At 48.3% G+C, this 117536-nt stretch overlaps 2 protein-coding genes across 6 annotated transcripts; both read left to right on the top strand.

Moving 5' to 3' along the window:
• Positions 1-11168: 11168 nt before the first annotated feature.
• Positions 11169-81647, top strand: IGSF9 (immunoglobulin superfamily member 9). Of its 5 annotated transcripts, none has more exons than XM_035098177.2 (21): positions 11169-11699; positions 18371-18748; positions 20667-20858; positions 47344-47496; positions 49734-49885; positions 54785-54902; positions 56155-56296; positions 57344-57489; positions 58242-58384; positions 58475-58615; positions 59249-59365; positions 60192-60342; positions 61179-61302; positions 62168-62343; positions 62485-62735; positions 63497-63581; positions 63877-64047; positions 69362-69407; positions 71304-72779; positions 75486-75631; positions 78378-81647. In XM_035098177.2, exons 2-21 carry the CDS (start codon positions 18691-18693, stop codon positions 78611-78613), a joined length of 4224 nt encoding a protein of 1407 aa, XP_034954068.2. In that variant the 5' UTR covers positions 11169-11699; positions 18371-18690; the 3' UTR covers positions 78614-81647. The 5 variants fall into 5 exon arrangements, with proteins under 5 accessions (XP_034954068.2, XP_034954065.2, XP_060125937.1 ...); XM_035098174.2 differs by having other exon boundaries at positions 20664-20858; XM_035098176.2 differs by lacking the exon at positions 11169-11699 and adding an exon at positions 11727-12169 and having other exon boundaries at positions 20664-20858.
• Positions 81648-85245: 3598 nt separating this feature from the next.
• Positions 85246-117034, top strand: TAGLN2 (transgelin 2). Its single transcript, XM_035098187.2, has 5 exons — positions 85246-85380; positions 109977-110217; positions 112621-112795; positions 114055-114157; positions 115574-117034. The coding sequence occupies exons 2-5, from the start codon at positions 110038-110040 to the stop codon at positions 115713-115715; spliced, it is 600 nt and encodes a 199-aa protein (XP_034954078.1). The 5' UTR covers positions 85246-85380; positions 109977-110037; the 3' UTR covers positions 115716-117034.
• The last annotated feature ends 502 nt before the right edge of the window (positions 117035-117536 follow it).

Below are 117536 nucleotides of genomic sequence, written 5' to 3'. Positions count from 1 at the left end.
ATAGCGTGTGCACACGCGTATGGGCGTGCACTCTCCGGCCCGCCGCGCGGTCGGCGCTGCAGGCACTGGCCCAAAGCGCGGTGGGTGACCCCTGGTTTAGGCAAATTCACAGAGAAGGCAGCTGTCAATGGCCACAATAATTTGGGGAGGCAGCCCATGGGGAGGAATAGCTCTGGGCCATTTCTCCTCTCCGTGCTGTTGCTGCTGCTTTCTTCCAGAACATTCTCTCTCAGGTTTTCTGTCCTTTTAAACCCCCAGAGACAGTGGATGAGGTGGGCGGGGGGGCGGGGCTGGGCTGGGCTGAAATTTCAGATCCCATTTCAGAAAGCTCACTCTGTGAAGCAAGGAGCTATTCTTTAAGCAGAAAACTTTGTAGAACTCCCTCTGAGATGGTTATGCAACCGCTCCCGTGTTTTATAAGAGGTGCTCTTGACTCAGAGCACCAGGCTGGCTTTTAACTTGGATTGCGGGGGGGTGTGGGGGCGGAGAGAGAACCCATGGGCACGGGAAAGTGAACCCGCAGGAATTTTTATGACATGCCGTCTGAGCGCTTCATGTTCGTTCTCAGCACGTTAGCGGGATGAGGGCATAGTATGCCCAAATAGGCTGTGAAGCTGGAGCCTCTTGCACTGATTGGCTGAGCTCCTCTTACGTCACAGAAGGACAGAGCAGGCCTAAGTGTGTCTGGCGGCTATTGGCCCCACAGCTCTACTCCCAGAGAGGGCTGGTGATAGGCAAAAGGGCCTGGAGCATTAATGCAGGGAGCATTCGCAAATTCAGGGCTTTTTTCAGCCGACACTCAGTTCTGGCAGCTCTCAGGTGGGCGCCGTTGCCATTATAAGGAAACAAGTTCATGGTGAGTTCCAGCACCTCTTTTTCTAGGAAAAAATACCGGTAGCCCCGAGCAAACTTGAGAATAACCATGGGAGGAGAAAGAAGAAATAGCAATAGGGAGGGATCTGAGAGCATAAAGAGAAGGAGACGGTGCAGAGGAACATATAATGGCCAAAATGATAGCTATGGGGGACTGAGTTTCTGAGGCTTGTGGAGTCCACTCCCCCTTCCCCCCAATATTCCAATTTGCCTCTTTCCTGAAATTTCAGTTTTTTGCTTTTAAAAGTGTCCAGTCCTTTTTTAAAAATGCAATAGAACAAAAAGGGTGCAGGCCTCAGTGCTGTATACCTGAAGGAGCATCTCCACCCCCATTGTTCAGCCCGGACATTGAGATCCAGCGCCAAGGGCCTTCTGGCGGTTCCCTCACTGCGAGAAGCAAAGCTACAGGGAACCAGGCAGAGGGCCTTTTCGGTAGTGGCACCCGCCCTGTGGAACGCCCTTCAAACAGATGTCAAGGAAATAAGCAGCTATCCTATTTTTAAAAGACATCTGAAGGCAGCCCTGTTTGGGGAAGTTTTTAATATTTAATGCTGTATTGTTTTAATATTCGATCGGGAGCCACCCAGAGTGGCTGGAGAGACTCAGCCAGATGGGTGGGGTACAAATAATATATTATTATTATTATTATTATTATTATTAGGTTGCTCACTAACTTCATTTTTTTTTACTTCATAAAATTTATATACCGCTTTATTGTTAAAAACCTCAGCGCAGTTTGATGTTTTACTGTGTTTGATGTTTTAATTGGTTGGAAGCTGCCCAGAGTGGCTGGGGCAGCCCAGTCAGATGGGCAGCATCATATTATTATTATTATTATTATTAATCAACTTGCCTCCATCTTCCGGTAGTCCAGCCTTTGAGGACAAATGCACAGAGCTAACTGACAAGACCTAAGCCAGGCATCCCCAAACTCCAGATGTTTTGGACTACAATTCCCATCATCCCTGACCACTGGTCCTGTTAGCTAGGGATCATGGGAGTTGTAGGCCAAAACATCTGGAGGGCCGCAGTTTGGGGATGCCTGACCTAAGCCTTTATCTGTATATGATCCCTGAACCTATTAAGCTACCTATTATATCTGTTGCTTGGTGATCCACTGCCTCCATAGGCCCACTCAGTGAACAATTTCCAGCTACAGGCGTCTCAGGGGAGGTTGGGGAAACCGGAGTTGACTGGCTTCAAATATCTAGTCAATTTGCAGGGCTTTCAAGAACACAGGAGGCTGCCTTATACTAAGGCAGACCAGTGGTCCATCTAGCTCAGTATTTCCTATACTGACTGGCAGCAGTGATGCTCCAGGGTACCAGGCAGGAGTCTCCTCCAGCCCCACCTGGAGATGCCGGGGATTCATTTGAGGACCTTCTTGACGCAAGGAAGATTCTCATGAGATGAAGGAGCAGGTTTATCTAAAGTCGACAAGCTTTATCTAAAGTTGGGCACCATTTTGAATCAACATGGCGGACGGGCCTTCCGTAACTGCCCTGATTTTACCCACTGCTTTCAGAACTGCCGTAGTTTTGTTTTGCTGGGTATGAGGCTGTTGTTGTTGTTGTTTAGTCGTTTAGTCGTGTCCGACTCTCCGTGACCCCATGGACCAGAGCACGCCAGGCACTCCTGTCTTCCACTGCCTCCCGCAGTTTGGTCAAACTCATGTTCGTAGCCTCGAGAACACTGTCCAACCGTCTCGTCCTCTGTCGTCCCCTTCTCCTAGCACCCTCAATCTTTCCCAACATCAGGGTCTTTTCCAAGGATTCTTCTCTTCTCATGAGGTGGCCAAAGTATTAGTATTATGAGGCTGCTAGTTTTTTAATTAAAAAAATACTTCTTAAACAAGTAAAGAAGATACGAAATGAATACAAAATAACTGGGGGACTTTCGGAAGGATTTCTCCAAATGATCCGGCTGACTTTACAAATGGTTTCAGCAGCAACTGAGAAGACCAGCAAGTCTGGAATCAGGTACCTCTAACCACAGATGGTATCCCAGCATGGCTTGGCCAAAGTGCTGCTCCAGCTGCGCTGCCCCAGGGCCCCGGGCGTTGGACTCGCTGGCCTGTCAAAGCAATCAACCGGCTGTCATCACGGTACACCTCTCGCCTTCAGTGAGCTAACGCAAACGGACAGGTAACTCTTGCCCACTAAAGAAACCTTCACAGAACTGGAAAGCTCTGCGCTGCCTCCCTTTCCCTTCTCTCCTGCCTTGCCTCGAGGCCCTGGGGGCCAGTTTTGCAAAAGTAGGCAAGTGACTTTGAGACCCGAGTTCCGATTCCAGAAGCCGTGGGAGCGGGAGCCAGCCTCGTGAATTCTGTGCCAACAAAAATAACTGTTGGGGGTCCAGACGGTCGGTCGCCCGCTCTACAGATAACGGCACAGTTGCAGATTTGGGAGCCAAGCTGAAGTTCTGTTCAGCTGATGCCCCACAAGCAAATCATTACCTCTCAGCCTAATCCCTTGCAGGGTTGCTGTGCACTTAAGCGGCTTGGAGGAAAGGCAATCTTTGCATGCATAGAGCTCGTTTTCAGTGCTGGGTGTGGTTGCCAAGTGTGATTTCTACGTTCCTGGTTCCTGGATCGTACTGGGGCCATAGAAGCCCGAATGCAATCTCACAGGACAGGGGCAGAGACAGAGTGGAAACTGAAGACTCTGGAGAGAAGCAGGGCAGGTATGGGATGAGGGTGGAGCTTGATGAGTGAGGGGTGGAGCCAGAAAAGTTTTGCAGAAGGAAAGTGCAGTTGGGGTGGAACTTGATGACTATGGGACAGAGCCAAAATGGAATAGGATGAAACAGGGTTTGTGCCAGGATTGGAGCCTGATGTGTTATGAGAGCCGCCTACGAGGATGAGGTAGGCCAGGCATATTGAAAAATAATATATATATATATGATAAGAATAATATTGGAGAAAACTGGGTATTGAAACTTGCTTAATCTAAATCGTATATCCCAGTTTTCAGTGGCCCTTTAAAGTATGCTTCACGCAGAGTATACGCAGTCAGAAGTCGACCTGGCTAAGAAAACACCACCAAGAGCGTAGGGAATTATCTCCCTTATATGAAACCCCTTACTAGCTGTACGCTTGTAAAAGCATACAGAAGAAAATACAAACTGTTGGGTTTCTTTAACTGAAAAACAAACTGACTCTAAAGAGACTTTAAACTAAAGATAAATGCTTTCTCTCTTAGCAATGTTATCTACCCACATTCAAAACCTCCCACAAACCTCCCATTAAACTACCCGAGAATTAACAGTATTCTAGCATTATAACTAAGCAATCATACTAAAATTCAACTAAGGAATCTCTTAAACTGAGAACAACTGAGAGAGTGATCTACTACGAGATGAATCAAACTGAAAGATCTAACTAAGAGATACAGAAGGCTTTCTGGCAGAGCCTTATATACAAGAAGCAGAGCCCACGCTTGTGGGCAATTAACAGAAACCACCTGCACCTGTTTCTCTTAAACAGACAGTATTTACATTAGACTGGCTCTAAAGTAACTTGACTATTCAAAAAATCCAACAAGGCATCCCCAAACTGTGGCCCTCCAGCTGTTTTGGCCTACAACTCCCATGATCCCTAGCTAACAGGACCAGTGGTCGGGGAAGATGGGAATTGTAGTCCAAAACATCTGGAGGGCTGAAGTTTGGGGATGCCTGATAAAGGTGGAATATAGTCATTTTTGGAAGTTTTCACACTCCCGAACTATTTATCTGACAAAACATGGTTTATTTAGGTATACTGTACAGTGTTTATATACAGTGGTACCTCGGTTTAAGTACACAATTGGTTCCAGAAGTCTGTACTTAACCTGAAGCGTACTTAACCTGAAGCGAACTTTCCCATTGAAAGTAATGGAAAGTGGATGAATCCGTTCCAGACGGGTCCGCAGAGTACTTAAACTGAAAGTACTCAAACGGAAGCGTACTTAAACCGAGGTATGACTGTACATGCAGAGATAAAGGTAAAAAAAATTGAGGTGCCAGTGTCATGATTAAAATTCATCTTGTACGTTTAAACTTTTTTTTAAAGTAAGTTGGCAACCCTAATCAGCAGAAGGACTGACACCAACTTGTCTATTTGGCAACCTAGTAAGTTAATGTTTATTGGAGACATTTATGCTAATGATATATTCATAGTAAAACTGCTGTAGGTGCCGGCACAAAATGGCTGCCATGGGGAGCAAGAGAGAGAGAGAGAGAGAGATGCCAGTATTCTGCACTAGTGAGTCCTGTCACAAACAAGCCATATATTTACATGCACACACATAAGCTCCATACTGTAATGCATTTTTGTTCTTTCTTACTAGCATATGCATTAGGATGGTGACTTTTTTACAACCTCATTTCCCTGTATCATAATTTGATGAGCTTTCATTAAAGATTAGATAAAATCTTACTTTCAAAGAGATTTGGTAAAAAAAACACCTCCCGCACAAAATGATTTTAAAATTTTTATTTATGAGATTTTTAACCATTTTTGAAGTCACTGTAAGCAGATATAAAATTGAACCCAAGCATTAGAGTCACATATATACAACATTATATAGGGTCATCAAACACACAAGGAAGCTTTTTTTAGCTGCAGTAACAGTATAGACGCCGCTAGAGGACGATGTTTTGCTACCTCTCCTGTAGGTTCTTTTCCCAGCATCCCCGGCAGGGTCTGCTGGCTGAGTTTTGAGGTCCCCAAAAGGGGCTTTTACCTTGCGCAGGTGTGACATTTGTATACCCAATGTTGCTAAGAACACTCCCCAATGTGGAATGTGGTGTTGTGTTCAAATTTGATACGAAATATATATAGGATTGTTAATACAATTTTATGAAATGGTAAAACGGCATACAAAAAAACTAAAAACGGTTTGTGTGTAACCTTTTTTAATATTTCAGTGGAATATACCTCATTTTAGTCATTAATAGGCAAAAGTTCATCCATTTGTGCTACAGGAAATAATTTTTGAGGGGGAAAAATGAAAAAGTCATCACCCTAATATGCATTCATGCACACCTTTCCCTAGTCCTGTGTATGCATTTCTGTATACATTACTTGCCTGGAGAACTGAGTCGCAAAATCTGGAGAATTGCAAATTTCGAAGGACAGCTGTTTTTCGGTTCACTTATTGTTTCGGGACGTGCCTTTAAATGCGAACTGGATCGGATTCCTTCGCCATCTCTATTTGGGGGGCAGAGTCAAGGCATGAAAAGCCGGCAGATTTATGGGCAGAGAGCCTGTCAGAAGAACCCGGCAGATGGTGGCCATCTGATTTGCTATGTTTTCAGTGGCTAATTACCGGCTACCTGCCATTTTGACAGCTAGGGCCTGTAAAAAAAACGCCAGCTCTGGGGAGCAACACACAGAAGGACCCAGAGAGAGAGAGAGATGAGACTTATTGCAAATGGGGCCGCTGTGGGGAGAGGAAGAGCGGCCGGCTCCACTCCGAACCACGAGACTCTTCTGCCAAACTGCAAGGGATTGATTGAGGCTGTTGTGGGAGATACATGAAAGCAGCTTAGCTGCAATATTATTTACTCTTAAACTCCTCTTACCTTTAGCCGTGTCCTCAGCAAGCTCACGGCTAAGAGGGTGCCTGGCAGAGGCTGCATGACGTAGGCTTTTCCGCCCACTGCCAAAAGTTGGAGGGGCGCTGACTGCCCAAAGCCTGGCCTTGAAACAGGGTCACTGCCTTTATGGACTGAGAAGCCCCCTAGATCTCAGTCCATTCATGAACCTGAGGGTATAAAAACACAGCGCTTACGCTAAGACCCACTGATTTGAATGGGAACCTACAGCAAAGAAATACTGCAGCCTTGGTCTGATTTTCTTGTTATTTAAATGTATTTATTTTTATTTATTTAACAAAACCCAGTGCGTTTTTCTGGGGGTACTCAAGGGTGTGCAGTAGTACTGGCATCTTTTCCCCCCAATCCCCCCAAAATGTTAAAAGTAGCACTAACTGTAACAACTTCATATTGAGTATTACCACCTTTTTTTTCTTGGGGGGAATAAAACGCTAACAAAATCTATATAGCGCTGGATCGTAAGAGGAGCTCTAAGCGTTTTACAAAAATGCAAAAAAAGTTAAAATTATGAATAAAAAGCAGTTAAAGACAGGTGTTTAAAAACAGTTAAAAGATTATTAAAATCATCAGAAGCTAAAAAGAGATGATGGTTTTGATCTTTCTATGCCGCCCATCGGAGTGGGTTGCCTCTCCGTCTCTGAACAGGCTTGCCTTAACAAAAATGTACTCCGATAAGATTACAGCGATTCCAAAGCGCAGAAGGGGTATTATGGGCCCCTGTAACAGCGCCAGTTCTGGCGATCGAAGCTGTCAAGTGGGTACATAGGGGGCAAAGCAATCCCGCAAGTATACTGATCCCAGGCTGTGATAGGCTTTATATGCTACTAGTAACTCCTTGAACTTGGCCTGGTAGCAAATCGCAAGCAGTGCAGATCAGGAAGAAGGAACGTTATATGCTTAATGAGCACAGCAGCTCATCCCCGCTCATAAATCAGTTGCCGAGCCCCCCCCCCACAGCCATCTAAGTCCCCTCCTCTCCAGGGCTCTTCCCAAGCAATCAGAGGCTGTGCCTGTGTGAAGCCTGTCACTGCTCTGCCCCTTTCAGCCCTCTTCTGGTTCTGGAAGACAGGAGGGAGGGGTGCTTGTCATAGCAGGAGGGGAAGGCACCCTCCTGATTCATCTCTGGCTCTTGGCTTCCCTCCTTCTGCTTCTGCCTCTGGTCTTCTTTCTACCAGAGACTTCCCCTGTTCACTAAGGTCTGTTACCACGTCAGCTTCCGACACCTCCTCCTCTTCCCAGTCCTCTTTCTCTTCTCTCTATAACCACTAATCATTGTCCCACCACCGCTCCCCAGGCTCTGAGCCTGTTCCCTTGCTGGCTCCCCAGTTGGTTCCTCCTACCATTCCTCTGTATCCAACTAGTCCCATTACATCCCATTAGTTATGTCTTACCACCTTTACCTGAGGCAGGGTGCCACTTGAATTCCAGTTGCTGGTGAACCACAGTGTCCCTGTGCCCTGCTTGTGGGCTCCCCAAGAAGCATCGGGTTGGACAGGGGAGGAAACAGGACACTGGATTAGGACTGTCTAGGTCAGGCATCCCCAAACTGCGGCCCTCCAGATGTTTCAGCCTACAACTCCCATGAACCCTAGCTAACAGGACCAGTGGTCAGGGATGATGGGAATTGTAGTCCAAAACAATTGTAGTCCATCTGGGGGGCCAAAGTTTGGGAATGCCTGGTCTAGGTAGTCCTCTGGTCTCACCCAGCAGAATGGCTTCCCTGTTCAGCCATGAAGCTCACTGGATTCCAATAAGTAATATTCTCTCTCTCTCTCTCTCTCTCTCTCTCTCTCTCTCTCTCGGCTCAGCTAGATGGGTAAAGGAAAAGCATCTTAGGTGCTTTGTATTATGCGATATAACACTGCGACACCAGATGGCACTGTGGAGTCCTGTCTTTCCCTACCAGATTTCCCGTTACTGTATGAGTTTATAACGCGTTTAACTGAATCGCTTATTTGACGTGCCTGGATCCAGCCTTCCTCTTTCTCTCTGCCAGCCCCTCCTCCCTTGCAGCATTGTTGTTGTCAAGAGGAAGTCGCGAATCCTTGGAGGAAAGGCAGAGTAAAGCTATAGTCCAAAAATGCGGCTAAATATACAGCAATATTCGTGGTTAAAAGAGAGGTAGAGCAGCTGCGTTGCATGTAGAATGTCACTGGTTTAATCCCCTACATCTCCCGATGGGACTGGAAAAGGCCCTGTCTGAAAGCCTGGAGAGCCACTGCCAGTCTGTGTAGACCGGGGGTTCTCAAACCGTAGCCTGCGGACAACCAGATGTTTGGGAGTTTTGTGGTGCTGGTCCACGGCATGTCTGTGGATTTGTGGCTGAAGGCAGGCGATGGCATGTGCCTCCTGTTGAATTTTATTTGTATGCTTATTGCTTATTTCATTTCCTATATTGCATTCTATTGTATCACAATTTGAATTCATAGAATCATAGAACTGCAGAGTTGGAAGGGATCCTAGGGGGTCATCTAGTCCAACCCCCTGCAACCCAGGAATCTTTTGCCCAACGTGGGGCTCAAACCCATGATCCTGAGATTAAGCACCCCATGCTTCTGCCGACTGAGCTATCCCTATGCAATTTGAATCCTACACAATAAAACACAGCATAATAACAAATAAAATAAGCCCCAGCACAGCACATTACAATTCTTACAACAGAAAGCAAAAATAATAATTGAGTGATCCACCAAAATCCTCAGCAGCTTTCAAGTGACCCCAGGGGTGTGTAAAAAAATAAAGGTTGAGAACCTCTGGTGTTACATGATATTGAGAGAGATGCACCCTGGTCTGATTTGGTAAAATGCAGGTTCCTAGAGCAGCTGCTACTTGTGAAGGCTTAGAGGGGCTGGGTGAATGGAATTTGAGCCTTGTTTCAACGCATTCCTTGGCTGGGAAATATATTTTAAAACTTTGACAAAATAAAGGGGCGGGGGGGGGGAGGCCTGGATGGATTTGAGCCCAGACAGGTATTTCCAGCTCAGCCGCCGCAGCGAGAGATCAGATGTCTCCTGCGCCCAGACCAGGATTAGATTAAAGGGAACTTCAAACAATATCTCTTGTTTCAGCCCCTCTGAGGTAGTGATTAGAGAGAGGAAAATAATCCCTCCGTCACACACCTGCTGCCTTGCCTGGCTCTGATGTGTGTGCAGTCACAGTAGAGGAGGCTTGCTTTGTGCCCAGGGGGAAGTGGAGAATGGAAGGGGAGTTTGGGTTTGAGTGGCAATTTAGAAGCCGCAGCGAGAGACTGGGCTCCCCACTGCGGCGCGTTGAGTCACATTTGATCACGCACCTGTGCATCTCATAGCCTGTCCAAAAAGCATCGGGAAAGTAGAATGTGTCTTGGATTTACTTGGTAAATCCTGCTCTTCTGAGCTCACGGGAACTCTCCATAATGCCCTTTTTGTTGTGCATTCATGATTATTTGTGCTCATGACATTATCAGGGCAGTTACACTATTTGTGCCTGCAAATGTTTCATGGGGGGGGGGGGACATGCTGCCTCATTTCCAGTCCCTGCATGCCTTGCAACTCCCTGCTGAAATCCTGTAATATTTCATACCACAACTGTTCAGGTTTAAGTTTTTTATTATGCTGTGCCCCTCCGGACGGCAATAATGCAGAAGCACAGCAGAGCAGTTAATAAGGTGGAATGTTGAGTGGACAGTCCAGACGAAATCCGCCACCAATCCACTATTATCGTGTCGATGACAGGTTGCGGAATACACATGAATGCAGAATGAAAAGGACACCTGGAGGGTTTGGGATTGGACTCTGCATAGCCAAACCAACTGTTCAGGGAGTTCGTTCATTTTAAAAACATTTATACACTGCTCAATAAAAACCTTTAAGTGGTGTACAAAAAATGAAACATTCAAACTTCTGTTGTCTATGTTCCAGTAGGTAGCTTCTGTGTTAGATTACTGCAATGTGTTATGTGTGGTACAGCCTTTGAAGGTGACTTGGTGCAGAATTCAGTGGCCAAGTTGCTGGCAGCCCATTGGTTTCCAGGCCCAATTCAAAGTGCTGGTTTTGACCTATAAAGCCTCAAATGGCTCAGGACCCTAACACCTCATGGTCTGCCTCTCCCATTTTGAAACGACCCGGACCCTGTAATCATCATCATCTGACGCCAGGCAAAAAATATTTCTTTTTCACCAGGTCTTTGGCTCTTAATTACCCATGGGTGGAATGTTTTAATCCTGCCTTTGAAAAATAGGATTTTATTCGTTTTTCCTTTCAATGTATGTGTTTGTTTGTGTGTCATGTTGGGTTACCTTGGTTAAAAAGCAACCACTAAATGCATGGTTCATGGGGTCACGAAGAGTCGGACACACGACTAAACAACAACAACAAATGTATTAAATATATAATAAAACAGAGTGGAGAGACAACATAAAAACCAGTAAAACAGCATTATCAAATAGATTCGGCTCTGAGGGTGGGGGCAATCATTTGTAAAATGGGGAGGGAAGAGAGATCACCATCCTTTGCAACATGCTCATCAGCCCATTCCGCTAGGAGGCACTGACTCCGCATCAATAGAGGAGCCCTCGGCCCACGGGGGGTGAACTACATCTCCCACAAGCCTTTGCAAACGAAACGGACATAGATGGCTATAAATCCACACATAGCCTCGCCCGCCCCCTCTTTTAAAAGCTCTCAAGTCCTGCCTTTCCGCTTTTCTGATTAGTGAGTTTGGAAGGCGCAAGAGGTGTTTCTGGGCGCGGGATTGGCTGTTCCTGTGGCAACAAAGCGGCTTGGGGAAGGGAGGGGGCCAGGGGACCCGCCCCTCCATTGTGCTGCGAGTTTTTCTTGCCAAAAGCTTGGCTGGGGGAGTTAAAGAGAAGCGAGTTGAGATCGTAGCGCTTATATCTCAGCGCAGGCGGATTGCGCGCCCGCGCGCGCCTTCTTATTTTGCGCTTGAGGGGAATCCGGTGTCTTGCAAGGCGGGTGGAGGGATGCGAGAACACTGAAAGGGAGAAATACTTAAAATTTTGATAGCAGTAAAAAAGAGGGTATTCCGAAAATTAAAGGGGCGCGCGCACATCCCCTCTCCAAGCGCCGATCCTGCGCGCAATGTTTGCGCCCAAGCGGCGAGAGCTGCCTGGGAGCGCCGCGGCTTGCTGGCTGGGGACTTGTTGATGGAGCCGGCGGCCGGAGCTCAGAGGCTGGCCGGGACGGAAGAGCCCTTCCTGGGAGGGGGCACAGCAAAGCGGCGCCTGTGCGCAGGTAAAAAAAACAAAAAACCCCTGTGCGTCGGAGACAGGAGGGCGATGGGGTCCCCCGTCTTGAGCCCGGATCTAATAATGCGTGCGCTTTTTCCCTAGTCGCGAGAGGCTGCGGAATTGGTAGGAGCTGAAGCTTTTGTCCCCCCAACTGTTCAGGAGAGAGTTGCGGGGTTTGGTGGGTCGGCGATCCTACTCTTGCTTCCCCCTCCCAACTCCAGCGGGGCCGGGCAGGGGGTTGGGGAGGCGGATCCGGGAGAGCCAGGACGCCTGGGTTGTCTCCCCAGAGGGAGGGGAGTCTGGAACAGCAGTTTGGACCTGCACCTCTGCCGTCGCGCGCATAGGGGGAGAGAATCGCGATTTTCCAGGTCCAGCTTTTAAGCGAGGGAAGAGAAGTCTAGTGGTTTGAGGTGGAGAGTCGGGAACAGCCTCGGGGGCTCTGCTCGGAGGAGACGCTTGTCGCTAGGAAGTACCGTAAGAGCCTCCGCTTCCATCCCCGCCAGACTCCAGAAGAGGGAGAAGAACTGGGTGGTCTTGGAGAGCCGAGAGTCTGTTCTAGATCGGGGGGGGGGGGGATCCGTTTCAGACCAAGGGCCACATTCCCTTCGAGACAATCTTCCCGGGGCCACATGCATGTGATCGGCCTCCAAGTGGGCAGGCACGGTGAATGCACGGTTTCCTTTTGTGCAGAGGGTTTGGAGTTCAGGGGCAAATTCCACCCAGGTGGAAACAGAGCAGGACCAGGATGAGATGTTGCGCTGGGAGAGTCTCAAGGGCCAGACAGGTCTGGAGGGACATATTTGGCCCCTGGGTTTGATGCTCACCATCTGTGGCCTAGAAGGATTCTCAGGGTGCCTGGGTTCCCCTTCGGGCTCGAAGAGGTGGGGGCTGAGCAGGCAGGACTCCTGGGTTTTTCACACAGGAACAAGGCAATGTGGAAGTCTGCTGTGTTGTTATAAAAAAATGCGTCTTTCAGCTGGAAACTATGGGGGCGGGGGATCAAAGTGTGTAGAGCCACATATGGAGGTTCTCTAACTTATGAGACTGTAACCGACTGCAGGTCCCAGACTTCAACAGAAAGACGGTTAATTTCCACAACACCCCCTCCCCTTTGTTTAAAATATCCAGCCTGGTGAACAGTTTTTGGAACCTTTGGAAGTGGATCTGAAAGATGGTGCCTGGCTGTGGGCTTTGGATTCAAATTCATACGAAATATCCCAGGGCGCTTTCTTGCGTTTACGCTGGATCATCGTGAGCATATATCCCAGATGCAGCACTGGCTGTTTGTTCTTCCCCCAGACATTTATTGGGGACGGGAATGGAAGCCGATCTCCCTTTGCGATTGGGGGCTCAGGCTGGAGGAAGGCTGTTCGAACAATTCAGCAGGGGGGGGGGTTGGCAAATGGGAGCTTGGCTCACATATCATGATCGATACCGATTAGCATCAGTAATAACTATTTTAGCGCTTTTCTTCACACAAAAGCACAGTATCCTCCATCTCCCTGTCTGTTTTCCTTACGGAGCTGAGAGAAGTTCTTATTTTACTTTGAAAAGTGGAAATGTATTCATTAGAAAGCCGGTGTGTTTGAGAGGACTGCTGTTGTGTGTTTGGTCGCTTGGCAGTGGTGCCCAGATAGAGGGATCATCCAAAGGGGAGATGTGATGGGTTGGATTTTCCCACCTGGAACTGGGGTGCAATCTGTAGGAGATTTTGCTACTCTTGGTTTGCTCTTCTCATAAGTAACTGGAGCCAGAAACTTTTCCCTAGAAGACAGCGTAACTGAGGAACTCTAATTTTGGCATAAGTGTAATAGCCATCTCCTCTCTTTCCAGAAAATTGCTTCTTCCTCTCTCTAATTCCCCTGCTTTTAAATGTAGGTTGGCCATTTGTCAGAACAGAATCCTGAACTTGATGGGCCTTTTGGCCTGATCCAGCCACCATGCATAAAAGCTTTCTGAGATTGCCTTTCCATGCATCCCTGTCCAGTCCTGATTATTTGCTGGAGGAGGGGGAAATTGCACTGTCTTCCCTTTTGTGTTCTTTTAAAACATTTGTACCCCAGCTTTCCTTAAAGTCAAAGTAGCTAACAAAAAATATATAAAATGCACTCCAAAAAAGTCAGCCAAAAGCTCTGGAGCAGGCGAGTGGCTTTCATTACATCAGGGTGCTGAACTGCAGCTCTTTGTAATAGCGAACTCTCTGGTGGGCGGCAGGATAGTAACCTAAGCAGTGTCACCAAGAAACAAGATGGAGGAACAGCAGGATGAGGGAGAAACTAGGGTTGCCATATTTCAAACAGAAAAGTTGTTGAGCTCTTCTTCCTTTTTTTTGCCAAAGCTGTTGGGCAAGGTTGCTGAAAATATGCCATTTTTTGAAAGAAAAACCTGCAAAATGGGCACTGCCAACATGGGCTGCCATATGCCTGGATTTTCCCTGACGTCTGCCCAATTTTCCGACCAGATATGCCCGGGAAAATCCGGACGTATGGCAGCCCTAGGAGAAACCAAAATTTTGTAGACCAACAAAAACAGGGTATGGAGAATTAGGGGTAGAACTACCACCCCCAACCAGTCCAGCCTTTGTGGGAGTGGTTGTTATGGCCGCATGATTAGGTTGATTAATTAATTGGCTTTAAAAAAATTGATCAGCTGTAATAATGCCCTCAGTTAGTTGGAGAACCAATTATTATTTTTGCATGCTGGTGTGGTTGGAGTGACAGTCAAGGATGAGAATAGCTTGTCGTCAGCTATCTGCCGGGGCAGAAATCGTACTTAGCTTTGGCCAAATGGCTGCAGAAACGTCACCACACACAGTGAAGCCTATCTTTAATATTATCCTGAATATCTGGAGAGGCATTGGCCTGTCAAGTAGTTAAGAGTCTCTAAGGGAGACCTAAGTACTGATCCTCCAATTGGCCATTAAGCTTATGTGGTGACCCTGGGCTATTCATTTGTCCCAGCTTGTCCTACCCTACAGGGGTATTGTGAAGATAAAGTGTGGTGCCTTGAACTCTGCTGCTTGAGGGTTTCCTACAGGCATCTAGGTGACCACTATGAGAACAAAATGCTGGACTAGATGAGCCATTGGCCTCATCCAGCAGGCTCTTCTCATGTTCATTGGAGGAAATGTTAAATATTTTAAAAAAGAAATATACTTACTAAAACTGCAGACAGCAAGAACCATCTTAGAAAACGGATTTGTGTACCAGTTTGAGAGCAAGAATACTGAATGCCTCTTTTAAGACCTGCTGCAACATAGGTGCACATTGTTTTTAGAAAATGTATGCCTCCCCCAACACAAGATGGATTTTTCTCGTATAAAAGTGTGTGCAAGTTCAGTAGATTGATAGACTCGAAATTGAAATTGTACACACAGTAGCCTCTCGTCTGCTGTGGTGCAGTCCTGTACAGGCTCTTGCCTCGAGGCGCTTACAACCTAAACTTCATCAGTGTGGTGAGAAGGGAATGTGCAGCTTTGGCGTGGAGAAAAGAGGAATTCTGCAACCTGTGTAAATCATGAAAATTGGCACGCATCCCGTTAGCTCGCATAAATTCATTTCTGCTTCAGTAATCATGGGGAACGGCAGTGAGCTACAGGCACTGAAGTGCCAAGCCCGGTCATTGATCGTCTGGTTAGAAAGCGAGAAACAAAACAAACTGATGCCTAGATAATTTTATGTGTGTATATTTCACACAGCCTCTTTTAAAGACCACAAAGGCAGTGCCCTTGTATCCTGGTGCCCTGCTTTAGGCAGAGTAGAAAGAGACCCCTCACCCCCACCTGAGAATTTACAATGTATTGCCCGCATACTTTGAAGCCAATTTTTTCAGCCCATGAGGACTAGAAACTTGCTTTCGTTTTGAAGAGAGTGGGGCGGGGTGCACTAAGATTTGCAGGGTGCTGAACTGGGTGGAATCATGTTGTAAACTCTTCCAAAGGTGAATGTAGACACACTCGATGAGGAACTGTAACCTTTCTGGGATGCTAGGATAAAGACCCTGGCCCCCTAATATCGAGCAAGGATTGGCAAGCTGAGTGTTAGGTGTGGGTTAAAGGGCAGAGGAGCTGAGCTTTGCTATACAGCACCTGTTCTGCCTGCGGAACTGTACTCCACAGTAGCAGCAAGGGACCATGCTGCCTGTGTACCAGCTGAATGCCGGGATCCCAAAGCATAATTTTGGTTTGTCTGTAATTAATAATATGTGTTTATATTCCATTTTTCCAGTTCAATTCCTCTATGGGGTGTGTTCAGCCAGTGTTTGAAATTTGCCAGGCGCATTTTGCACCGTTAACACAGCTTAAGGAAACATTCAGTTCACATGAAAAGGGCAGGGCATGGTGTATGGCCAGTGAGGGGTGTGGCCTGGGGGTCCCAAGGGCCGAGCAGAGAGGCCTGGAGGGCCACATTGGGCTCTTCAGGTTCCTCCACCCCAATACAGAGAAAGGCACCTCTGTTTTGCCCCGGTGATATGAGGGAAGCCATGGCTGTTAAAGTGGTATAATAGAGCTTTTAAACGTATTGGTGTGGATGCGGCCTAGTTTTCTGGAACTGGCCCAGCCATGGCATTCTGAAGCCCAACCACCAGCAAAAATAAACCGATCTCCAAGACACTTTGTGCAGCAAAATAAATATCCTTTGGGGGGGGGGGGAGAATTCCGCCTCCTTTGTGAACTGGCATTTGTAGGCCTACACTTCCAGGGCCCCATCCTCCCAATTTAACCTTAATTGGCCTGCATGCCTTCAGTTTCGAGCCAACGCTTTTTAAAATAAAAATCAAATCGCAGCCTTCCCCAGAGCCCATCCATCAGCGAGTTTTGCACAGATCGTATCAGAAAGCGCGAAGTGGGCCAAACAACTCTTGAGCCTGTGTGAGTCGGAGTCTGCCTGGAGTTACTTGCTGGCCAAGACGTGTGTGTTTTTAATTTAGCAGAGTTGTGAAGATTTTAAAAGAGGAGGAGAGAGAATATTAGGGAGAGCATGACCGTTCCCCCTCCCCTCCCCTCTTTCCCAGGGTGTTTAAAACGCAGAAATAGATATGGGTGGGCTTTGGGCAGAATCTATAACATTCTGTCTGCTGGGAAGGTGGAAAGCGGAGGTTCCTTATGAGCAAGGTTGGAATAGGCAAATTACCTCTAGACCTCACTCCCCCCCCCAAAAAGGCAGGAGAGGGAGATGAGGCTAAGGAGATGGAGAGAGAGGAAAGCTAATGAGGGCTGAGGAAGGGAAGGAGGTAGAATAGGAGATTTTTGCGGAGTTCAGAGTTGAATCTGTCAGCCCATCAGCTTTCTTGCTTCTGTAAAAGGGAACAGGGAACTCTTTCTATGCTCAAGGACCATGTTACTTCTGGGCAACCTTCAAAAGTCCCTGTGACTGTGGTGAGCAGGGAAATTACCTGTGAATTTTACCTTTGCACACAGTAGACTAGTTTCTATACACAGTGACACACCCTTCTGTGTCCCCCTTTACAATCTAAGCTATTTCAAGGGATCGGGGAATGAGAGTCATTTTTTAAAAAAATAATTATTACATTTTCTGTTTTACAATTTCAAATGCTCATTTTACATCTTTAAGATATCAATGCCTTCCCTTCTTCTCTTTCCATGGTTCATTTTATAGATCTCAAATCCCTGCATATTTTGCAAAAACTATACCAGTCAGTATTCCATTATTGCATCCATCCATTATTGCATCCAACTTATTTACACTGTTGAATTTATCTTAATGCTGCCAGCGTTTTCAGCTGTACACAGTTATTTTCCATATATTCAATAAACGTTTCCCAACCTTCTTTAAACATTTATTCTTCTTGTTCTCTTATTCCATACGTTAAGTCTGAAAGTTGTACATATTCTGTCAACTTAAGTTGCCGTTCTTCTTCAGTTGGGACCTTGCTCGTTTTCCATTTTGGGGCTAACGAAACACGGGCCGCAGTAGTAGCATACATAAATAACCTTTTCTGACACCTGGGAATTTCAGTCTGAATTATCCCCAACAGAAAGAACTCTGGTTTTTTCGGTTCGCTGGGGACAAGAGTCATTCTTATGAAGGCCACGTTGTTTAATTCAGTAGGGAAGACTGGGGCAGGGGGACATACACAGGGCAGCACTCTTTGAAATTGCTGGAGGGCCATCATATAGGAGAAATGCAAAGGCTTGTTCTTTGCTGCTGGTATAGAAGCCCATGAGCTAGAATTGCAGAAGAGTAGATTTCGGTTGGGCATAACCTCTGGTCCGTAAGAGCAGATTGACAAGAACGAGTAAAAACAAGATTGAGGAGCCTGTGGCCCTCCAGATGTGATTGGCAGAGACCCTCATTTTTTTGGTTTCCAGGCATCTCTTGAAGACATTTCATCATTTTCATGTTTATTCCACTCCTTATTTTAATCCCCACAACGACCCTGTGAGGTAGGTTAGGCTTAGAGGCCATGACTGGCCCAAGGTGAGCTTCAAGGCTGAATGGCGATTTGATGGAAGACTCCTTTTATTTTATTTTTATTGGCCAGTCACAATTATTTTTACCACTTTGTGGCATTTTATTTATTGTATGTATCAATGTGCACCGCAGTACTGCATTGCATGAATACTTTTACTAAATAACCTTTTATTATGTACGTATAAACAAAGATAAACAAATCTGAATTAATTTCCCCTTTCTGGATCTTTTGCTCCGACAGGGTTTGGTCTATGCTGAGGTGCAGAGTTCGACAGAAAGCTCTGAAGTCTTGAGACTTCCCTGCCAGCTCGCTAAAGCGGCAGAAACTGGTGCTACTCCGAAGGGCTTTGTGGGGATGAGAAACGGCGTACAGGCTGCAAGGCTCCATCACCAAGTTCCCCGGGAATCGTCCGATGGTGTCTCCTGAGCTGCAAGGGGCAGCCTGACCCTCTCTTCTACCACCTCCTCCCTCAAACGAGCAGCTGGTCAGCTTGCCGGCTCGGCGTTTCGGCAAGTGGGCGGTTTTGGCGGTGCGAGGTGTCTGGTGGGGGCAGCTGTGCTATGAATTGGCGTTTATGGATTGTCCGCCTTGCCCTGGTCTGCAGCAGCTTCGCTGAAGGTGGGCAAAGGTTTTTTGTTGGTCTCTCTTTTGGAAGACGATGCTGGCGGTGCGCTAAGTCTTGCCAATAGGCTATGAAGGGCCGCTGACCCTGGGGAAATGTCATTCGAGGGGGCCGCAGCTGGTGGTGGGCGGAGCCAGAGCCCAGAGTGGGCGGGGTTTGTGGCTCTGAAGATTCTGTAGCCCAAAGGTGGAGCACCTCTGGCCCACGGCCCTCTCTGCCTCTCTGTCTGGCCCTTGGAAATCTCTCTAGGCTGCATTTATTCTCTAGCCCTGAGGTTCCCCATTCCTTGTTTTGGTTTTTTGTTTGTTTGTTTATTCCCTTGGAGACCACCCAAAATATGTCATGAAAACCTATGTTCCCTTACTTGCACCACAACTTACATTACAGTGATGGCCAAATTTGGCCCTCCAGCTGTTTTTGGACTACAATTCCCATCATCTCTGACCACTGGTCCTGTTAGCTAGGGATGATGGGAGTTGTAGTCCCAAAATATCTGGAGGCCCGAGTTTGCCTATGCCTGGACTAGAAACTTGGTCTTCATTATTTGTTTTATTCTGCCATGGAGTTATAGCACACGGACATCCTTGAATCATCCATTGTTTGCTTATAATGGGAACTTTAGGAGCCGAAAGAATTGGCAACTAGGCTGCACTTGTCGGTAGAAGGAGTCTACGAATGTAACTTTCTTGCAAACTCAAGTCTACATAGCCAGCCAAGTGTGTGGCACTCCTGTTTTTCCCTGGGATTTCTGCAACTTAACTTTCCGCCCGTTGAATTCCCTCTGCTCAATTAACAAGCTGCCTTTTCGCTACAGGGTGCCTTTCCGTGCAGCAATAATTCACAAATTAGTGTGGCCAACTTGCTTCCCAGCCCCATGATAGGTTGGCTTTTAGCAGGTGAAGCTTTTCTGCATTTGTGTGCTGAGGGAAAAAAAATACACTGCTTGAATTTCCACCTGCTGTTTGGAAAGGCACAGGAACACTATGGGGGGGGGGAGTAGCACACTTAATCTGGGGTGTGGCTCAAGAGTGCCACTTTTTTGGCAATAGAGCACGTTGGGTGAATGAGGGAAAGCGCAAAGAGCATAGCGTTATGGGCTTGATTTCCATATTCTTGCCTCCTAAGCCATACTCTAACCACAACTGCCAGCTGTGATGCAGGAGTGAGGAATCCTTACTCACAAATAAGCCCCTTACTTGCAAGTAGACCAATGACTGTCAGCCTGTGTGTGCATAGTGTGCCATCACGCTTTGGCCTGGACTCAAACCTGTTGCTCTTGAGGATTGAGGACCGGGGGGGGGGCTGCCTCGGCCTTGGGGGTGTCTGGTACCAGGTCAGGGCTAGGTGGGACAATATTCCTTCCAAACTACACAACGCCTGAGAGGCTGTTTGTTGTTCTTGTTCAGTTCTTTTTCACGCTGTTTCAGCCTCGCCTACATTGAACATGCCCACATTTAATTGAATACTAGAATTGGACTCCCGGCCCCATCCAGACAGAGGAAAGGCGCAAAGAGCTTCTCTTTAACCAAGTGTGGTGTTGGCCGATATAGGTGATTTCTCCCCTATTGGGGAGGGATCCTGGGTGTCATTGTGTGTTCCTGCCTCTCTTTTTTCCTTTTTGATGTGGCAGACATTTTGTGTGTGCGAAACCCCTCATGGCAGCCATTTTGTGACAGCAGGTTACTCAAAAATCCAGGTGTGTCCACAGGCCCCCAAAGGGATGCTGGCCTCTGGACTAGAACTTTTAAAACTTTTGGAGGCCTTTTTTTTCAAGGCTGCACAGAAAGCCTTTGTTTGCCTTTTTCGTAAACCGCTTTGAGGGTCCCCCCCCCTTACAATCAAGTGGCATATAAATTCCGTGGAATAAATAGAAAAAAATAAAATAAAATGTGCTTCTGACTTTACCACCAGCAGGTACCCGTGAAGCAGAGCCCCGTGCTGTGATTGGCCGGACGGGAGAGAGCGCCATTTTGGGCTGCGACCTACTGAAGCCAGACGAAGCGACTCCTCCCCTCTATGTTATTGAGTGGGTGCGTTTTGGCTTCCTCCTCCCCATCTTTATCAAATTCGGCCTATATTCCCCACGTGTGGATCCGGAGTACGTAGGTGAGTCGGCTCCACTGCCTACCCTTCCTTTTATTATTATTGACTATTAACTTTATACGCCACTTACATGACAAAATGGCTTCTAAGGGGTTTGCAAGTGGGGGGAAAAATCAATTATACAATCCATACATTAATTGAAATATGAATTTATTTATTTATCACATTTTCTGCCAAGGTGCCCAAGATAGGCTTACGAGTTTAAAATACTGTGCTAAAAGAAATCCTATGGAATGTAACATTGTGTATTCTTTAATATACGATAAAATAATTTCCACAAAACATTGAAAACACATGCAATGAAAATATGCAATAGAAAAGCCAGATTAAAAGCGTAACAATTAAAACAGTTAAAAACGATTACATCGGGAGCTTCAAGTTCAGAGGAATGCTTGCCTAAACAGGTGGGTCTTCAAGGGTTGGCAGCAAGCCAGTACTACTGACGGGGCCTCTCGTCTTTCAGTAGGGTGGGCATTCCATAGCACTGGTACCACCAGTTTAAAAGCCTGCTTCCATATTATCACAATCTGATAATAACTAACTAGGTTCTGTTTCCTCCTCCTCCTCCTCTCCAAAAAAGGAATAAAGTAAGGATGCAGAACTTCAGGTTCTCCAGATGTTGCTGAACTACAGCGCCCATCATCCCTGATCTCTGGCCATGCTGGCTGTGGCTGATGGGAGTTGGGGTCCAACAACATCTGGAGGGCGAGAGGCTCCCTACTCACAATGTACTGGGCTTTTTAAAAAAGCATCATTATTATTTATTAATTTATGACTCTGTTTTCACCTACGTCAAGGTGATTTTACAGAGGAAGTTTGTCCTGAAGAGATTTGTTGTCGCTTAGTCGTGTCCGACTCTTCGTGATCCCATGGACCAGAGCATGCCAGGCACTCCTGTCTCCCACTGCCCCCTGCAGGAGGAAGCTTTAGTAGGGTTTTATATTTTGATTGATAGGGAGGAAAGAAGAAGCCCAAAAAGGGAACAGAAGGAGGCAGGACCAGTCGGGGGATGGGGACCAGGACCTCAAATCTAGACGCTTGTTGGTTTTTTGGCATTTGATGAGTTTCTCATTTTGTGTTTGTGCACATCAAACCAAATTGTGGCACACATTTTCAGCCAGAGCTGCAAACGTGAACAGATAAGAAATGTGATCTGGTTGAAACAAAACCAAACAACCCATACATTTTTGTTAACTCATAAAATATTTTGTCATATGCTTAATAAAAAGGTAAATGACCTCTGGACAGTTAAGTCCAGTCAAAGGTGGCTATGGGGTGCGGCGCTTATCTCGCTTCAGGCCGAGGAAGCTGGCGTTTGTCCGCAATGCTCACACTCCCATTGGTCCAGGTGGGAGTTACCTGTAAGAAAATGAGGATGTAAGGAGAGGCTGGCCAGTGGCCCATCTCATCCAGCATCTTGATCTCACAGTGGCCAGCTTAGAGGCCTTTGGGGAAACCAAAAGCAGGAGCTGCTGAATGTAGCAGCCACTCTCAACCTGTACAGTGGTATCTTGGTTGTCGAACTTAATCCGTTACAGAACGAATTCGAAAACCAAGGCGTTGCTTCTGATTGGCTTCAGGAGCTTCCTGCACTCAATTGGAAGCTGCGTCGAACGTTCAGCTTCCCAAAAACGTTCGCAAACTGGAACACTCACTTCCGGGTTTGCGGCGGCGTTCGGTAGCCAAAACGTCCGAGTACCAAGGTGTTCGACAACCAAGGTGTGACTGTAGTTTTCAGCAGCTGGAATTCAGAGCTATGTTGCCTCTGACCGTGGAGGGAGGGCAAGCCATTGTAGCCAGCAGTCATGTCTCCCACATGCCATTGTTTAATCCTGCTGCTTTAAAGCCATCCAGGTTGGTGGTTGTCACAGCCTCCAGTGGGAGCGAAATCCTGTAGTTTAACTATGTGCCGTGTGAAGAAGTTCTATCTTTTGTCCTGGAATTTTGCAACATCCCGCTTCCTCGGGTGTCCTTGAGTTCCAGGGTTAGGAAAGAAAGGGTGAAAAATGTCCTCTATCATTTTCTTCCACACCGTGCACAATTCTATGGTGTGGAGCTAGTATGCGCCTAACGCAAGGTGCTCCGGAGGGACGCTTGGCTGGCCACACAGAGTGACAGGTGGGGTTCCCTTGTCATGAGTTACACACCCTACACTGTCTGATTTGATCAGAGACAGTGTGCAGATCCAACCAGCCCCCATCACCGTGGGCTGCAGAGATGTCTGCGCAACTGAGCCTGCAGTGGGGCGGGCGGACAGGGATGCTGGCTCCCCATGGGAAAGGGGCCTTGCATGCATCAATGGGTGCCTGCTGAAGCAAGGCAGGACATGCCCCAAGCAAAGTCTGCCCACCACCCATCCCTTTATTGACGGGCTGGTGGTGGAGAGTTGGGGGGATGAGGAGATGAAGGGCTGGGCGAGCTTTTGCTTCGCACCCCCTGGGCTTGGGAACAGGCATCGCTTCAATCCCTGGGTGCGAGAGAGACGGAGAAACTAGGAAGAGCTATTCGTATTGAAAAATGCTTGCAATTTCTGTGATTTGTTTCAGTGCATTTGCTTGGGTCTTTTGGGGTAAGGCATTGGCCTGGACAAATGCTTTGGGGGGGGGCATTAGGTGTTTGTTCTGGAGTATATACTGGCTGAGGGGCAAATTTGGCATGATGAGGCAGATCAATGCATTTAAAGATGCAGAATTGCCTGTGTGTGAGAGAGAGAGAGGAAGGAAGAAGGAAGGAAGGAAGGAAGGAAGGAAGGAAGGAAGGAAGGAAGGAAGGAAGGAAGGAGAAGAAGAGGAGGAGGAGGAGGAGTTTGGATTTGATATCCCGCTTTATCACTACCCTAAGGAGTCTCAAAGCGGCTAACATTCTCCTTTCCCTTCCTCCCCCACAACAAACACTCTATGAGGTGAGTGAGGCTGAGAGACTTCAAAGAAGTGTGACTAGCCCAAGGTCACCCAGCAGCTGCATGTGGAGGAGCGGAGACCCGAACCCGGTTCCCCAGATTACGAGTCTACCGCTCTTAACTTCTACACCACAGTGTAGAAGCAAGAAAGAAAGTTAGTTAGTTAGTCGCTGGACTACAAGTCCCATCATCTCCTGACCACTGGCTAGGGCTTATGGGAGTTGGGAGGCCTTGCAAAAAAAACCCAACTCAACAACTTTGGGAATTTTCTTTTTTTCTTTTTTAAGTCAACAATTTGTTTGAAATATGGCAACCCTAGAGTGAGGGGCCTAGCAGGCCATGGAGTCTTGCAGAACAGATATACCGTAACTACAGGTAGCCTAATGTGTTTATAATCATTTAATTGTATTACAACTTACTGAGCTGTACTACTTAACTGTACAATAACGTTGGGCATATTTTCATTGCATCTGCAAGTAAGAGGACTAGAGGCTTACTTTTTAATAGAAAACAAAAGTATTCAGGGAAGGAGCCTGGACTATCCTGAAGGGGGCCAGATGGGAAGGAATTGTATTTCATCTATCACAGCTTTTCCCAACCTGGTGCCCTTTTGAACTACAACTCCCTTAAGACCTGACCTGTTGTAATCCAAAACTTCTGGAGGGCGCCAGGTTGGGAAAGGTTACCTGTCACTTTCTCTCACATGAAAGAGCAGCCCAAGAATTAAACCTGGTGATTAGTTCACTGTTTAAAGCACTCTTATATCTCTTTTAAGAGTCATGGCTACTCTCAAAGAATGCTGGGAACTGTAGTTTGTTGCAGAGATATAAATCCCAGCACTCTTAAAGAACATTAAGCATTTGGGCTGTCCCTCAGTAAAGACTGGGAAGAGTGAAGCTGCTGGGCCAGTGAGGGACCCTCTTCAGTTCCTGAGGTCCTCAGTCAAGGGCCTGGCCTCACTGACCACTGCCACCACTCCTGGCACAACAGCTCAGCGGCAGAACACCTGCTTTGCATTCAGAAGGTCCCAGGTTCAATCCTCAGCCTCTCCACTTAAAAAAGGAGATGGGAAGTCTTTCCTCTGCCAGAGAGCCATTAACACAGGGGTAGGGAACCTCTGGGCCTCCAGATCTTCTCATAGAATTGTAGAGTTGGAAGGGGCATCTAGACCAACCCTCTGCAATGCAGGAATCTCTTGCCCAATGTGGGACTCGAACCCACGACCCTGAGATCAAGAGTCTCATGCTCTGCCTTGCTGAACTGCAGCTCCCATCAGCCCCGGCAAGCATGGCCTATGGCCAGGGGTAATGGGAGTCGCAGTTCAGCAACTGTTAATTTTATTGAAGGTACTTGTACCCTGCCATTTGTGGCAAAGCCCTCCCAAGGCAACTTACAAAAGACTAGCCTGACCTCCTATCAAAGCAGCTTCCGAACTCCCCCTAACCCCACAGACGGCGATTATATGAGCAACCGGTGCCCTGCAATGCTCCCGCGAGGGGCTGCAGAGCAAGAGAGGATGCCAGCAAGGAGACGGAAGGAGCGGCTCTGTTGATGGGCTGGGAAAGAGAAGGGGCTGGGGCCTGGGCCTGCACAAAGGCCCTTTGCTTGGTGGGGGCAAAGAGGTCAGATGGATGCTGCTCGCAGGCCCCTTTGTTTCTTTCTAATCCCCTAATCCTGCCTTGAAGCCTTGGCTGCTTGGCAGCTCCTGCTGGGTGGGGAAGCTGGGATGGAGTGAGAGATGGAGCAGGGGGTTGGGGGTCTCTCTGGGAATGGAAAGCAAGCCCGAGGGGGAGGTGTGTGTGTGTGTGTGTGTGTGTGTTTGTACACATGCATGCATCCTGTCTACCCATAAGCATCTCTGCCCAACCACACCAATGTTGTTTTGGGAGCTTTAGGTAGAATCAGTCGTCCTGTCTCCCAATCCAGTTTAGCATTTTTGGTCTGGCAACAGCTCTTGCCTCTGTCTGGAGATGTCAGGGATTGAACCTGGTAGTTCCTGTCTGACGTGGCTCTCCTTTTAAAAATAACAACTCCTACGGATCTGAATCGAGGGCTGATTTTAGTCAACCCAACTATTGGTCCACCTCGCTCAGTTTTGTCTACACTGACTTGGCTGCAGCCCTCCAGGGTCTCCTTCAACCTTGAACCTGTAATCTTTTATGCACAATGCACGAGCTCTACCACTGATTGGTGGCCCTTCCCTGATGTGTGTCACCTGCACAATGTGAGCTGTGTGCTGTGATTTGCACACAGAAGGTGCCAAGTGCAATCTCTGGAGAGAATGTCTTCCCCACCACCCTGCTATGTGATCCTTTTAAGTGAAGGTTCCAGGGATAGAACCTGTGTTCTTCTGCATGGAAAGCAATGTGCTCTAAGACTGCACTGTGGCCCTTCGGATCTCAGCTGCTTTTGTGCAGCACCTGCTTCATTCCAAAGGCTCTGAAAAGCTCTGCTTTCAAAAGAGCAAGGTGCTAGTCCTCAAGATACTTTTTAAAATGAATTAAAAACCCACTGTATCTTGCAGGCTTCATTCATTATTTGTCCAGCCAAAAGAAGCCTTGATATTTGTGTGTGTGTGTGTGTGTGAGAGAGAGAAAGCAACTATGGATTTACTGAACTGTGTTTGTGTATTATCTGAACAATGCTATTTCATGGGACTCTTAAGTGTCACCCTGCTTCACTCCAAAACTGGGGGGGGGGGACACCTAATGCTTTAAGTTTAAAATTTACTTTTAAAAACTCATAATTTTTGGTATGCTATGGGCTAGCAACTCCCATAGCTGCCAAGTTATCCCCTTTTTTAAGGGATTTTCCCTTATGCTGAATAGGCTTCCTCGCGAGAAAAGGGAAAACTTGGCAGCTATGGCAACTCCCTCCCCCCTTAAGCATAGTTTTTCGGCATTGTTTTAGTTGATAGGTTCCAAAGGGTCATTGGAGCACAGGGCGTGGATCATTGTGTGTCTCTGTGTGTGTGTGTGTGTGTGTGTGTACGCAAAAGTGTGTTCTGCCTTTTGCATGCTGCAATGTTCAGCCTCCTTGCTGGTGGGTCATTCCAAGGTTGTTCTCAGGGAGGGGATTTTCAGCCTAGCTATTAATTGGCGGCACTGGGGATTTGGAGATGGGGCTGCATCAGCAGCAGCCGTGGCGTAGGAGGGGGATGTTCTCCTATTGGGTATTTAAAGTGGGCCACTGGCAGATTCCCCTGGGAAGCCCGTCATCCTTAATAAAAGTGGCTGCGTGGGCCACAGGATCTTCTGCTCTTTAATTAGAAGAAGGGAGCGATATCTTGTGCTGGCTGGGAGAGTGTTATAATTATTACATATCAATAAGGTTTCTTACCTCAACTTCACCGTAAGGTCTCAAAGTGGGTGGCAACAATAATCTACGAGAAAAACAAGTATAGGTAAGATGGAACAGAATGGTGTAAATTCAGCAGAAGAGGTGGGTCCCTAGAAACAAAATCCCTTTAACTGTCAAAGGCCAGGGTGAAGGTGCTGGAAGTTCTTCTATTAGGAGGGCGTTCCGCAATTTAGGGGCTGCCACAGAGGAAGCCCATATTATCATGGAATCATACAGTTGGAAGGAACCCTGAGGGTCATGTTGCGCAACCCCATGCAATTCAGGAATATACAGCTGTCCCTTATGGGGATCAAACCTTGGTGTTATCAGCTATCCAGCTGCTATCCTCTCCAGGTCCTCCATCCCCTGCACTTCTGAAGGTGGCAGATCTTCCAGCCTGGGCATTGAGGTCCAGCTCCAAAGGCCTTCTGGGGGTTCCCTCACTGCAAGATGTGAAGCTACAGGGAAGCAGGCAGAGGGTCTTCTCGGCAGTGGCGCCCGCCCTGTGGAATGTCCTCCCATCAGATGTTGAGGAGATAAAACGATTATTTGACTTTCTGTAGACACCTGAAAGCAGACCTGTTTAGAGAAGTTTTTAACGGTTGATGTTTTATTGTGCTTTTAACCCTTTGTTGGGGAGCTGCCCAGAGTGGCTGGGGCAACCCAGTCAGATGGGCGGCATATAAATAACATTATTATTATTATTATTAACACAAGTGGTGGCTGATGCCTATTGAGGCAGGCAGAGCAGGAGCCCCACGGTAGTTGGAGACAGGGCCAATGGCAAGCAGAGCCAACTGGTCCTAGTTTTCCCACTTACTGGGCCCTGTAGTTGCAACCCTGAGACTAAGGAGGAAGAAGCTGGCAGGCAGTGCCAAGCCCTGGACTTGGATGCAAAGGCAGGCAGGTGGAGACTGCCTAGGAGCAGAATGAGGCCAGTGGGGCAGATTACCATATGGGAACTAATGGACCCATCTCCACTGATTAACATGTGATTTAGCGCTTTTGAACACCAATAAGTGAGCACCTTGGATTGCATATGTAAAGACTCCTGGTGGGGAGTGAAGTGGGGAGAATTCTTTTGTGTTCCTGTCATCCTCGTCCCCCAAAATACCTTCATTAAAAACACTTCAGGCAAAAGTAAGCCAGGGTGCACAACTGATAATACGTATATAGTCCAAGGCTGGGCTGACCCCTGGGGCTCGAGGAAGAAAAGGCCTGGCCTCCTCCTGGTTTGCAAGCCAGTGGCCAAGTTTAAACATTTGCCTAACAGATACCTCCAGATCGCAACAATTGCTGTAGTTAGCTTTTCTATACAGTGCAGGTTCCTGGCGCTTATGCGATCTCAGCAGATAGTTAAGTCCTTTGCTTTTAAAGAAGAAGGAACGTAGAGAAGGACTGGAAATGAGGAAACTGCCTAAGAAGCCGACACCATCAACATCATAAAATTATTACTTATACCCAACCCATCTGATTGGAGACTGATAGATAATGCTGCCAGTGGCTGCTAGCCACAAGGGGTGTGTTTTACTCCAGTGTTGGAGACAGTGTGTCCCTGAATGCCAGTTGCTGGGAATCAGAAAAAATGAGTTTGTGCTTAGGTTCCGTTTGTGGGCTTCCCAGAGACATATTATTGGCCACTGTAAGAACAGGATGCGGCCACTGGCCTGAGGCATTTCAAGATGGCCACCATTTCAAGATGGCTTTGTGGGCCTGGCACAGCTATATCATCCGTTAGAATCTCCATTCCTTCCTTTCTGCAGTGCCAGGGGGGTCATAAACCCCTGCTCTATTGGTCAAAAGACACTTAAAACTGTTAACGTCCAGACCCACCCGCACCCAACTTGAGACAGCATCTCGGAGGGTTCACCCTGTGTGTGGAGTGTGGGGGCGATCCTTCAATCTCTCCCAAACGCCCTTTTCCCAAAAGCCACCAGGGCCTGTGGTGTGTGAAGCTCAGGGGGCGGGATGGTGTTCTGGACAGTTCCCATGGCAGCGGGTTGTCCGTCTTCAGCACTCCCTCGTGGTTTGGGGTTGGGCTTGGAGCTAAAGGAGAGGCCCACGGCTGGGGTTTGCAAGAGTGAAAGAGGCTGGTGGGTCGGCTGAGTGGAACAGCAGCCCCTTTATCTCTCTCTCTCTCCCCTCTCTCCCTTGTTTTCTCTTTTCTTTTTCCTTTTGAACTGTCAAGGTCAGCCAAAAGGATTTCAAACTGTGTTGCCATGGTTCCCAGGTGGTCCTTTGCAGAAGCCTGAGGAGTCTGTTGGCAAGAGAGGCCCTGGGAGGCCTTGAGCCAGCATTGAACATGTATAGCTGCCGCATTAAAAAAAAGTTTATTATTGTTTACCGTACACACACACACACTCACTCACTCACTCACAGAGTGCCCTCATAAAATATCAATGTGGTGTACAGCAATGTTGAAAGAAAACAATCATTAAAATGGTGGTGAAGTGAGATGAAGAATGGTGTGGATAATTTTTCCCCTGCTCTCTCTCATAACATTAGAACTTGCAGTGGTCACAGTAAAGTTGATTGGTAACAAATGCAGAACAGGGGGGGGGGGGAGACAGTTCCATAAGTTTAACTTACGGAACTCTCTGCCACAAGATGGGGTGATGGCTGCTGGCTTAGATGGCTTTATAAGTGGATTAGGCAAATGGCAGGAGGAGTTGGATATGGTGGTGGGCTCTCTTTCATTGGAGGTTTTTAAAAAAGAAGTTGGATGGCCATCTTTCAGGGTTTATTGAGCTGTGATTCCTGCATTGCAGGGGGTTGGACTAGAGGACCCTTGGGTACCTTCCAACTCTACAAAACTCCCAGTCTCCTAGGGCAGACGTGTCCAACCGGTCGACCGTGATCGACAGGTAAATCCTCAGGGTGATCCTGGTAGATCGTGCGTGATTGTGGTCGATCACGGGATGAAATAAAGTGGGCAAGGAATGTCACCACCCCCTGTCCCCCGGTGCTACGTCCATAGCAGCAGCAAGAGAAACTTGGCCAGGCAGCAATTGCAAGTAAGCGTAACGCGTGCGAGCAGCAGCAGAGGGCAGGCTGGTGATCGATGTTTGGCATTCCCCCCAAAAAAGCTTAAGAACCCTGCCCCCCAAAAGCTCAACAACTCTGGGCAACCCTCCCCACAAAAAGCTCAACAACTCTACTCAATCTCCCTCTGCTTCCACCCACCCCACGCACGCTCCTCCTCCCTCCAATGACAATGGGTAGATCACTGCAAGCTTTTTTTACACTGGGAGTAGATCACAGTCTCTTGGGAGTTGGATGTGCCTGTCCTAGGGGGATACCCTAGGCTGGATTCAAGTAAATAGCTGTGCTATTGGGAATAGTCACAATGAGTCGAGCTAAAGCAATGAGGGCTTCCCACCCTCTTGTGCCGTGCCCCAAATCAGCTCTGGAGATTGGTGGAAGAACCCCCAGAACGGGGCAGGGTAGGGGAGAGAAGATCATTCTGCCTGGCAAGCAGAAATCTTTGTTTCCTTAGCTCAGCGTTGAGTTCCACCCTCTGATTTCCATTTGAGTACAGTAATATGTTTGCTACTGCTGGGGCACTTGACTTGGGATTGGCCCTACCTCAGATTGTAAAACCCGTTTAATAAGTTCATTTGAAGGGCAGGAAATTAGTTTCGGTTGGGATGGGCTGCAATTCTGAACACGGCAAACTGCCCACAAGCTCACATCCTGGTTTGGAACAGCCACCCCCACCCCAGTGGCAGACGCTCGCTGTGGTAGAATGGCCTGTCGTCACTCTGAACCACAGGTGCGAGGAATCTCACTCCCCTGGTTAAAAGACGTCCCTGCAGGTAGAAAGCGAGCATAGCAAGGAGCAGGCAGGGCTAGAATCTTGGGAATATTTGCAAACATCAATCCCATCTTGTCTAGCATCTTTTCTTCAAAGCAGCCAAACTAGATGCCTATGGCACCTGAGTGCAGTTTCATGCTGCCTCCAACAGTGGAGGGAGAACATAGCCACTATGGCTAAAGGCCTTGTCCTCTATGAATTTGTCTAAAGCTTTCCGAGTTGGTGACTGTCAATGCATCTTGTGGGAACGAGTTTTGCTAAGCGCCGTGTGAAGAAGTACCTCCTGTTGTCTGTCCTGAATCTTCCAGCTTCATACAGGCCTTTCCCACAGCCCTAGGAGCACCGTTCAACATAGACGCATGCACACACATGCAAATAGCGCGGTCAAGGTTACTACTGGTCTGCATTTCTTTCACACTGTGTTTATCTTCAGAGAGCAAATGGAGAGCTTTTGAAATCCAGACTTTCTCTCTTGTTTACTTTCTTCCTGTTGGAGGTTGTAATTACGGGTGGGGTTGGGTCCATGGTCTTCTTTTTATGGGTGGCAATATTGACAGTCGTGGCTTTATGGCAGTGAGGCTGGCCGGCCTATTTGTTTATGCCATGTGAAGCAACCTAGAGATCTCCTGACTCCACCATCCCCCACCCTTTTCCCTGCAGGCTCCAGGTTTTGGGAGAGTCTTGGGTAAGGGGCCCCCAGTGGGCGCACCTGGCTGCTGCCATTGGAGATAACTAGGCATTGGCCAGGCAAAGATCTGAGCTTCTCTCTGCCTTTTCTCAGACTGCTTTATTGAGAACTTCAGTCTGTCCCTGCTGCTTGGTAGGGTCAATGGAAAAATTTGATTCAGTTCTCATCCAAAGGCAAGCTTAACCTAATTAGCACTTCCCGAAACATAGCCATCCTTTTGAAATCTGCCCTTCTCTGAATTTTGCAGTGCAATTCTTCAACCAAGTAACGTGTGGGGAAATGTGTATGCTAGGGTGAACTGTCCGTGAAAATGTGTATGTGAGTGAAAATGGCATGCAAAGATGCATTATATAAGAGGAAGCAGCTTTGCAAAAATGTGCACATTAATATACACAAAGTTGTGTATATGAGGAGACATCCACACTATAAATGCTGCTGGATCTTCATGAGCACTTAAAAAAAAATCACAAACTGGTGTGTAAATGTGAGAACTGAACTTAGGACGAAGAATAAAAGCTAGTGAGGGACTGCTATTGACAGGTTTGCCCATCCAAATATCATTAAATTTGTCCATGGCAAGTCTACGTTTTTGTACACGACTTGTTCATGTGATGCCAGATTCTACATATCTTCTATCCATTCATTAAAAGGAGCCCCATTTTTATTCTTCCAGTTCTTCAATACCAGTCTTTTTGCCATAGTTAAGAGCATGGAGATTCCATTCATATTGTCCCTTTGTTGGGTGTATAATTCAGAAGGATATTTTCCTATGCAAATGTAAGATTTCCCCCCCATATAGTTGTGTTGATCCCTCTGCTAAAAATTTGCCCATATAGGACATTGTAAGAACATATGTTTGAAAGACGCATTGTCCCTATTACGTCTCCAGCAGTTAGATGTCTTAGATAGCCCAGATAGAAGGAGTGTACCGTTCTTCGGTCAAGGGTATACGATAGCTGCACTCCTCTGCTAGAACCTCCAAACAAGCGCAATCTGTTGTAATACTAAGGTCAGATTATTTGTCCATCTAGCTCATTGCTGTCTGCTTTGACTGACAGCAGTTCTCCAGCGTCTCGGGCAGCAACAGGTCTTTCCCATCACAGCAATGTGGAGTCTCTGATCTGTGAATGCCAGTTGTGGAGCAGGTAAAGATGCTATTGAGCCAAAAAGTGGTTTGCAGGAAGCACTTATCAGCTTCTTTTCACATTCCTGTGTTTTGGAGATGATTCAGCGTGTTGAATGAGGCCTTGGGACATGGGTGCTTCTCCAGACAACCTGGTTTGCTTGCACAAAGCTTATGTTGTGGTTAGGCTACATCCTGCCTTTATTGAGCATTCACTCTGATCTGTTTGCAGGGAGGTTATATGCCAATGAGCATTTTCCTGCATTCACCCATATGTCTTCCTGGTACAGTGGTAACTCTACTTACGAATAACTCTACTTACGAATGTTTCTACTTACGAACGGAGCTCTATCCGCCATCTTGGATGCTGTTTAGATAGGATTTTTTCTACTTACGAATTTTTAGATAGTATTGCTTCGACTTACGAATTTTTGCTCCCAATGCATTCCTATGGGATTCGACTTACAATTTTTTTTCGACTTACGAATGTGCGTTCGGAACGCATTAAATTCGTAAGTAGAGTTACCACTGTAGTTGTTAGTCACCCTACACTTTTCAGTGCATTTCCCCATCACTTTCCAAACTGCAGAAAGTCAGCTCTGGTTGTCAATTTGCTGCTGGGTGAAATTCAGGGGTATTGTGTTAACAACTTGGCCCCAAAATGCCTGATTCCTTATGGACCATCTCGGTTGCCGAGGTCTTTGGATGGGGCACTTTTTGTGGTCCCACATACCCCTGAATTTCAGATGTCATTTACCAGAGGGCAAGTCTTTAGTGTGGCAGACCCTTACCCCCACCCCCTTGTGGAACACCTTGGCAATAGTGGTTCAGCAGGAATCATCCTTGCTTGCTTTTAGACATCTTAGGCAGAACCTGAGATCCTTTGCCAACCAGCGTTGTTCTTTTAATTGTTTTCACTGTGCTTTTCTGTTCTGTACCGCATTGTGATATTTGATATGACAGCGTGGTTTGTATCTACATAAAGGGAAGTAAATTAAAAAAAGTCTGTTTCTTTGTTGAAAGTCGATTTGTTGCATCAAGGCAACAGAAGGCTTCGATCCACTTTAATTGCACAAAGCTACATTTCTCAGTGTGCACTCAAATCCTTTCCACAAAATGCTGGCCGTCTAGAGGTACCTGAACTCTGGACTTGGCTTGATGGGGTCAGAGCTGTCCTGATCTGAGCTCAGCGATGCTGTGTGGTGTGAATGTGGAGCTGATGGGAGAAGCTTGCTTTGCAGTCTGAGGCCTGAGCTGAACCTCTTGTGGGGTGGTTACTGTGACAAATATCTGCCTGTCCCTTTCCCCTTTTCTTCCTCCTCCTCTTTCTTCTTCCTCTTTTCCGGGTCACTGGCTTTTAAGAGAGGCTTCTCAGCCCGACTGTCTGGCCACCCTTTTGATCCCCTCCTTGTTTAACAGCTACTTGTGGGAATCCGACTAGTTTGTTTGAGCCAAGGAGCTTGCTGGAATGTGCTGTACATTCTTCTACTGAGGCAGTTTAGCTGATTCTTTTCTTCGTTTGATTGGTATTATTTGTTTGTTTGTTCTCCTGTCCCAAGTTCGAAATGAAGGAGCGGGTGCATTTCTTGGAGAGGGGGGGGGGTGTCCCCCTTGAGCCAATGTCGACCCTAGAGACTCCTGTGTTCAAAGCACTTTTTGTTGGGATCAACTGATTCCTCCTCTGTCTTTTCCGGACAGGAAAAGCTTCTCTTTTGATGCTGTGTCACTGCAAAAATCAGCTGATCTGCGGGGCGCCCAGGCATTTAGTTGTAGCGACTGAAACCCAGGTTTAAGATGGCATTTGGCTCCTAGCTTTTCTAATCTCAGTTTCTAAAACTGTTTATTTTTTTTAAAAGCAATTTATTAAATTTTTCAAATAAACACATTAAACACTTTAAACAAAACAAAACATTCACCAACAAACACAAACATAACACACACAAATTTTCTCTTTTTAACACCTGTTCATCTATCTCGAATTCCCAATGCTCTGCCGAGCTTTGACTTCCCTCCCTCCCCTCATCTGGTTTTCTTATCAACTCTTATCTCGCAGTTCCTTTACTCCTTCTACTTAAAGTCATTTCGTAGGATTTATTTCAGTCCTGCAAGTGTCTTTAAACTTCTACAATTCCTCTCCATATAGTCCACAAATTTACTCCAGTCTTTTTGGAACTTTGCCTCTCCCTGGTTTCGGATCCTGCTAGTCAGTCTTGCTAATTCAGCATAGTCCATCATTTTTGTCTGCCACTCTTCAATCGTCGGTAACTCCTGAGTTTTCCATTTTTGGGCTAACAAAGTCCTTGCCGCGGTTGTCGCATACATAAATAATACTTGATCTTCTTTTACAATCTCTTGTCCTATATGACCCAATTAAAAAAAGCCTCTGGTTTTTGGGGAAAGGTGTATTTTAAAATCTTTTTCAGTTCGTTATATATCATTTCCCAAAATCTTTTAATTTTTTCGCATGTCCACCACATATGATAAAACAGTTTCTAAAACTGTTTAAAAGGTGCTCCTTCAACACCTCCCTACAAGGCGACAGTCAGAAGCATCCCTGTCAACATGGGTGGTTGGAGCATGCAAAACCTGGTACAGGTAACTTTCATCTTACACTTACTTAGCATACGTGTTCACAGCTTTACACGTGTTGCCAGAAATTAATCTAAAAATAAATAAATGAAATTGTGCACACAGTGCCGGGGGAGGGGAGGAAATAGCACGGAAACAGTGCGTGAGGAGGAATATCGGGCAGGATTGCTGGGGGAAACAGCTAGCAATCCCAGCAGCCTTTGTGAGCAGAAGTGGCGGTTGGAGAGAGTGGTCAGAGGAGGCCACAGAGGCTTGTGGAAAGGTCTGGGGAGACAAAGGAGGGCTTTGGAGTGAGGAGGAGGAGGTTTAGATTTCATAAAAAAGGTAAAGGTAAAGGGGCCCCTGACCATCAGGTCCAGTCGTGTCCGACTCTGGGGTTGCGGTGCTCATCTCGCTCTATAGGCTGAGGGAGCCGGCGTTTGTCCGCAGACAGCTTCTGGGTCATGTGGCCAGCATGACAAAGCTGCTTCTGGCGAACCAGAGCAGTGCACGGAAACGCCGTTTACCTTCCCGCTGGAGCAGTCCCTATTTATCTACTTGCACTTTGATGTGCTTTTGAACTGCTAGGTGGGCAGGAGCTGGGACCGAGCAACGGGCGCTCACCCCGTTGCAGGGATTCGAACCGCCGACCTTCTGATCAGCAAGCCCTAGGCTCTGTGGTTTAACCCACAGCGCCACCTGGGTCGCAGCCCCCAAACGCAAGGCATCGTCATCATCAGCTGCTGAGAAACTGAAGAGGAGGAGTTTGGTTCCCACGCTGGAAGGAGGTTGGCAGTTCTAGTCTGCTTGAGGGATGGCATGTCTGCATGTGCTGTGGCGCACAAATTCGTCCAGAACGAGTCCAGCATCCGTGCTATCAGGTTGCAAAGGAGATTTGTGGGGCTCTGGCAGCGAGTGTACCACTGACTGCAAAGATGACCAGTCAGGTGTGGCGCAAGGTTTTGGTGAAGATGGAGAAGGCACTAAACTTGCGGCTGGAAGACACGGACCAGAAACGTGTTCCTATGGATGGCAGAAGCTTGTGCCGAAAGGTTCTGAGCCTCTATGACCACGGCAGACCTTCCACCACAGATGGGGACCAGCCTGCCAAGGAATTTAAACCTAGCCCAGGTTGGCTTCACAGCTTTAAGATCCGCTTCCACCTGAAGAATGTCTGATGGAGAGGGGAGGCTGCATCTGCAGACAAAGAGGCTGTAAAAGTGCACGGCTGTTGAACGACAAAGTATAGCTTCCAGAGCAAGTCTTCAGTGCAGGCAAGGCTTTTCTGGAGAAAATGTCCAAGCGGACTTACATTGCCAGAGCTGAAAAGCCCAAGCCCTTGGCTTCAACGGTGCAAAGGTTCGAGTGACTGTGCTGCTCTGTAGCATTGGGGCTGGACACTTAATAAAGCCTGGCTTGCTGTACAGGTCCCAATACGCCCGTGCCCTAAAAGGCAAGAAAAAGAATCTGCTGGGTGACTTCTTCATAATATCTGGAATTGTTCCACAACTGCTTCATTCCAGAGGTGAGGCGGGACCTCGAGGAGAAACAGCTGCAGTTAAAGTGCTGCTGGTTGTGGATGGCGTTCCTGAGCCCCCCAAGGGACTCTGCTTTGCACATGGCAAGGTAGAGGTTGTTCCCCCTGCCCTGCAAAATGACCTCCTTCATCCAGCCTCTGGGTCAAGGTGTGATTTTTTTAAAATTATTATTATTATTTATTCAATTTATACACCGCCCTATACCCGGAGGCTGCTTACACATGGCTCACCTAGGCGATCAATGTGATGGATGCTGATCCAGATCTTGACCTCGCAGCATGCAGGAAGTCCTTCAGCGTTGCCCATTGCACCACCTGCTTCAAACAGGCAGTGGATGCAATCAAGCTTCAGACAGCAAATGCATGCTGGCGGAACTTGTGGAAGGAAGGCGTGCACGATTTCAAGGGATTTCCAAGCATTGCAAGTTGGAGAGCGTTGTATGGTTGGCCAGGCAAGTGGGTGATTATGGCCTTGTGGACCTTATCCAGCAAGAAGTGGGAGAGCTGGAGGAACTGGTCAGATCAAGTTCAGAATATGAGGATGGGCCCTTCTGATTTTTTCTCTCAACTCTTCAAAGTCATAAAGCAGGCATCCCCAAACTGCGGCCCTCCAGATGTTTTGGCCTACAACTCCCATGATCCCTAGCTAACTGGACCAGTGGTCGGGGAAGATGGGAATTGTAGTCCAAAACATCTGGAGGGCCAAAGTTTGGGGGTGCCTGTCATAAAGCATGCAAATGATCAGATTGCAGAGTTTGACCCTTCCATGGAACATAGCCTCAATGTCGTCCGTGGAATTACAGACGCTCTGAGACCGTACAAGGAAATGTTTGATGAGACACGGGACGACAACAGCAGCTGCTGCCAATCACCATAACGCTCACAAAGAAACCAGCAGCTGCAGATGTGGCCAGGCAACCCACCTCTGGATCTGAACCACAAGCAAGCACTTCTTCCGGCTACCAATCAGTACCTCCTGCCCCAGTCCTCATTATCATGTGAAGCATCATCCAGTGAGGGAGAGGAGGAGGAAGACATAAGAGCTGCGATCGACCCTCGCCGTTAGGTGCAGTGATTCTTAAAAATAGGGGGTTTTATATGGTTTTCTGGGGTCGTTCTGGCTTTTCGCAAGTTGGCTTCTGCGCACAATGGCCAACCTCCATGTAAGATGCAAGTTACCTGTACTGCGTATGGAAATGGGCATAGCTCCATGAGTCAGGAAAATAGGAAGCTGCCTTATACCAAGTCAGACCCTTTTCCCATCTGGCTCAGTGGTCTCTGCACTGACAGGCAGAAGCTTTCCATGGATACTGCCAGGGATTGAACCCTGGGACCTTCCGTACACAAAGCAGGAGCTATGCCACTGGGTGGAAATCTGAATTGGATTTGAATTGATTTTATGTTGTCATTTTAAACTGTTTTTGCATGCATATAATTGTTGTCATTTTAAACTGTTTTATGTTGTCGTTTTAAACTGTTTTGGCATGCATATAATTGTTTTGTTTTTATATATGCAATTGTTTTATATACGTTTTTTTACTACACCGTTATTGTAAATTGTTTCAGGGTGCCTCGTGGGAAATGATTCATAAATGAAATATGATAATATGAAATATGATAATAATAATCAATAAGCTGTCACGGAAGCCGCTGCTGAAATAGGAGAGCTTTTAGCTGGGCACTCTTCCAGCTCTACAATTCTAGGATTCTAACTCGCTACAGTGAAAAACATGGGCCTATAGACTGCTATTCAGTGCAAGTGGAAGCGTTTCCTGCCCCCTGCACCTGCAAGTTTGAGTGCAGCCTGCAAATGCCAAATATTTCCCCAGCCACTCAGTTAGGCATAGTGATTGGTTGATTTGAGAAATGCTCCCATGACCCCACCCTTGCTGAAGAGCATCTGTTACCTTGCAGGTGCAGTCTTTCCCAAAACTTCTCTCCCCCCCCCACTTTCCCCAATCACTTATTTCTCTGCCCCACCCCTAAGCACCACCCTTATTGCCAGCGCCTGCCACACCTCCTGTGCAACCCGGCAGTGGCTAAGCATAGTGAGGTAGGAGGGCAGGCCATTCTACCTTTGTATGCCTTTTGAATGGGCTGTTGCTAAGCAATGGGAGGTTGCCGGTTGCTAAGGCCACTTGATGGGTTTTCGTTAACTGCCAAAGACCCTCTGGTGATTGAAGGGAGGGGAGCTGGGCAAAGCAGGCAGCCTGGCTGGCTGGCTGGCTTCAGAGAGAGGGGCCGAGGGGGCTGGGACTTCGCCCTCCTAATTAAACTCCATCAACTGGAATTAATCTATTGTTCCAAAGGCATCTTTGTTCAGAGGGGAGAAGGCCATTCCCTTGGGTGGAGCAGGATCTGGATCTGGGAATCCAAGCAGTGAGAACCTATGGGAAGTCTTGCTGGATCAGGCCAAGGGACCATCTAGTCCAACATCCCATTCTCACAGGGGAGAGCCAAAAACCTGTGGCAAGCCTGGAAGCAAGACACTTCCTCAGGCATTCCTCCACCTGGGTCCTCTCCATTCCCAGGCACTGGGAAGTTTGGAGCAGCTGCCTTTAACTCATGCCTTAACCTGTGCAAAGCCAACCATGTGGAAACTACAGGTGGAACTTGGAAAATTAGAATATTGTCAAAAAGTGCATTTATTTCAGTAATGCAACTTTTTATTTTTCATTTTTCATTTAATTTTTACAAATGCATTCTTTTGGAAATTCCACAGTAATAAAACAAATAATTACAAAAATACAAAAATAAACATCGCTATTACATTTCATTGATTACATTCCATTTATAATTGACCCGCCTAATAATTACAATTACATCAAATAAAGGCTTGACATATCTTGCTTTGCATGTCACGCATCTATCTCATATACTGGTTTCACCTTTTAAGTTGCATTACTGAAATAAAAAGTTGCATTACTGAAATAAATGCACTTTTTGACGATATTCTAATTTTCCGAGTTTCACCTGTAGTATTGCTTCCAGGAAGGAATTAAAAAATAAGGATTTCCATTCTGGATCAGAGCTGAGATCCATCAGCAGCTAGTCTCTGTCCCAACCACACACACACACACACACACACACACACACACACACACACCCTTTTGGTGTTTCCTACACTTTTGAACACTTGAGTGCCCAGTTTTTTTCCTGAATTGGAACTGAGACACACTTCACCCTAGGAGAGAGTCAGGCCCAGCATCTGCTCACAGTCCCCTTGGACAGATCCTGGTACCCCAGAAGTGCCCAACTAGCTCTGATGCCTGCCTCCAGTCTCCTGCAGAAGAGTTAGAGCCCCTACAGATTGTGTATTCATAACAATTTGTGCTCATTGTGGTATATGCAATCCCACTTTCAATGTTGTTTGTGCCTGCAAAACCTCTGAGGCAGACATGTTGTTGTTGTTTAGTCGTTTAGTCGTGTCCAGCTCTCCGTGACCCCATGGGCCAGAGCATGCCAGGCACTCCTGTCTTCCACTGCCTCCCGCAGTTTGGTCGGACTCATGTTGGTAGCTTCGAGAACACTGTCCAACCATCTCGTCCTCTGTCGTGCCCTTCATCTTTCCCAACATCAGGGTCTTTTCCAGGGAGTCTTCCCTTCTCATGAGGTGGCTAAAGTCTTGGAGCCTCAGCTTCAGGATCTGTCCTTCCAGTGAGCACTCAGGGCTGATTTCCTTCAGTATGGAGAGGTTTGATCTTCTTGCAGTCCTGGGACTCTCAAGAGTCTCCTCCAGCACCATACTGCTTTGTTTCCAATTTGCATGCCCTGTAACTTCCTGCTAAAATCCTGCAATGCATGTTCTGGGTTTGTTGGGGAAGCGCCACAGAACAACTTAGAAGGCAGAATGATGTCCAGTACAAAACCACCAGTAATGCATTGCTGTTGTGTCAATGACATGTTGTGGAACTCACCTATGGAAAAGATCTACCAGCCTGGAAGGGCCCGTTGGCTCTAGCCATTGCCATAATGGCTGCCATTTTGTTTTTACCTGTATGTCGTGGAGGTCTGGAGCGCTGTGGGAAAAGAAGGTGGCAGCTGCCAATTAGGACTGCTGTTTCTTCACGCATGTACATACACAATGCCCTGGATTGGAATGGTGTCCAAAATAAGGGGGGGGCTGTGATTGGCCTAGTAAACTTCAATATGAGGACATGGGACGATGCTCTTGGAATGATTTCTTTCCGCTGGGTGTTCATCCGTTGCAGACCCTTTACATGCAGGTTATCAAGTCTGTGGCAGGGGGTCAGGCTGGCCAACTCTTGGGGGCTCCTAGGGGCATAGTGCATGATGCCTGCAGTGTCATTGTGTGTGTTGGGTCTGCGCCAAATGCCTGCAGGGTTGCTGAGCCGATTACAGGTCTGATAATAGCCCTGGGGCAGGATTAGGCCGGTTGTGGTCACTGCTTCCTTAAGTTTCTTATCTTCCCCGCTCCATCGTCAAAACAAGCTATGCCCAGTTCTTAGCCAGGAAACCCCTCTGGCCCTTTTCCCTTGTGGCTCTACCACTTACTGGTGGAATAGGGAGGTCAAATTGCAATTCCTACCAAGTTCCCAAATGCCCAGCCATGTTCCATCATCTAATTTAGACTGTCTCCTAAGCCAACTTTCCCCAGAACCACTGCTGATATACAAGGGTGGCCCGGTGAGCTGCTACTGCCAAACTCATTTGGGGGAACAGCAGGGTTGATTTTGTCCTCATTACTCATATCTGCAAGTTTCTGATTAGTTTAGCTTTGAAAGCATCTCTGTCTCTTTTTCAGGCCAAGCGGCTTACAATGATCCAAACCACAACAACAGTCTGCAGCTGCTTCCCACCCCCACCCCCCAATCCTGAAAATAAGTCAATGTATATAAAATATTACGGGGGGGGGGGGAGGTTCTTTATAAAACCTCCTTGAGGCCTGCTTTTTTTTCTTTCTGGCCTTTGACTCCAGAGCCTTTAATCCTGTTCTTGACAGTAACCACCTAAACTATGTGTTTTTTCCTCCCTCAGCTCCAGCGATCATTTTTCAGAGTGTCTCAGGGTAGGCGCCTCTCTGAGTAGAATGAGAGCCCCCAATGATTAGAGGATCACTTGCCACAATTTGAAGCTAGTGAAATAACACACTTTACCTTCTAAAAGCTGCAATGTAAAACTGTTCAGTCCAGAGTCTAAAATTACTTAACTGCACCAGTGGATGCTATTGTTTCTAGAAATTACATCATTTTACTAAAAAGGGGGGGGGTATGTGGGTTTTATTATGGGTTCCCCAAACCTCTCTTCTCCCCCCCCCCCAAAATAATTTGAGCATCTCCCTAAGTTTTCTTCCCGCTTTGTATCTTGAATATAGTACAGTCCTTGGGGCAGGGACCTGTCTCTTTTATTAATGCCATTCTACAAGGTGCCTTGGATGTGATGAAATTATGATTATGGTAATCACATTATTTAAGCTAATTTATTGTAGCTGCTAATTAAGTGCATCAAAAGGCAGATTTTGCGTTTCATGTTTAGGAATAGGACTATATTTTCCTTCGTTTGTTTGTTTTTTGCCTTTTCCTCTCTTTTTTTTGGGGGGGTGTTTTAAAAGGAACAAGTTCCTAGCCGCTGAGGTACAGGGAGATGCTGAGATGTCAAAAGCGAGATATGTTACTGATAGGGGTTGCCACCTTTGGTCAGGCAAAATAAAGAACAGGTCGGGAAGGGGGAATTGGAGGGGGGGATGAAAATGACTTTACTCACCACCACCTTTGCAAGGAAGGAGTTTGGGGGGCAAATGCCATCAAATTTTAGCTCTTATGCTGCACTTCCTTCCAATCGGGGTTTGTATGTATGCAGAATTAAAAATTAGCATCATTGGTTCAGAACAAGCATTAAACTAAAAGCCCAGTGGCTCTTGACTCTCTGCTGATCAGCTTCCACCTCGCTGTTCCACAGGCCTCCCTGTGGCCAGCCCTGCAGTGGAAGGCGCTGGCTGTATCCATTGTTAGTCCTACACAGTGCAGACCCATTGAAAACAATGGGCATGCCTAATTTAGGTCCATTAATTTCTGTGGCTCTAATCTGAGTATAATTTAAACAGACTCTCTGGGTGAGTAGCTTTGATACTTTTTGCTTTGCATTGGCTTCTCTGCCCTCTCCCGATTTCAGTATGTTAATTGATTTTTTTCTTAATTGAAGGCCTGTTTCCTAGTGGCAAAATTAGCTCTTTAAAACTTACTCTGTCTCATCGTAAATCAGTATTGGTGGAACCATCCGGTTCCAGCTGGTCTTAGCTGCAATGGGCACTGAACTGGCCGCATAGATATTCCCACCATTCCTCCAAGGAGCTCAAGGTAGCTGGTTCTCCCTCCCCTAGTCCAACTCTCTAACCACTCCACCACACTGCCTCATAGGTGATCTGCTGCTCCAGCACCCCTGTGTGCCCCTCCAATTTCTCCTTGAAAACTTCTAATGATGGGGAGTTCACCACTTCCCAAGGCAGCCTGTTTCAATGCCTAGCATCTCATAGCATCAGGAAGTTTTCCTCTGAGCAGACAACTAAGTGCTACTCAGAGCTGACGCTTTGAAATTAATGAGCCTATGTCCATTATTTTGCAATGGATCTACTTGAACCAACGTTGAATGCAACACGTTGATATTAATAAGCCTAAATTAGTTATGTCCTTTAATTCCAGTGGATCTGTGCTTAGGAGGCTCGAAGGAGGGAAACGGTTTGGAGGACATGGGGCAACCGGGGGAGGGGAGAGAGACCCACTTGGTTTCCCCTTAACAAACAAGTGTTGGGGTGGGGGGAGAGTCCGTGGGGCACATATCCAGCCCCCTCCCCTCGGTGTGGCACTTTCACTGGCCTCCTTTTTCCAGCTCCCCACCCCTCCTGCCCATTGAGGGGGGGGGACACACACTGTGTAACACTTAATGTCTGTTGAATTGACCCCTGACCCGGCGTCGCTGCCAGGGCCTGGACTCTGGCTTTTGTTTTCCGTGGCGGTTCCCACAAAAGCAAACAGTTTCTTCCCAGCGTCATGGTCCCAGCTGGGCAGGGAGAGAGGGGGGGGAGAAGGGGAACATCAGCAGGGGTGGTCTTCTCGGGACTCCCTCAGAGAGCGGGAACCCGCACTGGCCCAAGACATTTTGCTGCCCGAGGCAAAGGATGTGAAGGGCCACATGCAGAAGCTGACTGGACCAGTTGCTGGATCGGCCTAGTCATAGTCCCAGCATCCTGTCTTCGGAGTGGCCAAGCAGATGCCTATAGGGAGCCCCACAAGCAGGACCTGGGTGCAAGAGCCCTCTCCCCCCTTGCGATTCCTACCAACTGGCCTATAGACTCCCAACAGTGGAGGGAGAACATAGCCACTGTGGCTTGTAGCCATTGTCATCCCAGCAGCTTTTTCCTTCATGAATTTGTCTAATCCTATAAGATAATAACCACAGTTAAACCACAGAGCCTAGAGGGCTTGCCGATCAGAAGGTTGGCGGTTCAAATCCCCGCGACGGGGTGAGCTCCCGTTGCTAGGTCCCAGCTCCTGCCCACCTAGCCGTTCAAAAGCACGTCAAAGTGCAAGTAGATAAGTAGGTACCGCTCCGGCAGGAAGGTAAACGGCATTTCCGTGCGCTGCTCTGGTTCGCCAGCAGTGGCTTAGTCATGTTGGCCACATGACCCGGAAGCTGTACGCCGGCTGCCTCAGCCAGTAAAGTGAGATGAGTGCCGCAACCCCAGAGTCGTCCGCGACTGGACCCTAACGGTCAGCAGTCCCTTTACCTTTATAAGAAAACTAGTGTCATTTCAGCCCGTTAAAAATGGGCGCTAGAACATATGTGGGCAGCCTCTTGGTGGCGGCGGCAATGGGGCAGGCCCAGGTGGAGGTGCTACTCTTGCCGCCGCCGCCGCCCGAAGAGCAGCCAGCACAGCAGGCTGAGGGAAGTGGCCCCGGCAGCAGCTACACTCTGTGGCTGCTGGGCAGGCCCGGCCTGGTGTCAGAGCCGGAGCACGGGGAGAAGCGGCCCCAGGAAGAGGGCGAGGAGGAGGTGGAAGTTATCTGGGGCAGCCTCGTCCTGGTGTGCGGCGGCCCCACGACGGGGCAGGCACTCGGTGTAGAGGGGCAGGCACTCGGCGGCAGCCGCCACCGCCGCCAGCAAACCAGACTCCTACACTGGCATACGTTAAGTCACCTGAGGAAACTGGCTCAGCTCCCGGTACAGAGCGCGTCTCGACAGCAGCAGCGGCAAGGCCAGATCGCAACCCCGGCGCTCGGCTATAGGAGAAGCCGGGGCCGCGGCGCCGCTTCCCCGTCACGGAGCGAAGGAACTAAAGAGAGGCGCCTGGCGGGGCTCCGCCCCCACAAAGAGGTGCGGCGGCGGCGGCCGCCCGAGCCCTCAGCCCCAGGGGAAAGGCGGTAGAGATAAAGGGGCGTGAGCGCCTCCCTCCACGTGCCCTCTCCCTCTCACACACAGGCACAAACCTCCCCCCATTCACCTCCTCCACCCTCGCTTCCCCAACGCGCCCTGCCTCCCTCAGCCGGCTCCTCCTCACGCTTTAACGCAAGTGCAGTGAGGCGCTGTCTGGAGAGCGGCGGTTGGAGGAGGCAGAGGGGTGGGGGGGAGAGCGCGCACGTGTGTGTGTCCAGTCTCTGCTGTCCAATCCCTGTGTCCCTGGGGGACATGCGCAGTGACTCAGGGACACACGGGACAGCTTGGACGCAGGGACAACTTGGACATTATTATATAGGATAAGAACAATGTGGCCGATCTAATCCAGTATACAATTCTCCACACTTGTGATTCCCAGCAACTGGTATTCCCACTGCACTCCCTCCCTGGAAGCTGTAAAGGGGGGGGATTTCCTCAGGAAAACAGCATGGATGAAGGAGGTTAGCATCACCTCCCTCCCGCTGGCTACTCCCCATGGCTGCTCTTGACTTGTCTCTGCGAGTGGATGTCAAAAGCACATTTAAAGTAACTTAGAAGCAGGGAACGGATTCAGTCCGTTGGTCCATCTAGCTCAGTATCGCCCACTCTGACTGGCAGCAGCTCTGCGGGATTTCAGGCGGTTTTTCCCCAGCCTTACCTGGGGGATAATAGGGATTTAACATGGAACCTACACATGCAGGCAAATGCTCTGCTACTGAGCTATGGTTCTTCCCCTAAAATAAAGTAGGGTTCCAGTCCTCATGGTTGTAAATAAAGGACTGCTTTAAGTAGGAACATAAGGCATTATGTACTGAAACAGTACAAGGCAGCAGAGTTGGGTCATTGGTCTATCTAGCTCAGTATTGTCGACACTGACTGGTAGCAGCCTTTACAGGTTTTCAGACAGTGAGTCTCTGTCTTGCCTGGAGATGCCAAGAATCAGACCTGGGACTTTCTACATGCAAAGAAGATGCTCTTATCTCTGAGCTGCAGCTCAGTGTGGTATAGTAGTTAAGAGCGGTAGACTCGTAATCTGGGGAACCGAGTTCGTGTCTCCGCTCCTCCACATGCAGCTTACTCCTGCCACCTCCCCTTTTGGGTCTCTCTATTTATTGATGCTTCCCTCTTGTTTTTGGACAATGCCATTTTTGTCTCCGTACAATATTCTGATAATGAGTTCTCAAACTTCCTCAAACTCGGCCCTCCAGATGTTTTTGGCCTGCAACTCCAGTGGTTAGGGATGATGGGAATTGTAAGTCTCAAAACATCTGGAGGGCCAAGTTTGAGGAAGCCTGATTTATTTTATTCAATTTACTGCACCTTCCTCCCTTTATCAATAGGATCTTGGGCAGGACATAAGACAAGTGTATTGGTTCCAGTTCGGTTTCATTTCAGGGGGAAGAAAATTTGGTGGGCTGGGTTGAGGTGTCGGAATCATATACAGGTAAAACTCAAAAAATTAGAATATCGTCAAGAAGTGTGTTTATTTATTTATTTAAAATAATTTATTTCAAAACAAAGCAAAGCAAAACAAAACAAAACTTACATAGTATTCCACATCTCCTGTTCTTTCCAGCCCTTAGCCACCAATAACCTAGCCACCACTGTTGCGTAAAGGAAGATTTCTTTTGCTGAATTCAGCACAGTGCATTTATTTCAATAATGCAACTTCAAAGGTGAAACCAATATATGAGATAGATGCATGATGACATGCAAAGCAAGATATGCCAAGCCTTTATTTGTTGTAATTGTAATTATTTGTCGTTAGGCGGGTCAATTATAAACGAAATATAATTAATGAAATGTAATAGCGATGTTTATTTTTGTTTATTTTTTGTATTGCCGTAACTATTTGTTTGATTACTATTTGTGGAATTTCCAAAAGAAAGCATTTGTAAACAGTAAAAGAAAAATTAAAAATAATAAGTAGCATTACTGAAATAAATGCACTTTTCGACGATATTCTAATTTTTAGAGTTTCATCTGTAATCATAGTTGGAAAGTACCCCCTAGGGTCATTCAGTCTGACCCCCTGCAATGCAGGAATCACAGCTTCCTGTGGTGGTGATGGTGTTGTTGCTTCTATAACCCCCTGCGTGTGCTTCTGTGGTTTCTTGTCTGCAATGCAGGTCGTGTGCGGATCCAAGAGGGCGCCTCTCTCTGGATTGAGCAGCTGCGTGCCGAGGACCAGGGCTGGTACGAGTGCCGGGTGCTCTTTCTCGACCGACCCAACAGCGACGACGAGTTCCAAAACGGCACCTGGATCCACCTCACCGTCAATTGTATGCTCTGGGTGTTTATTTTTAATTTACTTCAGGGTTGGTCGATGTGGTTCCTCCTACATGTTTGGGACTACAACTCCCATCAGCTCCAGCCTGCCTGGCCAATGGCCATAGAATCAAGGAATCTTAAGAATTGCAGAATTGGAAAGGACCCAAAAGTCCAGTCCAACCCCCTCCCAGCAGTGGTGGGTGCTGGGTTCAATTTATTTAGCTTGATTTATTTATTTCAATTTCTATCTTGTCTCTTTCTAGAGAGCAAATGTTTTTTAATTTTTTAATAATAATAATAATAATAATAATAATAATAATAATAATAAAATAAAAAAAATATTCATACCCCGCCCTCCCCAGTCAAAACCAGGCTCAGGGTGGCTAACACCAACAAAATTACAATAAGACATAAAAGAAAAAAAACAATTAATTAAAATACAGATTAAAAAACAATATTAAAATTTAAAAAGCAGCCTCATTTTAAGTAGTCCATAAATCCAAACCATGAGGGAGGAAAACACAGGGGTCAGACTGAATCCAACCCAAAAGCCAGGTGGATTCAGGAAGCTGGAATAAAAGAGGCGTATACAATTATTAACGGTGCATGATATTTCCCCCCCTTGCTTATAACAACAATTCAGGTGCCATAGGGATGGACAACTTTGGCCATTTTGGTTTCTCTTTGTTTATCATTTTTCCAACCTTAAGCTCAGGCCTCCATGTTTCCACGCCAGTGTGCAGTTTATTATTTATTTTTGAAAAAGTCTCCATGAAAATTAATCGGTGTCTAGCGTGGATTTCTCCTAATGTGCACACTTTTGCAGAGCAATTTCCCATACTAGAAAGCATTTTTATATGTTGTTGTCGCTAACATACACGTTTTTATGCATGCTTTCCCTCAGAATGTGCTCCCCCCCACACACACATTTATTGGCTGGAGAACTGCTTTGCAAGCTCTCCTTTCAAAGGATGTTTCGGTTTGCATATTGTATGGAAACGCACTTAAGTATGGAATGGGGAACCCTGTGGCACACCAGATATGGCTGGACTCTCATCTGCCCCAGCCAGCGTGAATGATGGAAGCTGGGTACCCCTTGGTACAGGGGCTTGTCCACTTGTATTTTTTAAAGCAGTATGCACAATGATATAAGGAGGGTTGCACACTGTGCATTTAAAGCTCTCTAGTGCCTGTTTAACAGTCATGGCTTCCTCCAAAGAATCCTGGGAACTGTAGTTTGTTAAGGGTGCTGAGAGCTGTTAGGAGACCCTTCCCATCAGCCTTAACAGACTACAGTTCCCAGGATGAATTGTGTGCATGTGACCTAAATGTCCTCATTTGGGCCCGTCTCTTATCCTTCACATCCTGGTTGTCTTGGCATCAGACCCCCTTTTGTCTTCCATCTGCTTAGCTCTCCTTCCAGACTCTCATCCCAGTCTGTAATCCTGCCCTCTCCCAGCTTCTGTCTCCCCAGCTACTCATCCCTGCTCTGCTGCCTAATCAATTGCTATTATCCTTGAACAGATGACCAGCCCCTACTTGCAGCTGAGACATTAAAAGGGGAGGGGAGTGGGCATTTGTTAAGGGGATAAGACCTGGGGTAGGAGGGGAGGAGGATAGGCATGGGGGAGGAATTCAATTCATCTGACATTTAAAGGCAAACCTATATACAGTAATTTGCACTTCCAGAACCAATATGCAAACAGAAATGCATTTCTGAATTTGCAGTTTTCCAGGGTGGTTTGCCAGCCAAGTAACATATACAAAAGTGCATTAAAAAGTGCATAAATATGCATATAATCGTGGAAATAAAATTCAAAGCAAAGATATGTTACATTTGGGGAAATTGCTTGCAAGAATGTGCACGTTAGGCAAAATTCCACACAAAAGTGCATCTATTGGGAGAATTTTGCACAAAAATGCTGATTAAATTTCCACGAAGATTTATAAAACATCCCTCTTCTCCCAGGCCTTTGGCCAATTAAACAGTTGATCACATTTTAAACCGTTGGGGCTGGTAGAGGTATTGTTTTGTTTGTCATTATGTTACATATTTTTGTGTTTTTATACTGTAAACTGCCCTGTGATCCTTGGCTAAACCACTGCCATGGGCATTTGGTCAGCCACAGTGGGAACAGGATGCTGGACTAGATAGACCTTCAGCCTGATCTAGCCAGGGCTCATCTGGTGTTCTTATAATAACATTTCTGGTGATTCGGGTGCCCTTCTTATAAGGTCTGTCTTGCAGTTCCCCCCACCTTCCAGGAGACCCCGCCAGCTTTCATAGAAGTGCAAGACCAAAAGTCTCTCACGCTGACCTGCTCTGCAGCGGGAAACCCCCAGCCAGTAGTCACTTGGAAGAGGGACAACCAAGCCATAGAAGGTGGAGACAAAGTTCAGGTAAGGCGTGTGCATGTAGACCAGGCATCCCCAACCTTTGGCCCTCCAGATGTTTTGGACTACAATTCCCATCATCCCTGACCACTGGTCCTGTTAGCTAGGGACGATGGGAGTTGTAGGCCAAAACATCTGGAGGGCTGCAGGTTGGGAGTGCCTGGGCTAGACTACAATTCCCACAACCCCCAGCCTGGTTGAACCATTGGTTAGCGATGATGTGAGTTGTAAGGCAACAACTGGAGATCCGAAGTTGAAGAACTCTGGTCAAGAAAAGGAGTGGGGAGCCTGTGGTCCCCCCCAAAAGTTGTTGGCCTGCAAGAGTCCCCAGCTGGCATGGCCCAATGGTCAGGGAGAATGAGAGTGACCGTCAAACAACATCTGGAGGATCATAAGTCTCCAACCCCTAGTCTAGAAATGCGTGTGGACACAATCATTTTACAAGCTGGGAACCTAGCCTTTGAACTGGGAATTGTGTGGTTGTTTTTATTTTAAAGGGGGGCATGAGTATGTTTCTAGACCTCATGGTAATCAAGCATATTCTGTAAGTGCCCCATCCTTGACTCCTGTTTTAAATGACTTTCAACTCTCTCTTTCCTCCCCTGTTTGCCTGGAACATACTTTTAGATGCCCTGCATAGTGCCTTCTCCCTTCCTTCACACCTGGCTCTTCAGGTGTTGTTGGGCTACCACTCCCCATCATCCTAACAGTTTAGCTAATACTCTGCTTTAAACCCCTCCTCAAACTGGGCAGATTACAAATCTCTTTCAAATGAGAATATGCTGTTTCGTTTTATGGTTATTTAATAGTGTATTCATTCTCAGTTAGCCGCCCTGGAAATGCCATTGACATTGAAGGGCAGGATATAACACGTCAGCAATAAACGAATGTGTTCACATTTATTGGATTTGGTGCGATTTCCCCCCGCTGTATACACACAAATTTAAAAAGGTGTTTAAATTAATGCATTTTCAGAATACCTCCAGTGCTTTCTTGTCACAAAGAGAGAGCTGAAAATAGTGACAGATTCCCTTCCTAACACGAGCAGTTTCTATGGTTCACAACTTAGCATTTTAACAAATCCAGGTATTCAAGAGAACATTATTATTGTCAGGAGCCAGAGTCAGGAGTAGGTCAACAATTTAAAAAACACACACACTGGTGTCAATGTTAACACTTTATTCCAGAAACCCAAACAGCACAGGCCTGGTGAGCACAGCAGCTCTTCCCAGCAGTGTTTGACCCAATGAGGGAGTTTTGGGGGCTGAAGGTCCCCACCTTCCCACTGCTCTCTAAGGACCCACCCTCTTCATTTCTCTGTGCATTTTGGGAGGCCAGGAGGAAGGGGAGCTGGTTGCAGGAGGGGGAGATTCCCTGGCTTCTTCACTCTGCTTCTTGACACACACACCCCACCGCTTCTGCCTCTGAATCAGAACTGCCCTCTGCCACAGCCTCTTCCCTCTCACTAAACCCTGTTGCCTCTTCAGCTTCAGACACCTTCTCTTCCCAGTCTGCTCCCTCTGACCGCTCAGCATTGTCCCCCTGCCCCCTGGCTCTGAGCCTTCTTACCTTGGGGGTTCCTCAGCTGGTACCTCCCGCCATTCCTCTGCATCCAGCCAGTCCATGACAATTACAGTGGAACCTTGGTTCACAACCACAATCCGTTCTGGAGGTCCGTTTGTAAACCGAAACAGGTTGTAACCCAAGGCGCGCTTTCTCCAATGGGGCCTCAAAAAAAAATTGTTCGTTATCCAAAAAAAATGGGTCGTAATCCAAAAAAAGTTTGCAAACCGGGACACGCACTTCCAGGTTTGACGTGTTTGTAATCCAAAACGTATGCAAACCAGACTGTTTGCAAACCACTGTACTAATATTCGTATTACTGCCATCCGTGAAGCATCCTCCTCTGTGAGTCCCAGAGCATCTCCCTTACACAAAGGTGCGAAGAACCTTTGAACTGCAACTCCCATCATCCCTGGGTCTTGGCCATCAGCCTGCTGGGACTGATGGGAACTGTAGGTCAGCATAACCCAGGGAGGGCGCAAGCTTCCCCACGCTTGTGCTAGAGGTTCTTTTTCATCATGGGACACCTTTGCTATTATACTTCTTTGCTTACTTAGGTTATGGTCCACCACTGGTGTAATTAACACCCAAGTTTATTCTCCTGCCTTTGTTTGTTCCTTCTCATTGAGGAAGTGCAGGCCAGTTAAACCTGTTTGCCAGCCCCCTCTCATCTGTCCCCTCCTGGAAATGGTTGAGCTACCCCACCCCAGGTTTCATCGCCTGGGAATGGGAAGCTGTTTCGTGTGATTTGTTTAGGGGCAACCAGTGAGCCTTTGCGGTTGGTTAAGAACTTCCCTGTCTAAGTTTACACTCCAGTGCTGTTTATTCTGAAGAGGAATTTCATGCCTTCCCCACCCAGAGAAATAAAAATACCTGTAATTAGTTTCAGAAAACCCTAAGAGATGGATTTCCTAGTGGGAGCATAGGCACTACAGTCATACCTCGGTTTGAGTATTTTCAGTTTAAGTACTCCGCGGACCTGTCTGGAACGGATAAATTCACTTTCCATTACTTTCAATGGGAAAGTTCGCTTCAGGTTAAGTACAGACTTCCGGAACCAATTACACTCATACCTTGGGTTAAGTACGCTTCAGGTTGAGTACTCCGTGGACCCGTCTGGAAAAGATTAATCCACTTTCCATTACTTTCAATGGGAAAGTTTGCTTCAAGTTAAGTACGCTTCAGTTTAAATACTCCACGGACCATCTGGAACGGATTAATCCACTTTCCATTATTTTCAATGGGAAGGTTCGCTTCAGGTTAAGTACGCTTTAGGTTAAGTACAGACTTCCAGAACCAGTTGTGTTTGTAAACCGAGGTACCACTGTAAATGAATTGTCAAGCTCATTTTAGGACCGTTCTCTAACAAATATTAATACCTAAGGTCTGGCTGACCCCTGCTGGCCACTCAAAGGAAACAAGCATTTGACTTGCTCTCTTCAAGAAAGCTTTGCAGTGTGGTACGCGACTGTTTGGAGTGCTAGCGAGCCCTGACCTTTTCCAGTATCTGAAGAAGGGTGCATGCACACGAAAGCTCATACCAATGACAAACTTAGTTGGTCTCTAAGGTGCTGCTGGGAGGAATTTTTAAATTTTGTTTCGACTACGTCAAACCAACACGGCTACCTACCTGTAACTTTTCCAGTATATCCCAGTGGTTCTTTTGGGGGTGGGGGTAGGAAAGCCCACTTAGACTGACCCATGCCCTTCACTGACATGCAACCCTGGAGGATTAGCCAAATGGGAATTAGACCCTCATGGAAAAAAAGAAGAAGTTTTGCGCCCCTGTATAAAACCCATATTTCAGGTGAGAATGCTGACGCCAAGAGGACTGTGTTTTTTCACACTGTGAACTCTGGTGATATTTGAACACAAGCTCACATACTTAGTGGCTGCTTTTCTCAAGTTCATAAGAGGGATGGGGAGAAATTTGATTTTGTTCTCACTTAAAGACATACCTGCTTAATTCACACTTTCTGAAGCACAGCCATCCTTTGAATTTTGCCCTTTTCAAAATAACCTATGCATATACTTGAGTGAAGTATGTGTGGAAATTCATATATCCATGAAGATAACATACAAAACTGCATTATATTGAGGAAAATATAAATGTTAGGGGAAATAGGCTTTGCAAAAATGTGTATATTAGGTAAAATTGCATATATGAATGCATATGCTGAAGACACCCCTCTTTATCTTGGCATTGGAGACCTATGGTATATATTTACAGGATGTACCCTATTTCTGTGAGTGCAGTTTGCTTTAAACTGTTTTCAGTATTAAGTTTAAAATGCTGTAACCTGCTGTGGGTAGGAAGTCAAATTAATAATGATGGTGATATATTTAGAGAAATTCATACTGAAATGCTGATGAATTTTTATGCAGACTTTTTTAAAAAATCATGAACCCACAAATACAGGATGGGTGTCACCTGGCTTGAGAGCAGTACATGTGAAAAGGATCTAGGAGTTTTGGTAGACCACAAACTTGACATGAGTCAACGGTGTAATGCAGCAGCTAAAAAAGCCAATGCAATTCTGGGCTGCATCAATAGGAGTATAGCATCTAGATCAAGGGAAGTAATAGTACTACTGTATTCTGCTCTGGTCAGTCCTCACCAGGAGTACTGTGTCCAGTTCTGGGCACCACAGTTCAAGAAGGATACTGACAAGCTGGAATGTGTCCAGAGGAGGGCAACCAAAATGGTCAAAGGCCTGGAAATGATGCCTTATGAGGAACGGCTTAGGGAGCTGGGTATGTTTAGCCTGGAGAAGAGAAGGTTAAGGGGTGATATGATAGCCATGTTCAAATATATGAAAGGATGCCATATAGAGGAGGCAGAAAGGTTGTTTTCTGCTGCTCCAGAGAAGTGGACACGGAGCAATGGATTCAAATTACAAGAAAGAAGATTCCACCTAAACATTAGGAAGAACTTCCTGACAGTAAGAGCTGTTCGACAGTGGAATTTGCTGCCAAGGAGTGTGGTGGAGTCTCCTTCTTTGGAGGTCTTTAAGCGGAGGCTTGACAGCCATCTGTCAGGAATGCTTTGATGGTGTTTCCTGCTTGGCAGGGGATTGGACTGGATGGCCCTTGTGGTCTCTTCCAACTCTATGATTCTATACTGGAAGTCTAGAGAACTGAAGACTGGAAAACCTAGAGAAGACATTTGTCCATCCCTAGTTGAGGGAATTGACAGAAACTTTCCCCAGTTCACTAAGGAATTGATTTTCCTGGTCTTCTTGACCCCCTCGATGGCCGTACAATTTCTTGGTGAGGAGATGCTGGAGGGTTTTTTTTTCTTGCTTGCTCCAAGCCTTTCCAAATCGATGTGTTTCCCACCAGGTGAAGAATGGGACCCTTGTCTTTGCCAGTGTGGAGCGGGCCAGCGCTGGGGCCTACACCTGCCACGCCACCAGCGAAGAGGGCGCCATCACCCACACAACCCGCCTGTTGGTGCAAGGTAAACAGAAGGGGCAGCACCTTCCCCAAACTGGGTAGAGCAGCAATTTTACACAGGATGCTGCTGTACAAGCTTATCTGTCCATAGAGCCCGGGGGGGGGGGTAAGGAGGGGAACCTCTGTCCTGGGAGCCAAATTCGGCCCTCCGGAGACTCTTCCCAAGCTCCTTCCATTCCCAGGCCACACCCCTCGCTGGCCTTCCTCTGCACCCTCCTCCAGTGATCTTTATCTGGCTGGAGTGTACTCATGGTACTTGCTTGCTAGGATGGAGACAGGTGTATGCCTGGCCCCTGGAAGGTTACTCATAAGTGAATGTGGCCCTTAGGTTGAAAAAGGGTTCCCCACCCCTGACCTAGCCCCAAATTGTCCTGCTCTCGCTGGCAGCAACTCCCTAGCATGCCATTCAGGAAAAAAAAAACTTTCCCATCACCTTCAACTGTATCCTTTAAATTGGAGGCGCCAGGGATGGAACCTGGAACCTTCTCTACATGTGCACAGGCCTGTGCTCTGCTACTGAGGTGGGGCCTCCCTCCCTGGAGCACAGGAAGTTTGTGCCTTGCCAAAATTTGCCAAACTAGCCCAGGACTGCCTTCTCCAGCCTAGCAGTCCCTGCCTCCCCATTCCAAAGACTCTGGCAGAAGCCTTTCCCACAACCCTGCTCCCTGATCCTTCATTTAACTGGTGATGCCGGGGATTGGACCAGAAACTTTGTGTGTGCTAAGCATGTGCTTTTACCACCGAGCTACAATCACTCCCCCAGTTTACCATTCCAGACTTTCTGGCGGATACAAGTGCACAGCTATGGGAGTCAACCATATCTCTGATTTCCAAAGGGAGTCTTGGCATAACTTCGGAGTCAATAGTTCCACATTTTATCACTGGCAGGGTTTGGGGGAGAGGAGTGCCTTTCCGTCCTTAGATTTGGGGAACCTCAGACTCGGGGAGAGGGGCCCCAGCCCCACATTCCCTCACTGGCCTTGGATGTTTTTGATTGTCTGGGGTGTGTCCTTGAACCTCTGGGCTTCTCTGGACCAAGGATAGAGAGGGCTGTGTGCTTGTGTGTCTTTGGTGTAGAAACTAGCCTACTGTACAAAGGCAAAATGTAAATTTGATTACCTCTCCATTCTTACCTCTGGCGGTACCCACAACTGGCATGTGTCTCCCCCCCCCCCAACAAGGTTTTGCAGAAAGGAATGGAAAAGGTTCCTTGTCCCTGCCTTAGCCACTCATTCCGGGCACTTTCTTCTTCCCAGGGCCTCCGGTAATTGTGGTGCCCCCACAGAACGTCACTGTCAACCTTACCCAAGATGCCTTCTTGGCCTGCCAAGCCGAGGCCTACCCTGCCAACCTCACGTATAGCTGGTTCCAGGGGAACACAAATGTTTTTCACCTCAGGTACGAAACTCCAGGTGTGAGTGTTTTGCGCGAGCGGGGAGCAGAATTGCTCAGTGGGCTCTTCCGCAAATGATGGTTTATTCCTTCCTTTATTTATGTAATATTTCCCTTCCACAGGGTGCTCCAAGCAGCAAAGTAACAGGGAGCACAACATAGGGCTTAAATTAAAGCTTGTCCTCTTTGGGAGCAAGTAGAGGTGAATGCCATCCCGGGAGACAAAGCGGTCTTGCGTTGCAAGTTATGTTTGTTATACGATGGATAAAATCTTGGTTTTGTTTGGAAATCCCTAATTATTTGTTTGACAGTTGGCAGTACGCCTAGTTATTTCACAAGGATGTTTCATCAGTTACTTCAGAGAACTGGTACCAAAAAAAAAGCATTATTTATGGCAATTTGTAAGAAACTCACTCATCATTTATGCACCTAAAAAGAACAAGCAGAAACCAGAAGACTAGGCAGCAGCATAGCTGCCAAGTCTCCCGTTTTTTGCGGGAAACCCCCGTATTTTAAACCGTTTCCCGCTGGCAGCCCAGATTGGAAAAAACCCTGTAAATCCCCCGGATTTCCTACCTGCCAGGGAGGCTCCATTTTGGGTCCTGGCGCCGCCCGATTTCCAGTGTCCATACATGGGTAGCGCGTAGAAGCAACTTCCGCTGCTGCGCCGCTGCTGATCCCACATTCTTCAGGGGGAGATTTGGCAGCTATGGGCAGCAGCATGGTGGAAAGTTTCGTTACATGTGAATCAACATTTTCAGACTCATTTATATTCTCTCAATGTGAATGTTTGGAGAAATATGTAATAATTGCTGCAGTTACATTTGTTTGTACACTTGATTAGACTTGGTCTTCTTCCTTGAATTCAGATAGTATGTATTTGACTCCATTCTCTCTCATTCATAGATATATAGATATAGATATATCCTTATCTATATATGATACATAGAACTCCCAGTTGCCCATGTTAGCCAGGCAAGTGCTTAAATACAATGCTGTTGCACTTTTTTTGTTCCTGCTCTCTTCAAGTTCTCTTTCCTTCCCCTCCTTCAGCCATCTCCAGTCCCGGATTCGAGTCTTGGTGGACGGGAGCCTCTTGGTACAGAAAACTGTCCCAGAGGATTCGGGGCAATATACCTGTGTTCCTAGCAATGGGCTAAGGAGATCACCTTCTGCCTCAGCGTTCCTCACAGTTCTATGTAAGCATGGCACCTTCCCATCATTCTAGACCTCCAACTGGTAGACACAGTCTAAGGGTGGAGGAAAAAGCAGGCAGTATGAAGACAGGCACTTTCGGTGTTCAACCTTCTGGGTGTGGCTCAGACAGGGATGGAGCAAAAATGCAATTCTGATGGGATTCAAAGGCAAACCTACTGACCTTGCACTTTCTGAAAGAGTATGTGGATCGAAATGCAGCCATCCTTCAAAATCTGCACTCCCCCAAATTTTGCAGCACGGTTCTCCACCCAAGTAATGCATACAGAAATGCACGTTAAGTGTGCATAAATGCATACATCAGTGAAATCAACATACAAGCATGCATTATATCTGGGGAAATCACTTTGTGAAAGTGTGTGCGAAAGGCAAAAACGCATCTAAAAATGCATATGGTAGAAAAAAATGTGCACTAAAATTATGACGATTTAAATAATAATAATCGTGCTCTGATATGGAAGTGTGGAGAACCGATCATAAGATCGGAAAAATGAGAAACCAGAATTGTCAGCTCCGCCTGCCCCTCGGCTCAGATCAGAAAGAATCGTCTCGCAGCATTATCCACATCCTGTTATTTTGTAGGGCTGCTGGTGCAAGGGGTGGGTTGCTGTCATAGTGGGATATCCCAGCAGTTGATTGGAGAGGCAACCCAACCTTGGATGTGCCTCATCTCTCCTCTAGCTTTCCCCCACTAGCCATCCCGCTGTCTGAAGCCGTGTCCCTCTGCCTTCCGCAGATCCAGCGCAAGTCATTGACATGCCCCCTGAGACTCTCCTGCCAATAGGGATGCAAGGCACCATCAGGTGCCCCAACAAAGCCAATCCTCCGCTGCTCTTCATCAACTGGACCAAAGACGGGCAGCCGCTGGAGTTAGGCAAGGTACTCGGCAGAAGCGTCCACCACACCTTCTTGGGCTCATAGGCCTTTCGGGAGAACTCTCTTCTGAACAGAACTCTCTCCCTCTCCCAGCTCCCAGGTTGGTCCACAACTCCCGATGGTGCCATTGTCATCGCCACAAGCAACGACAATGCCGTGGGTCTTTACACATGCACCCCGTACAACAGCTACGGCAGTGCTGGCTCCTCGGCACCTACGCGCGTTCTCCTGAAGGTGAGTGGCGGAGAAGAGACTGACTGCTGGGTCATCTAGTCATATAAGAAAAAAGCAACCTGTGCTGTTGATAAAGACAGTGCAACACATACAACACGTTGGCGACAATTGTTTCAAAAGTAATTTTGCATTATTTGTCTGGAACAAGAGACACTTACTTGTGAAGTGCCACAAAAACTTTCAAGCTACCCAAAATAAATATAATGTCCGATATGGCAAAGTTCTTGCAAATTCTTGGCCTGGTTTTTCATTTTCTTTGTTAATTCCAAATGAGTTCACGAGAAAACGTTGCTCCCGGTAGCCGTAGGGTGCTAAAAACTCAGTCTATAAGGTTGTAGAAAAGACAAGGTGCCGGCGTTCTACCGCTGTTTCGGCCAAGCAGTTCGTGTTGTTAGAAGACCGCTGTTTTGCCCACAATGGGGCCAATTCGTGGGGGTAGGCAGATAGCATGGTGCCTAAGTTTCCTGGGCTTCTTCAGTAGTCAAGTCTCAAAGTATTGATGCGTTTACTGGTGTTTGATATCATTGAAGATACAATTTATTGGCTTAAGCTTACAAGACTAAATCGCTTAGCCACTGTGGACGACCCTTGCCTGTTTCGGATGCCAAATGTGTGTTGTGTTTTATGGCCTAGGACCCTCCCGCGTTCAGCCTGCGCCCCAAGGAGGAGTATTTTCAGGAGGTGGGGCGGGAGCTGCTCATCCCCTGCACTGCCAGAGGTGATCCCCTGCCCGTCATCTCTTGGACAAAGGTGAGGCAGCTATTTGCATAAACAAGAAGTAGATCCTAGATAGGCTGTCCAGCGGTGGTGGCTGCTGCTGCCCATCCGGCAAGGTGGGAGGCCAACAGGAGGCGGAGCCAGAGCCAGTGAGAGGCAGAGACAACTTTATTCTAGTTTTGTCCCCATCCTCCTCCTCCTCCACCACCTTCTCTCTGCTGAGGTAACACTGATACTGAAGGAGCTGACAGGCAGACTGAGAGGCTTGCTCTGGTTTACTCAGAGCTCCACCTTTTAGCTAGGCTCAAATTCCTTCTCAGTTTATTCCTACTACTATATAGAATCATGAAGGGACCCAAAGGATCTTCTAGCCCAAGGCTGGCAACCTAAGACCCATGGGCCGGATGTGGCCCAATTGCCTTCTCAATCCAACCCGCGGGCGGTCTGGGAATCAGCGTGTTTTTACATGAGCAGAATGTGTCCTTTTATTTAAAATTCATCTCTGGGTTATTTGTGGGGCCTTCCTGGTGTTTTTACATGAGTAGAATGTGTCCTTTTATTTAAAATGCAACTCTGGGTTATTTGTGGGGCACAGGAATTTTTCAAAATATAGTCCGGCCCACCACATGGTCTGAGGGACGGTCGACCGGCCCACGGCTGAAAAAGGTTGCTGACCCCTGTAATCTAGTCCAACCCCTTGCAATATATTTGAGAACTTGAAGGAAATTTAAAAGTAGCTGGCAACATTTCATTTAAAACTGACTTCAGCTATAGATAGTATAATTAGCAGGGCCCCAATTTCCCCTGAGGTCTTGAACAGCTTGCTAACATCTCTCTGGTGTTCCCCCTCCCCCTACAGATGGGCAGCAAGGGCTTAGCCAATGCCCAGGTAGACAAGAACAACAGCTTGGTCCTGCGCCCACTGACCAAGGAGCAGCATGGCTTATGGGAATGCGCCGCCAACAACGGTGTGGCCCGCATCAGCACTGCAACCACTGTCTACGTATTGGGTGTGTACTTCATTCAGAGCGCAACAGAATTAACAAACTGTACAGAAATGCATTGAAGAACTATTTTGAGTGAAAAGGGATGTATGCTGCTTCTTTCATGGGAGGGCAATGAAGTTTCCCTGTTAGTACTAAGCCATGGTTTGTATGGCTTAACCATGGTTTCTTTGACCGTGGTTTGCTCCAACAAACAATGGTCATAACCCATAGTTTGTTTTTGCCTTACAAACCTTGGCTTGTTCTAACTATGGCTTGTCATTGCACGCAAACCTGACATGGTTTATTAGGCATGTTTTGCTCGGCAAGCATCTGGGGCAGGGTGGGAAAACTGCCATAATTGTGGTAGATCTCAAGCCGGTCCTCGGTTAAGTTTGTGGTGTCTCGGGTTGATCGGGTAGCAGGCGATGAGTAAAGATGTCTGCTCAAGACCTTTGAGAGCTTCTGCCACTCGGAGCAGCCAGTACTCTGCAAGATGCCATGTAATCGGCAGTTTCCTATACTGGAGGGACTATAACTCAGTAGTAGAGCTTGTAGAAAGAGTCCAGATTCAGTCCTGGACATCTCCAGTTAAAAAGGGATTGGGTCAGAAGTGATGGAAAACACCCTTCCAGATCTGCTAGAGCAGACACTACCGGGCTTGATGGACAGAATACCATAAAGAAGCTTTCTGTGCACCTGGTTTAATCCTAAAAAACAAGTGTTGGAGGGACTGGTGGGGGCGTCAGTTGATAAAACTGCTGCTGCTGTGGATTTTACCACCCACAAAACCCCTTTGAGCCTCATCCTAATCCTGTCAATCTAATTCATTTCTGCTTTTTGTTCTCTCTCGTGAACTCTAGGCACCAGCCCCCACACAGTGGCCAACGTCTCGGTGCTGCCTCTCCAACAGGCTGTCAACATCACCTGGGAGCCAGGCTTTGACGGGGGATACTTCCAGAGGTTCAGCATCTGGTATACGCCGCTGTGAGTCCTCGATTAGGATTTTGGAGAGGAGGCTGTGGGCGCTAGGCCCCAAATGGCTGCTTTGCCCAAAAGTTTTTTTTTTGGGGGGGGAGACAGGATGGGGGCAAGGCTGCCCCCTCTCCATCGGCTGCTTTCTCAGTGGGGGAAAAGGCACCTATATAAACCACAGCCACACTTACAAATATATGCTCTTTCCACCTCCCCTCTGTTCAGAGCCGAAAGGAGGGCATCTTGTCCTGGCACCCAAAGAAATGTGAGCAAGTTTTGTTTTGTTTGTGTTCAGTGTAGGAGAGGCTAAGCCAGTGCAGGAGCAGGAACAGCAAGCTGTCCCTCATACACTATTTACTGAAACCTTCCATGGGTACCATAGGAGGTCATGCCAGGCACACTGACCATTATGGGCAGTGATCCCTGTTTTAATGTATTTTTAAATACTTTATAAAAAAAATCAAGCCTTTTACATGTATGACGTGGAATTAATATAATTGTTATAACTCCGCGGAACATTTATTTACTCTCTCTTCTAACAGATCAATTTTATCAATGCTGTGATTGCTTGATCTCTCGCTTTTTTTTTTACAAAAAGTGCTACTTTTTATGGTTGTCTTAATTGCTGCTTTCCCATTTTCTTTTATTGCATTGGGTTTCTAGGTTGCTTTTGCTTTTATACGTTGCCCAGATAACTCTTGTAATCTATCGGGTGCCTGATAAACTGAGTGAACAGATTAATTAAATATAAAGGTTACTGCAATGCTTCTTCCAGGAGCTCACAAGTCCCTTCTGCTCGAAACAGGGGCTTTTCTGTCTCTGGTTTTTGTTCTTCTCAGTGACTGCAGCCTCTCCTCCATTTCTGTGTCCCACGCAGGTTGAAACGCTTCAATCGCCCTCACCACGACTGGGTTTCACTGCCTGTGCCTGTTGGGGCCTCCCACGTCCTGGTGGAGAATCTGCAACCAGATACCGGCTACCAGTTCAGCGTTTTGGCCCAGAACAAGCTGGGTAGCGGTCCCTTCAGTGAGATCGTCACCACCGTGCCACTAGGTGAGAGGCCCAGGACTCCTTTCCTTCTGATCAGCGATGTGTCACACCCCAACTATTCCCTTAAAGGAACAATGCACAGTTTCAACATCCGTTCTCTCTTTTCTTTTTCTTTTTCGTCTTCTTCTCCTCCTTTCTCCTCAGGTTTCCCAACAAACACCATGCCGCCCAACCCCTCATCTACGACCTCGCAGATCTTTCTATCCCCACCTCAATCCCTGATGGCCAACGAGACCACGCGGGGGGTCCTCCTACTGTGGGAGCCCCCATTCCAATTCTCTGTGGCTCTAACAGGCTATACCCTGGAGCTGCGACAAGACCAGGGGGGCTGGGAGGTTCTCGACGGATCCATTTCCAGCTCTGAGACGCAGCTCCTGGTGCCTGGGCTAATCAAGGTGGGTTCAGAAGGGTGTCAGAGATAGAGTTTTGAAAGGTTAGTGCAGGCACCCCCAAAGTGCGGCCCTCCAGATGTTTTGGCCTACAACTCCCATGATCCTTAGCTAACAGGACCAGTGGTTGGGGAAGATGGGAATTGTAGTCCAAAACATCTGGAGGGCCGAAGTTTGGGGGTGCCTGGGTTAGTGCATGGGTAGGCAAACTAAGGCCTGGGGGCCAGATCCAGCCCCCCCCCAAAATATAGTCTGGCCCCCCCACAAGGTCTGGTGGACAGTGGACCCGGCCCCCTGCTGAAAAAGTTTGCTGACCCCTGAGTTAGTGTGCTAACCAGGCTCTGCCCTAGCAGGACTTGCCTATGTCATTAGCTATAAAGCATGGTTGTAGGCTGGGTTTGGGGGCATTAGGCAGGGGACCACGGTTGAGTGAGGCAAATCAAAAGCTTGGCTTTCACAATTTTTACTTTTCACAGATTTTACTTTTTTAAAAAAAGGGGAAGGACCAAGGTTCTAGTCCTCATGGCTGCTTGAAAGTGTGTCAAAATATCAGAAGCTGGGATTGAGTTGGGCAGGATTTCCATTGACTTCAGGCCAGTGCATAGCTCCCTGGCTTTCCTTGGGGCTGTCAAAAAGTGGAACTAGTTAAGCAAAATGATACCCCTTCTGATGCTGTTAAGTGGGAGAGGGGTTTACAGTGTGACCACAGTGACAATAAGAGGGTTTTCACAATGTACCCCTGCTTCCTCTCCCCCCCCCCATTGTAGGACGCCTTCTATGAGTTCCGCCTGGTGGCCTTTGCTGGCAGCTACATCAGTGACCCCAGCAACACGGTCAATGTCTCCACAATAGGTAAGGGCCAGAGAGTGGGCAGCAAAACCTGCAGCAGCCTCAGGATTAGCTCACTTTGCGGGAGGCCACTGCAGCTGTTCAAAGCTACTTTAAAACGTTACTCTTAATATTAGTAGGGATGAGTGAATCTCTCGGTTTCTCGTTTCCCCAGTATTTCCAAGTCAATTTGCAATTAGAAAAGAAAAGTCCTTACGATCTGATGCAACAGGGCTCCTACAGCGATTCTTCCTCCATGTCGAGGTTTCTTCCTACCCTTGCCATTGTGATAGGGTAACATTCCCCCTCTTCCCACCAGGCATGGAGGTGTATCCCTCCCGCACCCAGCTCCCTGAGCTCCTGCCCCAGCCAGTGTTGGCAGGAGTGATTGGCGGGGTCTGCTTTCTCAGCACAGCTGTCATCTTCAGCACAATGGCGGCTTGCATCATGAACCAGAGGCGAGCTGCCCGTCTCCGCAAACGCAGGCAAGGTAAGGAGCTGTCGCACAGAAAGTTTGAGCAGACACGTTCTCTTGTCGCCCCAGAGGGCGAGACCAGACCTAATAACAGGGATAAGGAACTTCCAGCCCGCGAGCCAAACTTGGTCTGCCGCACCATTTGGGGCAAGTTACATCCGCCCGTTTTGCGCCTGATGTCAAAGGAACAATTGGGAGCTTAAAGTGAGCTTTTGTTCATTTCTGTCCTGGTCCCATTGAAACCACTTCTCCCTCCCAGTGCTGCTCCTTGAAACCTGTTTGAAAACCTGTTTTCTGAAGTTTTAAAGGGCAATGCGGGGCTGTGTGCAAAAGGGCTTTTAAACAGCTCCACACTGCGCTTTGAAGTCCTGATAATCGGGGCTTCAAAGCACATCCGATGTCATAGCAATGCTAAGTGATTGGCAGGTGGGCTGCATCTCTGCAGGGGTGGGGAGGCTAGGATTGGGCCCACTGGCCAGAAAAGATTCCCCGCCTCTGGGCTAATGGGTAGAGAAGGCAGGGCACAGATTTTAATTGAACATTACAATAAAACTTGATGGTGGGCCAGGCTGCTTCAGTGAAGTATTTAAGCAGAGTTCAGGCAGCCATTTGTCAGGAGTGCTGTCATTGCATCCTGCTCTGCAGATTCTGCACTGAGCTGAACAAGGTTGGTCTACACAACCTCCACTTCCCCAACTCCATAGGCTGCATTCAACTAAGTTCTACTCAAAGTAGACCACTGAAATGAACAAGCCTAAGTTAGTCATGACCATTAGCTTCAGTGGGTCTACTTTGAGTAGGACTAGCATTGAATACCACCCGATGATTTTGTGAGGCAACCACAGTCAAGACCCTGTGGTTGCAGGAAAAAGGTGTCTGGTGCAGAATCCAGCCTTCTGAGGATCCCACCATTGCATTTATAGGAGACAATTTTAATATGCAGAATAAGAAAGCGTGCACAGATTCGCACAATCCATTCAGGCAACAGCATCTGGCTTAATTTTTTTAAAAGAGCTGCTATGTTTTGGCATATTTGAGTTTGCTTCTAGCAGTTATCATTGTGGATACCCTGGTTTGCTATCTTACCGGGAACTGTCTTTTTTTAAAAAAAATATTTATTTAAAGTGTGGCATAAATAATATCTCTTCTTTTATTTATTTTAAAGCCTGGAAAGCAACTCATAGGATAGACGTTGCCACGCTTTTTTAATTTTGTGGGCACATTTGGATTTTTGAGTACATGCCCCTCCGTTCATTTTCTTCCCCCCCCCCAATTTGCAACCCCTTGAGAGACAGAAAAAGAGAAAGCACATCCATGCAGGCTGTGATTTTCCAAATAAAAGCACAAAGAGCTGAAAAAGCAAGTGGGGCAGAGCGACACTCTTCCAACTTCCTGCTGCAACACACTGCAGTTTTTCCCAGATCAGCTCCCAAAACAGAAAGAGACAAAGCATACTTTTCAAAATGGGTGGAAACCTACCATCCTCGTCACTTCATGACCAAGGGGTGAGCAGGGGGGAGGGGGTTCAGAGGCTTTGTAGGCAGCCAGGGAAGACCTCAAGAGCATCACTGCACCCATGGGTGCCATGTTGGCAGCCCTTGTTACCAGATGTAGAAGCAAAAGCAGACTTAAGCAAGATCCCAAACAGAATCAATTCAAGCTCCCCTTCCTGTCCCACCTGAGAGCAGTTGTTAAGGTCCTCCTTTAGCTTCTTTTTCCATTACCTTGGAAAAGGGGGGGGCAGAATTCACCTGATCTAGCTTTTAAACATTTATCAAAATATGTTTTCCTCTCTCTCAACTTTTTATGTTTGCACATGGGACCCTCAAAGCAGTTAGCAGCCATATGCAATCGTTAGCAATATGGTTTTTTTAAAAAAAAATTAAAAAATGGGTCAAAAGCCTGAAGACAGAGCGATGTCCAGAAGGACCTCAAGGGGCAAAGGGTTCCAAAGCTGGGGTGCCACCACCAAAAAGGTCCCGTCTTGTGTGCCCAATTGCTGCAGCTTACAGGGTGCTGAGATATTCTATAGGTGGCCCTGCACATAGGTAGCTTTCCATGGGAGGTGACAGCCTGCATCCGAAAACCTTTCGAGGCACTGCTGAGCAATCTCTGTCCCTTCCAACTGTACTCCAACTCCCATCAGCCCCAGCGAGCACTGCCAATTTTCTTTTTCTTTTTTTAAATATATTTTATTAATTTTCCAATTAAAACCAATTATATCACATTTATTATTTCAAATTATACACATATATATATCAATCAAACCGAATGTTATGCCAAATCGTCTAAAGAATTTTTTATTTGGGTTCCCATGCTTCAAGAAATTGGGGATTCCTCGCAACCGTCCACTGCCGTCTTTTTTCTAAAGTTCAAATCGTCCTCCAAGTTCATAATAATCCAGATCTTCCCCTTACAGTCACATAGATGTTTTCCACTTTCAACCGATTGTTTCCCAGCTGCTGAGATAAATATCAAACAAGGTTTCACAAATGTTCTTTCTCCTGTGTGGGTTAATCAGTCCAGCCTCCCCATAAATCTTCTTAGTCTGGAGCTCCCTGTTGCGTCGAAGCAGCGCCATCTTAAAAAGCTCAAATCACTTTCGTTTTCTCTCATAGCCATGAAGATTAAACATCAAACCATAAACTCTTGGTAAATTAATGGATCTCCTTGCCCTATAGCTGAACTTAGCTTCAGGTCGCTGCTCCAATTCAAAGTGCGTCACAGCTCATAAATCCTCCGAACGCGTCCAGGACTCCTTCCGTCCGACTAGGGGGGGGGGCTTTTCTCATCGGCAACTCCACATCTTTAAAAAATATGCTCAGTAACAACAGTTTATAAAGTTCAACTCACACAGTCTTTTGCTTCTCTTTCACTCCAAACAAGCCAGGACATCGCGTCTGGGAAGATACGAAGTAACTCATATGAAGAAAAATAAAAAAAAACTCAATTCCCTTATCGCTCCGTCCCCATCAATCCTTCTTCCAGGTGATATACAGCCTTTAACTCCTCTCCCTCAGCAGCATAGATTTCTCAGCAGTAAACAGCGCTTCTTCCCCTCCTTCTGAAGTATGTCCATAGATTTAAGCCTAATTATCTTCTTTAACCATGGAAATCCCCGCCATGCAGATTAGCGTCCGGGAGTCCTGGCCCTCGTAAGTGCTTTTCAGCCCAAGCTCCCCCCACTCCATAAACAGTCGGAGTGGGTCTGGGGGCATCGCGGGCCAGCGGCCCCTCTCCGTAACCCCCGGAGAGGGTAGGGGGTTGCCATTTACTCCCCTAGCAACCGCCAAATTCCTTACGAAGGTCAGAGGGATGGAAAACAGGTCCGCCATTCCTGCCGGCGGAAACCGGAACCTGGAGCACTGCCAATTTTCAGGGATTATGGGAGTTGTAGTCTACAACATCTGGAGGGCCATAGGTTCCCACCACCAGACTTCAAAAGCCAAACACAGCATTTCTAATTGGGCTTGGACACAAACTAGTTGCCGGTGAGAAAGGCACAAGATTGGAGTGAAGCGATCGAAGGAAGGAGGCCCAGGTCTGAGCTACACCAGTCGCATTCTGCACTTCCCCAAATCAGCTGGAAGCATCCTGGAAGTCCCCAAATGGGACGTGGCTGCAAAAGCACTCCCCAGTTGTTCGCCCCCAGTGTCTTGATATTTGTCATCATCTTACCTCCGAACATGGAGGGTCCATGTACACGTCACGTCCGAAAGCCATCGAAAGACCTCTTCCTCCTCCATGAATGAATATAAAGTTCTTTCTTCAAAGTTTTCTGCTTCACGGCAGTGAGTTACAAAGGTTAATTCCGCTTTGCATACAGACATTATTATTATTATTATTATTATTTATTTATTTATTTATTTATTTACACCATCTGGCCGGGTCTCCCCCGCCACTCTGGTCAGCTTCCAACACACATCAAAATACATTAAAATATCACAGACTAAAAATTTCCCTTAAAAGTCTGGTAGTTGTTTTTATTTTTGACATCTGATAGGGTGGGTGCCACTACCACAGGGTGGGTGCCACTACCAAGAAGGCCCTCTGCCTGGTTCCCTGTAGCTTTGCTTCTCACAGTGAGGGAACCGCCAGAAGGCCCTCTGCGCTGGATCTCAGTGTCCGGGCTGAACGATGGGGGTGGAGACGCTCCTTCAGCTATACAGGACCGAGACACACTTTGTTGTTGGATAATATCCAGTACCTGCCGCCAGCCAGTTTTCACTGTACTGCCCTTAGAAGTTCTGAGACAAGGTGGCATGCTTTTCTCAGCCTGTTGTATGATTCCACATGGGTCTGTCCCAGAGGTGAGGACCCTTCTTTAGCTCGATGGCTCCAACCCGTTCTGGACAACCTTTCAGGCACCACATGCCGGGAGGGGGCGGCAACAGGGACGGCACGAGATGCAAAAAATGGACAAAGCCACAAATGTCAGTTTTAACTTTGGGCAGAAGGCTAGTTTTCTACGGGTGCTTGCTTGCTCCTCTATCCAGACAAGCAAGAGGCATTATCAGGGGTGTAAAGGACACACTCCTGCCAGACAAAAACTCAAGGAAACAAGGCGAATTTAGGGGTGGAGAGGCCGCAGGAGAGTCTGTGAGATGGTCCACATTTTGTTAGCTAGGACAGAATATCCTGTCCAGGTTGGGTGCAAATTTGCCATCAAGGTAACTTGAATTCTAAAAGAGGAGGTAGATTCTCTGCTCTATTCCCCATTAAGCAAATTGCCTTCGTTGGCTTTCTTTCCTAGGTAATTCAACCTGCTGTTTTTCCAAGGGGGGCAGTGGGGAGAGGAGTAAGACATGAAACATCTAAACCCGCTCCTGGCCACATTAAATCCCTTCTCAGCACCCGGGGGGGGTGCCACACACACACATACACACTCCCTTTCAGTCTTTGCATCCTTAAAGACTAGAAACTTGCTGTCTTAAGTAATATCTGGGATCCTCAAGAGGGTTGAATTCTATGCCCGATGCAGATGTCTGTGACCACAGAAGGTGTGCAGTTCTCCCCTCTCGCAATTTGTGCCGCTGCATGACTAGAGTCGCTTGCAAGCTGCAAGAGACTGCATTTTTAAAAAGAAGGAGGAGGAAAAAGGAAATCCTGCTTGTTTTCTGAGCTGGACAGGGAGGTGGTCCTTGGAACTGAAGCTGGAAGGGAGTGGGGGTCAGGGCAAGTTTAAGGCTGACACGGGCATGTGTGTGCGTGCATCTGTCTGTTGGCCGTGACGTGGCAGTCGTCCCGTCCCCTTTCATTGTCACTTCTTTTTTGTTTTTTTGAGTTGCTCTCCGTGTGATTTCCCTTTTATGTTCTCGTGACCTTCCAGATCCACCAACCGTCTTCTCCCCCAACAAGAAGCTTCTGCCTTCACAGTAAGTCACGCCATCGCATGACATCACTTCCTGTTCCCATTCATGCCAACCCTGCAGATCCTTCCCCTGTTGCTTCTGCTCAGTTCCCCCCCCTGTGTTTTGCAGGCCACAGCCAGGGGGAGAGGGATGAAGTGCCTAGTGGGGTGGGAAAGGGAAATGCTACAGCAGGACTCCGCAGGACGGCAAAAACAGGCAAGGCTTATAACTCGGTGGTGGAGCATCTGCCTTGCAGGTACAAAGTCCCAGGTTCAATCCCTGGCATCTCCAGGTAGGGCTGGGAGAAACTCCCCACCTGAAAACCTGGAGGGCCACTGTAGACAAGAGTGACTCTGATGGCCAATATTCTGACTCAATATAAAGCAGCTTCCAACATTAGGCAAGCAGGACGTGAATGCCATAGCCCTCTCCCACTGTTGTTTCCAGGGACTGGTATTCAGGTTGAAACAGAACTGATAACAAACCAATCAAAACAATAAAAGCAAATTATTAAGAGTCCTCTTGCATCAGTTTAAATTTTTGTCCGTATTCCATAGCCACCAGATGAGCTGCAATATGTCTGATCATTACTATTATCTAGTCCTGGCACTGTAATCTGAACTGTGAAAGTGCATGGTGCCTTTGGTGGGAATCTTCTTAATCACAATCCTAATCATATGCACACCGTGTGTACGTTCTGTGAATCCAACACTCACAAATGCAAAAGCACAGCTGTTCTGTGACCTTCAAAGCTGAATCCTGTGGCCTGTAAGAACTGGATAAGTACTCATTTTGCAAAATCTGCATGATTTGGACATATTTGCTGGTCACAGTGAGGTTGCTGTGCAAAGCACAAAATGGCAATCTGGGTTCCAAAGTTTTGCCAGGCATTTCCCCCCCCCACACACACTTAGCAATGCTAAGGACTTGAAACCCCTCTTAAAAATAATAATAATAATTGAGAACACCGATTCTCAGTAAGCTGAATGTTGCACCTGGTACCACATGAGCATAGGCCTAAATGCCTTTTTGGCTTATAGAATCATCTGCAGCAATAGTGTTCTGTCCATGTCTGATGCCAAATGTAGAGTCCCTCACTCACCCCATGAGTTATCACTAGAGGTTTCTCAAGCTCCCTTTCAAATTCTGTCCAATTACCATACAGTGGGACCTCGACTTACAAGCTCCTCGACATCCGACGTTTTCGACCTACAAGCGGAAAAAGTGGCCGCGCGCTTATGATTTTTCCGACATCCGAACGGAAAACCCATTCGCCGTTAGATGCGGTTTCTTCGACTTACGAGTTTTTAGATGCGGTTTCCTCGACTTATGAATTTTTCCGCTTCCAATGCATTCCTATGGGAAACTGCTTTTCCTATGGGAAACTCGACTTACGAAGTTTTTGACCTACAAGTGTGCATTCGGAACGGATTAAATTTGTAAGTCGAGGTCCCACTGTATTTGGAATCTTCACATGCTTTTGGGGAGCTGGTGTGAACAATCACTTATTGAAAGATACTTTCTGCTTTTTTATTTTTATTTTTTAAAGTCAAACCTGCCTGCCTGGAGAAATCCAGCTTGTCAGGGAAAAGGTATAGAGCCTCATCTTCCTTTAGCATGCTAGTTTTCTCAGTGCAGCTACAAAAAGTGGTACAGCGGACCACTTGGTGATCCTGAGTTTGTGGTTTGGCTCTCACCTAGAGCACCTTTTCGGCCGCACGTCCTGTTGCTTGCCGCAGCATGCATTCTGCCTTGCGCAGCTCGATCTCTGCGAGGCTGGCCGTCCTCCCTCTTGGGCAGGGTGGCATCTGTTCTTGACAGCTTTTAGGGAACCCTGGGGCTGGGGTTGGAGGGAAACTGGGCCTAATCTCTCGCCAGCTGACCAATACAAATATATTTTTGGGCTTTTCCCCGCTCCAGAAATTCTACAGGCACTGCTAGCCCAGACAGCGTTGTGAAGATGAAATTCCAGGCCTCCCCGTATCAGAGCCTTCGCCGCTCCCTGCTGTGGGGGGAGAAAGTCAGCACCAACTTAGGCCTCAACATCACCAGTGGCAGTGCGAGGAACAGCTCCAGATACACACTCTACGAGAGCCACGTCGGGGAGCCGCTACCCCTGGAGCGCATCTGCCGCGGGCCCGACGGCCGCTTTGTGGTGCAGAGCGAAGCACCGCCTCGGGAACGCTTGGCGGCCATGCTGGAACGCTATTCCCTGTCCCTGGCTTCTTCGGAGAGCAGCCTGGGCCAGCTGGAGCCTTACCTGCAGGTCTACTCCCCCCCTAGGCCTGAAGAGCCTGTCTGGCAGAAAAGCGTCCCCCTGAGGCCCAAGAGCACCAGCCGGTCCCGCCGCGAAGCCAAGGCCTCCGGCTACCGCCAGGGACGCTACTTCGACTACAGCAGCAGCAGCCCGACGGAGGAGGCCGAGCCCTTGTGCATTGTCAACGTCAGCCCAGTGGCGACCATGCCATACGGGGCTACCAAGCAGCGCGCCCAGACCACCACCCAGAGCCCCGAGGCGCACGTGGACGGGCCCGCCACTGCCGCCTCCTCGTCTTCCTCGCCAACCCCTTCCTCGCCAACCTGCAGTAAGCCCCCGAGCAGCCAAGCCCATGCAAATACCTCAGCCCAAAGTGGGATTCTGCAGTACTTGAGTCTCCCCTTTTTCAAGGAGATGAATGTGGATGGTGACTGGCCTCCAGAGGAAGAGGAGGAGGAGGAGGAAGAAGAAGAAGACGAGGAAGAGGAAGAAGAGCAACCTTCCAAACCAGCCCTCCATGAGGCTCTGGGCAGCACTGAACTCACTGGGTTGGGGGATGAGGACAGAACCGTGTGTCCAGCCTACATGGACACGCAAGCCAATCTAGACCCTGCTCAGGTACAGGCATTGGCCAAATCTCTCCTCAGGCTCCCTCACGCCAACACAGGCCCGGCTAAGGCTGCCTTTCCCGGGACCTCCGTTTGCCCGAGTTACCTCAGTTCCTTTTCAGAAATGCGCTCACCCAAGGAACCAGGGCCTTGGTTGGAGGTGCTGTCATCCCCCCAGCCCCCCATGGACAGCAGGCAGGCAGAGCTTGCCTACACAGCCATCCCCTCAGAGCCTCACTGGCTCCATGCAGCGGAGGAGCCCCCAGAGTCTCTGCCCCCCGAGAGACACAAGTCGCCCGTCACCGTTCCCCCGGCAGGGCCACCCGCCGAGAAGCTGCCGAGGGGCAGCCTGACCAGCCAGAGCAGTGGCCGAGGAAGTGTGTCCTTCCTGAGACCTCCCTCGCTGGCGCCGTCGCTGGCAGGCAGCTACCTCAGTTCCCCCTTTGCAGAAATGACCGGCTGGCAAAGCGGCTCTGCGGGAGAAGAATGCAGGTTCAAAAAGGACCCTTCGGTGGTTGCCATCAGTAAAAGGTGAGACAAGAGGGCAGGCAAGGGAGCAGAGGTGAACTAGGCCTGCTGTTTTCCCGGGAGGCTCTGGTGGGTTGGATGAGTGCTTGGGGGCCTCAAGTAAGCACCTCGCAAAGGATGAGCAGGGTGAAACATGTCTAGCAAATTTAAAAAGTTTCTAGCCGTTACAACTGTGCATCGAGACCTGGAAAACATGGAGACAGTGCCAGATGAAATTGCAAATGCTGGCGTGAGGAATAAATGGGATTTCAAGAGGTTATAACCAGTAAAACTAATGCAATAAACCCCACATGAGAATGCAGCCGTGGTAGGAATTTTCCCTCGCTTTCCACACTTAGAACCCTCTTGGGGTCTTAATTCTGCAACCCTAAGCAGGCACAGAGACTGCAGAAAAAATAAAAAAGGAGCCCAAATGCAAACAAAATCCTGTCCCCAGTGAAAAAGCTGCTGTGGGGAAAAGGTTGCTGCTAATTGGTAGGGCACCTGCTTTGCATGCAGAAGGGCTCCAGGTTCAACCCCTGGTTTCTGCAGGTAGAGCTGGAGACCAACTCCTGTCTCCAACCCCAGAGAGCTGCTGCCAGTCAGTGAAGACAATACTGAGCTCAATGTATTGCTGGTCTGACTTAGTATAGGGCAGCTTCCTATCTTCTTAGGCTCTTCAGTTTCAGCAGGCAGGCAGAACAGGAAGTGAGGAAGCAGGACACACACCTGCCATACTCTCTGTGTCCACAGGATGGAGCCTCCCTTCTAAACATCCTTTCCGTGTTAATTTTGCTCTTTTTGAAAGCTTCCGAGCTCCTCCGTTTCTTATCTCACAAGACCTCCTTCCAAAGTCTTCGCCAGGTTGTGCATTCTTTTAAATGTAACTTTTCTAAATTGAGCCAGACCGTTTGAAACCTGGAGGTTGGTCAGGGTGCAAGACGTCAGCACGCAGAGACACGCTGTACCATCCGAAGGTCCTTTGCAATACAGGAGGGGGGAGGGACCATGCCTTGGGTGTGGAGCACCTATACTCTGCAGGCAGAAGGCCCCCCAGTTCAATCCCTGCTATATCCGATTACAAAGGTTCGAGGAGCAGCAGGTAAGGGGAGAAACTGCCAGTCAGAGTAAACAATATTGGGTTACAGGAGCAAAGAATCTGAGCTGGACCAAGACACCTTCCTATGTTCTAAGGGAGAACATAGCTCAGTGTTGGAGCACCTGCTTGGCATACAGAGGGCAACAGGTATATATATAAAAAATCAGCAGATCAGAGTCTTTCCCATCACCTGAGCCTGGAGAGCCAGTCCAGGGCCATCTGGAGAATTAGACTCACCTGGCATTACAGGGATGGGGAACCTGTTTCAGTCCTAGAGTCACATTCCCTTCTAAGCACCTTTCCTAGGGCCACATACCTGGGTTGGGTGAAGCCAGAGGGGAAGAGGTGTAGAATTTACATTTGTAGCCAGTTTCTTTTCGATTACCTTTCTGCACAGGCTTGCACACTTGTCTTTGCCCTGCATCCAAACCAGCAAGAGGCATTATCGGAGTTCAAGGACAACCCGTCCAGGCAAAAAAAAAACCAAGGAGGATGCAAAGCAGAGCCAGTGAAGGAAGCGGCATAGGGAGAGTTCCAAGGGCCGGATAGAGAGGCCTGGAGGGCCACATTTTGCCCTGAGGCCTGGGGTTCCCCACCCCTGTGCCTGCTCTGTCAAAATGGGGGCTGCTCTGTGCACTGTCTGAGTCCACCCGTATTCCATGGATCTTTGCAATATACAAGCCTACCCCCATATTTTTCTGCCATTCTGTTCATGAAGTGGGGTGGGAGGAGATACTCCTTTAAACAGACGCTGGTAAGCTGTGGAAGCAGGAAAAGATCCAAACAAACTAGAACAGCAAGACGTGAAAAAGGAGCGACAGCATTAGTCGTTAAAATAAATATGTCTAAATGGATATATTGAATGTCATACGTGAAATAGGAATCATTTAAGGGTAAATCTGGAAACCATGGAAGTGGCAGGTGGGAAGTCAATGAATAAAGTAATTTATGGTCTATGTTAAAATCTGTAATTTGGGGGGGGGGGGTCAATAAATAAAATTTAAAAGAAAAAAGACCCAAACAGGCAGTGGAGGGGGATCAATTTGGAAGCATTGCTTATGGATACTTTTAACTTGTCCTGTTGATAAGCTGTATGCTTACGTAAATGTTTGTGTATGTTAAAGGAACTGTTAATTGTTGATTACTTCTTATTTAGTGTTACGTTGCAGTAATGTTATATGTCTTACAATGTATTGTGGCTGTACTACGGTACTACTATTCTTGGGTGCACTGCTTTGAGCACAGATTTACTTGCGGGAAACGCAATATATAAGCAAATTTATAGCATGGGGCAGGCACTGCCCCACCGACCTCAATCTGCCCTCCGCCATCTGCCTGCCTTTTTTACTTTTAGCAGTGGCTGTCGCTGCCATCCTCAGTGTTGCCTTTATAGAATTCAACAGACAAGGCGGGGAGGGATGAAACTAGACTTGAGCTGGTTCTGCCTGCCCTTGGCTCTGTCTCCGCTCCCTGTTGGACTCCCTGCTTTCCACCCCACAAGTCCAAATGGGCAGCGCTGCAAACAGCCTGGTGGAGAGGATCCCACCATCTCTCCCTCTTGGCCTTTTTGGCCTCCATGTTTCCTCTCACACCCACCCCATGTATCTTAACTCCCCTCTTATCGCTTCCAGGAGGAACACATCTGTGGACGAGAACTACGAATGGGACTCTGAGTTCGCCCTGGAGTCTGACCTGCTGGATGCGCTGCAGCTTTATCGGAGTGGGAACCCCAAAAGGCCGGTCTCCACCATCGCGGCACAGGAGTTGGAGAAGCAGAGTAAGCATTTGGGGGGGGGGAGGCAGCAGATGAGCAGAAGCAGAAATATACAGGTGAAACTCGGAAAATTAGAATATCGTCGAAAAGTGCATTTATTTCAGTAATGCAACTTAAAAGGTGAAACCAATATATGAGATGCATGACATGCAAAGCAAGATATGCCAAGCCTTTATTTGTTGTCATTGTAGTTATTTGTCGTTAGGCGGGTCAGTTATAAATAGAATGTAATTAATGAAATGTAATAGCGATGTTTATTCTTGTATTATTGTAGCTATTTGTTTTATTACTGCGGAATCTCCAAAAGAAAGTATTTGTAAAAATTAAAATTAAAATAAAAAATAACAAGTTGCATTACTGAAATAAATGCACTTTTCGACAATATTCTAATTTTCTGAGTTTCACCTGCATTATTTCAGTTGAAAATGGCAGAACAGGCTTTTGAATTTAGCCTGTCTTCTTTCAGAATTTTAATGTGGGGCAGGTTGTTATGGGCTGGAATCTTAATATCAGCTTCCCTCTGCTGCCACAGACACCAAGCCATAGAAAAGGTGTCCTTGTTTCATGGTGGCTCATCGGAGCCCACAGGGAGGCTTATGTTAAGTATGCAGAGGTGTACAAGATGCTTTATCAGGCCTCCTCAGCACCCCAACCTTCATTAAAGCACAGCCAGGTTACTAGCCCTCATGGTGTCCAGGAGGAGAGATGATGTCGAGAGCAAGTGATTTGTGGACAGCTGCCCCATGTGGCAAACCACTGAACTGCAGCTGGCAGCTTCTCTGTGATGTCCCTCTAGCTCTGGACTGACCATTGGATCCAGGGCCGGCTCATCATAGACCCCCGGTGGCGCAGGGCACCATGGCGCCGGCCTGCCAGGAGGGCGCCGCGAGCTGCGCCCGCCCACTGGCTGGCCGGTCCGCCGATCCGCTGCGCGCGGCACCCACCTGCCCACCGCGCTGGGAAACGGGGCGGGAGGGCGCCAGAGAGATCCGGCGCACCATGGCGACGGGCGCTTAAGACGCCGCTGATTGGATCCTCTTGGACAGGAAAGGAGTATTATCCACACACCATACATTTAAAGCACACATCTTCCCCAGTAGAATCCTGTCAACTGTGGGGGGCTTTCAGCATGGTGGGAATTGCACCTCGGTGAGGGATAAACTACAGTTCCCAGAATTCTTTGTAGGAAGCCAGGTGCTTTACATATTGTCAGCAAAGACTGGCACCATCTTTGCAGGGTTTCAGGGGGTGGGCATTCCCAGCCCTACCTGGAGGTGCTTCTGCATGCAAAGCAGGTGCTTTGCCACTGAGCACCTTCTCCATTAACAGAGTAGGAACATAGGAAGCTGCCTTCTGCTGAGTCAAACCCATTGGTCCATCTAGCTCAGCATTGGCAACACTAACTGGCAGCGTCTGTCCAAAATTTTAACCCAGGGTGCGGCTCTTACCTGGAGATGTCATAGATTGAACCCAGGGCCTTCTGCCAGTGAGAGCCAGTGTGGTGTAGTGGTTAAGAGCGGTAGACTCGTAATCTGGGGAACCAGATTCGCGTCTCAGCTCCTCTGCATGCAGCTACTGGGTGACCTTGGGGTAGTTACACTTCTCTGAAGTCTCTCAGCCTCACTCACCTCACAGAGTGATTGTTGTGGGGGAGGAAGGGAAAGGAGAATGTTGTTGTTGTTGTTGTTGTTAATTATTATTATTTATACCCTGCCCATCAGGCTGGGTTTCCCCCGCCACTCTGGGCGGCTTCCAACAAATACCAAAATACATAAAAATATCACAGATTAAAAACCTCCCTAAACAGGGCTGCCTTTAGGTGTTTTCTAAATGTCAGGTAGTTGTTTATCTCCTTGACCTCCGATGGAAGGGCATTCCACAGGGCGGGTGCCACTACCAAGAAGGCCCTCTGCCTGGTTCCCTGTAGCTTTGCTTCTTGCAGTGAGGGAACCGCCAAAAGGCCCTCGGCGCTGGATCTCAGTGTCCGGGCTGAACAATGGGGGTGGAGACGCTCCTTCAGGTATATAGGAACGAGGCCGTTTAGGGCTTTAAAGGTCAGCACCAACACTTTGAATTGTGCTCGGAAACATACTGGGAGCCAATGTAGGTCTCTTAGGACCGGTGTTATGTGGTCTCGGCGGCTGCTCCCAGTCACCAGTCTAGCTGCCGCATTCTGGATTATTTGCAGTTTCTAGGTCACCTTCAAAGGTAGCCCCACGTAGAGCGCATTACAGTAGTCCAAGCAGGAGATAACTAGAGCATGCACCACTCTGGTGAGACAGTCTGCGGGCAGGTAGGGTCTCAGCCTGCGTACCAGATGGAGCTGGTAGACAGCCGCCCTGGACACAGAATTGACCTGCGCCTCCATGGACAGCTGTGAGTCCAAAAGGACTCCCAGGCTGCGCACCTGGTCCTTCAAGGGCACAGTGACCCCATTCAGGACCAGGGAGTCCCCCACACCCACCCACCCCTGTCCCCCCAAAACAGTACTTCTGTCTTGTCCGGATTCAACCTCAATCTGCTAGCCGCTTTGAGACTCCTTTGGGTAGTGATAAAGCAGGATATCAAATCCAAACTCTTCTCTTCTCTTCTTCTGCACACACAGTAGATCCTCTACGGCTGAGCATCTGCTTGGGGTGTGCTTATGTTGGTTAAGGTTCATTCCTCTGCCATATATCCGTCCCACTTGGAGAGAGCTTGTTCTTGCCTTGCACCTTCTGACCACTCTCCCACCCCCTCCTTTCCGCAGGCTCGAAGACCTCCAGCGAAAGCAGCAGCTCACCCTCGAACTCCCAGTCAGTGGGTGCCTTAGATGGGTCCAGCTCCCCGGTGCCCTTGCCCAGCCCTGAGGAGCGCTGTGCCGCCCTGCGCGAAGAATTTATGGCTTACCGCCGGCGCCGGGAGGCTACTCAGCAACGCCGCCAGAAGCTGGGCTCTGACCGGAAGCCGGGGGATGAACGGTTCGAGCAGGCCACCTTGTTGTGAGGGGGCCCCAACAGCCTGAGCTGGCCACGTTGCCCACACACACACACACCCCATGAGAGGGACGGTATCTCCATTTTGACCATGCTCCTGTCGAGAGACAATGGCCTCCAGAGCTAACCAAGGGAATTGCGTCCTGCGTGGAACAGCTACTGGCTCCAAAGACATGGAGGCTGACGTAGGAAGGGGAGGAACTCTGGAGCTTCTTAACCCTGCTGGGAGACGATATGTTAAAACTACTGGTGTTTTGATTTATTTTAAAGCTGATGCTGGGGTGGGGTGGAATTTGGGGGGGAGGTGCTGTTTTGTAAAACGGGACTTTGAAAAGAAAAAACGAAATCGAACCGAGTCTGGTGTCGTGTTAGTTGTAGAAACTGGAACTGCGAAAAATGCTAGGGCACAAGATAAGCTTGACGAACCTCATGGAGACAGGAAAAAAATGGTGACTCAAGAGGTTATGACAGGCATCCCCAAACTTCGGCCCTCCAGATGTTTTGGACTACAATTCCCATCTTCCCCAGACCACTGGTCCTGTTAGCTAGGGATCATGGGAGTTGTGGGCCAAAACATCTGGGGGGCTGTAGTTTGGGGGTGCCTGGGTTATGAGCACCTTCAGAAAAGGCCAAAGCACTGGGGGGGGGGCTTTTTAGCTTAGAGAAGATGATCCCTGATGGATCAGATCAAGGGGGCCACTTAGTCCAGGATCCTGTTCTCACAGAGGCCAACCACATGACCATGGGAAGCCTAAAAGCAGGGCCCTGAGCAGAACAGCAACACTTTCCCTATGTTAACATGGAGAAGTGGTTAGAGTTGCCTTCCTCATCCCGGTGCCCTCTGGACATTTGGGCTACAGCTCCCATCAGTCCCAGAAAGGTAGAATAGAGGTTTATGAAATTTCGAGGCATGTGGGGAGGAGCGTTACCTGTTATTGATTCAACTGGCAGCAGATTCAGGGCAGACACCTCCCCACAGAGACCCACGCAAACAGCACCCCATATTGTATTGTCACTGGTTTGGATGGCTTTTAAAAAGCATTCTACAAGTTGAAAGGGGCCCAAAATCAGCGTCCTGAGTTACAGGTCATCAGCCTCATTGCTCCTTCTGTTTCCGGTGCTCAGAGGTGAGTGTCAAACTGTTATGTAGCCAAGACTGCACCATCCAAGCACAGGAGGGTAAGCTGAAAGGAGCCCCAAGGTTGGCAGAAGTTCAAGAAAAATTGGGGGGGTGGAATCCCCATGGAGCTTGGGCTGGAAGTCGCCAAAAATAGCCCAACGAGGACTGAGCCTACTCAATTGCCATGGAATGCTGTTATGGGAAGGAACGGAAAACCAGGATGTAGAGGAGGAATGGAATGGAGTAGCTTGGGGGGGGGGAGGCATGGCTGGCTGCCTGGACCACTAAACTGCAGCAGTCCATGCTGCAACAATTTGTTGCGAGATCCAGAAGTCCTCTTCTCCCCCACCAATCCATTACACTGCATGTGAGGGTGCCCAGTTTAAGCTGGAGAGGAAAAAAAATGTTTCCTTGACATTCAATATGTGTATCTTTGGATCCATTTCACCAGTGCGCTTGCAAGAGCCTGTAAAACAAAAACCCACAGAAAAGACTGCCCACCATCTGGCTGGCCTGTTCTTACCTCCCCATAGCCCCATAATCTGCTTTAACCTTGGATAGGATGGGAGCTCTCAACTGCTTCCTATGCAAAGAAGCAGCAGGAGGACCCATCCTCCAAGGCAGGCTGCCTGGTCTCTGCACAACTCACCTCTCCTTTCATTCGGAGAGGAACACCTAGGATGGCAAAGTGTATGGAAGTGCAACAGGTAGGCCAGGTCCTTCTGAACCTTGGATGTTCCAGAAAGGAAACTTCATTGACAGTAGCAGCACTGCATTCAGGCAGCAGTCTTAATACAGTCAATTTGGGTGGGGTGTAGGGAGGAGCCAGGGCTTTAAAATAACCTCAAAGGGATCCCAGTGATAGTTGTTCAAAAACCACAAAAAAAGAAACCTGGAGCCAGTCCTGCGCATTACCATCTAGAAGCGCCTCTGTAGCCTTTGAGCAAACAGATCAGATGCATGCTCACTGACCAGGTCTTCAGGAAGCGACTTTGAATGTTGACGCCTGTCTCCAAAGCAGAGAACTGTGATGCGCTGCCTAGGGTCGAGTTACATCCGGTTTCTGAAGCTACCGGTACTTGGGAGTGTTGAACAAGCAAGGAAGAAAAGCAAGAAACAGAAACAAAACAAAAACGCTAGGAGGTCTTTCAGAAAAATTTAACTAGTTGGTCTTTCAGAAAAATTTAACTAGTTGGGCAGTCCAGATCGCTTTGGTGATTGCTCATGGGCGGGATGCAACACACACACAGAGACACACACACTAAGCACAGAGAGTGCCAAAAGGGCTGTCCTTCCTGGTGGGCCCTGCCCCAATCGGATTCTGCATCCCGGTTCCCTGCGATTACAGTTGTTGAGCTACTGTTCAGAGTGGCTTCCCCACAGACCATCCAGGGTTAAAAAGGAGGTTGATGACCCTGCGCTGAAAAAATCCTCACCAGCTTCCTTTTTCCCCAAATTTGGCCTTTCTCTTGCAAGTCACATGGCCCCAAGGGGCTGAATTCAAGGGAAGAGTCCCTGCAGGAACGCAGTTGGAGGGAAGGGCAACAGCAAGCACAGTGTCGTAATGCAAGCAGGAAGGAGCAGGGAGACAGACGATTGTGTACGCAGGGCGTTCTGCTTATGATGAACCAAGGGAGCAAGCCGGTGAATTATTCCAAGGCAGCTAGGGATGGGCAAATCTCTCCCATTCTGGTTTCCTTTCCATTTCTTCTTACATTGTTAATTCCAGTCCTCCACATTTCTACATCAGTTTGCAAATTCTTTTTGAATCCCCATGAAAATTTGTCAGCATTGTGATTGATCTCTAAAATGCACATTTTGCGTGCAGTATACACATTTTAGCAAGCGATCCTTGTGCATTCACTGTGTTTTTGTGCACATTTCAACCAGTACGTGCATTTTTGCACCCATTACTTGGTTGGAAAACAGCACTGCAAAATTCAGGTAAGAGTGAATTTCGGAGGGTGGCCGTGTTTCAGTTTGCATGTTGTTTCAGGAAGTGGATAGTAGGTAGATTTGCCTTTAAACTCAAACAGAATCAAATCTCTCTCCCATCCCAACTTCTAGGCAGCCTACTTTTTTGGGCATTCATCCTGATTTGCTTGTGGGGAGGTCAGACAACAGCTGCATTAAGTCATCGCCAGCCCTCACTTTGTCACTTTCCTTATTGCAAAAAGTCTTATTTCAAGAGAGAACATGGTTTGTTGTGCAAGAGCGCATATGGATTTTTAATTGTGCAACCTGAATTTGCTGGTATGGTTGAATTTTATGTGAAAATGGTGACAGCTTGGAAAGCACCTAGCACTACCGTAGTGTTGCTGCCCAGTAAGGGAAACCTTAAGTTGATAAATCATATTGCGATTGATTGCTCAGATCTGCATTAATTAGCATCACCTTAGGCAATGTGGCACCCTGCGGATGTTATTAGACTCCAACTCCCATCAGCCCCATGCAGGATAGGGAATCAAATTGTTTTGTTTCCAGTCAGTTCACTGAATATTGCAGCCCTGTTGAACACCATTTATTTGTTTGTCTGTCTGTCTGTCTGTCTGTCTGTCTGTGTGTTGCATTTATATCCCACCTTTTTCTCCAAGGAGCTGTGTACATAGTGTACATGGTATCCTCATTTAATCCCTGCAACAATCCTGTGAGGTTGGTTAAGGTGAGGGAGAAGTTCACCCAGTAAGCTTCACAGACCAATGGGGATTTGAACCCTGGTCTCCCAGGTCCTAGCCTGACACTCTAACCACTACACCACACTGGCTCTGTTCCTTAACTGTTCTGTTAACTGTTCTTTCATACTGTAATAACCAGCAGTTTGCCTGGGCCAGATGCGAACAACAAGGCAACTTTGTCCTAGGTCAGGCACCCCCAAACTCGGCCCTCCAGATGTTTTGGGACTACAATTCCCATCATCCCTGACCACTGGTCCTGTTAGCTAGGGGTGATGGGAGTTGTAGTCCCAAAACATCTGGAGGGCCGAGTTTGGGGGTGCCTGTCCTGGGTCAATCTCTGGCATCTCCAGGTAGGACCGGGAAGGCGCTGCTGCCAGTCAGTGTGCATAAAGGACCAATGTTCTGGCTCCAGTATACGGCTCCTTTGCTCACCATCTGTTGGGGTTTAGGCTCTAGCTCAGGGATAGGGAACCTGCGGCCCTCCCAAAGTTGGATTTGAACTCCCATCATCCCTCCCCACTCGCCGTGCTGGCTGAGGATGATGGGCGTTGAGAGTCCAGCAACATCTGGAGGGCATCAGGTTCCGTAGCTATCTGGGAGCTGCAGAAGGACCGTGGTGGCAAGCCGACAAACCTGGGAGTCCTCCGTTCAACTCTCACCTCTGCCACAGACTCACTAAACAGCCACAGGCAAGTCGCTTTATTCCATTGTTTCCCGTTGTCATCTGTTGTATGGGCAGGGGGAGAGTTTGTGGGTGCATTTAATCTAGAGTTACCAGATGTCCCTGTTTCCCGGGGACAGTCCCCGGATTTGCAAATCTGTCCCCGGACAAATGCAGTCCCCGGAAGGTCCCCAGCTTTCATTTATATGTCCCCGGGAAATGCGACACCCTGCTCTCCTGGAGTAATTTGCAGCTGGAGGGTTAGGAAGATAGTTTTTGCGCAGGCAGAGGCAGAGGTTGGGGGGGGGGTCGAAGAATGCGAAAGAAGGGCTTTGCACCTTGCCTAGCAGAGAAACCGCGTGCCTTGCCCCTCCCGAGCCTCCCCCAATCTCCTGCCCCCTTCCTTTTGACAGATCGGGGGAGGCTTGGGAGTCGCGGGCAGGTGGCGCACAGTTGCCCAGGAGGGGCACAAGGTGCGGAGAAGTGAGAGGACTTCGATCCCCTTGGCCAACTGGAGCGGTGGCAGAGCCGGGCAGCTGAGTGGAAGAGAGCGTGAACAAGAGGACGGCCGGGAACTGTCAGATTGGAGCAGGGAAGCCTTATGTTCTTTTAAGTTGAGGCTGCTTGAGTTGAGGTACCTTCATTGCAGGGGGTTGGCCTAGATGCCCCTCAGAGGTCCTTTCCAAATCTGTGATTCTGTGAACATCCCACAGTGGTATTCTCAAACTCTGCTTCCAACTCCACCCCCACCCCCCCCCGGTTCCTCTCCTCCTCCAGACTTCTCAAGACAGAAAAAGCAGCTGATGTAGAGGTATAATTAGGGATAATAAAGCATGTAACTTTTAAAAAGTCCCTAGATTAATTGAAAAAATTTGGTAACCATAATTTAACCTTTCTAATGCCCCCCCATATCATGCAAGCACCAACCTCCAGTTAAAAAGCAACAACAGATGGCTTTCCCTTGACTACAAAAAAGCTTGTTTTCCAAAATGGGGGTGCACAACCCAAGATTCAGAAATTCCCTTACTGAGAAATGCTGTGTTCTAGAGCTGGCTGACCACCTATAGATAGATATTTTGAACCTGCCTTATGCTCAGTAGCATTGCTGGTCCATAAAGCCCAGACTGGTAAAAAGCTCTCAGGAGGCCTCAGGCAAGGAAAGCCTTTTTCCACCATCTGCTAGCTACCTGATCCTTCTAACCAGGCTGGGACATTCTGCATGCCAAGCATCTGCTTTGCCACAGAGCCACGACATGCCCTTTCTTGGAGGGTAGTTACCCCAAGGGTCATCTAGTCCAACCCTCTTGCAATGCAGGAAATCTTTTGCCCAATGTGGGGCTTGAACCCACAACCCCGAGATTAAGAGTCTCATGCTTTACCGACTAAGCTGCCATCCCGTATATCTGCTTTGGATGCAGACGGCTCCAGGTTCAATGGGGCATCTCCAGTTATAGCAGGGGAAAGAAGCCTGCCTGAAACTTGGGAGAGGTGCTGCCAGTCAGTGTTGGCAATGCTCAGTTAGATGGACCAAGGGTTGGAGTCTGCATAAGGCCGCTTCCCATATTTCTACAAATATGTCCCTACTTTCCCCCTGATGTCTGAGACCTCTTGCAACCAAAGGGGGGAAATAATGCCCCAGTGTAGACCAAGAAGCAAATCCTCCTCAGCACCCCAACCATCTCTTTGGAGACTTGCGGGGGGGGGGCTGTCTGTGCAGCCTTGAGGACTAGCAACGTGGTGTTTTGTTTAAATGAGCTGGCATGTGTGCATTTCAGGATGCCAAATTCTGCAATTGCCGGGAAGAGATGGGGGAACAAGCATGCCCCTGCCCGTAGCAGCAAAGGCACAGGGGGGTGGGAAAAAATTTTTCAGCAGGATAATACACACACACACACACACAAAAAAAAAACTTTCTCTCCTTCATCCAGCCAAGCAATATTAAGAGATCAAGGACCCATTCCGAGATAGCCAAATGCACAAGGTGTGAAACAAGGACTTGCAAGCTAATCCTCCCAAAGTGAAATCAAGTAGCGCTTCACTCCCCAAAGCGGCGGTCCTTAGTGGAGCCCCCACGGGGCTTGGTCTGGACCAAACCCTTTGCCCGGCTCCCAATGGCCGCCCTGCGCCTTTAAGGCCTCTCCCCGTCTTCCCCCCTCCGCTTTTCCTCCGCCGGGGGTGGCACCGCCTCCCCGCCCCTCATTAGCGCTGACATCAGCCTTAAAAGTCCCAGCTTTGGGCGTGGAGGCGCAACGCAAGACGCGGCTTGATCGACCCGGTGTCTCGCTCGCAACAGCGCCTGCCTGCGACGCCCCGGTGGGAAGGTAAGGAGACGCTGCGGGAGAGAGGTGCCGGGGCTCAGCCTTCAGCTGCGCTTGCTCCGTCGTGGGACTGTTGTCCACGCGCAGCTGGCTGGTGGCAAGAAAAGCCGCCGCGCTCTGCACATGTGCCGATGAACTCTTTTTTTCCCCTCTCAGCGTGGTCTGTTCCGTGCCTGAGTTCCCAAGAGAGGCCTCGGTCCTGATTTCAGAGGGCAGAGCCGGAGGAGGAGTGGGATATATGCTATGCGGTGCAGATAATTGTGGTTCATAAATCGCGACACCCAAATAGTTCCCACCCCGGTTTAAGGCGTGAGCTGGATCAGGGGTGGGTGCTTTGGGAGAACAAAAAAAAGGGGGGGGCCTTGGGGAGAAAGAGGATTGATGTACCGGTATGTCGAGCTATTTCCCCTAATTATGTGTGGGCTTTTCAAATCGATCGCCACCCTTTCTGCTATAGGGGAGGTCTGGTCTGAAAGTTAAGAGACTGGGTGGTTTTTCCGAAGTTTTAGGGTAAACGGCGCTCCGGTCTAAGGGGCTCCTGTGTAAACGATGTAATTTTTTTTCCTCCCCGCCCAGTTGCCCTGTTCTGTTTGGGGAATGGCCAAAGCTCAGAGTCTGAATATTTACTTTGCTTTCAGAAGGTTCTATTTCCCCATAGGAGTGACTGCTGTCTCTAGTCCCAGAGAGCTGCTGCCAGTCAGTGTAGACAATACTGAGCTAGGTGGACAGCGTCTAAAAGGCATCTTTTAAGGCCCTTTCTTGATTTTTTTTGCCTTGCCCTGCATCTAAATGCCGGCCTGTGCAAACATGTGCGTTGCGGGATGATGTCACCTCCGCTATGCTCCTTTGCATCTTCAACCGGAATATAGATATTCACTGCCATAACTGGAGGCGGCGGGGGGGGGGGAGAGAAATCCCCCCCTGGTTAAGTAGCAGGACATAAAACCACCTCCACCACACCTGCCCAGTTTCTTGAACTTCCTTGGTCAGCTTCTTCAAAAGCAAACTGGAACTGAATTGGAGAGGAACCAGAAACTAGGAGGCTGTGACCCTAAGTGTACTTTATTGAAAGTGATGTCATAGAGCAGTAGAGTTGGAAAGGGACCCCGTGGGTCATCTAGTCCAACCCCCTGCAATGCAGGGATATTTTGCCCAATGCAGTTCTCGAACCCACAACCCTGAGATTGAGAGCCTCGTGATCTACTGGCTTAGCTATTGCAGCTGTACTTATCTTTCGCTTCCTCCTACACACGTGTTTGTGTGTGCGTTTGTGTGTACACTTGACAAAATTTAATCCAAAGGAAATATGTTTAGGACAAGAGCATTCATCCAGACTAAGCTACACTTAAATCCTAGGCACACTTAAACTGCAGCCTTAACTCTTCTTGACTGGGAGCAAGCCCATTTGAATTCAGTGGGACTTAACTTGTGAGTAAGCATGGCTAGGATTGGGAACCAGCCCCACTGAAAGCAACAGGGCTCGCTACTGACTGTATGTAGAACTGCGTGTACAATTTTATTTTGGAGTTTTTAACTGGTTGGATAAAGTTTCTCCTGAGCATACTTTCACCCTCCTTTTGCGCTTCTTTGCAACTCCCCCCCCCCATTTGCTACATCTCCCTTCCAGTTTTGGGTTTGCTCTGGACTGGAGTCTCTATCTACCGGGGTTTTTTCAGCGGGGCCTGCCTCACCCCGCGCCAAAATCTGTTATCAATGGGATAGAGCAGGCGGAGGGGGGATGTGGTTTCCTAACTCTGTGCAACCGCTTTTGAGTAATGAGGTCTGAATGAGTAATTGTCTCTATTTATGCAGAAAAAAAGAAGTGGGGGGGGGGGGAGAGGAATTTGAACGGCATCACTGAGCAGACCCTCTCCTGGAAATGAGACAATTTGGCAATGTCTCCTTGCAGACTGTCTTTTGCTTCTTTCAACTGAGGCACGTCCTCGACTGATCTCTGACGGAGGTCGGAATGTAGGGATGACGAAACTGGTGGGGCGGCGGCGGGGGGGGGCGCAGAGAAGTTTTCTTCTGAGCCTGCTTCCAGTCTACGCAAGAAAGGACTGAGTTGCCCTGATGATGACTTGTTAGGGAAGGATTTCAGCCGCCCAGGGCTGTGGTCACAAAACGGAAGAAGTCTAAGTTACTTTTCTAGTGGGAGAATACAAGGTGGGCAGAAAGGCATGCGTGGGTTCCATTGTTACCTTGTGGAACTCCTTGCCACAGGAGGGAGCGGCGGCAGCAGTAGCTGATCAGTTAGGGCATTGGTATAGCACTCTGGCTGAGGATGAGCTTGAGATCAGGCGACCTTGCCTTTTCAAAACTATCTCTGTGCCTCATGTCCACATATTGAGATTATATTTGCCTAGGGCCTAGGTCACAAGGCACTTGTAAGGGTTTCAGTTTTATACAGGAGAGTGAAGTATCTTTCATGCGATTTAAGCCCAGCCTTGTCCATGAATATTTCCATGGGTTTTGACCCATGATAGAGCCTCCATAGCAAGGCCCAGTGTATCCTGGATTGCTAGGCACTGCCATAGGCCCTAACTCATGAGCTTTTCTTATCATGGGGAGGCTGTGGCCCTCCGGAAGTTGTTTGATTCCAGCTCTCATCAGCCCCAGCTAGCAGGGCCAATGGTCAGGGCTAAGAGGAACTACGGAGTCCAGCAACGGTTACATGTTGGCTACTGTCATGGATGCATTAGTTGAGATTCCTGCATTACAGGGGGTTGGACTAGATGACCCTAAGGATCCCTCCCAACTCTATGATTCTATGACCCTCCCAAATACAGGGTAAGCAGGATGGGGGTGTAGCCCAAAGGTGGCTCTGCTGTTTTGCATGTGGATGACCCCAGTTTTGAATTCTGACATGTCTTTTTCACAGATCAGCAGCAGATAATAAGGGAGAAGAAGTCATTTAGCTCTGTGGCCTTGGAGAGTGACTGCTGCGTAGCCAGCAGTGAGTTAGTTGGAACCTTGATCTGATTTTAAAAAATTCAAAAAGTGCTCAGGGCTTGCCTCTGCCTTAAAAACTTTCAAGGCCCTTGGCACGCTTTCAGATGTTGAAAGGCAAAAGTAATGTGTGGCTGCAGCAGACCCGTGTAGAATTCCCCCGGTATATTTTCATTTGGGAACAGCTACAGCTCCGTGTCTCACCTGGGAAGCAAACCTGGTTTTGTGTCTGTAATGTGGATACTGCTAGCAGCCTGATAAGACAGGTCAGAATTGCTTTGGGTGCTGGAAGAGAGTTATAAAACTCCTTTCCAAATGCATATTGAATGTTCTAGGTGCCCTGACTTTTGTAATATTTGATATGCTGACATTGAGGCTGAAGTGGGCTCTTGTTTTGTGCAGCCTGAATAAGGAACTGGAGTTGGCACACCCCTGAACCCCAAAATAAGCTCTGGGCTGACTTATGCCACAAACCCCCATGACCTGGAAGCTGCCTGCTTTCAGCTACACCCCCATTTTCTCCCAAAGCTATGCAAGCATTGGCACACATACAGAGCTGGTAATTGATGCTGCATTGTTTGAAATGGGTGTGGAACACCCTGATAATAAGGGATAGGACCCGTTTTAATTTTAAGCAAAAGGAAACCGCCCTCTTTCTTGCCTGCCTTCTCTTCTCCAGTACACACACAGCTTCCTTTGTTAGACTTGGGTCAATTCTGCAATGGGAGCCTTGGGCGCAGGAAGTCATAAACCAGGGGTGGGAAGCCTTGGGCCGAGGGGCCAATGGTGCCCCCTCAAAGCTTCTCTATCCAGCCTTTGGTATTCACCCCAGGCCATGCCCCTCACAAGGCCCTGAATATATTTGCTGGCTGGGATGTGCCTGATAATGCCTCTTGCTTCAAGGCTGGGTTGCGGCTTTCCATCAGGTGTTTTGGGATGAACAGGTTCTGGAGCCTGAGCTTCATCTAAAACCACAAGTTAAAAAATCAATTTGGGGGGAAATCCATCCAATAAACATTAGATAGTCACCAGGGCTAGCTGGCTAAATTAGCCCTACTTGGGCCAGCAAGGAGGCCAGGGAAGAATTAGCTGTAAGGTCCCAGAGCGGGTAATCTTCATAAAAAGGGGAGGGGGGGACAGAAGGGAGATAAAATATCAGATTGAGTTCAAATTAAAGGCCCGGCAGAATAGCTCTGTCTTGCAGGCCCGGCGGAAGGAGGTGAAGTCCTGTAGGGCCCTAGTCTCATGGGACAGAGCATTCCACCAGGTCGGAGCCATCACTGAAAAGGCCCTGGCCCTTGTCGAGGATAGTCTGACTTCCTTAGGGCCCGGGACCTCTAAACTATGGTTTTTCATGGACCTTAGGGCATACCAGGAGACGTGGTCCCGTAAATACGAGGCTTGGATACCCACAATGCCCTGCTAGGGAGCAGTGCTATTTCCAGGGCATTATGAGGAATCTTGAAATGGCAGGTGGCACTCAGACTTGGCTGTTCAGTGACCCATACAGGTGACCATGAGGACGGAAATGGATGATTGACATAGCTGGGTACGTGTGTGATTTATTAACTTGCCTTTTAACATGGGCGCGTTTGTCTATGTCTTGCACATTGGCCTGTGTTGCTGTGGTTAGCGGTTGCCTGGTTGAGGTGTGTGTTGGGGTGTGTGTTGAGCACAGCCTAAATAAGCACAGCCCTTGACAGGCTGAGTTGCTGCTGTTGCTGATGGCATAAATCAAGCGGAAAATCTCTGCCTGGGCTGTACCACCTGCAGCTGCATTGCAGCCTCCACAGATGGCGGCAGCACTTCCTGCGTGGCGGAGAGGCTGCGAGGCCAAACTTTATCTCTGGTGTTACCGTAGATTTCTACATAGCAGGCAACGCCTCGTTTACATGGGGGCTGATTTCCGAGGAACTGCATGTTTTGTTTTAAATGAAATCGCATCGATTGGGAACACCATTGGAAAAACCTGCAAACACCCTCTAAACCAGGCATCCCCAAACTGCGGCCCTCCAGATGTTTTGGCCTACAACTCCCATGATCCCTAGCTAAGAGGACCAGTGGTCGGGGAAGATGGGAATTGTAGTCCAAAACATCTGGAGGGCCGAAGTTTGGGGGTGCCCTGCTCTAAACCTCTGGAAACCCTCAAAAGGCCATTTAAAAAGCCAAAGATCCACCAAACCCCACCACAGCCTCCTTGCCCAAACGCCAACTCTCCACAGGCCTCAATAGTCGGTGCAAAGGCTTCTGGGATTGCAAGGTGCCATTTTTGCCATTCCATGCTCTTTTAAGGCCGTTTTTGCCCCCTTTTGTTTCTTGGTTCGCAGTGATACGTGCATGCACTTGTCTGTACAGGGACTACTTCTCCCTAACACCATCACCGCCCCGGCCTGCTGAATGATGGGGCAGTGAAGCATTAATACTACCTGGTATACCAGAGCCAGCAAATGTGGACAGCCTGAAAGGGTGAGCTACAGGTGTGAGCGTTTCTTTGCCTGCATTCCAGGCGCACAAAAATCGGAGGCTTGAGGTTTCCTTGCCTCTGCCTTGGAATGTACTGGTACAACCTGAGCCTCTGCTTATCGCTTTTGGAGAGTGAGGAAGGGAATTAGCTAACTTGATTGCTACTTCCTGGAATTGGTGGAGGAGCTGAGTCCACCTCCAGAAATGGAGACGGGAGGGGTGGCTGAGAAGCAGGCCTTGTGCGAGGCCTTGTTGTGAAATGGCAGAGGCCTGAACTCGGGGATCCCATGTTTATTAGGCACCTCTCCTTATTGCCCTCAATGCAAATGGGGAAGCTCCCTTTCCCATGTCACTAGCAGGTCAGCATTTTTTTTTTAAAAAAAATCTACTAAATTAAAAAAATATGACTAGAGCTTGATTAAAATAATCCAAGCTGGCTGCGGCAGAGGAAACCGGGAGCCGCAAGCGCTGCGTGTGTCATCTGTCTTCTTTCCAGGATCAGCGGTTTGGTTTGGTTTGTTATTTAAAAAGGTGTGGCTCAAACACAAATCCTGGCTTTCTTTTCTTAAATAAACGTTTAACTGACTTTGCTGTGTTGGAGGGTGTGTAGGTCCTAGAGAATCTCAATTCCACCCCCCACCCCTGTTCGCACTCCATTATTGTTGCCAAGGTGGGGGTTTTAATCTGGTGACTTTTAGATTCTAATGGCAACCAAACAGGTGGAAATGACCTCTGCAGAGGCCTTACTCAAGGTATAGCAAGTGGAACAAATTCTCTGCCTCCTAAGGCACATGTGTGTGCAGAGTATGTTCTAAACCCAGGCAGTGCTCCTGAGCATGTGTAAAGAATTGGGTTGCTTCCAGGTGACCTGTTTGCTGAGCGTTCCTTCTGATTTGCTTGCGCAAATTTTGTGGGGAGGTTAGTAAATATCAGCTATATATTGAGCATTCATTATGGTTTGTTCTCGGCGAGGTTTGACATTGTGTCAATTCGCTCGTTTTTCCCTGTCTTCTTTATTGCAAAAAGTCTGTGCTGTTGTTTTTAAAAGTTGGGTTAAGCAGTTTTGTTGTGCCAAATCAATTACTTGTACAACCTGAATTTGCTGGTGTGTGATTTGAACCCCGCCTGAAAATAGAGACAGTCTGGAAGCCCCCTTGTTCTCTAGCGTGAAGAACATGCTTGCACATCTACCCACCACATGCTCCGGACGATTTTGTGCATCCTGAAATTGGGGGGGCTTGCAGCGACTCAAGACAGACCGGCAGATGGCTGTGCTACTATGGGGTTTGAATTTCGAGGTATTGCTAAGAGACATCGGTCACAAAAATAGTTGGGGATGGTGGCGGGGAGGAGGAGCATGACATAGCGCAGATGAAAAGAGAGAACCGCTTCCAGCGGCCTTGTGTTTTTACCATGGAGTACCAGCTGTGTCCTGCTGGTCCTGACTGTGGAGATCTCACAGTATTGATTTTACAGACATGCACACACAACAGCGAGTATCCTCGTTACCAGGAAAAACATATACAAGATACTTGTATCACTCTCATTTCAGAAACCGCTTGGAAAGTACCTGAACATTTCACCCCATGACTTCCCTTCTAGTGGGGTTATGGACCATTTGTAAAAAAAAAGAAAATGAAAGCTTAATGCGAGTGTCTGGAGGCAGTTGGAGGTTGGACGGCGGCTAACAGATTGAGGTTGAATCCTGACAAGACAGAAGTACTGTTTGTGGGGGACAGGAGGCGGGCAGGTGGGGGGGGGACTCCCTGGTTCTGAATGGGGTAACTGTGCCCCTGAAGGACCAGGTGCACAGCCTGAGAGTCATTTTGGACTCACAGCTGTCCATGGAGGCGCAGGTCAATTCTGTATCCAGGGCAGCTGTTTATCAGCTCCAACTGATATGCAGACTGAGACCCTACCTGCCCGCGGACTGTCTTGCCAGAGTGGTGCATGCTCTAGTTATCTCTCGCTTGGACTACTGCAATGCGCTCTACGTGGGGCTACCTTTGAAGGTGACCTGGAAACTACAACTAATCCAGAATGCGGCAGCTAGACTGGTGACTGGGAGCGGCCGCCGAGACCACATAACACCGGTCTTGAAAGACCTGCATTGGCTCCCAGTGCGTTTCCGAGCACAATTCAAAGTGTTGGTGCTGACCTTTAAAGCCCTAAATGGCCTCGGTCCAGTATACCTGAAGGAGCATCTCCACCTCCATCACTCTGCCCGGACACTGAGGTCCAGTGCCGAGGGCCTTCTGGCGGTTCCCTCACTGCGAGAAGCAAAGCTACAGGGAACCAGGCAGAGGGCCTTCTCGGTAGTGGCACCCGCCCTGTGGAACTCCCTCCCATCAGATGTCAAAAAGAAAAACAACTACCAGACTTTTAGAGGAAATCTGAAGACAGCCCTTTTTAGGGAAGCTTTTAATCTTTAAGAAATTAGTGTATTTTAATATTTCTGTTGGAAGCCGCCCAGAGTGGCTGGGGAAACCCAGCCAGATGTGCGGGGTATAAATAATAAATTATTATTATTATTATTATTATTATTATTATTATTATTAAAATCTACAGCACCAGTGAAGGCTTTCCCTGTGTGGCGGATCCCGATCAAGGGGATTGCAAGGCTTGGTTTGCATGATGATCCCAGCTGGATCAAACTAAGGAGCATTCTTGGTAGCTGATCTTATCAATAGCTAATCTGCGTCCCCTCTGGATAGATGTTCCCGTGTTACAACTCCCGTCAACCCATTTAGCGATTAGCTTACCTGAGTTTCTGACACTGCGACCCTTACTGCTGTCCATGATGGCTAGAATTGGAGTTCAACATCTGGGGGGTGGAGGCAGGTTAAGACGTCCCTGATTAGGCCTGTCGGCAGCTAAATCGAGCCTCTGCATTCAGGAGCAGTCTACCCCTGAATGCCAGGGAGCAGCTTCAGGGGAAGGCTGCTGCCTTCTTGCTGTCCTGCTTGTGAACTTCCCACAAGCACCTGGCTGGTTGCCTGAGGTCTGGCAGGGGTCGTGGCTGGCAGGGGGCATGGAGATGCTGGGGAAACAGGCCTGTGTGAGACTGTCTGAGCCTGTCTGTAGCCTCTTCCACCCAAATTAGGCCTTATGGGACCGAGAATGCAAGGAAAAAGTTGTATTGCTACAACAGTGCCTTGTATAAATACTGTATGAGGAAAGTGTTTGTTTGTTTTTCACACACACACCCGGGACCCCATAAGCTGCAGCTCCTGCCTTTGGCCAACTTCCACTGCCCTCCCTACTTTTGCAGGGAGAAAAAATGTGCCTTTTTTTTTGGCAAGGGCTACTGTGGCTTCAGAAAAAGCTGTACTGGAAGAGGAGGCAAGAGATGGGGTGAGCCAGGGTGTTGGCTGCGGTGCTTAATCACGCTTTTGAGAACTGCCACTTCCCTCGCCTCTTGCACATAAAAGGGAAAAGTAGCTGTTACTTGGAATGCGGGAGAAAAGAGATCTTCTTACTCCTCCGGCAGCTGGGACTAGGCCAGGTTCATGAAGGGGGGAAAGAAAGAGGAGGAAACACAGGCTAATAAAATGTTCAAAAACTCCTGACTCTCCAGGCCAAGCATCCCCAAACTTCGGCCCTCCAGATGTTTTGGACTACAATTCCCATCTTCCCCGACCACTGGTCCTGTTAGCTAGGGAACATGGGAGTTGTAGGCCAAAACATCTGGAGGGCCGCAGTTTGGGGATGCCTGCTCCAGGCTATTTCCTCTCTTCAGCCTTTGGGAAGCTTGCGCTGTTAAGCAGCAGCGGATGAACGAACCACGATCCTGCACTTTAAAAAAAAAAAATTGCAGAATTTTATTCTATTTATCATTCTTACATGTGCTGGAAGCTGCCCAGAGTGGCTGGGGTGTAAAAATAATAATAATTAATGCATTTACACCCCACCCTTTTCTCCAAGGAACTCAAGGAGGCATACATCATTCATCCCCTTCCTCAATGAAATTGGTCCAAGGTCACCCAGTGAGCTTCATGGCAGCTTGGGAATTCGAACCTTGGTCTCCCAGGTCCTAGTCTGGAGCTCTAACCACTACACCACCCTGGCTGTGGTTCTCCAATCTGCCCTAGCCTGATGATTCCCCGTGGGTTGTAGTAAAAGTAGACAACATTTTCTCCAGCCTGCATTCCTTAGAATGTCTAGGCGCCATTTATTTTGTTCCAGTGAGATTTGCTATTATTTTAATTCTTCATTTCATTTCTATACTGCTTTATATGTTAAAGGAAAAAAATCACAAAAGTGGAGATGGAGACGTCGGTCACCAACCTGGTATCCAGAGATCTCTACATGGTTGCAGATTAGACCTGTACCAGTAGCAAAATGCACCTGGCTAATTTCTGACACTGCTTCTGAGGGCCACATGACAGTCGTGAGCAGGGCCAGAGGCAAAAGCAGGTGGAATGCTGAATGCAGATTTTGCCTTTCCTCAGCAGGCCTGTTCTGAGCCTCTCACACACATTCGCCTCTCTGTTCTCAGCAAGAGGCATTGTCAGAGTTCAGGGACAGATTTCCAACCAGGTCCAAACCTTTGAGGAAAGTACAAAGGTGGAGCAGGGAGGGGTCTCCCCTGGGGAAACAACGTGAGTGGGGGAGAGCCTCAGGGGCCAGGTGGAGAGGCATGGAGGGCCACATATGGCCCTCGGGCCCTTGGCTCCCCACCCCTGCCTTAGCCTCTCAGGTGGCGTAACCACCAAGGGCAACCATGGCCTCTACATCCTTTTAAGGACCCGTGAAATGGGTTTTGTGTCAGCGGATCTTGCAGGATGTTCGAGAGCCTTTGAGTATGTAATGAGGCATGGGAGAGGCTGGAAGAAGATGCTTTCTTTTCTTACCTCGGTGAGAAAAACCCAAACTGGCAGAGTTGGGGATGCGAGGCAGTGTGCTGGGAGACATTCGTGGATGGAAAAGGAATGCTAGTGTGCAGATTAGAATTAAGGCCGCCATTCTCAGGAGCTGTCTGCTGCGCTAGTGTGATAAATTGTGCTGGCTTTAGGAACATTGGAATCTGCCTGGCACTGAGTCAGGCCAAGGACTGACATTGCCCACACGGACTGGCAGCGTCTCTTCAGGGTCTCCTGCAGGAAGTCTTTCCTAGCCCAAATTGGAGATGCCAAGGATCTTCTGTAAGCAAAGTCAGATGTTCCGACCCTGAACCCTTCTTCCTGGGTAACCCAGAGGATGGGTAAAATAACTTTTTCCACTCTCTACTCTAAACACACGCCAAAGCCAAGCTTCTTCTGGTTTTATAAGATAGTTTAATTCAGAGAAAGTCTCTCCCATCAGATGTTTAACTGTCCTGGCTGGGAAGTATCCATATTGGAAAGGAAAAGTTAAGATAGACTTCCATCAAATCCTCTTTTTCTTTCAGAAGCCTGCTATTCAGTGACTTCAGTGTTAAAGTGCTTGCTGGGACGTTTGTTTTGAAAGCAGGATTGGTTGGCGTCACCTGCCTTAGTTACAGAGTTCCTTTGCAGTGTCTCTGCTCTGTCAATTAAACTGGCCCCAGTTTTCCACCCATTTCACAGCTGAGAAAACAGAGGCTGGCAATAGCCTTGTCAAAGGGTTCACACCTTTTCAGTACAGGCACTCAGAAGTCAACAGTTGCCCAATAGATGGATCTGTAAGCTGGACCTGACCAGAGCACAACAGCAAATCTCCCCCACCTTGCTGAACACAGGGCTGTGTTTACCTTAAAAATAAGCTGCTTTTCAGTGTAACTTGAAGCCCTTAGGGTGGCTATATATTAACCAAAGGTGTTTTTTTTAACCCCTCGCCAGTTCATTGGTTAAAAGCCTGGACTAATGCCACAGCTGTGTGTCTCAGTCGGGAGCCTTATAAGACTCTTGCACTTATTTCCCTGTTGCCACAATCTCCCTTACCTGGCACATCCTCCCACAAAACCCAGCTCCTTTTCCTCCAGAGCTGGCGCTGCCAGATAATAAGCAACAATCTGTGAGCCCGGGAGGCCCCTGGCATTATCCAGATTTAGCGTGTCCAGGCTTGCTTGGTGTCTGTCGGGCTGACGGGTAAAGGACGGCTTAGTGTGGTCAGCAAATTCCATGCAAGGCTGAAGGCCCGTAGCTTGGTGTCGCTAGCCTGTGCTTGGTGCTCAGAAGGTTCCAGGTTCAAGTTCCACCATCTTGGAGTGGATTGAGAAAGACCCCGTCCTTTTAATTAAAATGCATGAATGGAATAAACAGCTGGGGCAGAAGGGCTGGCTGTTGGCTTCAAATCCTGAAATGGAGAGGTGGTTTGCCAGGGTGCTTTCAGTGGGCTTTTTCACCTGGAAGAGGCGCTGCATCCACCCCTGCCTCTCTCTTGCGTCACCATATCAGGGCAGGGAAAGCTGGGGTTGCAACATTATACTGCGGTTGCAGGGGGGCAGCTTGTGGCTGCTGCAGGACACCCCATCTGGAGCCAGAGCAGAGTCAAACCTTCCTCAGCTGCTTCTGGGGCCTATATATATATCTCAAAAATCTTGGACAGTGCTGCTGAAATGGAGCAGGCTTCAACCAAACTGTAGCTTTACTGGCTTGGAACATCTATTTGAAAAGGAAGGAAGGCCTTGCAGCAACCTATTTACGAGCCATAATGACAGGCAGAGATCGGAGGCTGGGAGAGTTTTATAGGCAGCCGCAATTGGGACTGAATGGTGGATCTACATAAGAAGTGTAACTGCCCAATAAAACGTCGGCAGCTGCAGTCTTTGTGCTTCATCCAGATGCCCCCAAAGGATTTGGGGAGGAGGTTTTCTCTCTCTCTCACTCTCGTAATAGACTCTTCCTTGGCTGACCTACCCTGGATTAGGCTTTTTAACATCTAAATCCATGCATTTGAACATGAACCTGGCAGGGGGTTCGGATAGCTTGCTTTATTCTACCTGCTTTATTTTACTTATATTCCACGTTTCCTCCAAGGAGCTCAAGTTGGTGCACACCGTTCTCCTCATAACAGCCCTGTGAGGTAGCTTAGGCTGAGAGACAGTGAGGGGCACCCAGCGAGTTTCAGGGTTGTGCGGGGATTTGAAACCTAGGCTTGCCTGGTCCTTGTCTGGCACTCTAAGCCAGGCATCCCCAAACTGCGGCCCTCCAGATGTTTTGGCCTACAACTCCCATGATCCCTAGCTAACAGGACCAGTGGTCAGGGATGATGGGAACTGTAGTCCAAAACATCTGGAGGGCCGAAGTTTGGGGATGCCTGCTCTAAGCACTAGACTGGCTCTTTAACGCTTACCAGCATACATTTAACTCCCTGTATTTCAGAAGATGAGAGGTGTGTTCCAAATGAGCCAGAGCAGGACAGTGTGGCCTGGCAGGAGAGTGGGGGGTAAAGAGGGGGTAGTCTGGAGAAAGTCCCAAGGGTCAGAGAGAGAGATACCTGGGGGGGGGTTGCATTTGGCCCCTAGAATCAAGATCACCTGCCCTCTGCTCTAGAGCAAAACAGTTCTCCTTGGCTCAATGTTGTTCTGGTATCCATCTGTCTCAAGAGACAATGGAGTGTGCCTCTAGGGGTGAAGTCAAACTCCTGGAGAATCACGGCGCCTGCTGTGGCTGCATAGTCCGATAATTTCTAACAGCTGTTTTTGCTGCCATGGCAGCACCAGTCACCTTTCCGGGTGCAAGGCTGGGCAGTGTGCATGGAGGTCGTGGGCTGGCATCCACAGAGATTAGCTGGTGGGGTGGAAGGCAGGGGGGAGACCAAGAATAGGAGAAGCCAGAGCCAATGTCGGGCAGAGGCAGCTCCTGATTGGTTGTAAGAAAGAAGGCAGGCGGGCTGGTGGAGCAGCTGCCTTCATGGCTTACAGGATACCTGCAGAAGCAAATAATAGCTTTATAGCAGGTTTGTGGATGAGTCCCTCAAAGTACTGGTGCATGCAAATCCTTGTGTACTTTGCATAGCCTGATTGGTCACTCAAGTGGTCCAGATATCTACAGCATTTCTCTAGCACCACCATCTCATTAACAAAGAACAGGAATAAACTAAAACCAGTGCTTTTTTTCTTTAAAAAAATGTTTAGGGGTACTCCCGTTTTGGCTGAAGAAATTCACCACTTTATAGTTCAAATTGGGAAAAATAAATACAGTAATTGGACAAAAGGCTTCAATTGGGGGTATGCGTACCCCTGCATCCCCTCAGAAAAAAGCACTAACCAAAACCTTTGAAGTACTATATAGTGATGTTAAACCAGCAATAGAAAGTGGTAGCAATTTTTTATTTTTCAAGCCTGGACAACTAAAACATTTTCACCTGGTGCAAAAGCGCTGGAGCACAGGGAGTGGAATGTGGCCTTCCAAGGGCCAGACAGAGTGGCCTTGGGGGCTGCAGTGGACCCCTGGCCTGAGCTTCCCCACCTCTGATTTAGGCATGTAGCCTTTTTTTAAAAAAAAAATCTACACCAGTTGCATGGGGAACCTCTGGCCCTAGACTTGTTGCTGAACTACAATTCCCATTGGCCATGCTCGCTAGGGCTGATGGGAATTATAGTACAACAGCCTTTGGGCGCCACAGGTTCTGCACTCCTGAGCTATGGGCAATATAATGGCTAGAGCAGCACAGCCTGCTTGGCATACAGACCTGTCCCCAGGTGACCCCCCCTTTCCTCCTTCCCCTTTCTTAATGGCTGGGGAGGGGAAAGGGTTTCCTGCTTCTTTCCTAAATGTTGTTTTTGCTAGCACACTCGATCTGGCCCCAGAGTGGTCTCTGCTGTAGGTTAACTGCAGGAAAAGCCTTGAGAGTCCCCTCTCCCTCCCCACAAAGCTTTGCCGGTTCTAGGAATTGTCCCTATCTGAAACCTCCTTTGCTTCCTGATTGCTAACTTGGCCCTGTGTCTGCCTCTTCTAGGGTGGCTTCCGCTCTTAAATCCGGTGGGGCCTCTCTGCGCTCTCTAGATGATCGAGTCTGATCTTTGAGCATTCTGGTGTTCTTTTTCCTCCACTGCATAACCCCGCATTGCCCTCTGCTTGGCAAATGGGTGCTGCAAAAGGGCAGGCAAACCTGGGACTTGGTACGGGTGTGTAAATGGACACTTTTTCCTGACTGCTTGGGGTGAAGGCAGGGCCGGTGGTAGGGTTTTTTGCGCCCTAGGCGAGATCACTTTCTGCCCCCCCCCCAATTAATTAAAAAAATAAATAGAAAAAATGAAAATAGAAAATAGAAAAAATTAAGACATAGAAAAAATAAAAATAAAATAAAAAACAGCTGAGAGGCGTGGCGAGGCGGCCCCAGGGGAGCGCGAGCCTGGGGCCGCCTCCACTGCGCCTGTCAGCTGTTGAGCGGCTTCAGGCCACTCTCCGGAGGCACGCGCGGGATAGCAGCCTGAAGCTACTCAACAGTGACAGGCGCAGTGGAGGCGGCCCCAGGCAGCGGCAGGCAGGCTGGCCAGCGCCCCCTCCATTTTGGCGCCCTAGGCAGCTGCCTAGTTTGCCTAAATGGACGCGCCGGCCCTGGGTGAAGGGAAATTGCCTGCAGGTGATGATCAGATGGGGAGCTTAGCCTCCACGGGCTGCCTTAATAGAGGCACCAAACAAACAGACACACATCACATGCCCTGAACACACATGCGCACCAAGGACTGAGATGAGCTTTAGACAATGTATGCTAGGGTGAAGAGGGCCTTGGACCAATGTGCATTACTTAGCTGCCTCTTGCACACTCTCCAACCATTATGCATCTACTCTTTTTGGCAATGCAAATTGCAGGCGTTGGGGGGAGGGTACAGGGCTGCAGTGGAGGACAAAGGGTTAAGCCCCCTTTTAATGGGCTCCAGGGTCCAATTGCCTATTGAAACCCCTTTAGATAGGCAGCAAGCAGCATTTAACCTAGTGATTTTTGGTTAGAGGGTAGACTTGTTGCAACCGAGCAAAGAGATGCTGTTGTTTGTTGTTTGTGGTAGGATCTGCATTAGTTGGATAGAAAAATGGTTTCTAGTACTAGTCTGGAGAAGAACAGGGCAGCCATGCTTGTTCTCTCATAGTTAAGGTAAGAGACCCCTGACCATTAGGTCCAGTCGTGACCGACCCTGGGGTTGCGGCGCTCATCTCGCGTTATTGGCCGAGGGAGCCGGCATTCAGCTTCCAGGTCATGTGGCCAGCATGAAAAGCCGCTTCTGGCGAACCAGAGCAGCACACGGAAATGCCGTTTACCTTCCCGCCGGAGCGTTACCTATTTATCTACTTGCACTTTGACGTGCTTTCGAACTGCTAGGTGGGCAGGAGCTGGGACCGAGCAACGGGAGCTCACCCCATCGCGGGGATTCGAACCGCCGACCTTCTGATCGGCAAGCCCTAGGCCAGGCATCCCCAAACTTCGGCCCTCCGGGTGTTTTGGACTACAATTCCCATCATCCCTGACCACTGGTCCTGTTAGCTAGGGATCATGGGAGTTGTAGGCCAAAACATCTGGAGGGCCGCAGTTTGGGGATGCCTGCCCTAGGCTCTGTGGTTTAACGCACAGCTCTAATTTTGAGGTCCAGGATAGAAGTGGGAGGAGGAGAATGGTTGTAAAAAAAGGATGCAACCTGAGAGTATGAGTCTAAACCACGACAGGCCAGCTGAAGTTAAAGATATGGGAACAGCCTGGGGATCCTTAACGCTGATCTAACACCAAGCCCTCTTCTGCAAGCTGAGTTGCACTCAAATTTCCAACCCCTCTATCCTCTGTTTCCAGGGACTGTTTAGTAAAGAGTGGGCAACAAATTGAATAATAATCCAGACTCTGTCCACAAAACCTGCAATTTGCTGCTTTCCCCCTCCCTCTTGGCTTCGATTTAAAAAGCCTTAAATGGCTAAGGACCAGCTCTCCATATGTGCCTCTTCTGAAGGAGGTTCATAGGGTGGCAACACAAGAACAGGCCTTTTCTGTGGTGGCTCCCTGTTTGTGGAATGCTCTCCCCAGGGAAGCTTCCCTGACACCTTCATTGCGTGTCAAAGCCCCAAGAAATCCCAATAACTCACACGGACACATTAATTTTTGTTTGGTTTTTGGGCAATTAATTTTGGGCCACAACTTTATTTAAAATACAAATTATTTTTTGAGTGTTGGCTTAGGCTTTGGTTAATCCTTCTGTCCACTCTAAGGGACAGGACCATTTCCATCTGACCATTGGGTCAGGACCATACCATCTGCCCCGTTGGGCAGGACCAATTCCATCTGACCATTGGGTCAGGACCAGCTCCGACTTACCTAGGGTTGGTAAGTCAAGTAAACACCCCAAGGGATTGGAGGTACGGTTTCCCAGTACTCTCCTTCCCCCTAGGAGTGTTCCCCAAGGCTCGGCTCTGTATTGGACACACCAATCCTGCCTATGGCAGGATGATGGACTAGAGTCCCTGAGCCCCAGGATTCCTTTAACGGAATACTTCTATAAGGAGCAATAAAGGAGGGGTAGGCATTTTAAGCCATGCCCCTCCCATACCAATTTAACCAAAGCCTAATGGCCAATCAAGCCGCCTCGGCTTGCCGCCAACACTCAATTTCCTAGCCATCTTCTTAAATCCTCGGAAACATCCCTCAACCAGGCGTCATTCCCAACCGGGGACAAATGAACTCCATCGGGACGAAAGAGGGAAGTGGCCTTAAACGTAATTTCCGGATGCGGTATTACAACCCCACCTGACTCTAGAACCAACTTGGAAATTGCATTATTAACACGTTTCCTAGCCTTTTCCGTGGCAGCCGGGCGAAGGCTGCCCGTCCACTCGATGCGTTGAAGCAGCTGAGACCAGATTATGGTGACACCCGGCATCAATGTCTTCAGACGTGTCAAATCAGATTGAATTGTTTCTGCAGTATATTACTTTTGGCTGCTGAACAGTCTATGGCAGGGGTGCTCAAACTTTTTTTCAAAGAGGGCCAGATTTGATGAAGTGAACATACATGAGGGCTGACCAAAGATGTTGAGCTTTTTAAAAGGGTTTTATCCCAGAACATATACTGCCACAGAGTCTGGATTAAATCGACCAGCGGGCCGAATTAGGCCCCCAAAATGGACTTTGGGCATGCCTGTTCTATGGCCTTTAAAATGTTGGAGGGTTTTTTTTGTTTCTTCTTGTTCTTTTATGTGTTTTGTATTCTCATTTTATAATTTTTATGTTGTGAACCACCCTGTGTTCTTCGGATGAAGGGCGGTGTCTTGTGACGACACGCTTTGTGGGCCCAGTCACCTAATGTGGTGTTGAGCAAAATGAATTTGAACACCTGAATTAGGATTTGATCTGAACAAAGCAGTGTGTACTTATTTAATTGGTTTGAACAGACTTCAAGGGGTTGTTGATGAGGCCCCAGTGTGCCTGCCTGTAGCACTAGTGAAAGGGCTCGAAGAATAAATGGAGAGGTTTATTCTCTATCCCTGAATCTTTTAAGTGCAGTCCGCCAACACACACATCTAATATGGGATGACAAGAATACCGGCCTATCTTGCAAGGGCGTTGTACCTGTCCCACTTTGACCCTTCACATCATACCTAACTCTCGGTGCATCTATCCATGGTGCAAAACCCTGATGGATTATGGATAAAGAGTCTTAATTCCAGGAATGGGGAAGCCTCAGCCTGGGGGCCAAAGGTGGCCTGTGTAGCTGGCCCTCAGGACTCCTCCCAAACTTCACACCTCACCAACCCTGCTTTGCCCCCCTTTTGAGTGATTTTGCCTGGCTGGACTATGTCTTTGCAAGCTGATAATGCCTCTTCCTTGTCGGAAGAAAGGATAGAGAGGACTGTGTGAATGTGTGCAGAATCTGGCCTGTTGAGCAAAGGCAAATTATATATTTTTCTCTGCCCTTTGCTTTTGCCTCTGAGAAAATGAGAGAATCCAGTGATTTAACTTTTGTTGTGATACTACTCAACCTCTCCCCGTTTTCCTTTCCTTTTTGTGTGTGCAAAAAATCGAAAACAAAAAACCCTCCTGTTTATATAACTGTTTTTAAAAGTAGAAATCAGTTCAGGTCTCAGACTTCCCCAACAAGCGTTCAAAAGTGGGGGAGTGAGGCGGGGTGTGTGTTTTATTTCCTAGAAGACCTTGGGGGGCCATTAGAAGGTGCCAGGGAGAGAGATTCACATCAGTATGTGGAAAGCCTGGCTTCAATCTTGAGTGTGTGAAGAGGAGGAATCTGTGACCTTTCGGTTTAATCCTGTTTCATAACCCCCCCCCCTGAATTGATAGGTCCCTGAACGCTGCCTCCTGGTGGAGTTTGGGGGCTTGAGGCGAATTTGCTTAAAACTTCCTTAATATTGCGGTTCTGGAAGCAAGTCTGGCTAAGTGTGTTGGGGCTTACACCTGTGTAAGTGCGCAGCCTGCCCTGTGTTTCTCGGGCAAGTTGCTCGCAGTGGAACCGCAGCATTGGAAGGGGACCCCCAAAGGTCCTCTAGTCCAACACCCTGCAGTGCAGGAGTCGCAACTAAAGAATTCCTGGCAGACAGCCACCCAACCTCTATTTAAAACCCTCCCACCACTTTGCCTTCTGTGAAATGGGTTTGGGGGAACCCTATTTTGTTGCAGTAGCCCATAGCCATTAGTTTCACCTGGCTTCACCTGGCTGCTGTTCCATCAGAGTCTTACCTCTTTGCAGAGTAGACTCGGGCTCCTGTCCACTCTCCATTTACTGCATTCCTAGGGCTGAGATTTTAATCCCATCTTCACACAGCTGTTGTCTGAAATGCGTATGTACCCTGTGCTAAATGCTAGTGTTTAAGGTGCTGTTTTTTAAACCACCTTCCCTCCAGTTCGAGTCCTTAAGCCGTTTTCTAGTTCAACTGTAGCTCAGGTGTGGACATCTCTGCATATAGGGGCAGGGCCGTCTTAAGCATATCCAGCGCCATGGTGCAAAGCTCCCTCCTGCGCCCCCTCCCCCCCCCCCCGTTTCCCAGAGTTTTTTTAGGATGGCGCTACCGACGGGGCTGGAGGAGGCGGGCAGCGGCTGGAGGGCGGCTCCTCCGGCGGGGAAGAGACGGAGGCTGGACGAGGTGCCTCCCGGCTCAGCTGGCCGCTTCGTGCCGCGATAGGCAGACGGAGGCTCCGGGTGCAGCGCTGCTTTGGCGCGGCATGGCAGAGGTGAGCGAGGGTGGGGAGCTGATGCCGGGAGTGCTGCGTCCAGCCTCCACCTCTTCCCTGGCGCCCTCCAGAACTTGGTGCCCTGGCGCCCCCCCCCCACTAGCCTCTATGGGTAAGACGCCCCTGTATAGGGGTAAAGTTGCCCCTGCCCCCGTCAGCGCTTGCTGGTGTGGACACAAGCAGAAGTGAATCTGACACTAATGAAGCTGTACTGATCTGAACAGCTTGGGCTGGGGAGGCGAAGCGCTGTGAAACACACTAAGGAAACAGCAGCTTCACAGCACTCTTAAGGCAGTGATGGGAACACGCCCATGGATCCCACCCCACAGAAATCAAGAGGATTCTGCACACATGAAACACACATGCTTCTCAGTTCTCCAATCCGGCAAGCAACAGGCCCGATCACAGTTCCAAAGACAAAGCACTCAAAGGCTGCATTGCATGGGGGTTGGACTAGATGACCCTTAGTGCACCCTTCCAACCCGACAATTCTATGAGAGCCTGGCTTTGGGAGCAGGTCTATCTGGGTCAGATAGAGAAGCCCTGGGGGTCATGTCCCGTCCTTGAGCCTGAGGCAGACAGTGCCAAGCAAGATGGCCTGACTTGGTGTTAAGACTGCCTCCAATACAAAAACATTTCTGCGTTGTAGGGGGTTGGGCTAGATGACCCTTGGGGTTACCATCCAACAATTCTGCATAATTTCAGAACCACAGTAGCAAAGTGTTTTGCGTTGGGGGTTGGAGCTTGGTCCCTCCCTCACAGGGCTGTTGCGATGATGAAATGCAACGGGGTGATAGCGTGGGATGAGCCATATACAGCTGTACCTCAGTTTTCGAATGTCTCAGGGAAGTCAAACGTTTTGGTTTTCAAATGCCAAAATCCAGAAGTAAATGCTTTTGTTTTCGAACGCTCCTCAGAAGTCAAACGGCTTCCGCTGAGTGTTTCTCAATTAAATTTGCAGGCCGCCCTTTGCACCTCAGTTTTCGAACGTTTCAAAAGTCAAACGGTCTTCTGGAATGGATTACGTTCGAAAACTGTGGTACCACTGTATATGCACTTATTTTGAGGAAGGATCCTTTTTTAAAAATTAAAAAATCAGCACAGAGAGTGACCTTGCCACTCCTTTTTTTAAAAAAAAATGAGGGTTTGTGGGGAGGCACACTGCACATGCTCAGAGGCCTGAGGTTCCACGTGTTTAAAAACTTAGATGTAGTCAGCCCAGTATGGCTTGAGAAGGCCCCATGCGCTCCTCCTTGGCCAGCTTGTGTCAGGCTCCAAATTTCAGACCTCCTGTGGAGCAGCTGGGGGGGGGGAGACCTTCTCTTCCTTTCTCTCCTCCCCCACCCCAGTTTCCCAGACTGTGGCGGGTGGGGGGCAGGGAGGGTCTAGAGAGAGCAAGAGACAATGGGTCGTAGTGTTGTCTGGAGAGGGTCGGACAATGGGCTACGGTGGGTGGTTCTGTAAGCTTTTGAGAATTGCTGGGGGATTTGAGGCAGGGAGGCCTGTGAGAATCTGCTGGAGTGTAAAACTTTGCTCCTTGGCAGAACAGCAGTTCCCATTTTCAGGGCGCTGTTCCTGGAAGCAGGCTTCTGTTCTGACTACCACCTCCCCCGTTGATCTTAGGTTTTCCTGCAAAATGAAGCTTCTGGCCCAGAGTTCTTTTCAAAGGGTTCTTGCTATTTCCTGAATCGAAACTTGCAGGCTCAGTTACCATATACAGTACTCAAAAAGGCCTCTTTAAAAAAAATTGTCGGGATAGCTGGCTGCAGAATGAACGAGACTCCGCCACCTCTCGAGGGAGTCCATTCCACAGTCAGGCAGCTCTTACAGTCAGAAAGTTCTTGCTGATATTTAATTGGAATCTCCTCTCTTCTTGTAATCTGAATCATTGGTTCTCGCGCCCTCCCCTCCCCTCTGGAGCAGCAGAAAACAAGCTTGCTCCCATCTTCCGTGTGGCAGCACTTCAGGTCACTTGAATATTGGGGGGGGGGGGGAGAGATGCTGTAGCTCAGGGACAGAGCCTCTGCTTTGCATGCAGAAGGTTCTGGGTTTGATCCCCACTGCTAGTCAACCATAAAACGCTAGATGGACCAATAGCTTGACTCTCTCCCAGATCGTTTCCCTTGCTCCTAGCTTGGATGGTGCGTGTAAAAAAAGAGTAAGACATGGGAATTTGTGACACAATAGGATGTAGGAGGCAGGGGGCGTTGCAGATTGGGGTTCTGGTGTGTGTTTTCTTTTAACATGTTCTCTCTGATCACTTGAAAGCAACTTCTGATCACCCCAGGCGAGTTGTCTGTTTACAAGCCTGATCTAACCACTCAGGCCTTGGCCTTGCTTTGCATCTTGGCACAGAACCTGCCCTGCAGGCAAAGGCAAACTGGGCTGTGCCTGGCCTCCGAGCAAGCAGAGATTCCCCACCTACTTGTAAAACAGCATCCCTTGAAAGGGAACTCTCCGAAGCCCCAGGAGAATCGCCTCCGCCTCCACACAACTGCCATTCTCCCCCTCCTCTTGCAAAACAATACTGTATAGCCTTTGGGCTGGGTGCTGTAATGGTTTATAAAGGGCCTGTGTGTGCTCTCCAGGGATTTATTGAGGTATGCAGTAGCTGGCATTGCTAATCCGCAATGGTGGGCCATAGCTCCGTGGAAGACCATCTGCCATGCATACCAAAAGTCCCAGGTTCAGCTGGGAGAGACTCATGTCTGAAATCCTGGAGAGCTGCTGCCAATCAGTGTGGACAATACTGAACTAGATGGACTAATGATCTGACTTGGCACCAGTGTTCAAAATTCGCCAGGCGCATTTTGCACCAGGCTATCGACCAAGTGTGCCGGGATGGTGCCTGATGTCTCCACCATCTGTAGGTGCATGCCTGAGGATCCTTAGATCTGGACTGTTTTCACACACTAACAGCACATCCTGTAGAATTCTACCAGTTATACTTTATCTGCACAATCGGAATGAATTTCGGGAACCAAAATGCTTCGACTTTGCAGCCAGAGCAGGAGCAGTTGCCATTAAGAAAAAGAGGTCGGAATAGGCCAATATATATGTGGACTGGTCCTGGATCAAGGGACGTTCATTCTTTTAAGTTCTCAGATTTCTTAACCTAGGCTCATGGCTGTCATCTGAACTACGGTAGCCAGATGTTTAACAGAGAAATCCATCATTTGAAAAAGAAGACTTTAGAGCCGCCTGGCTGAAAAAGGGCTACTAGACATTCCGCTTTGGCATCTGCAACCTTTGTTCAAGGAGCCTCACACTGCTTGGTTTAAGGCAGCCTCCCGTGTTCCTATTTAAAGCAGGCCTTTATTTAAAGCCATGGGGACTGGAATCTTTATTTTTAAGGGAAGAGTCGTAGCTCAGTCGTAGAGCGCCTGCTTTGCATGCATAAGGTTCCATCTTTGGCGCCCACAAGTAGGGCTAAGGACGTCCTCTGTCTGAAATCCTGGGGGGGGGGGCGGCTGCTGCAAATCTCAGTGGGCATTTCTGAGCTCGATGGGCCCAGAGGTTTCCTATGGAAATGCTTCTCCGTTCTGTAGTTACTTGGGTCGTCCGCCGCCTCCTTTCTTCCTGCCGGTGCCAGTTTGCTTGCTGAGCTTCCTGTTTTGAGCATGATGGCTCTGCGCTCTGCCTGCACAGTGAGAGGCAGCAATGCTTCTGAATACCGCTTGCTGGAAACCGCAAGACGGGAGAGAGGGCTCTTGTGCTCAGAAGTCCTGCTTATAGTTTTCCCACCCCGGGCATCTGGTGGGCCACTGCGAGAACAGGATGCTGAACTCGATGGGCCACATGTCTGATCCAGCAGGCTCCTCTTTATGTCATTATGTTTTGCGGGTGGTTTTCATGGTCTGGGATACTTAAAACGTTTTCTGGCTTTTCTAGCAAACCAACCACTTGTGGTTGCCAGGGTTGTTGCAGTCTTCTGTGCCATGCCTGCAATCCCTTGTCTAGGGATGTTTAAGGTTTTTGTAAAGCCGCAGTCTTGTTGTGTGTGTGTGTGTGTGTGTTTTAAAAAAGCAACCCAACCTACCTGATTTGCCTTACCAGAATGATAAGAGTCAATCAGGGTTGGTAGAAGACTTAGCAGGCTTGTGTCAGTGTTAAAAAACTGCTGGAACAGGAGCTGCACTAGGATGCGTTTGGAAAGGGCCGTGTCTCTCTTGTCTCCACCTACAGTAACCATCTCTGGGCCAAGGAACAGGGTCTGAGAATTCCCGCGTAGTTTGCTAAAGGCTCCTTCATCATCACCTGCTCTGCTTGTTCTGCAGCAGCCCATCCTACTTGCTCCTTAGCTGGTGCAGAGCGTTCCTGGGAAGGGTGATTTCGAAAAAACCACCTATAATGAGTAATTAGCACAGGCTGTACACCAGAGTGTGTCCAGGGTTCATTGCAGGCAGGCATTTATATAAAGCAGGTCCTTGGCTGAGACATTAGAGGGTTAGTGACAGTTTCAAAAGAGAGAGATTCTTCCCTGACTTTTTATCTGTTGGGTGGGTTTATATTATTTCAGTAGCTTCTGGAAGGAATTTTTTTTATTTTGTTTCGACTATGTCAGACCAACACGGCTACCTACCTGTAACTAGCTCTATTTTTCTGGTTAGGATAGGATTATTTTGCCTTGACGTTTAATAAAATGTAGGTGTGGTTGTTTTTTTAAAGAAACAATTTTTACTTCGAGCTTTCATTTTTGTCTTTATAATTTTTTCCCTAAAAACCTCTTTAAAGTCTAGAGAAAAATGAGACACAAATATGAGTACTATAAGTTGTACCCTGTGTTAGTCTTACTCAGAGCAAACCCACTGAAATTAATCAACGTGGCCAACCTGAGCTCATTCATTTCAGTGGGTCTACTCTTAAGTAGAAGTTAGTTGTCTGCCAAAACATGCACTTCAAACAAACTGAGCTGTTTGTAAGAACCTTAGGCATATGCATTTCTCTGTAACGTTAAAATTTCAACAAAAAAAGGAGGTGGCAACATGGTACCCATGGTATTTTTGGGAGTTCAAATTTGGCATGTGCTTCTGAGGTTTCCTGGAGAGCCAGGCTGATACTCCTCCCTCGTGTTCCCTTCCAACGCTACAGATCTGTGATTCTGTGATTCTCTTTCTTTAGGTCTGTGTGTCTTAGTTCTATCTAGCCTTCCGAGGTACACAAAAAAACCCACACAGCCGCCATGGCAAACAGAGGCCCCTCTTACGGACTCAGCAGGGAGGTTCAGAACAAGATCGACAAGCAGTACGACGACGAACTGGAGCAGATTTTAATCCAGTGGATCGTTGCTCAGTGTGGGCCGGAAGTCGGGCAGCCCCAGCCGGGCAAGAAGAACTTCCAAGAGTGGTTGAAAGATGGAACGGTAAGGAGTTTGGTGTGGCTTATGTCAGGATATCCTACTCGCAAGTAGAACCTTGGCAGAGACACACGCCTGACAGGGCCCCTGTAATGACAGGGGACCCTCTGTCATTACAAAAATGCAACCTAAGTCGTACAGTGCCTTTTAGGCAGGCATCCCCAAACTCGCCCTCCAGCTGTTTTGGGACTACAACTCCCATCATCCCTAGCTAACAGGACCAGTGGTCAGGGATGATGGGAATTGTAGTCCCAAAACAGCTGGAGGGCCAAGTTTAGGGATGCCTGCTTTAAGGAGAGGCTGCGGGTATTCAGTGGTGTGAGCTCCCATGGGCTAGAGCAGGCAAGCTTCCGGTCTGCCTGATCTATTCTGTTTCATACAAAACCACCCAAGGTCTACTAATAACTGGAGCCTAGCGCTGCCGCTCAGAGCAGCGTTCGAAATTTTGCATCTAACTATTGGCCACTTGCGGCCAAGTGGCTCCAGGATGGCACCTGACAGCTCCACCATCTGGAGGTGCCTGCCTGGGCATCCTTGGATCTTGACTGTTTTCACAACACTCGCAACACGTCCTTTAGAATTCTGCCTGTTATATTTTATCTGCACACAAACGGAACAAATTTCAGGAACCAAAAGGTCATACAGTGGTACCTCGGTTTCTGAACACAATTGGTTCCAGAAGTCTATTCATAAACTGAAGCGAACTTTCCCATTGAAAGTAATGGAAACTGAATTAATCCGTTCCAGATGGGTCCGCGGCGTTCGTAAACCGAAAATTCATAAACCAAGGTGTTCATAAACCGAGGTTCCACTGTATTGAAAAATACGACTTCTGAGCTTCCTGGCCCCACAATGACAGCTGAACATTTCGTTTTGGCAGCAGTAACGCTGGTTTAAGAAACCACTTGGTGCCTAGCTTATTTATCCAAGTTTCTAATACTGGCTCAGAGGAGTTAGAGCACCTGCCTTGCATGCAAGAAGGCCGTAGAATCATAGAATCAATGGTCCCTGGTTCAAGTCACAGCATCTCCCAGTAGGGCTAGGAAGGAGCCCCTGCCTGAAACCCTGGAGAGCCGCTTGCTTGCCAGTGTAGCCAATACAAATTTTAATAAATCAATCAATAAAAATAAAAGTATCCCACCCTTTATCTGTAGGTCTCAGGGCACCTCACAACATGAAATTAAAATATAAAAACCACAAAATGCATAATAAAAATAAGGGCAACAACAAACCAATAATCCCCGCTCCCACAGACAAATATAAAAGTGGCCTTCTGCTACACCTCATAGCACTTGAGGCCTCTCTCTAGCCCTGAGGACCAGTTCCTTGGTTTTGTTTAGATTTAACGGAACTCTCACAGCCTCTCCTGGCTTTTTTGCCACAGGATTTGAATTTCTTTGGCAGAGAGGTTTTGTTTCAGGGAATGCCCTTTTATATTTGATGTATTTTAATGTTTGTTGGAAGCCGCCCAGAGTGGCAGGGGAAGCCCAGCCAGATGGGCGGGGTATAAATAATAATAATAACAATTATTATTATTATTATTATTATTATTATTATTAATGCCTCCTTGGAGCCTGAGCCCCTATCTACCCTGAGGAGATTTGAAATCTCAGGTTTTTTTAAGGGAGGTGCTGACTGAGGGGGCAAACGGGCAGAGGGTTGGATGTGAGGTGGCTTGTGGGTTAACATCTGGTACGCCAGCTCCATCTGGTACGCCGGCTGAGACCCCACCTGCCTGCAGACTGTTTCCCCAGAGTGGTGCATGCTCTAGTTATCTCCTGCTTGGACTACTGCAATGCGCTCTATATGGGGCTACCTTTGAAGGTGACCCAGAAACTGCAAATAATCCAGAATGCAGCAGCTAGACTGGTGACTGAGAGTGGCTGCCGAGACCATATAACACTGGTCCTGAAAGACCTACATTGGCTCCCAGTACACGTCCGAGCACAATTCAAAGTGTTGGTGCTGACCTTTAAAGCCCTAAACAGCCTCGACCCAGTATACCTGAAGGAGCGTCTCCACCCCCATCATTCAGCCCAGACCCTGAGGTCCAGCTCTGAGGGCCTTCTGGCGGTTCCCTCACTGCGAGAAGTGAGGTTACAGGGAGCCACTGAGAGGGCCTTCTTGGTAGTGGCGCCCGCCCTGTGGAACGCCCTCCCATCAGATGTCAAGGAAATAAACTACGACCTGACTTTTAGAAGACATCTGAAGGCAACCCTGTTAAGGGAAGTTTTTAATGTTTGATATTTTATTGTGTTTCTAATATTCTGTTGGGAGCTGCCCAGAGTGGCTGGGGAAACCCAGCCAGATGGGCAGGGTATAAATTATTATTATTATTATTATTATTATTATTATTATTATTATTATTAATGATCACAACACTCCATTTTCTTCCTGGCCCCTGACTAGGTGTTATGCCACCTCATCAACAGCCTTTGCCCCAAGGGACAGAAGCTGGTGGCGAAGATCCAGAGTTCCAGTATGGCTTTCAAGCAGATGGAGCAGATTTCCCAGTTCCTGCGTGCAGCCGAGCAGTACGGCATCCAGGCCACAGACATATTCCAGACGGTGGACCTCTGGGAAGGTACAAAGTATTTGCGGCGGGGAGAAGGAAGGAGGTCGGAGGGAGCATCTCTGAGGGGAAACCACATGGGATCTAAGGCCACCTCCCCTGGCTTCCAGCCTCCCCAAGCCTTGCCTTGCCCAATTCCTCCCCGGCTGCAGTTAGGGTTGAAGGCTGTCCCTCAAAGCCTGCCTGCTATGGGGCGGCAGGCTTCCAGAAGAGCGGATTGGGGCTCCCTCCCTCAGCTGCAGTCTCAAGAAAAGTCTCCCCATTCCCTCTTGGCAATTAGGGATGGAAAGGAAAAGAAACAATTAGGGATGGAAAGGAAAAGGGGAAGGCATGAAGTCGCCTCGCCACTTTGACTTGGGGGGTTGGCATATAGCACCCCCCCTTCCAGGGATTCTGCTTGGAAATGATATTTCTGATTTGAGCCGGTATCTGGATCACTGAATTCTCCATTTCTAAACAGGAGCAAAGCCAAGGAAGTGTCTCTTTTGGCTCAACTTTTAAAAACAATGCAGATCTCTGCCAAATCGGTCCACTTTATAAAATAGGCTCCTAGCTGTTTGGAGAAGTTAAGATCAGAGCTTCCATTTTTGCCTAACCTGCAGTGTGGGATGAGGGTGGATTCTTAATAGCCTGTATAGCTGTTTGGTAGAGTGCTTTTACTTAGTTTCTTGGTTTATACATTTCTATCTCGCCTTTCCTCCAAGGAGCTCAAGGTGGCGTAGATTGTTCCCCCCACCCTCCATTTTATCCTCACAACAACCCTGTGAGGTAGGCTAAGAGCCAATGAACTTCCTTGCTAAGTGGGGATTTGAACCCAGGTCTGCCTAGTCCAAAACTCTACCCACTACATTATACTGCCTCCTGCTTTGCCCAGGATTAATTCCCAGCCATCTCCAATCTAAAGGGTCTTGGGTAGAAAGTAGTAAAGAAAAATTCCCTCTGCCCTAGAGAGCTGCTGCCAGTCTGTGCTGAGCAGACTGCACTAGACTCGGTGGTTTCACCCTTCTTGCAAAGCAGCTTTTCATGTAACGGTTGCTACTTCCTGGGGATGGTGAGCCGAAACAGGAAAAAATTATGGGGAAACGATGCAAGATCGCCTTGCCTAACTTGTAAAAGGGAGTGGCCTTTTGCAGTCCTTGGCTTCAACGCTTTGGGGTCTCTGCCAGACTGTAAAAGAGCACAGGGCTGCTACTTGATCTTGAGAATGGTGTTAAGGCTTGGACGTGGAGAACATATATTTGACCGACTTCTGAATTCTTTCAAATCCACAGCTAAACACATGGCCAGTGTGCAGAGAACCTTGATGAACCTGGGAGGCTTGGCGGTCTCTAAAGGAGACGGCCTCTTCGTCGGGGACCCCAACTGGTTTCCTAAGTAAGTGCTGTGGCAAGAGGGGGTGGGCGGGTGGACTGACTCCATATTGGGCTCTAATTTGTAAGGCGTGGAATAAGGGAAGAAAATCACTGTTCACTGTAGGGTTGTTCTGTAACCGTTTGAATCCCAGAAGTAGTTGCATTGTAATGCTTCCCAAAGCACGTTCTGTAACATTACAGTGGTACCTTGGCTGTCGAAGTTAATCCGGTCCAGGAGTCTGTTCGACTCCCGAAATGGTTCGAAAACCAAGGCGTGGCTTCCGATTGGCTGCAGGAGCTTCCTGCACTCAATCAGAAGCCATGTTGGACGCTCAGCTTCCGAAAAACGTCCACAAACTGGAACACTCACTTCCAAGTTTGTGGCATTTGGGAGCCAATTTGTTCAGGAGCCAAGCCGTTCAAGGTACTACTGTATTCAGTCACTGGGACAACCTTGTTGGGTAGGCCAGTATTATCCCCATTTAGCTACTGTGAGAAGAGGAAGGTTGAGTGAAGATGGCAGGAGATGAGAGTCTGCTGCTGCGCATCAAAAACATCAAAAAACTTCCCAATACACGGCTGCATAACGTCATTTATGCATTGCTCTTCAGCTGGCGGCTCGGAGTCTGCTGCTGCGCAGGTGACGAACTTGTGGTCCTCTAGACCAGTAGTCCTCAACCTTGGGCCTCCAGATGTTTTTGGCCTACAACTCCCATGATCCCTAGCTAGCAGGACCAGTGGTCAGGGATGATGGGAATTGTAGTCTCAAAACATCTAGAGGCCCAAGGTTGAGGACCACTGCTCTAGACCACAGCATATCTGGCCCTATGCCTTCCAGATTTCACTCCTAGTTCCCAGCCTCTGTGGTGAATGATTAGGTATTGTCAGGGGGTTGTAGCTGCTACTCTCGAGTAAAGAAGCTCCAGTTGCGCTGTCTTTAAGAGTTTTATTGTGCATACTATTTACAGTGCAGAGATAGCAGAAAACATGGTCGCCTAGTCCGATTCAGAACCCAGCAATGGCTTCCGTCTGCTTTTCGGCCAGCATAAAAGCCTGGGCACCCCAAAACGCCGCCCCTTCGCCCTACGTGTAGGCGCGTGCCTCAATTCGGGCACCGGAAAGAGAGGTCTCCCCTCTTGCTGGCTGGGGCGGTGCCTGGGCTCCGATATCTCACTGAGCCCCTCATCCGCTGACCCTCGTCTCTGAGCCCCTCCTGCACGCTCTGTTCCCCATAGCGTTGTCAGGGCTCAGACGCCTCACTTCAGTTCCCATCATCCCTGACCACTGGTCCTGTTAGCTAGGGATCATGGGAGTTGTAGGCCAAAAACATCTGGAGGGCCACAGTTTGGGGATGCCTGTCCTAGCCTATGTCCTCTGCAATGATGTGTGTGCTTGTTTCAACCACTCACTTCCTGCCTTCCCCATTCTACCCGGACAGGAAGTCCCAGGAGAACCGCCGTGCCTTCCCGGAGGACAAGCTCAAGGAAGGGCAGAGTGTCATCGGCCTGCAGATGGGCACCAACCGGGGAGCCTCACAAGCAGGCATGACAGGCTACGGCATGCCACGCCAGATCCTTTGAGCTGGGCTGCCCCACCAAGCGATGGCTCCTTGCTTCCCACACCTAATCTCCCCAAGAAAATCTCTCTCTCTGTCTCTCTCCAAATTGTGCTACCACGAGAGGCCTTAAAGGCATGCCAGGAGGAGATGGGCCTTTCTGATGCCCATTTCCCCCCTGTGCCAGCCCTAGTCAGTAACCTCCTCTCTTTTTTTACTGCCCCCTTTTTTACTCATATTTTTCCTCTGTTCCGCCTCTTAAGCACACACAACTGGAGTAAGTACACTTTCTTTCCTTCTCCCTGCCTACTCTTGATCTCATTTCTCAAGAGCACTTTTAACCCCCCCCCCCCGGGGGGGGTGTCCTCCATACAACACCTCCCCTCTCACACACACCCTAAATATAATGCTGGGGGCCAACCAACCACTCATCTGAAGAATACAGGGACCAAAAAAAAAGGTGTGTGTCTCCTTTTTCTCCCCACCACCCTTCATAATGCCAATGTGGTTTTTCTAGTGGCCAAATAGCCCTCCTGCTGCAACAGTTTTTTTTTAATTTTTAAACTCACTTTTCACATTCCAGAATCTGGCCCCTTAAACCCTACTTTCCTTTTACACTTATCTGGACCAAATAAATAAATAAATGGCCATTTCTTTTTTTGGACACTGTTTTTGGCAATCTTAACTCAGCAACTTGCCAGCAAAGCAGTCCTGGATAACATCTTAGAATCTCAGCACTCTGCACTGCAATGTCTTTTTTTTTTTTTTGCTGGAGGGGAGCAGGGCAGCTAACCTCTTCCCGTGGTGTCTACTTGGCAAATAACACCCACAACCCACAGGGCAGGAGGATGTCTTTGGCTGGCACAACCTCCAGAGATCACAAGGTGACCTCCAGATATTCCCTACAACTACATTCCTGGGTAGCTGTTTCATTTGGGGTGCTTTTAAGGAGGCAAAGGGGGGGATTTTTAACTTTTCAGCTTCCCCTGCTCTGTGGAGCAGCTTCCCAATCCAGGGCCGGCTACCAGTCTCTCCCTGCCCTGGAAATCCTCTTTATTTTTGTCTTGCAGTGGAAAACCTCACTCTCTGCTGCTAATTCCCACCCATTTGGGTGCTTCCGCTTGCCTGCCAGGCTTTGTTTCTTTTTTCTTTATTTTACTTCAGGGGGGTGGGGGCCTGGTCAGAGCTGTCTTGCCATTCCAAATTTGCCTCTTCTCCAGGGCACAAAAAGGCACAGGGCTGAGTCTGAACTCTTAAAACTGTGTGGCGTTCTTAACTGTGGAATGTACTCTGCCTCGAGATCACTGATAAGGAATAAACATTGCTCAAGTCCTTTGTTTATAACCCCTGTGTGTTTCTTATCTGGTTTGGGATGGGTGGAAAGGGCTGGGCGCTTTGTTTTGTTTCTTGAGGGAGGGCGGTAGAGCTTTTTAGCAAGCACAACTGGATCAGGAAGACCCAGCTGCCCTGCAGCCCGACAGCTGTTTGCCGGGGCTTCAAAGCGCCGCATGCGCTTCTCTGCAAGCCCCGATGATCCCGTGATCTGCCGAAAACCCCTTTGTAGCCCAGCCGGCTCTCCATCTGCCCCACACCTGAGGTATTACGCACAAGTGAGCAGGTGGCTGCTTGACCAAAGCAGTCTCATGGGTCAAAATGGGGGGCAGGACTGATTAGGCTTGAGGGCCACAGGCTCCCCACAGCTGCTTTAGTCCATCTCTAGGGCCTTTTGTCCTGTTCCCCACCTGGTTATAAAACGGGAGCAGAACATGAGTTATGAAAAGCGCTGCAGGGGAGAACTTCAGGTTCAAAGACACGATGTGTTTTGGGAGGGGGGGTGGTACCAGGT

The sequence above is a fragment of the Zootoca vivipara genome, chromosome 17, assembly GCF_963506605.1.
Source record: "Zootoca vivipara chromosome 17, rZooViv1.1, whole genome shotgun sequence".
In the NCBI taxonomy this organism is placed as follows: Eukaryota; Metazoa; Chordata; class Lepidosauria; order Squamata; family Lacertidae; genus Zootoca; species Zootoca vivipara.
The sequence above is the reverse complement of the archived record's forward strand: the minus strand, read 5'-3'. Positions and strand labels throughout refer to the sequence as shown.

Excerpts from the sequence above, each read along its gene's own strand:
- IGSF9 (XM_035098174.2), top strand. The coding sequence starts at position 18,691 with ATGAATTGGCGTTTATGGATTGTCCGCCTTGCCCTGGTCTGCAGCAGC. Across the intron at positions 54,903-56,154 it reads AACCCGCCTGTTGGTGCAAG|GGCCTCCGGTAATTGTGGTG; the intron begins GTAAACAGAAGG and ends TCTTCTTCCCAG. Across the intron at positions 62,344-62,484 it reads CGTCACCACCGTGCCACTAG|GTTTCCCAACAAACACCATG; the intron begins GTGAGAGGCCCA and ends CTTTCTCCTCAG.
- TAGLN2 (XM_035098187.2), top strand. The coding sequence starts at position 110,038 with ATGGCAAACAGAGGCCCCTCTTACGGACTCAGCAGGGAGGTTCAGAAC. Across the intron at positions 112,796-114,054 it reads GACGGTGGACCTCTGGGAAG|CTAAACACATGGCCAGTGTG; the intron begins GTACAAAGTATT and ends TCAAATCCACAG. Across the intron at positions 114,158-115,573 it reads GACCCCAACTGGTTTCCTAA|GAAGTCCCAGGAGAACCGCC; the intron begins GTAAGTGCTGTG and ends CTACCCGGACAG.